At 38.1% G+C, this 134,980-nt stretch overlaps 7 protein-coding genes across 16 annotated transcripts; 3 read left to right on the plus strand and 4 right to left on the minus strand.

Moving 5' to 3' along the window:
• Positions 1 to 871: 871 nt before the first annotated feature.
• LOC149030319 (CBL-interacting serine/threonine-protein kinase 9-like) lies at positions 872 to 8,265 on the minus strand. 3 transcript variants are annotated; one of them, XM_089142591.1, is made up of 15 exons: positions 7,881 to 8,265; positions 7,531 to 7,593; positions 7,226 to 7,297; positions 5,651 to 5,758; positions 5,420 to 5,500; positions 4,364 to 4,417; positions 4,082 to 4,207; positions 3,919 to 4,008; positions 3,587 to 3,709; positions 3,185 to 3,292; positions 2,785 to 2,901; positions 2,617 to 2,673; positions 1,926 to 2,000; positions 1,751 to 1,821; positions 872 to 1,669 (listed from the first exon to the last, which is right to left on the minus strand). In XM_089142591.1, exons 1-15 carry the CDS (start codon positions 8,055 to 8,057, stop codon positions 1,666 to 1,668), a joined length of 1,326 nt encoding a protein of 441 aa, XP_088998717.1. In that variant the 5' UTR covers positions 8,058 to 8,265; the 3' UTR covers positions 872 to 1,665. The 3 variants fall into 3 exon arrangements, with proteins under 3 accessions (XP_088998717.1, XP_088998716.1, XP_088998718.1); XM_089142590.1 differs by having other exon boundaries at positions 879 to 1,648; positions 7,881 to 8,264; XM_089142592.1 differs by lacking the exon at positions 872 to 1,669 and having other exon boundaries at positions 1,747 to 1,821; positions 7,881 to 8,264.
• Positions 8,266 to 12,620: 4,355 nt separating this feature from the next.
• LOC149030320 (DHHC-type zinc finger family protein) lies at positions 12,621 to 25,876 on the minus strand. The gene is made up of 7 exons (XM_089142593.1): positions 25,402 to 25,876; positions 19,383 to 19,635; positions 16,447 to 16,538; positions 14,050 to 14,176; positions 13,866 to 13,951; positions 13,224 to 13,289; positions 12,621 to 13,117 (listed from the first exon to the last, which is right to left on the minus strand). The coding sequence occupies exons 1-7, from the start codon at positions 25,690 to 25,692 to the stop codon at positions 13,001 to 13,003; spliced, it is 1,032 nt and encodes a 343-aa protein (XP_088998719.1). The 5' UTR covers positions 25,693 to 25,876; the 3' UTR covers positions 12,621 to 13,000.
• Positions 25,877 to 27,758: 1,882 nt separating this feature from the next.
• On the plus strand, positions 27,759 to 37,571 carry LOC149030321 (GRF1-interacting factor 2-like). Of its 5 annotated transcripts, none has more exons than XM_089142596.1 (5): positions 27,759 to 28,175; positions 30,143 to 30,219; positions 35,732 to 35,816; positions 35,893 to 36,367; positions 36,465 to 37,571. In XM_089142596.1, the coding sequence occupies exons 1-4, from the start codon at positions 28,098 to 28,100 to the stop codon at positions 36,349 to 36,351; spliced, it is 699 nt and encodes a 232-aa protein (XP_088998722.1). In that variant the 5' UTR covers positions 27,759 to 28,097; the 3' UTR covers positions 36,352 to 36,367; positions 36,465 to 37,571. The 5 variants fall into 5 exon arrangements, with proteins under 5 accessions (XP_088998722.1, XP_088998724.1, XP_088998723.1 ...); XM_089142598.1 differs by having other exon boundaries at positions 27,759 to 27,915; positions 28,068 to 28,175; positions 35,893 to 37,570; XM_089142597.1 differs by having other exon boundaries at positions 27,759 to 27,931; positions 28,057 to 28,175; positions 35,893 to 37,569.
• A 1,313-nt stretch (positions 37,572 to 38,884) lies between these two features.
• LOC149030322 (S-adenosyl-L-methionine-dependent methyltransferases superfamily protein) lies at positions 38,885 to 40,739 on the plus strand. The gene is made up of 2 exons (XM_089142603.1): positions 38,885 to 39,552; positions 39,866 to 40,739. Exons 1-2 carry the CDS (start codon positions 39,001 to 39,003, stop codon positions 40,316 to 40,318), a joined length of 1,005 nt encoding a protein of 334 aa, XP_088998729.1. The 5' UTR covers positions 38,885 to 39,000; the 3' UTR covers positions 40,319 to 40,739.
• A 986-nt stretch (positions 40,740 to 41,725) lies between these two features.
• Positions 41,726 to 54,491, minus strand: LOC149030323 (uncharacterized). Of its 3 annotated transcripts, none has more exons than XM_089142601.1 (16): positions 54,024 to 54,491; positions 53,833 to 53,901; positions 53,487 to 53,723; positions 52,143 to 52,241; positions 51,981 to 52,036; positions 48,808 to 48,919; positions 48,040 to 48,210; positions 47,540 to 47,800; positions 45,122 to 45,340; positions 44,818 to 45,021; positions 44,610 to 44,729; positions 44,146 to 44,451; positions 43,954 to 44,052; positions 43,334 to 43,860; positions 43,216 to 43,248; positions 41,726 to 42,080 (listed from the first exon to the last, which is right to left on the minus strand). In XM_089142601.1, coding segments are annotated over exons 1-16 (2,637 nt in total). In that variant the 5' UTR covers positions 54,147 to 54,491; the 3' UTR covers positions 41,726 to 42,079. The 3 variants fall into 3 exon arrangements, with proteins under 3 accessions (XP_088998727.1, XP_088998725.1, XP_088998726.1); XM_089142599.1 differs by having other exon boundaries at positions 53,487 to 53,732; XM_089142600.1 differs by having other exon boundaries at positions 53,487 to 53,726; positions 54,024 to 54,490.
• A 1,421-nt stretch (positions 54,492 to 55,912) lies between these two features.
• ROPGAP3 (Rho GTPase activating protein with PAK-box/P21-Rho-binding domain-containing protein) lies at positions 55,913 to 63,634 on the minus strand. 2 transcript variants are annotated; one of them, XM_089142604.1, is made up of 5 exons: positions 62,326 to 63,621; positions 58,754 to 58,874; positions 58,544 to 58,663; positions 57,403 to 57,633; positions 55,918 to 56,867 (listed from the first exon to the last, which is right to left on the minus strand). In XM_089142604.1, the coding sequence occupies exons 1-5, from the start codon at positions 62,790 to 62,792 to the stop codon at positions 56,307 to 56,309; spliced, it is 1,500 nt and encodes a 499-aa protein (XP_088998730.1). In that variant the 5' UTR covers positions 62,793 to 63,621; the 3' UTR covers positions 55,918 to 56,306. The 2 variants fall into 2 exon arrangements, with proteins under 2 accessions (XP_088998731.1, XP_088998730.1); XM_089142605.1 differs by lacking the exon at positions 58,544 to 58,663 and having other exon boundaries at positions 55,913 to 56,867; positions 62,326 to 63,634.
• Positions 63,635 to 70,174: 6,540 nt separating this feature from the next.
• On the plus strand, positions 70,175 to 93,981 carry LOC149030325 (CDPK-related kinase 3). Its single transcript, XM_089142606.1, has 11 exons — positions 70,175 to 71,144; positions 75,208 to 75,338; positions 78,649 to 78,690; positions 78,810 to 78,918; positions 79,066 to 79,144; positions 84,896 to 85,192; positions 86,042 to 86,151; positions 89,581 to 89,688; positions 89,904 to 89,966; positions 92,196 to 92,363; positions 92,455 to 93,981. Exons 1-11 carry the CDS (start codon positions 70,605 to 70,607, stop codon positions 92,599 to 92,601), a joined length of 1,794 nt encoding a protein of 597 aa, XP_088998732.1. The 5' UTR covers positions 70,175 to 70,604; the 3' UTR covers positions 92,602 to 93,981.
• Positions 93,982 to 134,980: the final 40,999 nt, after the last annotated feature.

Below are 134,980 nucleotides of genomic sequence, written 5' to 3' on the forward strand. Positions count from 1 at the left end.
TTAAGTCGTTTGAGACCAATGTAACGATAGGAAATTAAGAAAAACACAAATCTAGCAAGTGCGTTGCAGTAAGCAGCTAACAGCGCAGATTATGATACGTAATCTAAATAAAATCAAACTGTCCACAATCAAATGGTAGGGCTTACTTGTAAATATTATTTTTTATTTTTCATATTCTAAGGGTTTAATATTTTGTTAATTAACAAATCAAACCCCTCAACTTACCCGAGTCTCAAATCCCATTTCGTTTCACAGGATCCTCATTGTTGAGATTCAAGAGCTAGGTTTGAAAGATCATTAATGTTCTATCTCAAAAATACCACGTGTGGAGATCCAAGAGCACTGTAGATACAAACATTCAACATATTGCCAACTTCATGCATTCCTTGCTTGACGGAGATTGAATGGGAAAAAGAAAAAAATTCTTAATTACAAGAATTTTTGGTGCTGCTATTGCTTGATGGAGCTTAATTGGAAGAACAATTTAATTTTTCCCTACCATGGAATACGTGTTGCCTGTTTCAAGTATTGCTTGATGGAGCAGATTTATCTGTTACAAACAGTTAACCTTTAGTTAAGCTTACAACTAATTGATGGTTTGCAGTTTGCTTATCTAATTTCAAATCAGATGTTTCAACCAAAAAAATTTCAAATCAGATGCCAAATGATCGGTAAAGTGAATAAAGTTACCATCACTGCATCAAAATTCTGGGAAAAAAATGGAACAGGACAAGAGTGCCAAGGATAAATGTCGCTGACGCATTAGAATTTAGATCAACTCAATAAAAACAACCCCCGTCAGGCCTTCTGGGTTCTCTCTACTCAACCAAACCTTTCTTCCCCACTAATATTTATAATTTAATTTGAGTAGGAAACCTAGTCCCAAACTGCGGGATCTGAGCAGGGCAAAAAGAAATGGGGATTTGAGACTCGGTAGGTGAAAAGGTTTGATTTTGTAAATTAACAAAGTATTAAACCCTTAGAATGTGAAAATAAAAACAGTAATTACAAGTAAACCCGGCATTTGATTGTGGACTGTCCGATTTAGATTTACCTGGCATAATCCACGGAGAGGGTTAGGCAAAATGAAGGGTTGATTTTGTAAATTAGAAACTTTAGACCCTTAAAATGTAAAAATAAAGAATAATATTTACATGTAAACTTCTTTCATTTGATTCTTTGATCTTATTTTGATCACGTGGCGTAATCACCACCGTTGGCAGCAGCGGCTGCCCCAAATAAAAATCCATAGAACCACTTAGAACAATTACCACTATACAATTGCTAGGGAAAAAAGATAGGGAGTCTCGACACTCCAAAAAAGAACAATAAAGCAAATCTATGCATTGATACCTAGGAATATACGGATGTCTTGCCTATTGAAAGCTTCACAGATATTTCTTTTCTCCTACCTGACCGAAAATCCATTCAAACCATGCCAACTAACCCCGGAGTGCTTTAACGCGCTACTTGAAATCTTGGGCATTGACAAGCTCTGAACTCACAATTTGCATAAGTTTATCTATTCATGCCTTTCATGGGCCTCTATGCATCATGCACCTTGTACTTACAAATTAAGAAGGGACCAAGAATGGACAGAGGCATCCAATAAATGTCCTCCCTACAAAGGAAGAAGCTTGGCGATTACCTGCACCCATAGAAAGGTTAGCTGGAATGAGAGACGTTATTACAGTAAGGGCTTGGAGCAAATGGTCAACAGCATGAGTTGTTTAGATTTTAGACAGGTCACCTTGTCTCTTCAGCGTTTGCCCCGGAGTTCCAGACTATATCTTTCAATCCAGTTGAGAAGCTTCTGTAGAACTGTCATATTATCAAAGAATTTGCAAAAAAAAGTCAGACTGCCACTAAGACTGCACAAATTCTTTCCTCAAAATCCCACAGGAAAAGTTCAAGCTTTAGCATACATTGTTAAACTCTAATGTGTCACCTCCAGTCTTCCGGAGCTCTACCATATGCAGAGTAGGAGCAACTTCAAAAACCTAGAATGGAAATAAAATGAAGTCATGAAAATCCTTAAAAACCAACAATTTTTATAAAGGCGCTTTGGGGAAAACTATTCTCTTCTGTCAATACTCAAGATGTTCAGACAAGTCCTCCCATGGCCAGGCATAATCAAATCGGGTACTGGCATGATGACCAAAAAAATTGATGGCACCATACAGCATCATTTTACAGGTAAGGTAGAGAATATAAAGCATAGAAGTGGTATATCTGCCACTATGGGACTGTTTTTTCTACAGTCCATTTATGAAGCCTGCCAAATGGCAAATAAATTTAAAAAGTTCAGCTCCATGGGAGAATCAGGAGCATATAGCAGTATACAGAATACCATAGGCAGCATGTACGTGAGGGTACTTTATTTAATTTGTTTGAGTGGGAAGTCCACACATGGCTAATCCAGACCATATGCTCTGCATCGGATGATTATAGTTCCATATCACTGTCCCCATGCCTCAGAACAGTGGACATTAAGGAAGCTTTCCCCTATTGTTATACTATAGCCACATAAAGATAAAATATTGAAGTACCACAAACTGATATACCAAAGAAATTAAGAAATGTGAAAAAGGAGTTTACATAAAGGGAACTGAGTACCTCTGTCGCTACTGAAAGGTGGCCCTTCCTTCCATATTTGTCACCTTGCAACTTCATCTGGAAAGTGCTCAACATAAAAATTGTAGGTCAAGATCAAATTCACCGGTGTAGATCTATAATGTTGTTTGGAATCTTTAAAAAATACACTCAAAAACAAAAAGGCTTTACCTTGTAGTTTTGCTTGCACACATTGAAACCAAGAGGCTTCGCAGTTTCCTCAATCTTAGACATAATCTCATGGGCAGGACATTGAGAAGCAAAGTGTGTCTCCTGCTTCACAAGACCCTAAAAATTGGAAGAGGCACCACAGTTAAAATAATAATAATAATAATAATAATAATAATAATTAAAAAAAAAAAAGGGAAAAGGAAAGAAAAAGTGCAGATTATCTCCACAAAGTGAACATAAGGTAAGTGAATACACTTGTAGACTATGTCTTAGGTTCTAAAGTATCAAGAATTTAGATTTATCACTGGGGATCCATAGTACAACTCGTGCAATAAATTTTACTGTTAAATATATATTTAGACAGAACACTCAAACCCGTAATTTCATGTCTGGAACATACCATCTTCTCCTCAAATAAATTTTCGAGATTAAAGCTTTGTGACCTAGAAATAAGCTCAAAAGCATTCATTGATACTGGTTTCTCTTTCTTTTCAGTTACTAGGTGTTCCTGCAAAACAAGGAACTTCATAAGGCACCTGTTATCCTGCATCAGTTTAGAAAGGAGTAGCTGTTGTCATACCATCATGAGCCAAGCTTTTACTAGAATTGCACAATACTATTATGAACCAACTGATCAAGCACAGGCTTAACTAGAAGTGAGATCTTTCAGGCCCCCTCATACCAGATTAATTTCTAAAGCAGGCCTTCAAGTTTGAACATTAGAAAAAAAGAACTGTTTCTGAGCCAAAAAGTGGTACATTTTCCCAGGTTGAAATACGATTACTACAATATAAGTGCTCACCACTGAGTCATTAAAAACAGCATCAACATCATCAAGGCTGACATTGTCCTTTCGTTCAAAGTCTGGTGGCCTGTACCCTTTCCTAAACCATTCATTTTCCAATATTTCTGGAATTGTTATTCGCTGAAACCACAATGAAGTCAACATGTCAGCATCTGATCCCAGAATGTCAGAAATTAAATTATCAAAACTATTTAACTGATTGAATGCCTGCAATATAGCATATCTGTACTAGAGAACTAAGCAAGTTGTTTAAGCACATGGTAAGGATGCACCGGGGAGACAGTATGTTGTGGAGTTTGAAAACCAATCTACATATTCAGATCACTTACAGTGCAAGGATTTGGATCAAGAATCCGCTTTATCAATTTTTTGGCACCAGATGAAAACCATGATGGACATGAGAAATCAGCCTTAAATAACTGCAATTCAACACACTTGATTGAGAATTCGAGGGAAACAAGAGAGTGGGAGTCACAACGTTGAAATACGTACTTTTCTATACAATGCAGTGAGGCTTGACTCATCAAAAGGCAAGAAGCCAGCCATTAAAACAAAAAGAATGACTCCACAAGACCATACATCAGCTGCTGTACCATTATAACCTTTATCTTTGAGCACCTGGAGGGAAGTAACTTAGTACACCCCAGAAATGATAAATTAAATCTACATATAACAATGTCATTTCTTTAATTTATTAAATTAAGTTACAAAAGTGTCATCATTAAGTAGCATAAACAATTTGTTCATAAAAAGATAATGCTGAAAAGAAAATACCTCAGGAGCAACATAATTCGGCGTCCCACAGGCAGTATGTAGTAGTCCGTCATCCTAGAACAAATAGAAAGTTAACAAGACATTTCATATATGCACATAAGGCTTCAAGACAACTTCAGAACAGATAACACAGGTTTCTTCATAGGAAGCTAACCACCATTTGCTAGCATATAATGATGACTAGAAGTGAACAACTTTCACATTGCTCATTAAATACTATCTTGTGAAGAGAAAATTGTAAAAGTTTAACAAGTGGTACCTAGTTCCACATTTTCCATTCTCAATGATGAATCAATTATTCATGCATATCTTTAGTGTTAGACATGTATCAGATCCAATCTCCTACTGTTAGTTCCTAAAATCACTTTCAGTTTTGGGGCATTCAACCAGAGCAGATACACTTTAGAGAGAAAGACTTCTTGTCATACAAATAAAAGATGCCACACCTAAATACATATGGCAAACCACTAACAAGATGAGAAGTATTCTGCATTGTTCATAATTTGGATCACCCAAAGGAGCTGCTAGATATACTCCAAAGACATAATTTATGACTTTATGTGCAAGGAATCCCATGCTTTCTAAACCAAATATGAGTCCTAAACACAAAATTTTGCTACATCCAAGAACTGCCGATGAATTGATGCATAAACCATGGCCGACGTTTACAAAAATTAAGCCCCAGATGTTCCTTTGTTCGTGAATTGTGAACTATGAGCTCTTTTATAGGTGTGTCAGTAAGCTCAATGCATGGGAACACCATCCTTTATGACTATGCTTTACAACCACTCACCTTTAGAGATGGAGGAAATCTCAACTGACCACCATCAATGTTGGAATATTGAACGTTAATCAATACTGCAACTTATTGTTAACAACCAAAGTGATACTTGTGTTCCAAAGTGTCAGTAATCTAGAAGATACAGGTACGAAATTCTCTATCAATACAAATTCTCACATACACATAATTGTTCATTAAAATTTGGCCAGGTACCAAATGCAAGATATTCCGCAACTCTGATACCATGAAGGTCAGGAATGTTGAAAGGAACTTACCCGTATTTGCTGTGAAAATGCACTCAGTCCGAAGTCCGAAATTTTTAGAACACCATAAGAATCGAGAAGCAAATTTTCAGGCTGCCAAATATGAAAATGCAAAACATAAGACATGTGCACTGGGTAACAATAATTAAGCTGTAAGACCTACAACCGCACCACAGCCACAGACAACACACTGTAAGACAGAATATTAGGAATTAAAGTAAAATAATTCAGGGCTTGCAAAACCTTCAAATCTCTGTGGTACACGCCTCTACTATGACAGTAATCCACTGCATTGATTAGCTGCTGGAAATAACTCCTAGCTTCATCTTCTTTAAGTTTCCCATGTTTGATCTACAAATCAAAGTGTTTATAAGGAAATATTATAACTCAGAACTACAAATAAAAATAACCAAAAATCCCAAGCCAGAGATGCTGAAGTAATAACTAACAAACGTGCCCCCAATCTCTCTAATTGGGTAGATTTTAAATGAATACAGTGGAACCAGGATTCAATCCAATTATGGTACTCAATTTCTGTGTTTGTTTAAATATCTAAAGAAAGTTGTATCCCAGGATCCAGATCCTTGATCAAAGCCCATTTCAGCAAGTTCTTCAAACATGTGCAAGCATGACCACCTGTATTCAGATTGGGATCCTCATTATATTGGTTCAAGTTTACAAAATCCTCTATGATGGGAATAGACATGCCCCTGATCTCTATAATTCGATAGATGTTAAATGGATACAGGAGAATGAGAATTCACCCAATTATGGTACTAAATCTCTGTATGTCTTTAAATATCTGAAGAAAGTTGTATCCCAGGATCCAGATCTTTGATCAAGTTCATTTCATCAACTTCTTTGAACATGTGCAAACACGTATTCTGATTGGGATCCTAATTATATTGGATAGAAGTTAACAAAATCCTCTATGATGGGAATAGGCGTTGACAGCAATATACATCTCTTCCCCCCTCCAAACCCCCCCCCCCAACACCAAAAAGAAGAAGAAGAAGAAAGTTAACTTAAAATGATTAATATTAACTTGATTGGACCGTTCAACGCAAACCTGTAGAACCCCTAAATAAAATACATATTAATTTCTCAGCAAAGGTTAAATTTCAATACCATTTGCTCTTTAGAAAATGGAAGGAAAAACAAGTTTTAATGTTGAAACAGTTAATTTTTCATTTACAAAATAATATAAAAATTAAGAAGAGTTCAATTTACCAAAATTACTGTGAAAGGATTCACGAAGAAGTTTTTTCCCTTCTTTATTCGTACTTGACTATCTAGTGATTTAAATTAAATTGTAATAATCGTCAGAAACTCTAAATAAAAGTTTGTTTCTAACTATAAATCAATAATACGTGTGGAAGACTGAACTTTTATTGTCTTTTTAAACCATGGTTGTTATCTAAACATGATTATTTAACGGGAAATATTTGAGCCAAATTGCCTTAACAGAGTTTCTGTTGTTCCTATTAACAGCTACTTTAGGAGGAAAGTTTTTATGTGGTCCTAACAACTTAATAATTATCTTTCTAGCTCCAGAATATTTTCATCTATACTCTTACCTATTATATGGATATACCAAGAGATATGTACAGTCTAACCTTGGAAAGAGTTTCTATTCGCTAGTCCTTACTCAGTACCATAATTTTTAACTGCACGGTCTGAACTAGTATATTCGCTCATTCATGTTTTGTTAGCAATGATGATGAGAAAGCGCACATGATTATGTCATCTAACACAATAATCTACATATCATCAATACACAGTAGTAGACAAAAAGAAGCCCAATAGAAAGTGCCATACTATTTTGTCAAACAGCTCTCCTCCATCAACATAATCAAGCACAATGTATATCTTTGTCTTGCTCGCCATCACCTGCATGCATACACAAGCACAGCAGAGAAAGTATGACTGAGAAGGCAAAGGGGTGATTCCATTATCCGCATCAAGGACATGACTAGCAGTGCAGACCACCTTAATGTTTAGCCAGGAATTCTATTGGTCAGAGATAAATTTTCCCGTCCTCCTGGTGAGTCTTAATCAGTTGGGTTTTCCTAAATTGGATGTTCATGGTCCAGTAAATGTAAAAAGGAAATAAGGAAAATTACCTCGTGAACTTGGATGACGTTTGGGTGCTTGACAAGCTTCATGGTTGAAATTTCTCTCTTTATCTGGCAAAAATAGGCATTACAAGATCAATGATCCATAGAAGAATACTAATTAGATTCCTAGGACAAGAACCTGCAGCAAGTACCATTTTGTTGGGTTTTCTAGAAATATGATATTTTTCAATTGACAAGTTCGACTCCGACCGATAAGTACAAAATTAGTCGGTAGGAAGAATCCAGCAATCGCTTAGACATCTTGAATGGTGAAAGTGCAGATAACAAAGCCTATTAAAGAAGAGCTAGCAATCACATTCCAGTATAGGAACAAAAGGAGAGAGCGAGAGAGGTACCTGTTCCACCATCTTGTGACGGAGGACATGATCCTTGTTGAGGACTTTGAGGGCTACGCTTTTGCCGGTGTCAATGTTTCTGGCATACCTCACCTTGGCGAAGCTGCCTTCTCCAAGCATTTTACCAATCTCGTATCTTCCCACCCGCATGCGGGTGGCTGGAACCTTCGCGCTCATATCCTTCTCAAATTCTACGCAGCAGTAGAGTTCGGAGTTTGCAGGACTCAGGTCAGGAGGGCGGAAGCAAATTTATCATGGAAATGGCAACGGTTAGAGAGACGAGAGGGACAACGACAACCGACCTCTCTTCCTAAAATCTCAACATCATCCATCCACGTCCACAACATTACTGATTCATACTCATCAAAACCATCTCCACCACTCCATTCCATTGTAGGCTTGTAGCCTAGTTTCTCCGATCCTTCCCTTCCGCTGCTAGATACCAGTAACATTCTCGTTTCCAAAACTACCCCTCTCTGCTCATACATTACGTCGTTATTAGTCCGATGTGACGAGATTACCCTTTCTTTCCTCGACAAGGACAACTGATATTTGAAATTTCGCTTTCGTACTTATAGATAAAGATGAAAGCATTTTTAAAAGGGAAAACCAAAACGTCATTCTATCATCCCTCTTTCCTCCCTCTTTCCTTCACCTTCAAACAAATGCCCCTTTTTCTTTTTTCTTTTTTATGTTTGGGTAAACCACCTTCAAACAAATCCGATAACGCGCATTACACACGCTCTCAAAAGAAAATTTCTCTCCCTCTCATAATTCATAAGGAAAGAGGAAAAGGTGTATAAGGATGGAGACTTGAAATTTTACTATCTTTATTAATTATGTAGCAGCTGTTACAATTATGCTACATAAATAAGAGTATTAGAAGAAGAAATGGATTTGAATCTCCTACAGCGTCTATTTTAAAAAATTTGATGTCAAATTTTAGCTCTAGAGAAACTGTTCACTTATCTGATGGATGGTCTTTTGCCCAGAATAAGGGGGGGGAAACAGATGGATGCATTCAAAATCTATCATAATATGGGATTTGAATTCGAGTAGGGGGTTGTGACTTGTGACTTGGGAGTAGTGTTGGGTTCACTCGGAAGCTAGATAAATTAACCTCCAAATCTGAACTTGGGCTAGAGAAATTTCTGTCTCTAGTGAAGCCCAAGATTGATAACTTTGTGCTGTACAAGACCAGGAAAGCTCAACTCATATTTACCTGGGAATGCTGAAACCCAAAACTGAACTTGGGCTGATTTGACCCAAAAAATAAAAAAATAATAAAAACTACTTGGGCTAGAGAGATTTCTGTTTCTAGTGAAGCCCAAGGTTAATGATTTTGTGTTCGAGCCCATCGCAAAAGCTCAACTCAGCGTGAAAACCCATCTTCATACCCAACTCAATTCTTTTCCTTTGATCCCTGAATCCATACCCAATTCAATCGTATAGAATAGACAAGGATTTATTTGGTTTTCATTATTCAAATAGATGCCGAGTCGATACTGCATTTAAATTTAATCGAAAAAAAGAAGATACTGCATTTGAACGAATCACATTGTTAGTTAACCAACGAAAACTTGACAGTCAAGAAAAGAAATCTGAAAACGGTAAATTTTGAAAAACAAAAATCTGGAAAGTTATTTATAAACCCAAAAATCACTTGATTTAGTTGCCAGCAATTTATTTAATTCCTACTACCGGTTTTTTTTTCTTTCCCATATATCGATCGAACGCCTATTTTGTCATTTCTACAATCTTTAAAGAAACAGACTTCTCTACGAAAAAAACATGAAAGAAACAGAGTTGAAATGACAAGCTTTCTTGGTATTTTTGGTAGAAGAGTTCGTCCAATGACTAAACGGTTCATAAAGACGTACCGATGAAAGAGTTGACTTCTTGAACTTGCAAATACACCAAAACCCAGGCAGCTGGTAGTATCAGTATCAGTAATTCAGTATGGCAGACTTGATTGTAAGTTTGTAACTCATTCTTTCTTTCTTTCTTTCTTTAAATTCGTATTGAAGAAACCAACTGACCAACCTTCGCTACTTGCGTGATCAGCGAAAATTAAACAAATATCTTTTTCCTCTAAGTTCCACCACCAGTCACACCTGGCCGAGTGACACCTGGCCGAGTGACACCTGCCCTTCCCCCTTTCAGCTTTCTTCTTCTGGTTTAGGCTTACCTGCATCTTTGGATATTAATGCCTTAATCAATATAAAATGAAATGCAGAACAGCACATAAAGAGAAAAGAGTAACTAACTATACATTTGCAATTATGGATTTGCACTAGTCCTGCTTTCAAACTAATCAAGCTTCTAATAACCCCTCGACAACTCGATCGCCTCTTTTGATCATCTAATTATGACATGGAATGATATGACATGATATTCTACAGCAAATGATGATGACGAACAATTTTTACGATCTGTTAAAATAAAGGATGGAAATCATGGAACATCAATGACCAAACACGGACAATTATATCTCAGGATCACGGTCTGATTCGTGGGAAATGGCGAGTCGACTCGGAGATGGATCATCGGCATGGAGAGGAGAAGAGTGCCTGTCGGACGCAAAGACAGAGCACCAGACGAAAATCGGCGTAACGAAGAGAACAAGCCCAACAGGAACCATCCATAATTGTCTATTGAATCGATGAAACCGAATCATCCACCATGCCAAGATTACGGCCCCAACTAGGCCGCTCATGCATGAGCACCACACACACAATGAGGTTTTCGATACAGATATCGCCATCATCAGTACGTACTGCCTTCTCTTCTTTGGTTCCGCGGCCACCAAGCTACTCTCTTAATTCCTCCTCGATCTATATCTCTTCTTCGACTGAGACTGGTGCTGCCTGTGCACTGTAGTAAAAGCTGAGATTTCGATCGATTCACTATGAAAGACGAAGTTAATTCATCCAGGTTAATTTCAGAGGAAGCGTTGACGGTACTGAAATGCTGAAGCAAGCAAGAAGAGCGCGGAAAACAAGAATGCAGAGAGCAACAACTTCGCAAGCAATAGCATAGCAATTCAAGAACACAAGTTCAACCAACTAAGCTCAACGAATTTCAAGATCAAGAAATTCTACAACCGCTCAGAAGCAAGCTCGCGAGAGCAGGGGATCGAAGACCACCGACCGGGTGATGCCATTACCATGTAGAAGCTGAGATTTCAATTAATTATGAAAAACCAAGTACGCGCGAGGCATATATATACATATAGGTATCCCGTATCCTATACAAGTCGTCTAGAGTACATGGACGGTAGCAGCTGTCTACGAGTCACCAGACTGAAGTCTCTCCTTTACAGCCTGGTCGCGTGGGAATATTTACCTACACAGGGAGGGAGGGAGGAAGAAAGCAAGGGAGGAAGAGAGGTCTAACAAAAATCAGCCATAGCTGGTGAAGATGATCAACTCAGCGTCAGCGAGAGACATAGTCTAACAAAAATCAACCATAGCTGGGGAAGATGATCAACTCAGCGAGAGACAGAGATGGATCTAAGTTACCTGGAGCCTGGGAAGATCCAAAGAAGAAGCTCCCTGAACTGAACTGAAATCAAATCCACCCACCTTGAGCTACTTACTTGCACCCAGCTCCCATCAACTGAGGTGCAAACGTGCAATGCAATGCAATGGTGGTTTGAGCAGCGAGAAGGGGCGAGTGCAGGGACTGATATGAAGGAGGGCACATTTACCAACACTAATAACTAGCGGGCTTATCAAGAAAGACTCTTGGTTCATTCATTTACTTACTAATAGTAATAATAATAATTAGATGGTTACGGCTTAAGAAAACCTTGCACTGGGGGAGGGGGAGGTGAGGTAGGTTTGGATGATCCAACGCTTCCAATTTCTCTCTGCTCTCCCACTTCTTACTTGTGATAACCATTCACATGGAATTTTCCCTCTCTTCGCTTTCTCCATCACCGACGGATCTGTTCAGTAACCAACCACCTGTCTCTTGATACGTCAAAGGCTTGTGCAACTATTTTTTTTTACCCATAAAAATATGAAAGAAAATTTTATGTTTCCTGTCCTTTAAATTGAGGCCAAACTAATGAACATCCCTATTATTCCCTCAAACCTCACACCCTTCAGAGTTGTTTATATTGATTAAATTAGTCCTTATCTATTAATATGACTCAAAAGGCTCTTTAATTAGAACTCCATTTTCAAAGCTGACCCTAAATCCTAAAATTATAGTTATACTACGCCTATACCCTATTCTCAAAGAACACAGGTCATTCAAAGATGCGGTTTACTTGAAAAAAAAATTTGGCGCACGCCCATGTGATAATTAGTACAGTCAGAATACAAATGCAGAACATGGAGGACCTTGGGACTAAATTATATAATTAAGAGAGAGGTGGTGTTCCACTGCTAGCCGACTCTATTTTGTGAAGATAAAAAGTCTGTTGTTGAAGTTTTCCAAAATCATATTATGTTTCCAAAGAATAAGGCGACTAACCATTTCTTACTAAATTCATCAATATGTGTCATAATTCTGCAACACAATAATTTTTTTTCTCACCATGGTGAGCGACTCTTTATGTACTACTGCAATACACTTCTTTTTTGAAATTGCTTCATTTCAACATCATAAATGCACCCAACGGTTCAGCAAAAAAATGAACCGTCAGTTCAAGATCTCAGCCGAGATTTCAATCTCAACTGTTGAAAATACAAACGATCAAGAAATCTCGACATCTCAGCTATATGATTCAACGCATTTGAACTTAAGCACGATCATTCAGAACATTTATTGCGCCCCTTTTTTCTTCCCTTTTATTTTGTTTAGCGCCAGAGCTTAAGTGCCTTTAGAATAGCTATAGGAAAATGTGGACTATCAACAATACCCAACGGCCCAAACTATGGAATTTTGCTTCGACATAAAATTTCTACCCAAAACAAAAAGAGAAACACATACACGGCTTCTATATACATTCTTCACAAAGGAAACGTTTAAAGTACTCTCCCTGGCAAAAGAAGGAAAACAGATAAAGTAGACCTTGACAACTTAAAATAGGCCATAACATTGCCCAGTTCATGGTTAGAAATCAGCACAGGGCCTACAGGCACATAGTTTACATTTTAACTCATCCCACATCAAACCTCCATATCTGAACGCATTGGAAAATAGAGACCCTGAAGTGTAGGTACAGTGTCTAAATCCTCTTTTAAGAACAATGGGAAGAACCATAACACCTTTTTTGTGCCAAAAACCTTTGGTAATAATTAAAGAACAAAGTTAACCACAGAAAATAAATATATATTAAAAATAATAATAATAAAAATTTTAAAAAGACAGATCTTGTCCAGAGAAACCCACCTGCTCAAAATTCTTCCTCCATCCCAGGTCATACTTCCACCTGACCATCCTTTTCTTTTCATGAACCTATATATGAAAAAATGTATCAACCTAAGTTTATCCATCTGTAACTAAACACAGCTCAGTTTCATGTCTTCGTGATAGCACTTAAAAGAATTCTGGGACCATCAATTAATAGAGTAGAGCAACATGAAATCCAAACAAGACGTCAGCAAAACCAACAGCTAGTCTAGGCAGGATGAGACATATAATAGGTATGGAATTCAGGTAAAGCAACTGCCATGCATGTAGATGCTAATCACTAAGAAGTTGGAAAAGATGAAACGCAAAGCACGATAGGTCAGCTGCTCAAGATTTTAGGAGCCTCCAAACATTGAGCTAACCTAATTGCAATTGCTTAAAAACGTTGTCAGCAAAATCCACAGTTGTCCCTGCAATATTAGCAGTCTAGTTTTTCAGAAACCATTTTTTTCTTAATCTACCCTAATTATAATGTGCTTCTCAAATTTAGAGACAAGATAAATTTGGAGAAATCCAGGAAAAGTGGGGGCAGGGACAAGGGTAGAAATTTCAATTTGAAGAATCATAATCAGAGATTATAATTAACTACAGGAACTGATGGGAGGTAACATATGCACGTACCTCTATTGTAGTGGTGTTACTGAAGAGAAGAGATGCATGCATAACCAAGAAACAAAGAAGGCTTAGTGCAAAAGCCAAATTAATTACTGCATCAAGAAAACAAAGCAAAGTGATACACACTGCAAACATAGGCCTGCAGAATTGCCAAAACAGACTTAATCCATGTGAACAAGAGAAACGTTACCAAAAGCTAAAAAGAGAATAGCAAGATTGCCCGGCGAAGTGGAACGATTCTTGGCTTCTTCAAAGAATTTAATGAACTGTGGCAGCAATACAAGAGTATCCAATGTTGTCTCCAGAAATGTATATAGCTAAGCAACAAAAAATTGAATCAACCCAGTTGTGATTAAAGTGTTATATCTGAGAAAATTTGAAGAAACTAGATAAGCATAACCGGGGCAATATTCTTAAATTACAACAATACAAGATAACTTAACCCATGTTTTAATCTTCTGCAAAAGAATACTATATTCCTTCCCAATGGTGAAGGTTAAGTAAAAGAAGCAACCGATCATGTCGAAATAAATGAGCCATGTCTGGAAAAAATTTCTGGTATGATACCATCACACAGAAGGTGATTGATACAGTGGCATTGGCATGGTGACTGGCACAACCTGCTCCAGGGGCCCAAGCTGAGATGGAACTGATATAACCCAACTTTTTGGACCAAAAGGGCTTAGTAGACATTTATTTTCTATGTCGTAATAGATAGCACTTGGAGACCTACCCACCAACTAAACATCGTAAAGCCCAATTTTGGACCGATATGATATCATCACACCTGGTTAAAAATGACCTGAGAATTTTAGGACTGATTCTTTCCCTTGAGACCTACCCACCTACTCAATAGTAACATGTTATGTGCAGGCATTAACAAAATTATTTGGGTAGTATAGTTTTTGGTGTCACTGTTTAGTAGGGTTTAAAATTATATGTGAGATGTCATTTTAGTAGGAAATTATTCAGTCAGTATCTTAGGGAAAGTTAAATGAAGTGGTGGATTGCATGGGAAGTTCAAACTACTTGTTAGTTGTAAATGACTACAAGTAGCTTAGCCCCAAAATAAACCACAAAACAGAGAATTATTCACAATGAGGAATTTTATATTTTGGGTCTAAACCAAACCAATAACCAAAAGTATGATCAACCTTGCTTAAAACGAAGCTTGTATGGTGGTGAAACACTGTCGCAAGCCTCACTCAGTTCCAACAGCTGGATTGAGAATTGGCCTTGGACACCACCAAGATACTAAAAAAAATTATATACATAGTTTCAGGGATAGAGACTTTGGTACTGGAGCAAAGCAGTCAGTCAATTGGCTCCAAACCTGGGTGGAAAGGAGGCCCAAGTGAGGAGATGCTATGCTACCAATTCGAGATTACTGTGGTGGTCAGATCCTTGATTATGGAGGTGGACTGAAACCAAAAATAAAAGATCCAAGGAGATCCCAAGGGATCTTGGGGATATTCTCTAACACTCCTCAAGCTAGAGCCTATATGTTGAGCATGCCCAAGTTGTTACAATCCCCACAGACTAGGTAAAAATATCTGCTAGCTGTTCAACAGTTCTGACAAGACTAGAAGCAATCAATCCATGATGAATCTTTTCTATGAGAAAGTGACAATCCACCTCAATATGCTTCGTCCACTTATGAAACATAGGATCAAAAGCAATAAGAATTGTAGCCTAGCTATCACACCATATTGCACAAGAGTTGAAGCCTTGAAGCCCAGTTCATAAAGAAGTTGTTGTAACCTCACCTCACAAGTCAAGAGTGTCATAGCCCTATACTCCAGTTAGGCACCGGGGTGAGCAACAACAGCCCACTTTTTGCTTTCCTAGAGACCAAATTGCCTCCTATAAAGGTACAATATCTAAAGGCTGACCTCCTGTCCACTGGGGACCCAGCCTAGTCAACATCAACGAACAGTTCCACCCTGCTATGCCCATGGTTCTGATAATAATTCCTTTCATTCATTCTCTCTTGAGATATTGAAGAATACAAACAACTACCTCCTAGTGAGATGTTCTTGGAGAGAAAAGAAGCTGGGCTCACCACACAACTAGGAAAGCAATGTCTGGCCAAGTCACCATTATAAAATTCAGCTTACCTGCCAATTTTGTATCTTTAGGGATCCTCAAATGGTTCCTTCCTCAAGAACAAGCTTCACATTCTAACCCATAAGGAAATCCAGAGGCTTTGATCCAAGCATTCCTCTTGATGAGTAAATTCAGAACATATTTTCATTAAGAAAGGAATACTCCCTTAATCTAACACTTCCACCCATCCTTTGCCTGAAACTTCTGTTAAAGATGTGCCACTATTAGGACATATTCACTGAGGTCTTTGTTTTCTTTCTCCTTAATTTTTAAGTTCTTTACATATAATGCAACATGTAATTTTGGTAATCCAACTGAATATCTATGGTCATCCATTAGTCTAACATGCATGAGATTATCAGAATTTGTTAAAAGGTTGTTTTGGATCTAACTACAACCAAAGTCCATGTCCAACAACCATTACTCTCTTTTAGTTCAAATTCATCAAGTATCAACCATCAGGAGAGAGTCTAAAACCTACCAGAAAAAGAAGAAAGAACTTGTAGTTGCGTGCTCCAACACAATTAACAACCCATATGCAATGATGATCCATCTTCAGGATGCATCGTTGACCTGAAAGAAAACAAGATAAGCATATTATTTATCCTGAAAGGCCCATAGTATTATCCTGAACGAGTTAGGTAACTTTTAAGCAGGCGAAGAATGAAATAACAAGTATTGGAGAAAAGGTTCTATAAGCCATTGGTGTAGGGTACAGTAGCACATCTGTGTCTAAGTCACTCCTTCCCATAAAATGACCTCACAGGCCCTCCAATGTATTATGCTGTTTTGTCACATCCCATTAATGGGCTCTTGTATACTGCTTGCTTAAACAAATTGCTCACTGAATATTATTTCCACAATCATAAACATAAAAAAGTACTTTCTTCTGTTAGGATTGCATATACTATCAATTTTTCACTGCACAAATCTACAGCTAATATACAAATGTCTGATGGAGTTTCACTTTCAATTCTCTACAACTACAATTCGAGTAGCCAGGTCCCGATCCAATATGTAGACTCACACTAAAGCCAGAAATAAACAAAAGATGAAAGAGAAAAAGGAGGTTTAAGTGGATAACCCTTTATTTTATTTGGAGCTGTGACCTCTTCTCAATGGTCTTTGGGAGGGTCAAACATATGCAGTCTTACATTTAATATCCTACGGCTAGGTACCTATGTTAGATGTGATGGAGACAGGAAACTAAGCGCCGAAACAAACTCTTCAGAAGCTGATGCTGGGCATCAAGCCCAAAGTTCCAAGCCCAGCCCATAAATCTCTGCCTAGGCTGGCCAGGGCATTTCTGGCCCTGGATTTCTGCTGATGTGCATCTCCAGTGGCCTCTAAGAAACCACTATTGTATCTCCTAGTTTTTAGTAGTTGTGTTGTTATATTCCAATGCATGTTTATATGACTTTTTTATATCTCCTGCAACTATTAACTAATCTTTTAATGGCCAAAGAGTCCAGTGCTGAGTTTTAATTTTGCTTTGTCCTTTTCACTTTAACTTCTTGGGAGTAGTTTTCTATGTCTTGGGAGCAAACTTAACCAAAGACATTCAAGATGAGGTTCCTTGGTTGTATGCTTTTTGCTGACGACATTGTGTTGATAGATAAGACATAGGTAGGGATTAATACCAAGTTAGAAACTTAGAATCATGGAAAGCAACTTTGGAATTAAAAGGTTTTAAACTAAGTAAAATGAAAACGGAATATTTAGTTTGTAACTTTAGTCTTAATTGAGTGGATGATGAGGTGGTGAGACTTGATGAGAAGGAGATTCCTCAAAGCGATTGTTTTAGATATTTTGGCTCAATTATAAATAAAAAAGGTGGTATAGAGGATGATGTTTTCAAATAATGTTTCCTAAATAATTAAAATAGGGTGGATGAAGTGGAGAGGTGTGTCCAGCGTCTTATGCGATCGACGTATTACTTTAAAGCTCAAAGGAAAATTCTATAGAACTATGGTACGACCAGTTATGATGCATGGTGTAGAGTGTTGGGCTATTAAGAAACATCATATAAATAAACACAATGTAGCTGAAATGAGGATACTAAGATGGATGAGTGGCAAAACTAGGAAGGATAAGATAAGGAATGATCATATTCAAGCTGATCTAGGAGTAGCTCCAATAGGTGATAAGCTTCGAGAAATTCATTTAAGGTGGCATGGTCACATTCAATGGAGGCCTGTAAATGCCCCTATATGGAGAAATGACTTAATCCAGATCGAAGGAATTATAAGAGCTAGGGGCAGACCTAAGATGACCTTACGAGAAGTGGGATATGCAAGCTTAGGCCTTATCTAGTATGGCCTTAAACAAAGCTGATTGGAAAGCAAGAATCCATGTAACAAACCCCCCATTTAGTTGGGACAAGGCTTCTTCTTCTTGTTGTTGTTTTTGTTGTTGTTGTTGTTGTTGTTGTGGTTGTTTGGGGGCAGACTTCCATGTCAAGGATTTGTCACCTGTGCATGGGGAATTTCAAAGGGGTACTGAAATTCTAAGACCCTATTTTAGTGGTACTTGATGTACTCAAAGCTTTTAAAGCTCTTTTTTCCCCATATAAACACAGAATCATTGGAGCTACTTTGGCAATTAAGGATCAGAAACAAACTTTTTTTAAAAATTTACCATCTGAAACCCTTTTGGTGGACCAAAGTGGACTCCTATGGTGGGTTGTAGTGGACCTCTGGCAGCCATAGCTATCATTTATGTTTATCCTCTTTCTCCTGATTTCAGCTTCATCTATCACCATTCTCACCATCAACAGCCATCCTTCATCAGCCTTTCAAAGCTTGATGACCCTCACCATTACCATCTCAGATTGGATCATGTTGTCCTCCAAAATTGATCTTGGCTGTCTGCATCCATTTCTGACCCTCCCCAGCCAGAGAGGAAGGAGTCTCATGTACTACATACGCCTTTTTAATTGTGGAAAAGCTTACAACTGTGTGAAGGAAACAATTTCTATTTATTACTTAATTCTTCATCAAATTTTTCTACACGTGCAAAATAATATTGGAAATTAGTTTCCAACTTTCTCTGCTGTGTTTCAGTATGATAATATTTGCTTTTATTCCTAAGTGATTTTCTTTTGCTTTAAAGAAAATTTCAAGACAGTTTCCCTGAGACAGGCAAAACCTTAGGAGCAACTATTTTGCAATATCAAGTTTTAAAGATGCTACAACCAGACAAGCTTTCCATCTCCATGATGATCAAAGAATAGACATCGCAAAGATTTTTCAAAACCTAATACCAGACAATTTTCTGTAGTCATTCCAATTAGAACTTGCCAAAGATTGAGGTAGTTCTCTTTCAATCGGCCATTTCTAGCCACAAATAGAAACTGTCAGGAGACCAAAAATAAGATATAACCAGCACAATGTATCAAACAAAAAAAAACCATCTTACAAACAGAACAATGATGACAGCGTGGAGGTTTGTTATTTTGGCAGCGACTACAGTATCCTACAATTTGTCTTCCCTCCACCCGTTCTGAAGAAGACCATGCAACATCTCTGGTTTCAGGGGCACCAGATTCGGGTAATGGCACAGAACCCACCATATCCAGATTCTCTTCGTCTGGTTCAGGTCTCCAATTTTCTGGAACAGAACCAGGATCTCGTAAAACTACCATTAGATAGCTCCAAGTTAATAAGACAAGCTGCCAAAAAGAAGGAAAAATGAAAAGAGGAACAAAAGCATTTAACATTGTATATTTCCCAAGAAGAATAGGCCAGATTATAAATGATAAATTTGGGATAATAAATTCAAATGTAAGAAGAGCTTGTTAAAACTGTTCTCAGCAATAGGGGTATTTCAGTCACAGAAATTCTTTAGGCTTGTTTGCAATTTATTGTTGTAATATAATATGACTGTTGCAACTTAGTAATGGCAGTAGAGTAGTCCTTTCAGACTTATTTTATGGGAAACACACAAAAAAAAAAAAAAAAACCAGCCTACGACTAGTTGCAGGGTCCCTTCTCCAAAGCCTAGCATTTGTCACTCCTCTCATTTCTTCAGTTTTTTGTTCCTATTTTTGTATCACGAATTCTGGTTCCTAACAAAAAGGAAAAACTGAAGCATAATTGGAGACCTGAACCAGACGAAGAGAATCTGGGTAATGGCACAAAACCCACCATATCATATTCTGGATAACTTTTACAGATGGTATGGATTGACTTGAGGCTAGAAAGTATTATTGCAGAAGCTACTGAACGCACAGCACGAGCTCAGTGGATGAACCAATAACAAAAAAATCAGACATGAGGCACTGGCTTAATTATTACTTGCTAAAATGCATAAACCATGAACAGAAGGTTCTTGCCTACAAACTACAAGCAACACATGCATCTTAAGTTTGCATAGTTGAAACAAAAGAACCTCACATTTGAAGAATTTGTTGCTAGATTCTATTATTATGCTACTCGATTTAATTTTGATTGAGATGAAGAAGTATTGAGAGAACAGTTCAACAATGGTTTGCATCCTCATCTTAGTGCTGCACTCACTTCTAGTCGACTGCCTACAAGGTAAGATGTTGTACAGGTTGCATATAAGGTAGAAGAGAGTCTGAATCAAACAGATCTTCCAGACAATTCTCCTAGGGGTCACAGTTACTATCAGCAACAGTTTCTCCCCAAGAGAAGTCCTTCAGCAAACTATAGGCATCTGGCTCTTTGATGGCACCCTCATGGCCTAATAAGCCATATTTTCCGCCTTAGCATGGTTTTGACTCTGCCATTCAGTTCTTTTATATGCAAGTAAATGGACATAAGAGTGCTCAGAGCCGATTGGTAACTGAAATGACCAGGACCACCATCAGGGACAGCCAATATGGTGGCTGAAGTTGAGCTCGAGCCTTGTGATGTTGACGACGAAAGTAATGATGAACAACAATATTATTTTGTCATTCACCCTCTCTTGGCTACATGAAAATTACTACTCAAGAAGACAAAGATTTTTGGTGTTGTAATAGTATTGTTCAAACCAGAGTGTGATGTCATGACAACCTACAGCAATTTGGTGATCGACTGAGGCAGCTATATATGTTGTCAGTGAAGATGTTCAAAAGTTGGATTGAAGACGGAACTTCATCCAAGTCCCTACAAGGTTTTATGGGCGAACAACAAAAACCTCAAGGTTAACCAAAGGTGTTTGTTTGCAAGTTATATTGGTGGACTGATTGATCACGTGCAATACCACATTCTTCTGGGACGTCCATGGTGGTATGACAAGAAAACCAATCATTTTGATTACAAGAATACATACTCCTTTCAACATTTCTCCCACCAAATGATCTTTGATCTGTCAAACTCAAGAAAACAATTTGTACATTTCTCCTATGGCAGGTTGACTCAAACAGCGTTCTTGAACCCATCTGAATTTGTCGGAGTTGAGTTCTTTTCAGCAGAGGAGAATAGGCGCAGTATCTTGAAACAGCCTAATGGTTTTTGGTCCTAGTCAATTTATTTATGTAATTATCATTTTAGTATTTTATTTGTTATAAACTACCTACATAAGAGAGAATTAAGAGTTAGAACTGAGTCACAAATTATTATTTCAACTTGTTATTTTAGTTTCATTGTCTTATTAGGAATCATGTTTCCATATACATTTGCTTACAACCTAGCGATTGATAAAGTGAATGCATAGGAGTTTGGGTATTCTCTTTAAGAGTGTGTACTTGTCCGGTTCCTTTCCCTCCCCTGCAATTTCCCCTTTCTCTCTACAAGCCCACTGGTGCCAATTCCAGTTTGGAACCAGGAATCGTCCCATAACAACTATCCCACTAAAACCTAGACCAACAGAAGCAGGATGGTTCTAGAAGCTGGCTCCGGGACCAGTTATAAGATGGCATGAAATGATTCTGGGACAGGTTTCCAACGGATCCAAAATGAAAGCATAATAAGAAACCAACTAGAACCAGAACCGCAAAGAACCGTTAAACATGCCTTACATATGACCATTTTAGGCCAAGAAACAGGCCGACAAATTAAGTATGTTGGAGTTGAAACTATGAATCTGACACCAATAGGATGAAGTCACAGGGAAGGAGGGGAGGACAGAGAGAGGATAAGTGATGGAAAACATGGACCTATAGTATTGTTAACAAATTTTTAATAATTTAGCATTAGTTAATTAATGCTTCTGTGATATTCACAAAGATTTTTATTATTACTATGAGAAAACAATTCATTTAAATGGTAAAACATGTGAAAGTCCTCAATCCTAATAGTGGACCAGGTTCTAGGATTAGACGAGCTGAGTCCTCTTATGTCATTTCCTACATCTATTTTGCTGAGCTGGTTTAAAAATATTCAAAATATTTTTGTTATCCCTAACAAGTGTGCAACTCCAGATGCAAATATGATCAACCCTCTAAAAGCTCAGGTAAAATTTGTGCTCATGCCCCAAAATTTTTTAAATAATTTAAGCAGCCTTTGTTATTCAAGGTGTAGGGTGCAATGAAGAACTTGAACAGATGGCAAAGAATGTCACCACCCCCCACCCCTTAAAAAAAAACAGTGCATAATCAAATACATGACACTGAATTAGATACAGATGATGTCAACAGCTGTTAGTATTAATTAATCTAATAGTTGAATTATGAGATTTTTTTTGATGAACGATTATGAAAATTTATCAGAATTTATCATCTACTTTATTCAATTCTTCCAGAAAATGTAACAGTATAATGGAGACATTCCTTCAAAACCTCCCTTGACACAAAAATGCCAAATGAAAGTACAAATTGATTAAGCTGAGCTAAAATTAATGGAAGATAGGAAATAAGGATTCAATTCTTCCAGAAAATGTAACAGTATAATGGAGACATTCCTTCAAAACCTCCCTTGACACAAAAATGCCAAATGAAAGTATAAATTGATTAAACTGAGCTAAAATTAATGGAAGATAGGAAATAAGGAATAATTGATAGTTTCCAAACATAGAAACCCCACAGGTAAATTTAATTATTTAAAACTTAAGTACAATAGCAATCTGCAGTAAAACAAAAACAGATCAAAGCGCAAAGTGTCATTTAATTTTGGCTTTTAATATAATAACTACTAGGGGAACCTCAAATAAACCTTTCTCCTAACCTAAGAGTTTTCTCCATGAGTCAAGATCCATAATTCCTTCTTTTCCATCCCTCCCTCCTTGATTCCCTCCAAGCCCTTTTGCCTTTGGAAATCCAAGTTGCCGTCCACTCCCATATGTCCAATGGTGCCCTTCGACCAGATGGCTTCAGTATGGCTTCCTACTTAGCCACTTGGAACTTCAACCAAGAAGACCTTATTCAAGCCACCTTCTTTCTCAACCCTTCCCAGCTTTCCTCCATCAACCACTTTTCTTTGCCTCATCCCCTGGAGGCTGGGGGCCACTTCTCTCTCAGATTTCAGGCCTATCTCTCATTGTAATCTCCTTTATGAATTCATGGCCAAAATCCTTGCCAAACATCAAGTAGGTCATGCCTTCCCTTGTTAGCCAGATCCAACTGCTCGCATCTTTAGATGAAGTAATATTCTTCTTTGTGCTGACATTATTGTCCGAGGGTTTGACTAATCTTTGCACTCCCATGCAACCCTTCTAAAGGTTGATCTCCACAAAGCCTTTAAGTCTCTCTGTTGAGACTTCGTTAGTGACATCCTCTCCCATATGAGATTTTCCCCTCCCTTCATTTATTGGACTGAATATGCACCTCTACCCTGCACTTCTCTATTAAAACAAATAGATCACAGGCTAGCTTTTTTCCATCCCGTGTTGGTACTTGGTATTCACTAAGGTTGTCCCCTCTCCCCTTTCCTCTTCTCCCTTGCCTTAGAGGTCCTCTCTAGAATCATTCAATCTAATATCGATCAACTTCTCATCTCCCCCAACCATAAATGCAAAGCCCTCAACCTAACCACCTCGCTTTTGTAGATGATCTCATGATCTTAACTAAAGCCTCCTTGTCCTCCCTATCTCTCTTTGAATCCCACTCGGCCTCTTGCATTAACCTGGAGAAATCTACCCTCGTTTTGGCGGGTGTCTCAAAATCCGTCCAAGCCTCCATCCACCAACTTATTGGCTTTACCCTTAGATCACTCATTGCTATATACATTAGACGTCCTCTCATTCCCACAAGGCTTACCATACACCATTGCACCCCTATGCTTGACCACATCCAAAAACAAACTCCAACATCGGAAGCACAAGCTTCTTCCTTTACTTGGGACCGTTGTTCTCATCAAAATCGTCCTCCAATCCTCCTATTTCTATTAGTGTGACATCTTCTCCATCCCCAAAGCCACTACCAAAGCTATGGAGGATTAATTGTGTGATTTCCTTTGGACGGGCTATGAGACTACCCACTTCCTCCACCCCCATCAACTAGAAGGCGGTCTAGTGCCCTAAAGCAGAAAGGGGGATTGGAAACCTAAAAAATCTAGGATTATAGTTCTACCAATTTGTTGAGTCTCATCTAGAAAATCTCTTCCAAGCATGGTTCCTTTTTGGTTAATTGGTCTACTCTCACCTCCTAAAATTTGACTCCATTTGGACTGCCACTCTCCCATCAAAGGCTCAATCCTTGGTCTAGAGGAAGCTCCTCCTACTGAGATCTCTTACCCTCTCTGCTACCTTCACTCTATTATCAAATTGCTCCACTGTCTTCCTCTGACTTGATCCTCGGCATCCCATGTGCATCCTCTCTAATATCTTTCAACCTCTCATTGTCTGAGTCTCGCATCTCCAAATCCACTACCTTCCCTGCCTTCAAATCTAATGGCTCTTGGTCTCCCCCATCTCAATCCCATCTGAGTCTCACACAAGTTTGGACCTCTCCCCCCCCCCCCTCTCTTTTATGCCCTCTCACACGATAGAAGCATCTAGCTCCCAACCCCCTCAAACACCTTCTTCCACTTCCTCAGCCTGGAACCTCACTCGTAGCCCTAGCCAAACAGTCCATTGGCCTCCCTTGGTTTGGTTCAAAGGTCACATTCCTCACCTTTTGAACATCGCTCAACCCTTGCCTTCCTGTGCAGTTATTTCTTATCCTCCCAAGCAGTCATTTCTTATCCACAGCCACATCTCCTCTAACTCCAATTGTAGCCTACTAGCTGAAGAGTGGTCTCTTCCCCCAACCCCTCTTTTTTATATATTCTTTCTTCTAATTAGGGTGTCAGTAATGATACTTCATTCATCCGGGAAAAGAAAAGAAAAAAAATCCACCATTCAAATATGTTTAACGTCATATATGTAAAACCAAAAGCCATCCATATCTGTTCCCATCTCACCACTTATGTCCAAGGTTAACGTTGTCCCACGCGGTGTTCTCTCATAAAATAAGAAAGATGGGAAGCAAAACGCAACATTTTGGGATTAAAATAAATAAATGAAAGTATCCCGTTTAAAATTTAACACCAGGAGGTGAGAGCGTAAGACGTACCAGGATATGAAACACGGTAACAATGGAAAAGTAGAGAGCCGAATGGAGGCCAGCTTGAAACAGATAAGGGCCGCAAGCAAGGATAACAACGGCATAATAGGAGAGAGCAATTAGCGCTACAACAAGAATAATGATGAGATAACCAAGACCTCTAAGACCGGAGCAGAACTTGAAAACATTCAAATCCATTTCAGGATTACTACTTCGATTCACTCCACTATAAGGGACGGTTACGACAGGTCTTCTGCCTCGTGGCGGGAACAACCGTTTCAAGATGTCCGGAGCCAGCATCAGCAGATCAGCTCTCACAGACGAAGCTCTTTTCCTAGTCTCTTTAGGGTTTTGAATTTGACAAACAACAACGAAAAAACGATGATTCAACAAGAAACGGGTCCCTATTCTTTACTCGATTACTTGGATCACATACCTATCAGAGAGGCAGAGAGACAGGTAACAATAAACAAATCAAACTTTGGGAGCTTTGAAGTAACACTGTAACAGTAAACTATTAACTAACCCCGGTTGTCAACGTCAAACACGGAAGACGGAAATAAGTTGTTTGGGAAATTACATGATTACCTACTTTCAGATTTTTTTTGACAAAAGTATCCTACTGATATTTTAACCCCAAAATTAACTATACTCACATATCAGCAGCCATCATCTGCAACTTCTATGCTTTTTTTTTTTTTTTTTTTAAGGATTTTAGGGGTAAAATATACATTTTTTTTTTTTTTAAGTGTTTGGGAAGGATTAAAAAAACACGGAAATAAAATCTATAAAATATCATAAGGCAATTTTCATGAATAAAAATCCTCTCGTGTACATCTCTCCAATGAGCATAGCATGAGAGAATGATTGATACTTAAATTAGCCCAATTTGATGACTAAGATTAAAATCTTTGTCTAACCCTAGAGTTCCATGCCTTTACTCGCCAAACCCAATTAGGATAATTCTCATTTTGAATTCCCTTTCTGCACTTTATCAGTGATTTTGAACAACTATGAGCATAGTAAGACAGATTCAAAAACTGGCTAGTAGACCTAAGAACCATCAAGTTTTCATTTGGTGCCAATGAACTTGATTTGTAACTACCAATATTGACTCAAAGTGAACCAAGTATATGAACATGCCTCTTTCATTATCATTTTTGAGCAAGAGATATTTGCATTTTGGAAAATGAAAGTATAGGGCATTTACAATTTTATAGTTCACATCGATTTTCACCATTCTCTCTGTTATTCCGAACTATTTCTAAATTTACTTTTCCATCAATAGAGTTTGGGGTTTACTGATGCCTTTATATGCAAAACTATATTTGGATAATCCTCCTCTCTTTGGGTTTTTTTATTGAACGGTATAATCCTATGAGGGAATTGTAGGAAAATGAATTACAGATGATGTGGATAGGTGTTATTTGGTCATTTGGATGCATGCGAATGAGAATATTAGTGCCATTGAATGTGCGAACCCAAGACCTCCCCGTGGAAGGTTGAACCTTTAACCGTTTTACTAACCCACGGTTGTTATAATTAGTATTAATGCATAATTTACATAAAAATGCTTGCATTATGGATTTTTATTTGTTGAAGAGGCTGCACCATGTAGCTCGTAGTCTAGATTTGACCATGTAATCTTCTTCCGGCCTTTTGATTTTATACCATCCGATTTCTATCCGAGCAAGTGGCGAAATCTAGTGCTGGCTGCTGGCTGGATCTGATGCAGCAAATAAAAATCCCATTTTAACCGACGAAAAGAGAAAAAGCTTGAAGTACCATTCATGATCTTGGTCTTATGCCAATGGAGGAGTAGTAGGATGGTTAGGAACCCGCTTCTCAGTGGAGAGGTCATGGGTTCAACTCCTGCCGGCGGCATATGTATTATCCCAATCCCCATATATAAAAAGCGCATTTGTACCCAAAAAAATGATCTTGGTCTTATGCCAATGGAGGAGTACTAGGATGGTTAGGAACCCGCTTCTCAGTGGAGAGGTCATGGGTTCAACTCCTGCCGGCGGCATATGTATTCTTCCTATCCCCATATATAAAAAGCGCCTTTGTACCCAAAAAAATGATCTTGGTCTTATGCCAATGGAGGAGTAGTAGGATGGTTAGGAACCCGCTTCTCAGTGGAGAGGTCATGGGTTCAACTCCTGCCGGCGGCATATGTATTATCCCTATCCCCATATATAAAAAGCGCCTTTGTACCCAAAAAAATGATATTGGTCTTATTCCTTTGACCCAAAAATAGAAGATCTTGATCTTATTCTAATTCACTGGAAAGCGTAAGCCCATCAGAGTTGGCTTCGACATGTGGCCCATAAAGCAAAGGCTACGACCCATTTTTGAAGTTGATGATCCATTTTATTTACCAACCCTCTGGGCATCGGGAAAAACAGGCATTAGCAATTCCAGAAAGCTCCAGAAGAGCCCACTGCGCAGCCATTGTCCGAATGAAATGAATTGCAGAAAGCTGTGAAAGTATAGAACACAGAAACCTGCGAAACTGCGAAGGTAATGGTGTGCAACAGTAAGCAGCTCTCGCCAAAATCAATCTTCCTCTCTCTTTTGGGCTCTTCTGTTTTTTGAAAACGCGCGTATATATAAATATTCACTCAAAATTTGGTTCCCTCTCTCTTTTCCCCGTCTCTCAAGTATCAACACAGAATCACAGACGGCAAGGAAGGAAGTAAGTAATGCAACAACCACAGCAAATGCTTCCCATGATGCCTTCATTTCCTCCAACGAACATTACAACGGAACAAATTCAGAAGGTTATAATACTCCTTATTGATTCTATCCTTTCCTCAATTAGGGTTTTCCTTCGATTTATCTTCTTCTTTTGGTTTTTTGGGAACGGGCGTCACGGGTTTCAACTATTTGGTAGATTATTCGATTTTCAGGTCCATTTTGTATGCATATACGCGGTGCATTTCGAATCACGTGAAATTTTCCGTTTTTGTTTCCGAGCTGTACGGACGGATCACTGGATCCTTTGGATTCCAACAGTATCTTATATGCAAAGCCATCCCTCCTTATAATGTATTCAGAAGAATCAGAACCTGGTCTCGACTTCACGGTTGCTTGTTCTTTCTTATAGCGTAGAGGGTGGTCCGTCTATTGAAGAAGATTTTAGTGATTGGCGCACTGCCTTAATAGATCACTCATGCACTCTCCCCTGGATGATGACATACTGTTTTCTGAAACTTTAAGGAATCTAGTGTACCTTAATCTCTGACTAGAAGATTTGGTTATAGAGATGTATAATATTATTGTAATCGATCACTCAAGCAAGGATCAGGGTTATGCTATTCCAAGTTACATTATTTCACATACGAGTCTAGTTTAACGTGGGATGCGGTGCCAGACTCAGCCGACCCGGAAATATAGGCTTTTATTTGTATCCTTAAGTTATTTCACTTGTTCAACAGAAAACATCAATTCAAAAAAAGAAAAAGAAAAATATCCAGAAGAAGATGCTTTTTATTCGAGGCTTAGTTCCCTCTTGCGTTTTATTGTAATATCTCAGGGGCAATAAAAATAAATTTGCTCCTTTAAGTGCGTGTGAGTGTGGGGGGTCTTCTTCTATCCTCTTATTTCTATTTTTATTTCTTTATTTATTTATTGGGGGTGGGAGTGGGGGTTCGTTTTGTGTGTTGGGCTCAAAAGTAGCATGGTTTGTTGAGTGGGAAGGATAAGGATGAGAAACTTGAAGTGTTAAGAAAATTTCATACTGCATACGCTTTTGCAATTGAAATTTTGTTGTTCCTAATTGATGGCTTGTACTCTATAGTGGTTGCACATTTGTTTTTCCATTATTTATACCTTGATATGTTGAGACTCTTTAAACAGAATGAGCAGAGAGTTACTGCATACGCTTTCCCGTTGGACTTTGTTGTTCTTGATTGTTGGCTTCTATTGTATTTTGGTCATATATTTATTTTTCATTGTTTATGCCTTGATGCTTGTGAACTCTTTGAATAGGACAAGTAAAGAGGTAATCTTTGATATGAAGTCTTGGAAGCTATGCCTGATTGTTGCTAATTGCAACTGGAACTCTATACTTGAAGATCCATGCATGTTCCTTATCTCTATATTGTGTTTGAACTTTCCCTATTATCATATTTTACTGTTGTTCCTTAGTCCCTGAATCTAAATCTGCAAAGGAAACAAATGAAAATATTAAACCACTGGAAGTTGAGTTTCTTAGCTAGATTAAACTTTTTGCTATCTTAGTAGTGGCAGTTGGCGCTAGGATCCAATTAATATCAGATAAAGTATACAATTCTGAGATGGCTGCCAATTATACCTGCTGATCTGTTTTTTTGTCTACATATGCTAATATGGAAATTTGATGTGAATTCTGAAACAAAATTCATGAAGCTAATGCCATGTCATCGGCACCAGGCTCAGTTTAGTATGCTACTATTAAATTTATGTGCTTATAACAAATGTTTATATCTTAATGTATGTCTGTTTCCACTGATTAATGGCTATACTTGCAAATTCTCCCTCCAAACTTTTTGCATGACTGCTATGTGTTAGTCTTATTGTTCTTCATAGCTCAGAGAGTTGAAAATCTTAATATCTCATAAAGCGGTTGATCTTATTAGTGTCTTCAGTTAACTTGATTTGTCAATATTTCGAGAATTCTATTGGCAGGGGTCTTATTTTTCTGATAATTTGATGGAGTTAGTGGCCCTTGTGTTTCTAATATTTGTTGGTATTGTTATTTGTGCAGTACCTGGATGAAAACAAGAAACTGATTCTGGCAATTTTAGACAATCAAAACCTTGGAAAATTGGCTGAGTGTGCCCAGTAAGTGACTTTATATGATTTCCTAATTTTGTCGATTTTCGCCTTCATATGTTGGCAGTGCCTATTATTTCCCTCTATTATCTCGGAGTGCCTAAATAAGGGGCAGGCCTGGGTGGAGTGGTCGGTGGACCACAGTTGGAGCCTGAGGTCAAGGCATTGAAACAATCTTTCAGCAAAAATTGCTGTGGTGAGGCTGCATAGGAAAATTGACCTCCTCTCGGAGGGGGGGGGGGGCTTTGCTTGTTTGGAAGCCTTTGGCACCAGGTTCACCCTTTCTTTTTATCTAGGTGTGCCAAAACGTGCATCCTTTTGTGGTAAGAAAAATGAAGGTTTTTCATTTCTGCTTTTGAGTGAATTTCCTTCACCAGTAGCTTGTTTTTTGAGTTGAGGCTTTTCCTGTCATTTAGAGGTGAGAAGCTCTGATGCACATCATCTTTTGTTTTCTCTTGGGGGTTATTTACTGGCCAGAATAATGTTGGAATATGCTTTGCAAGTTATCAAGCCTTTTTTTGGGTAGAAGTTATGTATGCTTGACCATTATTTAGTTATTGAAAGCTAGAACTGTGATGCCCGAAAACTCACTCACACTATATGCACTTATAATGGAACTCTTATAAAAGTTTAAACCTCAATACCAAGTAGATAGGCTGTAACTCCAATGTTTGAACTCGAAGTCCAGGTGGCACCATAACTAAGGAAAATTTTTGAAGTAATCTAAATGATTATTACAAGTTTACAACCCAATTAAAATCAAATTGGTACGGATAGAAATAATTATATCCAGTAAAACATCAAGTATCCTCATTTTGGAATGCATCTTGTCCAATGCTCATTTTTGGCTCTCCACATTATTGTACTTTTTTCGTTGTTTCCGGGTGTTTCATGGTTCTTCATACAAATGCATATCTAAATTTCAGAAATTAAGTCATATGGATTTGAAAAAATATCACCAATTTCATTAAAATACCATGAATTCAAATGCTCTCAAAACCGATGTTCTTCTTGTAGTATTCTCAATGGGTCATTCATGTGACACTGCTAAAATCAGGAATGAAATCATAAAATATAATCAATGACTAGGATGGGTAATGGAGGGTCTGTAGGGATTTGGTAAATCTTGAAAATTCAGAGCTGCAACATTTCTGCATCAGTGGATCTTGGCTTTTGGATCCAGTAGCTGACTCCTATAGAGAAGAAACCAGTTCCTTAAACGTTCTTACCTTGTCATCTCAGTCTACATACCCTAACACATGTGTAACCACCTGAGTTTGATTTGAGCATAGCTAGATCAAGATGCTTAAGGTTTCAAGCGTATGACTGATGTTCAGGGTCTGAGATCTTCATATTATGGAGGTGGATGATCATCCTTTAGTTTTGTGCCCACCATTTCCAAAGTCTTCCCCTCTTCATTTTGATGATGGCTATATTTGTGGGGTCGTCCACCTCCGATTTTAGGGATTTGGGGTCGGCCCTTATGCTGCTCACAAGAATGGACCACAACATGCTGACCTTATTGTTGGTGAATTCAGGTTTTCTGTCATTCGGGTTATGAGTATTTGGGTATGGGGGTTTTACACTATTCCTATTCTCTCTCTCCCCTTCTCACCTGCCGATCTCTCTTTGTCCTTCCACCATTTGAGATTTTAACCTATTTTTCCTTACCTTCCAAAATATTGCCTTGACGTGGAATTCCCCCTCAATGCATGCACAACCCTCTAGAATTGAAATCTGTTAATCAAGAGGGGTCTACAGATGGCCAGGATTCAAAATTATAGTATCATAAAGAAGACTTCCTTAATGTACACCTGAGGTTTGTGACCTTGAAGTTCTCATCTATTAAGTTAAATTTCCAAAAGTTGGGGTAGCTGTTAGCTTGTGCACAAAGCAACAAAATAAATATGTCATCAAATGGTGCCTCAAAATTAAGTGATCCCACATCAAAATTTAAAATCCTAGATCAGTGGTTGACACAGTTTACAGGAAAAGTTAATATTCATATACAGGACATTTTTACCAGTGATCCTTAAAAGGAGCTTATTATGTGCCACTAACACTTGCCATTGCAATTTAGATTCTTCAACTAACTTGGTTCTGGTAATGTTACCTGCTATGTTTATGCTTTTGGTTCATATAATCTATGTAGCTTGTTACCTCCTATGTTTATGCTTTTGGTTCAAATAATCTATGTAGCTGACCCCATTTAGTTGGGATAAGGCTTGTTATTGTTTTTTGGTTCATATAATCTTATGTAGCTGACCCCCAATTTAGTTGGGATAAGGCTTGTTATTTTTGTTTATATAATCTTATCGATGTTATTTCGGCTCAACTGTAAGCCATAGTTGTCCCTATATATTTTATACTGCTGAATAAACTAATATGGTTCTTCATGATGACAGTGGGTGTGTGCTATTCAAGACTTAGTATGATCTGTCTTCTAAATTTACATAGATTAGCTAAATACTGAGTCCAAGAAAAACTGTTGTTGGTGTTGTTCATAAAATCTTTTCCAAGTTATTTCTCCTCTACTGCAAGCCATAATTGCTGTCCTACATATTTTTATATGGCTGAATAACTGATATGATTCTTCATATTGCCTGCGTGGGTGTGTACCATTCAACTATTAGAGTCCAGCTTTGGTGCTTATATCAGCATTTAGTATGGATCTACATATTTTAAATTTACATAGGTTAGCTAAATACTGAGTTAAAAAAAAACTGTTAGTCCACTTTGTGATGATGCATTCTTTGGATACATGACATTCGCACCCTGTGCAGTGGGATTCCTCCCTTGGGTTGATTGGAGGGGATCTTAATGGGGGACTAAATAAAGGAGAAATAAGGATAAAGAAGATAGGGGGAAGAAGGGGAAAGCTTAGAAGAATCAGACTTGAAGAAGGGGAAGGAAGAGAAGAAGCGAAGAACACTCATAAGAAGAAGAGAAGAGGGTGGGGGGAGAGAGGGGGAGTGGGGACTGCAAACACACAAAGCTAAAGCTTCAATTCATTTTTTTTTTCCTATTCCAAGATCAATAAGCTGATTACAAGTGTTTAAATAATAAAAGAGACATTCTTCAATACAAAAACAAGTATAGTAAGACTCTAGGTAATTTAGAACTAGCAAAATTAGAAATCTAATTACAAAAACAAGTATAGTACTAGGACTCTTAGGAATTTAAAATTAACTAAAACTAATCCTAGATATCCCACCCAAATTAGAAATCTAATTACATAATTTTTTCTTCTTGCAAACTGGACTTGGGGCCCACCAAATATGGAAAATTATCTTCTAGGTTGTCCTTCACTTTACTGTAGCCTCAGGGAGGAGAAGAAAAGTAGGGAGAGAGACAAGTAGTTTGAAGAGTCTGTGAGATAGAGAAGAGATTTACCCAAGTGTGGGCTTTGATACCAAATAATGGGAGACAAAATAAAGGAGAAATAAGGATAAAGAAGATGGGTGATGAAGGAGAAAACCAAGAAAAATCAGATTTGAAGAAGGGGATGGAGGAGAAGAACGCTTGTAAGAATGCTAAAGCTTCAATTCATTGTTTTCTCTTCCATGGTTAGTAAGCTGATTACAAATGTTTAAATAATAAAAGAAACATTCTTCAATACAAAAACAACTACAGTAGGACTCCTGGTAATTTAGAAGTAACAATTTTTTTTATCATACTAGGACTCTTAGGAATTTAAAACTGATCCCAGATATCCTTCCCAAATTAAAAATCTAATTACATAATTGTCCCAATAAATAAATAACAAAATCCTAAATTATCTCTAAAACTCCCACAAGAACAGTTTGTATTTTTTCTCCTTGCAAGCTGGACTTAGGGCCCACTAAATTCGAAGTTGTCTCCTTGCAAGCTGGACTTGGGGCCCACCAAATATGAAAAATTATCTTCTGGGTTACTGTTGAGGTTACTGCAGCATGAACGGTAACTTCTGGTTGTGCTGTATCAGATCCCAAGTTCCCAACTAAATATAGTTTCAACATCCATGCCACGTGGTTTAGGGGGAGGTAGTTTCGTGACTTTGGGGATGTCATCAATGGCTAAATCCTTAAGAGGTAGATCTAATTCACTTTTCATTAATGATGCCTCCTTGCTTATATTATATTCAGAATTTTCCTGCAATTAGTAATGTCAATCTATTTACCGTCCAAGTGCTTGCAGTAACATCAGGTTGGTAGTTCATGGGTGCATTACCAAATTAAATGAAGTGTAAATTTATACTAGATAAATGTAAGATTGGCCACCCTCTATAGAACATGTGTGTGGCTTGTGCTATGGGGATTAATGACAATGCTAGTAAGGAGTGCTTTATAGTGCAAGTTAATGGTCTAAAGTGGCTAGGGCATGTTGGTTTATATAGCCTTGAAGTTTTAAGGAATGCTGATTAAGTAAAAGGTATAGCATGTAGATTGGTCGAGACTATGGACAAGACGAGCAATCTAGATTTGTTCAAATTATGGCTTGAAAGCTGATCTGAATGTTGTATTCAAATTGTTGCATGGGGGTGTTCCAACTTCAGGATTTTGTGTTGTAATAAATAATGTAGGTCTGAATGGTCTGATCTTAGTTGGAATCTGTTCATGGTGGAATTTAGACATCACACTACGGGATTTGATCTTGAAATTCAGTTCACATCTGAAGTTGAGATATTCATGTATTCTTTCTGATAAAGATTTAGGAGCTGAAAAGCCTGAAATTATTGAAGTTTGTTGCAATTTTGGATCATGATCTTCAGATCTCTCTCACTGCTTCTCCCTTCACCGCCTATCTAATTCCTTTTGCTTGTATAATATAAAGTGTTATTAGTTGGGCAGGTAAAAGGCAAGTAAATTTCTTTTAGTTTTGTCAATAGAATTTTCCACAGTAAATGAGGTTATCCTGGAGTGGTTTTAATGTCCTGTCCACTAGATTGATTTGGGAACACAAGGTAAAGTATTTTGGTTTGAATTGGAGCTGGCAACGTGCCATCCAAATCTTATAAGCTTCTATGATTGGTCTGTACTGGGCGTTAGTTATTTGAAATCTTTAGTTTATTGTGCTGTCTATTCACCCCATGAAGGTCTCTAGAAGATCATGATGTCATCCATCAGGGTATCACATTTAGGTGGCAGAAGAAATATAACAGGATTCTTACTGGTTTTGAATCATTGAGAAATAATTTATCACAGTCCCAAGTTATTCAATACAGTGACCCACTCAATAGGGAGATGTCAGTTAACAAAAATACCAAGATTTGTGTTTGTCCTTTTTTGTTGTTTTCCCTGTCTGTTTTCTGATAGAAGATCCATGTTTGTTAACAGCTGCTGCAAATGGGATTTTAGATATTATGGCATCGAGGGAAGTATTGACTACAATTTACCTATTCTTGTACTAACCAGTTCTAAAATAATATATTCTAGAAAATAGTAGATTTGGCTGAACAGAATTGGTAGGGACTACGACTAGTTTCATTGATCTGAGTGACTTGTATTTAACATTTTGCTTGTCTGGTTTTGATTTGACATAGGTACCAAGCTCAGCTTCAGAAGAATTTGATGTATCTAGCCGCAATTGCTGATGCCCAGCCCCAGGCAGCAAGCGTGCCTCCTCAGGTAGGTTAGATGCTTGTAAGACACATTTGGCAATCTTTTCTAATTTTCACTGTCGATCCCTGTCAAATATTTGCAGATGCCCCCACATCCTGCAACGCAACAGGGTGGGCACTATACGCAATATCCTCAGGGAGCTATAGCTCAGCAACCTGGTGTTTTTGCTCCTAGGGCTCCCTTGCAGTTTAACCCACAGCAGATGCAGGAGCAACATCAACTTCAGTTACACCAGCAATCAATGCAAAGTCACATGGGCATGAGACCTGGAGGCAACAGTGGGATGGTTGCCATGCATAATGAGACCACTCTTGGAGGTGGCAATGGCGGAAGCCAACCATCTGCTGTAGGTCTAGGTGAGTTTACGCGTGGTGGCGGCAGTGGTGCAGGTGCTTCAAGTGGATCTCTAGACGTACGAGGAGGTAGTAAGCATGATGCATCAGAGACAGGTTCCGGTGATGGGCAAGGAAACCCAGCTGCAGGGCATGGCAGTGCAGATGGGGATCCATCCTACCTTAAGGGAGCACAAGATGGCAACTGAAACGAATTAACTTAAGGTGCCAAAATGAGTAGAACATGTTGTTCCTTACTGGTGCTGCTATACTTATATCTGACTTCCCTGTATGTTTTCCTGATCCCTCTTTGCTTGCAAAGATGCATGTACTTGAATTTTCTACAAACGAATGCAGAAGAATGGCAAACAGAAGCTGTACAAAGTTCATTTCTGTCGTGGTTATATAGGAGATGGTGCAATTCCAGATAATTGGTCCGTGCGATCGAAAGTATGTCTTGGTGCTTCCTGTAGGATTGGTCCTGCTGGTAGCTCATCACTCTGCAAATGGATGGGCTTTGTTTGCGCTCTTCCCCAGTCTCATCACTCTATCTGTGCAGGGGCAATGTGAGGAATCCTGATGGAATAATCCATGATGTGAGGTTAGGTTTACATTTTATGGATTATTTCTGAATATCTCATATACATCAAAACCACTTGCTTTTTCTTTGACCCCAACAGCCCAAGTAACAATCCAATTTGTAAGATGACATTATAATCCGATCTCCTTTTCCTCCCCTAATCTGAATATCTCATATACATCAAAACCATTTGCATTTTGAAGAAGTAGCTAAGCTATGAAGCACCAAGGCGCGACGACCAGAGTTTCTCTGCAACTGGGGTTTCTATGCTTCGTGCTTTGGGTAGCATTGGCAGCACCAAGCAGGACGTTGTAGCTTGGCAATTAGCATGATCCCCTCAAGAGTATTTGACGTATTCTTTTACATTCGAGTGGTAATGAACTGAACTATTTACAAATCCTGCAGATCGATGCATCTGTAATTTGCTCTCTGATAAAAGCTATATATGAACTGTGGAATAAAGTCCGTGCATGGCTATTACAAATTAAGGCCTGGTCATCTTATCACGACCAAGAGGTACAAGATTCTCTTAAATATTGTTTTCCCGTGTGTTGTGGGAGAAGTGTCCGATCTACATGTCGTGGAAAGCTCGGGGAAGCAGATTGGCCGGAATGACACAGGTTAGCCTGTATAAACCTAACACTTGTTGCCCAAAAGGTATGAATAGTTCACTTACTCTCTGAGTAAGATCATGCTCGGAGCCCTCACTGTTGTGTTTTTGACTGACTTGATTGTTAGAGGCGATTTTTCAAGTAGCCCGCTCGGACTCTTTTATGAGCCCAAGACAAGCCAATTGATGGTCGATCGGATTTTGTACGCAACACTATGGTTCTCTTGTGGTTTGAGGAATTGGTAGTGAATTGATCTCCATCAATATCTTATCGATGGAGATCAACATTGATGCCATAAAGATAAATATATAGACATTTATTTAAATTGGTGTAGGTGGCGTGGCATTTCTATATAGCTAGCTCTTCCCTTTAGTTATTCTAGGTATATAGAAATGGTAGGAGTTCATCCGTTACTCCCTTTAATAAATTATTGGCTATTCAAAGCTCCAATGGCAACATTGCAACGGTTTACCGTTAAGATTGCAAGTCTTCAATCCAATCAAAACCTGGTAAAAGAATACAAAATCCATGCTAAGGTCCAATGTCAGAGAAAGAAGAATGAAGATATTAAAAGGTGTCCTATCTATCGCTGTCTCTCTCGTACATAAACAATAAAACATCAAAAGAAAAAGGTGATGCCCCAAAAAGGTCAGCAAAACTTTTACCATTCATGCGAAGCTTCTAAAAGTCATAAAATATATGGATTCGCATACATACGATCGAACGTTAGAGTGATATATGTTAAGTTTAGATTTAGTTAAGAATATTCTTACAGTCAATGTAGGGTTGGTAGAGTGGTAAGATCCATACTTCTCAGTGGAGAGGTCACGGGTTCGACCCTTGCGACAACAAGCATCCCCTAAGGATGTAATCAAGGTGCTATATATATATAATTCTCCACCCACATGGAGATTAAAGTTTCATTCTAAATGGTTAGATGTTTAACAGGTATCCAATATAAAAATAAAATCTGTTTTCTATTTTATTAAAAAAAATTTAAAAATATAGGAATCAAAATCTTTTCTCCTTTTTTTTAAAATGAAAATTTTGTTTTCAACGTAGACATTTATCCATGTGGATAGAAGACGTAGACTGGAATGGAATAACCTAGAGGGAGTACAAGTATTGAATCCGGATCATCACCCCGTCAAGCTTTACTACCACAAATCCCGTGGGACCCACAGGTAAAAAAAAAGATCCCATCATCTAACCCTTGGGTCCACCTGTATTTATGGTGGTAAAGCCGTAGGAGTGCTCCCCAACGGGTAGCTGATCCGGACTCAAAAGTATTTAGGGTTGAGTGGTATTAGAGGGTACCCGTACCCAACCATTTGGGAACCGGAACCCCACTATTTTTTTCTATTTTTGAGTTAATAATCCCATAAGCTAATATGCTACCCGGTCATTTTCAGTAGCTGAGCCATAAATATAAATAAATAAATGGACATCAAACATTACACTTCTTACCAACTCGATATTATATACCCAGATCCTTATCAGAAAAAAAAAAAATCTATATATATATGTAAAATAGACAGACCCACCCGCGTTAATATGACGAACTTCTTATAAATGTTCAAAGAGGGAGACAAGTGAAAGCTGACAATCTAGCTCAAACAGGGCCAGACAAGAGAGAGATCGCAGGAGACAGTAGAGGGGAATCGAAGATGAAAGAGCAGCAGTACTACTATAGAAGGCAATTCAGCTTCTTTAACAAGAAATTCGCTGGGCCAACGCTATACATACTCCTCCTTGTTCTATCCTACTCTATGGGATACTTGTCCGGTTCGTCTTCCTACACCAGCACCAGCACCACCACCACCACCACCACCAAGATTGCCGCCGAAGAGTCCGTCCAGCTTCTTCACCCCATACCCAGAAATAAAACAGCCCCTCTTCCTCTTCCACTTCCAGCATATCAATCCCAACAGGAATTGGAATTGGAATTGGAATCGGACCACTCTCAATTCTCAACTCAGTGCGGCACGCCGATCGAATCGGAGCGAGTCCGGCAGACAATCTTGGATAGAATCTTCAACGGCAACTCCCCTTTCTTGGGCTTTCCTCCACCGCACGTGGTTCCCATCCTGAGGCAGAAACGGCTGAAAGGCTGGGGTTCAAACGGTGCCGTCTTCAAGAACCTTATTCGCAGAGTGAAACCGAGGACCATCATCGAAGTGGGTACTTTCCTTGGAGCATCGGCCATTCACATGGCTCAGGTAGTACTAGTACTAGTAGTATTCTTTTCTCATACATACAAATATATATTCATATTCAGATGAGATTATGCATTCACTTAACAAACATGGTATCATTCCATTCCATACCCCAAGGTTCGCTCACCTGCGCTGCTCTTTTCTCTCTCTCTCTCTCTCCTCCTTTCTTGAATTTTTCTTCGGTTCTTGAGGCTTGCCCTAACAATGGCTTCTTGATCAGTCTTGCCCTAACAATGGCTTGGCTTCCGATTCAGTTACCTCTCTCAGATTCAGCTGGATTCTCATATTGAGATGATTATGCATTCACTTAACACAGGTAGCCAAGGAACTCGGCCTTGTCCGAACTCAAATCATCTGCGTCGACGATTTTCGTGGTTGGCCTGGATTCCATGAAATCGTCAAGGGCGTTCCCATGGTTAACGGGGACGTGACGTTGCTCTACCAATTCATGCAGAACGCGAAACACTTCAACGCAACCGATACCATTCTCCCTCTTCCCTTCTCCAGTGGGTCGACGCTGGACAAGCTGTGCGAGTTGGGAGTGTTTGGAGATCTCATCGAAGTCGACGCCGGTCACGATTTCCACTCGGCCTGGTCCGATATAAACCGGGCCTATAAGATACTGAGGCGACCCGGGGGTGTCATCTTCGGCCACGACTACTTCACCGCCGCCGACAACAGGGGTGTCCGCAGAGCCGTCAACTTGTTTGCTCGACAGAACAATCTCCGGATTCAGATCGACGGTCAGCACTGGGTCATCCATTCTTAGCCGGTTAGCCCCCCCGATTCGCCATGCCACCCCTTTCCCTCATTTTCGCTTCGCACTCTTGTATAGTACAGAATTCAATTCTTCACCTTTGAAATTACAGTTACCAGAGATGTTTACACCCTAATTAAGGGTGCTTGCTTGACTGGTAAAACCAGCAGCAAAGTACTAGTAGTAGAGTGTTCAACCCTACTTATACTATATATAATATTTCTGTCCCTTACATATATAATAAAAAAATTGCCTTTATCCCCTACAAGATTACATGTGATGTGATGTGTGAATCAAGATTGTCACAACGATCAATGTAACAGTAACAGTAAATGCATATTTCATAACGGAGCCTGCAATATACGAGGTTCCATCGAATGTGATGAGTGATTTAACATGAAAAAGAATGTAGCAGTGAGACACCGAGATAGAATTGCACATCAGCCTTGGGATTCCCCAGTGATGCCAATAATTATTAAGAATTTCAGGTATAAAGGACAGAGAATCTCAATGTTATTCCGAACTTGGTGGGACATTACATGATACCACCGTCCATCCAAAACATTTCCAGTCAAGTAAGCTCCTGCTCATCAAACCAAATTTTATACGGTCATGAAGAGCATACATAACTGGGTCGAAGGGAACAAGCAAACCATAAACACGGTGCAACTAATTATTATAATCTGACAACTTGGTTGCGAGCATTGACTAACACTTTGGATGAATACCATGTTACATACAACTCCCGTCCTTTAAAAGGTGACGCCGACGGCCGACCCCTCCAAAATGTTGAAGAGAGTCCTATCTTTATTTCCCTCACATGGCTTGTGGGATCAGAGTACCATGAATGACTTACAAACCACCACTAGAAGTGATGGTCTAATTGTCTTCAGTGGTTTAGTGGTTTAGTGGTTTGGTAGCTCCTCTGTCCTAGGTTCGAATCCCTCTACTCCTCTGTTTTTTGCTTGTGTACTCTTCAACTTCAATTTGGGCATGGAATTACTATTAACTTCTGTGGATTATACTAAGCCTCCAATGGAGCCATGCTGACGGGTCAATGCTAATTCATAGGATTAATGCTTGCATACGTCGAACTCACCGAATATTGCCTAACGAGGGGGCGCAAGGGCACCACTACTGCATCCCCTTTATTTACAAAAGAAAAAGAAATATATTCTAAGAGAGAGTAGATATCCTACAACGTTCGTCAAACAGGTGACAATGCAACCTCGAACCAGAACAATTAGTATCCAAAGGTTATGTTCATTCTAAAGGCTATCAAATCATCCTCCTAAACTGATATCTGATAGCTTTTTTGTGTTTTAAACAATTAATGCACGAATTGTAGTCTAAAACACGCAGGCGAGAAATGATGTTCAAATTTGAGAGCGAAAGGGTGATTAAAGGTTTGTTTCACTATTCTTCCTTTCCTTTTTTTTTTTTCTTTTTTTTTTCTGGTAAAAGTAGGGGGAAGGGTCGAATTCACTAATTCTCCAATCTGCCCAAATATCCCTATCCCCTGCTGCCTCAGTAATAGAATAAACGAAAATTCATCAAGAAAATACATAAAAATACCTTTTCGAATGAAAGGCTTGACCGGATTAAACATTTACCGCCAGTCGCCTCAAAATCAACATCATGTTAATGAGGGGCATACTCCAACCTCAGTCAGAAGACATCGACCCCAAATTACTTCACCACTCCAGGCGGCAGCAGCAGCAGTGAATGATTAAGCTACATTGCAACTATTACATCGTAGCGTTGAAAATGATTCCTGCAAGAAAACCAAGTACTCAAGATATTTACCATATTTTTGTACACATGTCAGCTACAACCATGAGAAAGACTTGCTTGAACTAAAGTAAGTGGATCCTCCATGTAAAACGATCAAGTAGAATAACGGAATAGAAAGTTTATAAAATATGGGCCTATGACAAAGCAAGGAGTATTAAAGCAATTTCGGGGTAATTATTGACGGGCATTGTTTCCACCCACTGGCACATAGTGATGATGCCTAGGCTGGCCAAAACAAGTAAAATCTCAAGCTTGACTGACCTAGCCTGCCCCCTTCTCAAATAAGCAGGCGACTAGCATGCCCATGACCAACCAATTCAACAAGGTGAGGTGAGCCTTCAGGTGGACTACTCAGAATTATTTTTCAGGTGATTCTTAATAATTTTAATGAAATAAAACACAAATAAATAACCTCAATAATTTATGGGAAAGAACCCTCTACAGGGGAGCATGACCCAACATGTACTGAACCATCAACAGGCAGGTCATTTCCTATTTTCATGGGGCCAGGTAGGTCAGTGAATACAACCCGTCCAAACACATGGGCCACATTCCCCTACTGAAACCAATTCAGCAAATCCCATACCATATTTAGGGAGATGGTGCTCTGAGCAAGCGGCAAAGAGGATCGCACTAATGACTGGGGACACAACAGTAATGATAGGTTGGAGGGCAGCATTTATTTCATACACTGGTAGTTAAGTAACAGACCCTTCTACCCAAAAAAGGGGGGAAGTAACAGACCCCACCCCCTAACGGCTAAGAGAATCTTTTTCCTACATAAAATAATTAGATAACCTTGATTGACGGCTAAAGTAGGCAAGCTGTTGTGGCATTATCTAGGTTCAACATTTAATTAGGAGTCAACCCTAAAACTAATCACTAAAATTTTTGGGAAAGAAATAGATTTCTCAGAAGATTACCAAGAATGGGAGAAAAAAAAATCAATCTTAACAATTAAGTACAGGAAAACTAAATTCAAATTCACTCTCAATCTTTGAAGTCATGATGAGCTGTTATGAGCACCAAATAGATCATATAAAGGACTAGCAAAGCAAAACAGATTTTAATATAATATTTCAAGTTGGAAACTTGGAAAGAATGAGAATACTTACTATCTTCTAGATGTCAAAGCACCAGAAGTAGCTCTGCCAAAGAATCAAATCAAACAATTAAAAAAGTACATACCAGGGGAAGAAATGCACAATAAGGGCTATCTAGACATTTATGTACCTTCCCTGATGTTTGCCTCCAAAATTTGGGCCATGTCTCCCATTACTTGATCCTTTGTTTGGAAAGCTACCTCCGCCTGTTCTGTCAGAATTTGCTCCATTTCCAAACGACAAATGCGCAAGAGTATGGCCATTCCTAATCTCAGGTTGAAAGTCACTTGAATCTTGAACATCTTTGGGTTTGCTTAAAATTTTTATATTAGAGAACCCTTGACCAGTGTTAAAACAGACACCATTTGACTGCTGATTCTGCATGGCTGAATATGGCAAGTACTTGCCAGACATATCCCCAGAAGTTGCAATGGTTGTTTCTGTTGAAACAACTTTCACAGGCTTCGTGTCTGTTGATGAAGCCTTCTTCAAACGATGTGTCTGTGCCATGGGAGTAACAGCGACAGAGGGCAGTAGTGACGAACAAGGGGCAGAAACAGCAGCTGCAGCAGCAACTTTGGCAACAGCTGCCGTAGCTGAAATCATTTCTTGTGCTCCTTCACGTAGCTGAATAAGGTCACCTTCAATTACAAATAACTGAAATTGCAAAGTGAGTACACTCCAAAATAAATAAAAAATACTTAAATATTTGAGTATACAATTTGACATTACATTCACAAAGATACTTACCTCAGGATGAGCAGCCACAAAGTCATCAAGTTTTCCATATTTTTTCTTGTAATCATGCCAATGGAGAGGAGCCAGCATCTTTTCAAGTCTATTCAGAAGCTGCATTTGACATGGATATGACACAAATCACTTCGAAGGGAAAAATTTTGGAAGAGAAAAAGCCGTACTTGTGTGTGATGGAATAGAACTCACAGTGGAATTAATTCTAATTCTGCCACCACATCCAGCAGGAATTGCACGAACAATGCAAACCAATAATGACTTTTCATCTAGAAGAATTGATTCAGGAGAAATCTTTCCCGGTGTCAGCAAATTTGGTGCCTGCCCACCAATGATGGAAGCTTCGGACCTAACCCCCTTGTGGATATCTCTGGTCTCACTGATATTAACTAAAAGAATTGGCGTATCTAATGGTGATGTATGACTAGCAGACCATGACTGCTCTACGTTTGAGCATTGACCATCATGTGAACTGTTGGCTTCAGTCAGGTTTTCATCCTGTCACATCAGATTATAATGTTGGGATTATTTTTCATACTTCATATCAGATGATTCGAGTATTCAAGACTGAACATGCAATCCAGAGCAGATTAACAGTAAGGAACCTATCTGGCCTAACAAAATCAAGTTGAACCTTATAAAACAGTAATGCTAACCTCGGTTTCATTCTTCTGCTCAGGAGTTTCGGATCTTGATGCATCACAAAACAGGGCAGAAGTTTCTTGTGAGTTCTGTGGTGGCTGCATCAAGTAGCCTTTACCATTTGATTCAAGAAGCTGATTCAAGAGAATAATTCAGTAGATCGTCCATAAAAGAAAGGCTGAAAATCAAATACATACAAGCAAGAATATTATACACCACAACCTTTGCTTCCTCACTGGATGAACTGATTTCAGAACCAGGTTCCTGGTTTGAGTTGATATGTGCTTCTAGATAGTCTGAATGGAGAACCCGGCCATTTCCAGTTGACGCATACTCATAGTGAGCATCAGACCTCACAAGATTCTGTTCTGTTTGGGAAGGCTGGTACTGGTTCTGATTCGACATCTGTGAACCCTCAGATACAGCCTAACGTAGGAGGTGGGGAAAGCAAAAAACTAAGAAGTGAAAATTTAGGAAGTTGCAATTTATATGAAGGCTTCACATTACAAATTCTAACTGTCATCACCTGCTGATACTGCCAGTGTGGGTGGGATGACATTGCAGACTCTGGCGGAAAATGGTTCATATTGGATTGAGGCACATGTGAATTGGTTGATGGTAAAGACTGCATAACTCCCTGTTGATGCATAATGAAAGGGTGCAGTGCTGTCATCTGCCCAGGTTGAAGGTAGTTTCCAACCCCAAGCAGAGAAGGTACAACTGGAACTCCAGGGATATGATCGTTCTAGTAAGGGGAAAAAAATCAAAATGTAATACTTAAAATATTGAGAAACTAAAAACATCATGCAATGATACTACTCCACAACCCACCCACCCCCACCCCCCAAAAAAAAAAAAAAAAAAAAGGAACGAAAAAAAAGAGATACTTGTAAATGCAGTAAAACAAACACTTAAATTCAAACATAAGCCATAATGGATTCACTTTAGTCTCTACAACACTCGAGCAACAATTGATTACTCCAAGAACAATTATAGAGCTACAAGCACCTCAATTAGGTGAGAGCATGTGCTACCACTAACACAATCATGATAGGTGAGCAATATAGTAACAGAACCCAATACTTACAGACTCCCTCTGCCAACACCTACCAAAAAAAACTAACAGCAACCCCCCCCCCCTTTTTTTCCTATCCCCTTTTCAGGTTGTTTAATATATTTATAGTTCACCCGAAAAACTCAAAGATATCCTTGTGTATACATCTTCATTCCAACACCAAAGGTTCATAGCTGTTTCACAGGGCTAGTTTCTGAATTTCAGAGAATAAAAGTTCAGATAAATCTTTATAGTAGAAACTTTGGATCATTAGGACAGGGGTAACTCGATCCAAATATGGGAGCATTCTGATAGCTGGTTAGATTTTAGCCAGGAATTAGCGTTTCTCAGGGAGAAATAAGACGGGAATTTAGGTTTTCAACGATAGATTGCAGGTTCTAGAGTTCTGAAGGGGCCAGGGAGTTATTCGAACCCAATGGGGAACAGGTTTTTATAGTTAAAATGGGCCGTGCAGGTTTTAGGGCCAGGAAAAAGTGAAAAAGAAAGGAGAAAACAAGGTTTGGAGCATGGAGGATTAGAAGGAGAACAGCAGTTTGGGGAGATTGTCTGTAAAGGAACAGACTTGAAGGGTTGAATAGATCCCTGAACTAGCAAGAATTTTCCAACAATTTGGAGAAGAACCTCAGTGGGTTGAGTTTGGCAGCTTAGGCATGCTTGAAGAATCTGAAGGACAGAGTGATGCCGATCCGACACCAATTGAGACCCTTTACCTATTATTCTTCAGTCCAAAGGGACTATCATTGCAAGGCTTTTTAGCCATTAATAAGCCCCATTGCGGGAATAAAAAGGAAGATAAGATTTTATTTGGAACTAGTTGAACCTAACATTTTATAATCCACACCATTCATCTCAGAGACCAACAAATCCCTCTCTTGTTAGAGACCACCTAATCTGATAACCCTAACTACCCCAGAGGAACCTATTGTAAATCCTCATAGGCTGTACCTACACTTATTTCTAATATAGATCTTGGTGTGGATTGGACCTCCTTTGATTGAGGCTACACCAAGCCTGGTTCATACCAAAAAACAATAATAGACCAAGCGTCCCATTTAGGTTTCACCATGCAGTCCCGAAAACACAAAAAACACTAAAAGTCTCAGAAGGAGTACCACCATACAAAGCCTAGAAGCCCCTCGTACATGGGATAATCTAAGGAAATTGGATCTTCATATTTTTTCCCTTTTAACTGCTTGTGATGGGGATCCTTAGGGATAATGGGACAACGAGTCAGGAAGAGAGGTCGTAAACCTATTCTTCATTAATAGTGAAGCTCCTCCCTTCTCACCACGGACTTAAGCACCTTGTCTAACACTCAATACCAAGTATATCATAGTTTTGGTTATTTGATTGTTCTTTCCTTTCATTTGTAATGTTCTTCACTTTCTCTGATCATTGATGGGTTTCAGTTTCTAAAAGTCATGATGACACCTAGGCATCCAGTTGTGCTGGTGGGGGATCCTAGGAGCACTTCTGTTGCTGTCACAGCAGTCTGTAATGCCTGCTCAATGCATAGGCAAGCCGAGACACCAACACATGTATGACAAAACCAAAATACAATATCAGAAGAACCCGTAATATGCTTTGCCAAATTAAGCAATACTGGAAGTGACACACTCAAAGCAAGTTCCAAAATCACAATTAAAAAAAAAATCTACCCAATGAATGCATATCACCTTCCATACTAGGATGATAAAAAAGGAATATGAAGACCTCAGAGGTTGCATGATAGTTATACTAGTCAGTGTTAACAACCAGGAATTATGACAACAATATGCAGAAGAAGCAATAACGTGATACTAACAATTCACCCAACAAAATATAATAATAATTTGTAATCTTTGACAGAATGCTGTCGTGCATTCCTACCTTGGTTGATGGATTTCCAGTTGTGATAAAGGGAACCACATTCTCTACAGTCCCATTTGGAGCTCCGGGGTTACCATTCAGTGTTCCATCAATTACATTAAGTTGGTTTCCTCTGTTCTGCCCCAAAGGAGATGCATCCTCTGCACCTGCATGAGGCATGCGTGATTCATCATTATAAATTCCACTCCTATCTCTTGCCTCAGCCAACTCTAACTGAAGTTGTTGTATTGTGTGCAAATGCACTCGCTCAACATCTGCAAACTAAATTCAATGAAATAAAAAGAAACAAGTCAATCTTAAAGAACAAACTGAAAATCAACCAAAAGAGTAGATAAGCCCAACATGATTCACCTCTTTGCAAAGGGAATATTATGGGGAAAGCAGAAATGCATTCACAGGAGTTGTGGACTTATGGTGTGAGAACTTCCTATGTGCAAAGGATGAAAGAGAGGATTCGATGAAACAAATTGGTAAGGGGGAGAGAGTGAAAAAAAAAAAACCTGTCTTTGCCAACCAAGCCAAATCTGGTTAAATTGTTCAGTACGTTCTCTGATTTCAGCTTGTAGGGAATGATTGGTTGTTAATTGCAAGGCATCCACACGTGCAATCCAAGCTTGGGCCTCCCTTAATTGTTCATCTTTAAAAAGTATAGCTTCCTGAGCAACCCTATTCTGAAAGGCAGGCTTTTGTTAGGCAATACCTTCACTTACCACTTTCCAAGATGGGTGGGGGGGGGGGGGGTAGAGTTTGTACTGCTGAAACATGATTACTGTTTGAGGAAAAGGATGCAACCCAAGTACCACATAGTGAATATTTGAACTTTACAGAATGCAAAGATGACTTAGGGGGCAGTATATCACAATCTTGCAAGCCTAAAGGTAACTGATGCAGTAGAGACCAACTAAACCAACACTAGTGTATTACACTTGTGACTTGCAACATGTCTGCAAACACAATAAATGAATTCTTGAAACTTGAGATGCTGTTAACCCAACAAAAATAAACAAAATAAAATTTGAGTTGCCTAGATTAGTAAAACTGCAATTTTAACAGAGATCTTAAGCTAAGATTAGTCTTTGATGCTTGCAGACTCCTTAGTGCCAAATTCAAATTCAATTTCATTAGTACTGCACAGATTGACAGATCATCATACATGTCAGTGAACAAACCTCTCTTTGATGCTTACAAAACTCCTCAGTGCCAATCAAATTCAATTTTAAAAGTACCACACAAATTGACAGATTATCATAACACGTGAGTGAACAGACCTGTTCCTCCAATTCAAGAAGCCGCCTGTCTTTTCCCTGAATATGCTCTTGAAGCTCATGCATTTGATTAAGATGCTGTAGTCTTTCAGCTTCAGAGTTATCACGCTCTCTTCTGCAAGAGAGAGACGGAACCACACACTGAATCATTAAATGAACCTCACTGTCCAATAAATGGCATAACTGAAAATTTTCTCCTGAACTTGCCGCAAAAATAAATCTATCAGTAGAGCACAGTTCAAATTTCAATCGAGATGGACCGAAATTTTGGTCAAATCTCAATTTCCCAAAGATCAAGACGAAACCAAGGGTAAGTTTTAAGAGTCCCAGGTTTCGGCCATCTTTCAAAATTTTCGGTGGTTTCGACCCATATTTCAGACATTTTGGTAGTTGAACCAATAAATGCCAATCATGACCCACTTTAACCAATTTCAACCAACCTAATTTCAGCAGTCCTGATAAGTGTAGACATGTTTCGACAAGTTTTGATGGTTTCGACCAGCCAATCACAAGTGGAGTTTTACCCCCCAAAAATCCTAGCTTCAACATGGTTTCAACCCATCTTGGCCACATCTCGGTTTCTAGCTGATGGAAACCAGCCTCGATTTTGGAATTAGACAAATTACATTTAGGTGCAAAAAGCCTCTGAGTCTTGCAGGACCATTAGTTGTAAAGAGTAGAAGACCATGTACCCTTCATATTTCTTCCCCGACTTGAGTTTGAGATCATGCTCTCTTGGTTTTGTTTTCTCTGGTTAAGGTGGGCAAATCCAGCAGACATTTCCCTTGCCTTTTCCAGGGAGCAAACCTCCCCTTGCCCAACCGCTCCCCTAGGGACGTTGAATCCCTAGATCAATTAGGGTCTTAACCTCTAATGAACCCCTGATGTAGAGGGTGTACACACGCACAAATGGAGGGGCCACAGCAGATCATTCTACGCTGGACAGGGGGAGGACAGAACCAACTAAAGAGGCAGGGATACAGGAACAGCTGGCGTGTGGAGCTGCCACTCTTGCTGGAGTTGTGGCCTACATGGAAAGCAACAGTTAGTTAGGATTACAACGGTTATACGAGGGAGAGGGAGAGGGAGAGGAGAGGCAAGTAAGGATGTTGAGAAAATCGATTGTGGTAGAATGGCTTGTTGGATCAATGTGATCCTACACCCCTTTATTATATGAATACCCTTACTTAGGCAACTAGAAATAATAGTATAAATAAATAAACTAAACCCACTAATAGAACTAAACCAACCAACACTCCCCCTCAAGTTGAGGCATAGATGTTAGTCATGCCCAACTTGCAAACAATAGGGTGGAGATCTCCTTCCTTCAAACCCTTGGTTAAAATATCAGTCACTTGGTCTCCAGATCTCAAAAAAGGCATACAAATTAGCCCTTGTTCCAGCTTTTCTTTAACAAAAAAAATTGTCAATCTCAATGTGCTTGATTTGACCATGTTGCACAAGATTATTGGCAATATTAATTGCAGCCTTGTTGTCACAATATAGCATCACAGGGCTTGGGACTTGAACTCCAATGTCTTCTAGCAGACCTTTCAACCATTGTAGCTCCACAAACTCACGAACCATAACTCTATATTCAACTTCTGTACTGGATAAGGCTACCACATTCAATTTCTCACTCCTCCAAGTAACTAGGTTATCCCCAACAAAGGTACAACAACCTAAAATAGACTTCCTATTAGGAAACCTAGCCCAATCTACATCAGAACATTCTTCTACCTTTAGATTATCCATGGATGACAGAAATATACCTTTTCTAGGAGTTCCTTTTCAATACTGCAATATTTTGGTAATGGCTTTCATGTGAGCAGAATATGGATCATGCATGCACATATGCAATGTCAAGCCTAGTATGGGACAAGTAAATAAGCTTTCCCACCAGCCTTTGATATTTTCCTTTGTCCACTGGTTCTCCTCTTTCTCTTTGAGTTTGGCCCCAACCTCAATAGGGGTATCAATTGCTTTACATCCCAACTTTCCTACTTCAAATAATAAATCTGGAACATACTTCCTCTGAGATAGGTATATACCCTTCTTCGACCGGGGCACTTCAATTCCTTGGAAGTATTATAGCTTCCCTAGGTCTTTGATTTCAAAGACTTTGCCAAAAAAGTCATTTAGCCTCTGTATTTCCTCACCATCATTCCATGTGAAGACAATATCGTCCACATAAATAATGATAAGAGCGATCTTGGTCCCTGACTTCTTGACAAACAATGTATGATCAGCATTACTTTCCTTGTACCCATTAATAGGAAATCTGAACACATTTCTTCAGTCAAGCTTCAATCCCAAAACAACACCTAAGATGCATGCACATCAAGAAACCCATTCTACCAAACCAACAATACCTGCCAACCTTCCATAATCCTCTCTTCCTCCCAAACTGTTTTAGTCTCAAACCACTCAATCCATTTCTGTTATTTCTTCTTTCTCTTCTCCCTCTCTCTTACTCTCTATGACTCTTCTCTTCTTCTTTTGCCTCTTGTATTGCAGACATGCAGTAGTACTCTGACCCTTCTTTATTCTCTCAAGGAAGTATGCAATCCTTGCTTGTTTCAATCAGCCCTAACAAAACCTGTTACTGATTTCAGCATCAAAATGCCAAGCAAAACCACTGGCCAGATTCTGGCACCGACTTTTTGCCTCTCTTTCTGGAATTTTTTTTATTAATATTTTTAAGCTTTGAAGTCTATATACAAAGGGTAAAATGATTGTATCAAACCTTTGAAGAGTAATATGGCAATTTAAAATTGTTTTCTTCTAAAAAAACAATAAGAAGTCGATAGACTGAGTTTTTCTTGCATCTCAGACACAACTATAAGGGGGTGAATACTACAACGCAGATTTCAAGAGATGCATGTAACTGGGTTCAAAACTAAGGGGGCAGCAGATAGAAGTATATTGCTGTAATGTATTGAACATGGGACAGAAAAGAATGAATTGAAGCTTGAGCTTTTTATGCACTCTCTCACCCCACCCCCAAAAAAAGAAGGAAAACTGTTCTTAAGTAATTTCTCCTCTCTCCCCCTGAAATCCTGTTTTTTCTCAGGTTTTCCTTCTTTCCCCCTTCGTCTTCACTTATTATGTTCCCCATAGCATATCCATTCCAGAAACATTCAGTTCTACATTGAAGGCCCAGCAGATGCACATACCGAATGGTTGCCAACTCCTTGTTTTGTTCTCTAAGAAGGTCCTCCTTAGCCCAAGCCTGACAAAGTAAAGCAAATTAGAAGGGCAGTAAACAACAAATGAATCATCAGACACTAAACACAGAATTCAATGAAGCTCACAAATAATAAAAATTATGAACAAACCGCTTCATTATCAATTTTAATTGCACGCAGCTCTCTATCCTTCTCTTGCATCTTCGCTTCCAACTCTTGTATGGTTTGTTCCCTATCTTGTAGTTGCTCCTACATAATGAGATGAACACAACTCAGCACAGGTAACAAATTATAATATCACATCCAGGTTTGATATGCAATGACGGCATGCTAGTTCCATTAAAGCACAAATAAGTCAGAGAAATGGTGCATGGTGCCACTCTAAAACACACAAGTAACCGACCAGACAAATGGAGACGCCAGAATCAATTTGTAGAGTAAAAGGCAACAGGCATTATCGCACTGCAACTTGGGTATGTTTTGTTGCAAGGAAAATGGGAAAGGAAAGGGAAGGGAAGGGACATGAAGCAAAGTGAAGTGAAATGAAAGGAATTATTTTCCCCTTTTAAGTTGTTTGGTTGCAATAAAGTGAAATTCATTTTACCAAGTTACTTTGTTGGCTGTAAAATTGACCTAAAATTAATATATGTCTTCTTTTTTTAATTTATAAATCAACCTATTTTATTGTAAGTGCATGATTCTGGTATTCCATGACAAAGACTCCTATGGTGCAAAACACCACGTGCATTGTCATTAGACCCACACTTCACACACATATTGATAATGACTTCATTGCAAACAAGGACATGTCCACTTGCTTGCCCCGCACAAACATATGGATGGTCTCGTCCTCTGATGTTTGTAATTTCAGGTTTGCGAGGTGCATGGTGGAGATGTGAATAAGTTTGCTTTCGATACCAGCACTCCTCTCGTTGAAGACAGAGAATCAAGAATCGAGAATTGAGAGTTTAAATTCCTTGGGTTATTAAGTTAATTGTGTTTTTTATATGTAAATTAAGATTACATTTTCATTTGAAATGTGAAAATTATTCTACCAGGGAAAATAATATCCTAACAACCAAACACCTAAATTATCTTTTCTAGGGAAATAAATTTCACTTTACATGAAAATATTTGCATTTCCTTGCAACAAAACGAACTCTTTAGAACACAAGTATTTCCAGAAACTAAATGGAACCAAAAAATGTTCATAGTAGCACCAACACGAGTAGTGATGATCTTGCACTATCAAAACAAACTATTGCTGGGCCATGCGAGTTTATACACACTGCTAAGAAACTGTAAAATGCCCAATCAAAAGAAGCTTCCTCATTAACCCATGGTAGATATACGTCGGAAAAGGAAAGGTTCATCGCACTTAAGATTGGGACAAAGAAATTAAATCTTTCATACCCGATGAGAGTAAAAATAGCACGGCTAAAATAAACAACAAGCTCTGCAGCATAGGAAAAAAGGGATTAGATTAGCCAATACCTGTAGTTTGGATGAAGCATCGGCATGTTGTTTGATCTGAGCATCAAAGTTGTTCCGCAACTCCATTATCTCCGATCTAGCTATTGCCTGGGCTTTAAGCTCGATCTCTATATGTTGAAGCTCTTCTCTCTGTCTAGTGATACTACGAAGGCGTTGCTGTAACCTATCATTGTCAAGGCCTCCATCCAACGTTATCGAACAGAACTCGGTTTCAAGTGTTCCAAGTGTTCCCGCTCCCTGCTGCACCTTGCATAAAACCTCACTGCGCTCAGTCTAAACTCCACGTACTATACAGCTGAAAGAGAATGCAAAACTGCAGTTCGGGTCCTAAGAACATGATGATTACCTCATAAATCGTCCTCTCATCTGACTGGGCCAACTTCGAGCACTCCAACTCCTGCCCAACCACCAGGTCCTAGCAATGGCCATCACGGAGAAGCGAAGATAAGTTAGCACGAAAAACAAAAAAGATTCATGTCCATGAAATGAAAGTACACCACCATTACTCCGCAGAAGTAAGTGCATTCTCTTTCCCACCTCAAGACCTGGGTTCCGAACCGAATTCTCAGAAACAGCTCGCCATTCTTTCCTCGCAGACTGAGAAGACGGGATCGGCAATGAGCCGCCGCGCATAGCAGCAACTCCGGCTGCAGCCTCCATCAAATCGGAAGCTCCAACCGGTCTTCCACCTTTCTCCGTCTCTTTCCTGATTGGACTCTTAAGGCTCAATAAGTGTTACGTATTTCTCGTTAGCCGAATCTCAATATGTTAAGCAATCGTAAATTGCTTTTTCGCCAATCAGAACCCTAGTTCTCTTCCAGATCAAAGATGAAGAAGACGAAACCCTAGAAGCAGAAACGATAGCACTGGTGGATCCAGTAAATAAACCGAATGAAAAAGCAAAATGAAACTTGGAGACGAGATAACCCAAATAAAATTCTGTCGTTCACCTCGTCTCGAAGATAATATACCCTTCTCAATCGGAATAGGATTATTTTTTTCCCTCAGGCCTCATCACTCTGACTCACCAATGATGGGTGAATGAAATTTACGATTATAGCCAAGGGCTTTCGAGAACAGTTACACATATAGGTATAGAAGGAGAAAAAGGAAGGAAAGGGGAAACAAATTTGTCCGTACGAGTCGTTGAGAGAGAATTTGGAATTAGGGGTCAGCTGGGAATTTCATTTCCCGCCATTTATAAATTATAAATTAAAATTATACAAAGAAGGTGAAGTTTCAATGGGAGTCTTGACCCGCACTCCAGTAAACGGGTCTCTGGAATTTCGGCCTTCCGACTTCCAGAGTCATTGATAACAACAGATTTTGGGTCTTCGCTAGCGGCAAGTCACATGAGAGTTTACTTATTTTCTTACACACTGGAAATCTGGAACATCAATTACTAATTATATTTTTGGGGTGAATAATTACTTATTAATTGACTTGAAAAAATATAAAATTTACATAATATAAGAAAAACCCATCAACTTCTAAAACTTTTCATCTTCTTCAATTTTATAGATTTAAAAAATGTATTCCTATCAATTGAAGAAGAAAAAAAATTCCAAATATATTGATTTAAAATTTTTTTATTCCTTTTTTCGTTTTCTATTATTTCTTTTGTTAAATTTCTTAAACAAGGTAAATCATTCTTGCCAGAAGTTCGATATGAGAATCACCAGATGTTGTCAAATACCAACTCAATTCACTGAACGTGATTTTTCAAATTTAAAAACAACTCAATAATACAAAGGAAAAAAAACTAAAAAAGAAACAATCAATCACATGGTGCATTATATTTAGCACTTGGACCTTTTTGTTTGATTGGAAGAATAAGGCAAAAATGTCATAAGATTTCCAACGTGTAGAAAGTGCCAAATTACAAATTCCAAACTCGAACAGAGAAGGCTTAGTTATGGGAATTGAAAGCCATAGCCTAGGCTTTTGATTTCCGGGCAATCAACATATTAGTTTGGTACAATGCAACATTGCGATTGGCATATTAGTCTGGTACAATGCAATATAAATAAGTATCAGATAAATACAATCTCTTGTAAGAGACATATTATCTCATATCGAGTATCCTGTTGTATTGATCAATATATTTTGATAGAGACATCGTCTCATGTCGAGTATTCTATTGCCGTGACTAATATATAATACAATCCAATATATGCCTTTTGAAAAAAGAAAAAAAGGAAAAAAAAAAAAAAAGAAACGTGTTAATATCTATCATATCAGCTAGTAAGATCTCGTGGGATATTTTAGACCATGGTATTACCAAAGTATGGATAGGGCTCAGCCTGCCCAACTATGTGAATTGCGGCTTCTTCTTTTTTGGCAAACTGAATTTCATTTGAAAGACCAAGGATAACACACAAATCCAGATTATAATGAGCTTATATTGATTACCAAAAAAAAGAAAAGAAAAGAAAGAAACTGAAGGCTATGTTTGATATCCAATTTCAAAATATATCAGGAGCAATGTTGATTACCCCAAAAAAAAACACAAGGCTATGTTTGATAACCAATTTCAAAATATAATAGGAAGCAATGTTGATTCCCAGAGAATCTTGAGACTATGTTTGATATCCAATTTCAAAATATAACAGGAGTATGAGAGGTTCTAAAATCTGGTTATTGTCTATTTCCTCGCTTCATAATACGTTTCAAACCCCAAATCAATTGTAAAAAAGGTCTAACTTTTCTACACGACAATCCTAAACAAAAAATTTGACCACTATTTTATCCCACAAACACCGAGGAACCATTTCAAATATACGAATATTCAGTTACATTGAGCTGACTCGAGTAACCATCCTATACCCAAGCCTCTCCATCCTGTCCCCTACTATTTACAATGCCAAGATTTCCAGGCTTTTTGACTGGCTTACTCAACTGAAAGACTGGGTGCCTGCGGAATTTTTTCACTCCTTTTCGCAAGCTCAGCCTATCCAAGAACCCTTCAACTTCCCTATTACTGTAATCACTTCTACAGTCATTCCCTACAGCCCCAATGTCAGACTTCACATGTGTGTCATTCCAGGAGGTACATTCAGGTTCCAAATCAGCTTTGTTCTTTGAAAATCTCCACAAACTCACCTTGGTATCACTTCCAGAATCAACTTTGCTGGGGCTTCCTACAATCTTAGGTAAGACAACAGTGCCATCAGCTGTTACATTGATAGGAGATCTGCCATCAGTTCCAATATTTGGCACTGGCGACTGGGGTTCATCTTTCTCATCCGGAGAGCATGAAGGTGATGACAATTTAGTGTCAGCAGCTGCTTCTTCTCTCTCATGAAGGTTTTTCAGGATCAGAGTCTTGAGAAAGTTCATCACTTGAACTGCATGGATCAATGCAGTCAAGGGATCCGCCAGCTAGCAAAAAAGTAAAATATTTCGTTATTCACAACAGATAGAACAGAGAAACTTGTTCATTATAACGGTAAAAGGGCCGAGGGAGAAAGAGAGATTAGTGAATATACTACATTGGCCATAGTGCTAGGCCCTGCATGCAGTAGGTCTTCCATCCAGGGGATCCAATGTCAAAACCAACTCTGCTGATGGTTAAATTCATCTACCATTCACTAATCCATAAAAAGAACACCTACTAGAGTAGAGTCTGAAGACCCTAAAAACCATAAAGGATTCCATACTTATCAGAATACAATACATTGCTAGACGGAACACATTAAATTTTGGGTTCCTATAGTTTAAGGCGAATTGTGGGTCACAATTTCCAAGGTAAAACTAGTTGCACTTTTTGGTCAGTTACAGTAATCACCATTGGCATTTTGAAGGAAAATTTCTGAATTAAACTGGACGTATTCACGAGTCATGACCAGCAAAAAAAAAAAAAAAACTAAAAAACAATAATGAGCTTTTATTTTATTTTATGTGGATAAGTAATAACCTGAGTCATATTGGGTGCAAAAACCATTGCAATATTGCGAGCATTCATCTTGTTTTGATGTTCATACTGCACGACATCTGACATCAGATTGATGGCCCAATCGAGCAAGGCAGCCTCTGTCGGAGGTAATAATCTTACAAGCCTAGTGCAATCTTCTTCTGTGTTGCTGTGCATAACCTGATCTGGGGTAAGAGAGTCAAGTACCCCTCGAGGGAGTTCTCTAAACCAGGCCTATTGAGCATAAAAAGATTCATGATAATCACTAAAAGCAACAGTTGCACAATAAAGAAAATGAAGTACACCACTAGGAATCTATAATTAACCAAATAGATCAACATGCAAACAAGAATTAACTATTAACATCCCATTTTCACCAAAAGAACTATTAACATCCCATATAATGAGAAAATGGATAACTAGTTAAAAGGTTCTGCAAGGTCCATAATCAAAAACATTGATGTGCCAGATGGACTGATGTGCATCTCTAGGTTCCCTTTTTTTCTTTTTTCTTTTTTGTTACACAATGTGAATTAAAACTCAGATGAGTTCCATCTTCTTCAATGGAAAGTCCAAAGAGCAAGATAAAAACTTTTTGAAGTTTATTGGCATCCTAGCCATAATGGACATCGTATGCACCATATTTTATGCTTAGTCATATGGAAATGGTAATTGTCTCCAAAATTCTGCAATGGCAGTCCATGCAGAACCTGTGCATGGTTCACCAAAAGACAATTCTTTACATCCCTCTAGATCCTGATACCTAGTTCACACAAATACAAGATGGAATATAATGTCAAGGTGGTCAATTATAAACATTACAGTTCACTATGCTATTTTAAAGTCGGCAGTTGGAACAGTCACGGTAAAGAGTAAAGACAGAACATTATCTGATTTATCCTGTATCAGGCTCTTATCCCTTGGATCAGCGAATCATTAGTTTGAACTGTCTGATCCAGAACCCTCAGGATAAGCATTGCCAGGGACCTTCCTGAACCATGATACCAATCCTTAAACCCTCGATAAAGTGGGTTGACTAATACTTGTCTGCAATGGTACAGTCATGATAACACAGATTCCCAAGATGATGATGTATGCAAAATATTATATCCCCGAGAATGTTTTGAAATTTCCTAATGACTACCTTAATCAAACCTGCCAAACAATGTACATCAATTCCATGGGCTACAACACCTTGGTTTAACTGGTCACGAACATACTCCTCTTGGCTATTCTCTGCATTGATACGGAATATTCCTTCTGCCTTCAAGCACAGAAGGAATGAATAAAGCACCATAATAAGCATAACAGTTATGTTACTATTTAGTAGTTCAATACAAAAACAAAAACATACTTGAAGGCCTCCTTCCAAATACATGCGCCTTTGCATCATGAGAAGAATTGTTGGTATGCTGTTTCCCCAGTTGTCATAAGAGCATTGCATGGACTCTGGTGAAACTCCAAATACACTTGCACTGGAATGAAAGGTAAAAAAAAAGATAGGTTAAGACCTTCAAGTAAGAAGAGTTAGAGCAGAAAAGATGGAACATGCTTGCGACAACCCATTCTAATAAAGAGGCATGAGGAGAAGATGAAATGAAGAGCAAAACCAACAACATATTAATCTCAGGCAAAATCACCATCTTTTTAACCTTCTAAACACACACCACAAATATCAATTTACTATAAATTTTCCAGTGAGGACTTGGATAACTAACCTTTTCTGCAATGCAAAGCATAAAATTACAAGCCACAGCAGCAATTTAAGTGATAAAATTTGATTTATTATAAAATTACTAAAAATAAGATTATAACAACTAAAAATGCTGAAATTTGTTGGTCCAAGGACAAGCACAAAGTGCATCCCGTGTTCAAGAAATATTAAAAAAAATCAAAGAAAACATTCCACACTTGAATGTGTTCCAATTCAAATCTCTACCACCCTCCCCCCCCCCCTCTTCTTTATTGCGGAGGGAAGAAGCCACTATCAGCCATAAGTGCAAAAACAAACATTTACACATGAAACTTTATTCTATTAGGAGAAAACCATCCACTTTAATACTTTCTATTCATAAACACCATTACAAAATATCAATAGATTAAATATTTCTCTTTCCTATTATACATTAGAGAAACCATGTACTCAAGTGAATGCCTTTTACCCAGTCTCCAACTAGTCCTTTATGCAGGTGTTATGACTTACGAGTCTCAACTAGGCCAAGTAGTCAACCAAAACCTGAACCTTACAAAGAGTACTATTGTTAGTAATGGTGTGATATGGATATCGAACATTAATTGCATTCCCAAAGTCAGAATCCCCATTTTCATTTAATTTTTCACCTAGAGTAATGGTCATTTGTTGCTGCATATAATAATGAATCACAGTTTTACAGATCCACGCTCTGCTAACTAAATCAAACCAGGATCAAGTTTCTGCATGCACCCATTCGACCACAAGAATCGATCACAATATCGGAGGCAAGTTGGAAGTCTAATTTATTTGACTGTCATTAGGCCCGACATTTCTTATGCTGTCAATATTCTTAGCCAATTTATGCATGAACCTTGGCAGCCTCATCTTGATTCTGCCCATTGTCTTCTCAAATATCTCAAAGGCTTCATGGGCCTAAGATTATACTTTCCAGCCAGATTACACTTCATTTACATGCATACTGAGATTCGGATTGGGAAAGTTGTCAGGTAACCAGAAGATCCACCACAAAATATTGCATTTTTTTGGGAATAGTCCAATATCACGGAAGACAAAGAAGCATCATACGGTATCTCGTTCTTTTGCTGAAGCTGAATACCATGCCATGGCTAATGCAACTTGCAAAGTTCAATGGTTCACCACAGTACTTCAAGAGATTGGTCTTGAGGTGAACTCCACAACCCCATTATATTGTGACAGCCAAGCCACATAACACATAGCATCAAATCCGGTCTTCCGTGAGCGCACTAAGCATATCGATATAGACTGTCATTTCGTTCGTAAGAAATTACAAACTAGTCTAATTTGTCCCACCAAGATTAACGCAAGATCTCAAGTGGCAGATTTGTTCACCAGAGCATTATCTTAAGATCACTACATGGACCTACTTGGCAAGTTGGGCATCCGAAATTTACACGCACCAACTTGAGGGAGAGTATTAGACATACCTAGTTGGATGAAATTCAGAATTCAAATTCAAATTCGAATTCAGATTTCACCAACTCTCATCCTCATCACTCCACCTTGCCTTCCTTATTAGTACATCCTACATTTATTTTACATACTATAGATAATAAATCTATTGTACATCTATTGATTCCACATACTATAGATAACTCATCCTTATATTGTATAGATAGTGGTCATATACCACACACTAAGAAAGATTTACATTCTATGGAATTTCTATCCTAACAACTTCTTAAATAGATTAAACTTTTTTTCCATTTTATTAGCAGAGCAGTTATTCTTTCAGAAGAAGCAACTTGTATCTTCCAAGGAACTCAACTTTTAATTATATAATGACATTAACTATTTACATGTCTGCCGAGTGGCAAATCAAGTGAGACCCAATTTTTGTATGCATGTAAAGCACCATGCATGTTAAACATGTGTTCCTAAACCACCCAAAAATATGTTATGTGGCAAATCAGAAGGGGCCCAAATTTTATAGTAAATGAGACCCCAATGTTCCTTATTCACTATATCAAGTTTCATTTCAAATTTAGTTTGATAAGTGACAAAATAGATATTCAAAAAATTCATGGCTATTGGTAGAGGATAGAGTGCCGTAAGCACCCACAGACATACATAGGTGTACTTTCCAATTAGGGACCAACAGTCTGAAATGCAATATGCGGTTAATCTAGACAATGTACCATCCACCAAGCAGTTAAAATTGATGCATCATCATCCCACATAGCACAACGAGAAGTGGGCATTCAGGAAGCCCTTCCCAAGCAAGTCCATATTAGTAGTTTTCCCCTATATGTATAGCCTTAGCTTAAAGTGTCTAATGTGCGTCTTGATCATATTACACCTATAGTCTATTCCTATTGGACCATAGTTGTCAGTCACATGAAACAAATGACATATATAAAGATTACTAACATCAGCCATTTTTATTACTGCTTCTTCTTGCTAATAATGGCATTTCTCATCATCAACTCCAAACCAGTCAGTGAAAAAAAGCAGGGGATGCCACTGGCATCACCTAACCTTCTCCTTTCTCATTCTTAATATCTTTTAAGACCAATGCAAGTAATCAAGGGCAACCATCAGCAATCCTGTGCTTGAATTCAACAAAAGGGAAAAGTGAAATTGAGCCATGTTGAAAAGGCAAAATCTTGGGTCAAGTAGGGCGTGTTTTCGGCCTTAAATTGGGCCTGTTGAAGCGGTAGGTCCATTTCTTTGAATACTAGAGTGAAGGAAACTGTCAAACAGACACAGATTGCTCAAGGTAACAGGAAAAGACCCTGGATTTGTTTCACACTGTGAAATCCCAAAACCAAAATGCTTCAGCCAAATAACACCTACATCTTCACACTCAGGAATTAGCTAGCTCAACGGTATTGAACCGAAAATGTGAGATCTAAAATCCGTTATCCTCTGCTAAAAGAAATCCCCAAGGATCTATCAAGCATCAACCGAAAGCTGTCTGAACTTCAATTTAAATCGAATTGCATCCCATCGAAAATGCAAATCGCTCCTCAAGGGAAAAGCTAAGTAACATATAGAGAACAATCAAGCTAATATATAGAAGAGATTTAGAAAATAAAAGGTTTTTCATTTGAAGCTTGAGAAGACAAGATACAAAGATTCAATCAGAGGACACACACTGTATAACATGAATCAAAGGATTTGTGGTGAAATCATAAGCAAACAAAGTGTGGCAGAGTGTATGCGAGAGAGAAAACAGAGGGAGAGATGCTAACCTGGCGCTGGGGACTCTCCTGGGAACCTCTGGCTCGAACTCGACAGGCAAACCAAGAAAACCGTTGAAGCGGTCGAAAGTAACGTGGGAGACATGGCGGAAATCAGTTGGCCAGCCGATATCCATGGAACTAATATCCTGTGTGTCCACACTACAGGTGACAAGCGATTTCCTCAATGCGGCTACGAGAATTGTCAAAATTGGAAACTGGTGATTCTGATCTTTCTTAGAAGCACTCCGCTCTCTCCCTCCGGCCGTAACGATCAGTGGAGTTGAAATGGGATTCATAAAATACTCATCTTCGTCTTCCTCGTCATCCTCGTACTCCTCTTCTTCTTCCTCTTCCTCTTCCTCTTCTTCATCTTCATCGTTAGTAAGATATGGAGAGAGACTCGAGGGAGAGTAGTTAAAAGCCATCATTCCTCCTCCGAGTACACAAGACTTGGATCTGAAGAGTTGATTCATCATTACGGGGCACCAAGCAAAGACAGAAGAGCATAAAAAAGCATAAAAAGGAATAGTACGACTCCAGAAGCAACACCTAAATGGTATTGGGGTTAGGGTTCTGTCGGAGTAGTGAAGAATGGTAAGAACAAAGGTTTGTAATGGGTAGTATTGGATCAACCAAGACACATGGTGGGTTTAGGATATGTCGTAGAGGATGGAGACATGTTACTCTTTCGATCTGTAATGTTTGTGACTCTTTCGATCTGTAATGTTTGTGACGCGCACATGCTGTCCCTTACCAACCACCACTCACCATTATTGTTGTGAGAGAGAGAGAGAGAGAGAGAGAGTGAATCTGGACAGAGAGAAGACAGCGTTGGAATCTCCTGCTCGTGACTCGGCGGTCGAGTGAAGAAGATGATGACACAGCATCACCGCAACACTCAATTTGTACTTATAGTTTATCTTTTTTCTTATCTATCTTCCAAGTCAGGACTCAGAGATTCACTAACCAGCACCAATGAGAAAGTTAGGTGAAGCTGGCGAAGGTGGAACTGGAAGGGATCTGATCCGGCCATGTTCAGCTAGTGAGCCTCAGTGACTTTGCATGATGATTTTGCTTCTTCTCAAAGAATCAAATTAAGGCTCTGTCACTGGTTTAATTGGGGCGCTCTACAATTAAAAGTTGAGTTCCTTGGAAGATACAAGTTGCTTTTTCTGAAAGAATCGAATTAAAATACACAGATCGAAGAGGGAAAGGGAACCCTGTTGTCTTAACTTGCAAGTTAGCTAAGATAAAAGCCATGAGCTTGCTCTCTAACTTCCATTGGTTCCATTGGCTCCATGTCTACACCATTCACGAGCCATATCGATATAATCTAGAGAAGCTTCCCAGATTCACCATCAGTGATCTCACAAATTGATCTTTGAATTTTGAACCGTCTCCATCATTTTACTTGATCGATTGACTCATTAGTGCTTTTCGAAAGACCAGACCCACGATATACATGAAATAGCACACCATGCACATGGTTTTAGGTAGGAATGTGAATGCATCAGATTTAGAGGTGGCATTATTGATTTAGGGAACCTCAGACACAAAGTGTTTTTGTTCATGGTAGGGTTACCACGGACAACATTTATTTGGCCCATGCACACCTTCATTTTTCTTAGGGCCTGTTTGGTTACATGAATCCAGAGATTTGAAATCTCTGGATTCATGAATCTGAGAATTATACCCGTTTGATTGTAAAAATCTCTAGATTCATGAAATCTAAAGATTCACCTTTTTACACTAAAAACGTGAATCTGTAGATTTATGGGTAAGGGGTGAAATCTAGATATTTTAAAAAAGCTATACATTTGCACATTCAGAAAAATCACGTCGATCAAATAGTTTTTTAAGATGAATCTACAGATTTCATTCCACAACCAAACATCTAATTTTATAAATTATAACTCCATAGATTTGAAATCTATAGATTGAAATCTCTAGATATTTGAAATCTCCAGACTCATGTAACCAAACAGGCCCTTAAGAAGTCGGTTTCAAAGTCGGGGTATATGCACTTAAATTAGACATGTGCAAAGCATATGAAAAACTTGAATGGTCAATACAATTTGAAACACCTGGGTTTTGCTTAAATATGGACTAGATGGATTATGCAATGTCTCACCACTATTACATACCAAATAAAGTTCAATGGTGACCTCACATAACGCATCACTCCTCATAGGGAAATTCGGTAGGGATGCCCTCTTAGCCCATACATCTTCATCCTTTGTCAAGAGACCCTTACACAACGACTTACATCTGGTAGGGGTTTTCCCACTTTCCCTGTAATCAAATTAGCACCTAGTGCACCATCCATTAATCATATTTTTTTTGCTAATGATTGCATGCTCCTTTCCCTGCTTCAATTCAAAATACCTCCATAATCAACACACTTCTATAGGATTATGAACTAGTATCAAGTTTGCACATTAACACATAGAAGTCATCATTATGTTTAGTCCTAGGACCCCCATCCAGCACAAACAAGACATTGTTGCCACCTTTGATATTGAAGAGGTGCCATCGCATGGCATATATCTTGGATTACCATCCACCGTTTTTAGATCCAATAAACATACTTTCTCCTTCATCCTTGACATGTTAAGACCCAAATTAAAGGAATGGAGATAAAAAATGCTATCGCCTGCCAGTAAGGAAACACTCATCAAGGTTGTTGCTTTAGCAAAACCTATTTACACCATGTCCATTTTCCTACTTCCAAGGGACCTTTGAATCAAATGGAACAATTGATTATATGTTTTTGGTGGAAAAATTATCAAAACAAAGGCATCCATTGGGTAAGATGGGAAAATCTATGTAACAATAAGAGTAAAGGAGGTTTAGGGTTTCATGATATGCATTGCTTCAGTAGGGCCCTCCTGGCTAAGCAATGTTGGAGACTTTTGACTCATCCAAATTGCTTATGGTCTCAAGTCATGACTTGCAAATATTTAAGAAATTATTACCTCTCGGTGGAGGTCACACAAACCTGTTCATGGGGGTGGCGTAGTGTCCTAGCTGGTAGAGACCTCATTTATGGGGGCCTAATAAAAAAAAAAAAAAAAAAAATTGGTAATGGTGAACACTCCCTTATATATTCTGATCCATGGCTTCCTTCCTTTCCAGAAAACAAGATCATGAGTAGCCCAACCACTGCCGAGGTAACCTGAGTCAGTGAACTCATCTCATGGCCATAAATGCAACGGAAAATAAACTTACTCCAATCTTTCTTTACTCTTCATGAAGTTGATGCAACTCTTGCACTACTCATTTTATCTCGAACAACCGAGGATGATTTGATTTGATTTGGTACCGAACCTCAAATGGAAAATTTTCTGTTAAATCTGCATATTCTCTATGCATTGAAATTGCTGCTTGTCAGGGTAATATCTCATCTTCCTCACATGTTCCTTCATATTGGAAAGCCATATGGAAGATACCTACCTTACCAAAAAACTCAGCATTTTATTTGGAGATTTTGTCATGAGGCCATAGCAGTTGGTGAATCACTTTGTGAACGAAGAGTTACAGCTATGCCCATCTGTTTGCTCTGTGCATCCCACATTGAATATATTTGCCACTCCCTTTATCATTGTGATTATGCAAAAAAATATTGCAAGCTATCCTCTCTTAGATTGGATATTTCTGATTTCAATGACAATTCAATCTTGGACTAGTTTTCTTTCATCCATGTCAGGTCTAAAGAATTCCACGATCATAACCACCTTGAATAATTTGGTCTACCCTATGTTGGTGCATCTGGAAAACTAGAAACGCAGATTTGTTCCAATGAAGTCCAATATTTATTTCACAAAATTTTACTTCGATGTGATTGTTTGGTTGCATAAATTATTTATTCTATAAGACTTTTGCACTCTAATCCTAAACCTCTATTCGAGATTTTCATATGGTGCATGCTGATCTAGATGTTTATAAAGCCTTTTTCAGATGGAGCATGGAGTGCTGAAAGCAAAAAAGGGGGTCGTGGTTGTACTCTATGGGACCCAAATGATAGCTTTGTTGCAGCCCAAGCGGTGAACTGCAATGTTTTTTCAGCCCTTGCAATGGAGTTTGAAGGGATCCGAGATATAATGACTCTGGCCAAATCATTGCATATCAGTCAACTGCAAGTCTCCTCAGACTACAATACTGCTGTTGATGCCCTTGCTCAATGGCTTCCTCTGCTCACTTGATTGGGTGGCTTTTAGTTTATTTAATGAAATTCAAGAACTTAGTTTAGAGTTTGTGACTTTGACTTTTAAGTTTGTAAATAGGTTTGATAACCTTTTTGCTTAATACATTGCAAAGAGTGCAAAAAACTTCAATTTGCATCGTGTTTGGTGGCAGGCTCCACCCCTGTTTATGTCTAAAAACTTTTATTTTAGCCCCCAACAAGTTATGCTTGTAGGCTTTTCAATGAAGTTATCATTTATCTTTTGGAAAAAAAAATGTATTCGAATAGTTAAAAAAAGAATGGAGATGAATCGGATTCAGATACTTTATAAGAAATAGACTCGGATTCGGATAAGAATTCAATAATCCAATTACATATTTACATCCCTCAATAAACCCCTTTGGCCCAATCCCTCCAAACCTGCCACTAGGTATGGACCAATCTCAAATTAATTTTTCAAGTCGAAGGGTAGGTTTGAGTTACATATTGATAGAGTCAGGTCGGGCTTGGGTTTAGCCTTTAGACCAACTCAGACTTACCCAACCCTTTGTTATTTTAACGTAATCTAATTAAATCTATATTTAATTGAATTTAAATAATCAAGTAATATTCCACTAACCATACATTTGTTTGTGACTAGTGGGTTCGTTTACGGTGTATAATTTATTAATCATATTCAAACCCATTGTTTACAAAAAAAAAAAAATGCCCTAGTATACTAAATTATTAAATTAAATCTTTAAATAAGAACAGATAAAAATTATGGTTAGAGTTGAGGTAGATCAAAGCCAACCTGATCTAATCCGAGCAAATCAAGGCCAACCTAACTCTATCAAGGTAAATCAGGATAGGCTGGGCTTTGAGAAACCTTGATAGGGTTTAGGGTAGGGCTCTAGTTTTTAAACCCTGACAATGATGGGTAGGGCTTGGGTTTTAATTCCACTTTTTACAATAGGGTTATTGTTCAAGGCCGGCCTGACGCCACCCAGCCCGTTGATAACCCTAGTTTTTAAGATTGGATAAAAATTAAGGTCAGAGTCGAGATAGATCAAGGCCAACCCAATCTAATCCGGACAAATCAAGGCCAACTTGACCTAACCTAATCCTATCAAGGTAAATCAGGATAGGCCGGGCTTTGAGAAACCTTGACAGGGTTTAAGCCTTTAAGGTAGGGAATAGGGATGTGGATTTTTAAACCTTGACAGGATGGGTAGGGTTTAGGTTTAGATTCCACTTTCTATATAGCAGGGTTAAGGTTCCAGGCTGGCCTGACCCCACCTGGCCCGTTGACACCCTAGTTGCATTCACCATCCAATACCTATGTGGAACCCAGACCCAGGCCCAGACCCAGGCCCAGGCCCAGCCCAGTATTCAAAAACAGGCTTAGCCTCCCAACCAAATTAAGTAGGGAAGAGCCCAGGCCTTAAATCATAACCAAAGGGATTGGCCCTTTTTAAGTCCAAAGTAAAGTGGGCAATCACATTCATTCTATCTTGAAGATGTAACAAACCATTAAAAATACAGATTGAAATATATATAAGTAAGGCCAAAAGGCAGGTACATAATGCACGTGATAGTCTACTAAACTCTTCTTCTCGTACAAGTAATTGAGGCAAATCTTGACTTTAATTAGTATGTGACCCCGGCTCTAAAAAGACTAAAACCTCTCTATATATAACAAATGCATATAAGTATAACTAACCTATTTCTAAATGTAATAAATAGGTCAAACAAATCCACCAAAAGGTATTAGTTGAGCTTGTCAATTGTCCCCACAGCTCTCGTGCTCCAATTAAGTACACGTATGCCATGACCTGTTGCGATCCGTTTAACTGTCTTGTCTTGATTTCTAATATTACAATTAGAAAACAAAATTTTAATTAATAAAACAACCTAAAATCCTCCTTCCCATCGTTGCTCACTGAGTGAAATTTTTATTCATCACAAAAAATAAATAACAGAAAAATATTGACAATGGATATCTTATTTCAAAATGTGATTTTTATATTAATACAAACCATCATTGAGAATGCATACCCCCAAAACTTTTTTTTTTTAACCTTCATTACAAGTCATTTTATATCTCAATACATGAATCATACTCTCCAACATAGTTCATGATCACACACTCTCTCTCTATGTTTTGTTTTTCTTTTTAAATTATATACTTTTGCTAACCTATACTGCAATAGCTTAATATATTTAACAATTTTCCATAAAAATAAATAATTGTATATATTGAAAGTCAACTTGTTTCTGCTTTTTTCTCCCAGAATGAGAAAATCAGTTAGATAGTAATAATCGAGATAAATTATAATTATTTAATTACCTTTTAGAAGACATGCAAGGTTTGAATTGTTTTACATTTTGATCTCCTAGAGAACGGCGGTACCACCGACAGGTTGCTGATACTATGGGCTTCGAATTTTGCAGATACTCTTTGCAAAAGAAGACGTCCACGGGACGAGAAAGCAAGATCAGAAAAGAAAGCTTAGTTCTTTTGGACTTCCTGAATTGAATGAAGATAGACATATAGAAAACGCACAGGCCAACAGAAGATAAGACTGCTTATGAGGAAGCGTTCTCAATTAATATTTATAAATAAAAAATAGTGATAATTTTATCTACATATATAAATAAAAAAATATTTGAGATTTACATTAGAAGAAATTTCAGATTTCTAATTCAGACGTCCTTGAACTAGACATGTATGGAAAGATAAATCAAACCCGAATTGTATTGATTTGGTCAATTTCGATCTAATTCTATAACCAAGTCAAATTTTCAGGTCAGCTACATATCCAACTAAAACGACCTCTTGGTTTTGAACCGAAATTGAACCAAATAGGTTACCTAATTAAAAAAAAAAAAAAAAAAAAAAAAAAAGGTTTTTAGAAGTTAGACGGAACTATGTACTTCTTATCTTTTGACTTTTGTAAGATACATTCATATTCACTTTATAGGTCGCGCATGTCATAAAATATGTCAGCTTAGAACATATATTTTAAATTCACTCGGTTTTCAACTCGCTCCCACTGTCCCATAATCCACGATCTCGTATTCACGGACTGAGTCAAATAGGTTATTTATTATTTTACCCCAAAAAAAAAAAAAGTCACATAAGCTTATTGCGACAGAACCAGAACCAATTTCTGGATGGGTGAGTCGAGCCCATTGACACCCTTATTGGGCCATAGGGTGGCTGGGCTAGTTCTAATTAAGTCTAGTCAAAAGAAAGACCTTGAGTGGGTCAGGGTTTTCTGCAAACGCTGCCCGTTGACATATATGGTAATTCTCAGACAGGTCCGAAATTCGGATATCCAATCTCATATTCAAACCCAGAATCTGCTACCCAATCATAAGGGGATATGGAAATGTACAACGTGGGCTCCATGCTTAAAACGGCGAATCCTTTTCATTTTTTTTCTTCTTCTTTTTTTTGGGCAATCAAAATCCTTTTCACCTTAACAAGCGGAAATTTTAGGTAAAAAGGATTTATGAAATATCCATATCTTTGATCCATGGTATTCATGGCATTTAGATCTATAATGGCCGTTCTTAATTGGGCCCACGGTTTGCTTGGTTTGCCAGATGGGCCGGGTTTCCTGAAAGTAGAAAAAAAAAAAAAAAAAAAAAAAAGGGAAGAAGAAAAAGAAAAAGAAAAAGAAAATCTCCCGCGCGCAGTATAGGGATTCTCAATATCCAAAGAGATTTCATGGGTTTCAATCAATCTCCGTAGATCTCTCTCTCTCTCGCCTGTTCTCTGTCGCTTCAGTTTGTATGCTTTCGAACTCGCATTCTGTCTCGCCCTTTCAGACTACGCCAACTCTTACCTTCTCTTTTGGTTTCTTCTGTAACCTCTGCTGTTCGTGTGTGTCTTTCTTTTCTGTCTGACTCAAATTAATTTATTCGCTCTCTATTTTGGACTTTCTCCTGTCGTAGATTTCTCTCTCTCTCTCTCTCTCTCTCTCTCTCAGGTCTCACCCCCTCTCTTTCTCTCTCTTCCCCTCTCTCTGTGAATACTCAGATCCGTACAGAAGAATTGGTTGATTCTCATGTCAGGATTTTGATCGATCCTTAGGATTCCGAGCGTCGTAGCAAAGCGATGGGGCAGTGCTACGGCAAGAACATTTCGGTCGTCGTTGAAGACAACATCGTCTCTCCAGTAAATGATCATCGTCCACAGACGCCATCTACCTCCACTGCCGGCAACGGCGCCGTCAACGTGCCCGCAGTGAGAAGCTCAACTCATTCCTCTTCCAACAGCCCTTGGCCAAGTCCTTATCCTCACGGTACTGGTACCAGCCCTCTTCCACCGGGAATCTCTCCTTCCCCAGCGAGAGCCACTCCTCGCCGATTTTTCCGCCGACCTTTCCCTCCTCCTTCACCGGCGAAGCACATCAAGGCCTCCCTCGTTAAACGATTTGGACACCCTAAGCCCAAGGAGGGTCCGATCCCTGAGGATGGCACTGAAGTTGAGCGCCCGCTTGATAAGACCTTTGGGTATTCCAAGAATTTCGAGGCCAAGTACGAATTGGGAAAGGAGGTTGGCCGGGGGCATTTCGGTCATACATGCTCTGCCAAAGGGAAGAAAGGGGACCTTAAAGGTCACCCTGTTGCCGTTAAAATAATCTCCAAAGCTAAGGTGCGATTGATTATCGGATTATGTGTATCTTTTAATTATTCATTTGCCACTGAACAGCGGCAATCGATTTATTTTCGGCACTTCTTCCGTAGACTTCATTTTCCAAATATAAACTTTGCAATTTCATGACGACGGTTTGCTATTCACAGGCCCCAAATAGTGAAATGACTAAATTAGCTTTCTTTTTATCTGTCTCCCTTGCTGTTTTCCGTTAAGGTTTGGATTGGTAGACGATCAGGGGAAATGCATGCGCTTATGTATTAAGCTAGTGTGTGCATCTGTTTATCACATTGATCTTCGTTTTTCCCTTCAGTGAAAGCCATTGTTTTGACTAACAGACTAATCCTGGTTTGCCCTCTGAATCATCCAAGGCAAAAAGTTTACTCTATGGGCTTGATCTTCTCTGTCAGGAATTCTTCATGCATTTACTCTCTCATGTTTTTATAGAAGACTGATAGCCAAATTAGATATCTAGGCCAAATTTAAGTTTGTGAAGAATATTTGCAAATTTCAAACGAAAATTGGTTAATTTATTTGTTCAAGCTGTCGGTGGTTAGAAATGAGGGGTTCTCATAATGTATTCGATTATTGCTGTTTTTATCCTAAATTGGTGCAGTTAACCAGTTATGTTGAGGATAGTTGAGCTCGTAGTTTTTTTCTTTTGCCAAGAAGGTGACCTGGATTCCATGAAAAGTTACTGTAAATAGTTGGAAGTTTGTTCATTGGTGATTAATGATTCAAGAAGGCATCTCAAATGCATTGGAGGTTGCTCAAGTTTTGCTAACCTAGCAATATAATGGATTAGCAAGTAAGAAATAACACCCTTCTTTGGCAACAAGATAGTGATTAGGATGTATGTTTTGATCCTCCCCAAATCAATAAAGTGGAAATGATTAGTGAAGTATATAGACAGATGATTGAATTGTTAAGAGGGGATTAAAAACATTTTAGTAATGCCCTTGCTGGTACCACTCGATTCTAATAAATTTCTCACAATCGTCTTGCCAAAGAAACGTATGGCATACCCAACAGATTCTTGTATATTATTGAGCCGTAGAGAATTGAGTGCAGCTTGAAAATCTGGTCTAAAACCTTACTTCGTAGACACCCATGGATGAGAAGCTGGATGGATGGTTGACAATCAGCAGAAATGGTGTACTCAGCGCATGAGGCTGCTGCCACTGAGGTTTGCGGAGGGCCTGACTTCATGAAGAGGCTGTTTCCAGAGGCTTGTGCCCTTGACTGCTTGGTTAGAATGTTGTGACCTTACCTCATGATCAGCAAAACACATCAGATGGGAATGGAGAGTTATGGGTATGCTTCATAATTACATTTCTTAAAAGATCAAGGTTCAATGTCGCTTCTGCAGAAGTTAGGTGGCTGGGAGAGGAATGCAGGCAACAATGTGATTCAGCACTTTTTCTTATTGCAAGTGTGAATTCCAGAGACTAGAAAACTGAGAATTTTGGTTTTGGCAATCGGTAATTTGTCTATGCAAGCGTATTTTAGTGACCGAAATAGCTGAGTCTATCTGGCATAAACTTTTTTACCATGCAATACTTCCTATTGGTCCCCTGTATTTCTTTTTTGTTATCTATGCCAGTTCCCTTATCATATGGAACTTCTGTCTTTTATTGCCTGGCTCTGGCTGCTGGCTATTTAAATTTCTAATTGTTTTACCCTTCCATCAGATCACATATGCAGCATAGTTGATACTACTAAAGAAGAGTGATTACTTATTGTCTCAAACCGATTGGCGTTATCGTAGTTCAAACTTTCAGGTTCGGTCAAAACTTGACCGAAATCCTATGCATTTTAGCTGCTGAATTTATTAATTTTGGTGATCCAGTGGTCATATTTGGACCCGAAACTTAAGGAAAAATCCAATTGAGCATCAGTACACATATTGGCACAGTTGGATGTCAAAACACACACCTAAAATGGTAGTGTTATTTTGGATCATGTTGTGTGGCTAACAAATACAAAGTGAGTTCCATCTTTTAATATAATAAATTTTAACTCTAAAACTCTGAGAGTATTTAAAAAAAATAAATATAAAATTTGATCCTTTGAAGTATTAGATTGGCATACAGTGTCTAGCATACAATGTATTGAAGGCCAATCACTACATATTTACCTTTTCTTTTGTTGAAATGAATTTTGGGAGGTATGTGATACACCTCCATATTGAGAATTTGCAGAAATCTTGCTCAGTTTTTGCAAATCTCTGCTATATATGCATCTAAGTGATCCCCAACATTTTGTTCCACCAAGAAGTGGAGTGATAATGAAATAAACCTGGAACCCTTGGGTATTTTAGGGGATATATTTTTGCTTATAATTTCTGGAATAGCCTAATTAAGCATCTCTAAACATATTTGAACATTTATACTGTTAAAACACACCCAAAATGGTAGTTTTGTTTTGATCCAACCATGTGTGCGTGTGAGTGTGTGTATTATATACATTAGTAAAAGTACATGTCCATATGTATGTTGTGGCATGTAATCAGATATGAGTTAATTCCAATTTTTAACTCACGAAAGTTTGAATTGATTTTTTTCTCATTTTCATACATTCCAACTTAATATAAACTTCTAAGATGAAATTTTACTTTTTAACTGATACGTGTGTCTCTAAAAGATTGGAATGTCTTAGGTATAATGGAGTTGAACTTTAGGAACCAACAGTTATAAATATAATGAATTTCAGGTGACGAAAGCACCATATGGGGTGTTGATGCATTATACAAGAACCGAAGAAATTTATTGTTACATTTCTACTTAAGGGTGAAAGATATTTTTTTAGATATTGAGAAAGCCAAATGCAATCAATGAAAAGATTAAATATTTAGAAAATTTATACCTGTCAACTAAATGATTTCATGAAACGAGAAACATAAATAATATAGTGAAAAGTGGAGGAGTCAAAAGGGAAAGAATAAGTAATTATTATTATTAGGGAGAGAGAAAAAGAGATATATGTATTAGTGATTATTGTATTAATTATCATAATGATCTGTAGATAATTTAGGCAGTGAAAGATTTTTATGATGCCTTTTGATTTCGTACTTCTATAGTATACTATGATATGATAAACACTAAGATATAGAAATTTGATCCCCAGCCGATATATATATTAACCGTCCCTTTATTTACCTTCCCAATAATCAGTTCAAGTAATTTTAACTGTAAACAAAATAAACAAATTTTAATCGGACTTGATGAAGTTATAGATTGGAGTAATGTGTCTAATATGTAAAATCTTGAAGGCCAATAACAAAATATTACCCTCTTTGGTTCTCAGAAATGAATTTTGGGAAAAAAAGTGGAATGCTTGCTACTTGGAGTCTTGCACATTACTGAAATCCTGCAGATCATTGCTGTAGATGCATTAAAGTGATACCCAACTTGTTCCACTAAGAAAATGGAGATGATATTTTTTTTCTTTCAAAAAATAAGAATTCTGTGGTTTTGGCAACTCTCTGCGCACTCCCTGCTCTCGACTGAATTTGTTGAAATAAATGAAATTGGTACAAATTTTTACCCATTGTGATTGACTTTTGCAATGGAGGCTTGTGATATTTTGTCTGATATGATACTGAAACAAAACTGCAGAATTCAACTTGAAATTGTGCCTTTGTGGTGCGCCTGACCCAGTGTTTTTTTGACAATTGTCAAAAATGTAAGATTTCGTGAAATCTTGGTTATTTCAACTGAAATTTCAAACTATGGTCATCATGTCCTTTTCCTCTGAGTGTTGGGGGTTGGGAAGGGCTGGATAAGGCTTTGTATACCATTTACAGCTAATTTCTTAAGTGAGTCTATTTTGAGTTAGCTTTACCTACTTTTTCTAAAAGTGACCTGCTTCTTAATTCTCTTTGCAAGTGTCAACATTAGCGAAGATAGATATCATATTTTCGTTGTAAGCAAGCTGTACCTTATTTTCTCAATGATTTGCTTCTTAGTTCTTTTTCAAAGTGACAGAGTTAGCTGGTGTAGACGTCATGTTGAGCTTTAGTTGTCCATTGCTAACTAAATGAATTTTTATTCACACTTGGCAGATGACGACAGCAATATCAATTGAAGATGTTCGTAGAGAAGTTAAAATTTTAAAAGCTTTATCTGGGCATCCAAATTTGATAAAATTTCATGATGCATGCGAGGACACCAATAATGTCTACATAGTCATGGAGTATGTATTCACTATTACTTCTTCTCATGTGGTTCATATATCCTTTTTCTGGTGAATGCAATTTACTATTGATTTTTTTTTTTGTTTTATTAAATTTGCATTATATCTATGAATTTTTTTTTCTTTCCATTTATCATAACCCTTCTCACTTTCTTTTTCTATATGCTTAATGGATCTCAATAAATTCTTGATTAAAACTATTTGGGGGTTGTCTACACAATTCCTGCACCAGGAATCTATATCCACTGCATATGGAGTCATATCTGGTAGTAGATCCTATATGTTTTGTCCTTGTCAATTTGATTCCATTCCCTTTGGCCTTCATCTAGTCCTTTGATGTGTTCATGTATGTAGCTGGTATTTTGAAACTATCTCAGAAGCTAACTATGAACTCCCATTCTTATGAGTTATGTCCAAACTGGAACTTTTCTTTTTCAGAATTCTGCATCCAAATACCGGGGATTGCTTCAGTTATATTTTCAAGTTCTTTTGTTTATGCCTTTAAATTATATTTTACCTTTTCAATGCTATATATAAACTTGTGAAGATGAAATTTGTCCAAACTTGAGTTATGATCGCTTGGTTTGTATCTGATTTGGTGCTCTATTGAGTAGTTGGGTGGCAACTGAACTCGGTTGAAATATTTGCGTTCCCTATGTAGATAGATGAGATTTTTGTCAGATCTGGTTGGCCAGCTGTTAATGGCTTCTGTTCCCTATCTAATGGCTAGATGTGGGGTAGAGTTGATCTCAGATGTAATGGTGAGATTTGAAGAGAATAATTGTGACTAAGTGGTCACAGGTTCAAATCTAGAAGCAACCTCGCTGCACCCGTTATGATTGTACTGAGAATCTGCAGTGGTAGGACCTTGTGCATTGGGGATGCCTTTTTCTACCACTAGATTCCAGGTAGTAAGTTTCAAGATAAATTGGTGAAAAACATTGTAAAAAGTTTAAGGTTGATGAGAAGAAATAGAGTAAAGAAAATGGTATGTTGATGTAGGAGATATAAATTTAGAATTAAGGAGGAAATGTTGTATTATATATGGGATTAAATCAGATCAAATCTGGAAATCTAGATTTAAAGATGAGTGGATATCATAGGAAAGAATAGAAGGTTAGGAGAAGATAGAGCGAGAGCGAGATGTGATGAAAGGGAGAAAGGAATCATGTGAGAGTCATTTAAAACTTCAGGGAAAGAAAGATTATAGTGTTGATGTACACATTTACGTTGTCCTCTTTCACTAATAGTTCAAGCTTTTAGGTGAAATGCTGGCTAACAATGGTATCAGAGTAAGGAGGTCATGTGTTTGATTCCTTGGGAGTGCATTTGAAGCTTTTTTCCTCAACATATCTTCTCCGTAGGTACCATGTTGTCTTGGCCTTGTACAAGGCTCATGGGATCATAGCCTGCACATGCTGGGGAGTGTTGAATTAAGGGTGTCAATTTGTAGCTGAAACCGAATACCAAATCCAAATCCAAATCCAAATCCAAATCCAAATCCAAGCTGAATTGACCGAACCACACCAAACTGAACTGAAAGTTGGATTAGCTTTGGATCATCCAATTGAAATCTATTTGGATTCAGTTTAAAGACTAAAATCGCTGGTTCTAACCGAAACCGAACCGAATAACTGAATTAATTAATGTTTTATACTCTTTAGCTTTTATAATTTTAGAAAGGCTCCTTTCCATCAAAGGTAATTCAAATATGAATATAGGACAAACCCAGTGCGGAAGGCTTCTGCACAAGTAGCGTCTGGGGGAAAACTTTCTTACATTGTCTTACTGCAACAATTTTTGCTAAGAGGCTGTTTTGATACCTTGACCTTGGGTTACAACTATGGTCCACCAACTGTTGTGCCAAGGCCCACCCCTGTAATTCAAATTTGAATGCATCTTTGATTTAAAGAAGTATAGGTAGTAGTGGTCTCTTTAGATGCTTACTTTTATAGTTCCATCACTTCCATTCTTCTCTTTATCTTCTATTTTTAAAAAGATTTTGATAATAGACACATTAGTTAACTCTACTTGTGGAATTTTTAACTAAGATGCTACTTAGAATGGCTTGGGATATTTTTTATACAACGCTTTTATTGGGATTAATGTTCCTTTTGTTTTCATTAGTTGGTAAAATCAATAGATGTTGAGATTTAAAATTAAGCAAGAAACAGTTTACCAAATTGGGTAGTAAGTTGTATGAACTGAATCAGAACCATATTTAGGACCAATGTAGAGCTGAATTCTATAACTGAATTTGAGCCACAACCGTACTGGAAGCAAGTTGGATTGGATTTGGATAAAATTCTAGTATGACTTGGTTATTGTATTGGATTTGGATTGTACTATCGTTGCTAAGGACTGAACCAGAACCAAACTGAATATCCAAGACCAAGCTGATTGATGCCTTTATGTTGAATTATACGTTTATATTGCCAATCCTGGGCAGTTTTGAGCTTTTAGGTGAAACGATAGCTAAAATACAAGGAAGACAGAAAAGAAAATCTCTTATCAGATTGAGAAGGGAAAGATCCAGCTTGCAAGTTTTCAAATGAACAGTTCAATCCATTTATTTCCCAAATTGTGGGGGTAGGGGCTGGTTACATTTCTCACTTATAGAAACAAGAAATATTTCCTAAATAGGCTCATCTACATGCATCATGTACACTTTCAAACCAGGACTCTTATCCAAGGTGTCTCTTAAACTAACTCAAGGATCAACAACTAAGAAGTTGGGAGATTATTCTCCCATCAGCTAACAAGCTTGTAACCCCATTAGACACCTGGGAGTCTCTTCACCCCATAGCTTGCACTTCTGGCTAGAAAACTTAGATAGTATTGAAGTTATTTCATTGTGACCGTGCGTTTTCAAGGCAAACTATTATACATCTAGGGGAGTGTTGGGATTACTCCCATATTGGTTATGAACAAGCACGTCCTTCCCTTTTACACCTGGGAAAGTCTCTTTGCTTACTGTTCAAACTTTTGGGATGAAAACTTTTCAATGTAAAATAAATCTTTAACAGGGAACCCGCTATTTGTATAATAAACTTTCCCGCAATCGCTTAACCTTTTTTTGAGCTTTATATTTCAGCCCGGTACAACATAAGCCGAAAACTGAGGCTTAACCCAATCTAGTACTAAAAATGTGACTAAATCTAAACTGTAGCCGCATTAATTCACGAAGATGTTGCTTATTATTTGTCAAACTTCTTTCTCTGAGTTTCTAGCAGGAACTGCAGATTCTAAATGTGATGCTGCAATGGTATCATTGTATCTTTCTGATTTTCCCCCTTTCTTGGTGAATCAGATTGTGTGAAGGTGGTGAACTGCTGGACAGAATTTTGTCTAGGTAGGGGTTGCTTATTGTCTTCATTACAACTCGTGAAGGTTTTCTCTCTTTGGATTCTTCAATCCTATTTGGCTTGAAGAACATTTTTAAGTTTATACTGTGTCAATCTTTTGTTACAGAGGTGGAAGGTACACAGAGGAAGATGCAAAAATGATTGTTGTGCAAATTTTAAATGTAGTTTCCTTTTGTCATCTTCAAGGTGTTGTACACCGTGATTTAAAACCAGAGGTATGTATTGGTAACACAATTCTGGATAAGAAAGGCAATCATAGTCTGTTATAACTTTTTTAACAAACTCATTATAGCTGTGTTAGTTATACCTTCCTTTTACCTCCACCCTGATGCTAACTTCTATTTTTCTTGACCGCTAAACAGAATTTTCTCTTTACCACAAGAGATGAAGATGCTTCAATGAAGCTTATTGATTTTGGTCTTTCTGACTTTATTAGACCAGGTAATGCTTTGAGATCTTTTAGGATCTATATTTTGCCGATTCTCAATTAATGAATTCTCCCCCAGTCATTATATGATGTCTTGCAGCAATGAGAAGTTTACAACTATGATGCAGCCATTTCTCCTGGTGGTTACATTTTTGTTCTCTTGTCCAACCCTCTTTCAAATTAACATTTTTAATTTCTGGATTTTCTTGGGTATACAATTTCTAGAATTACTTGATTGGATTAATGGAGATGTGCAGCTAGTGCAAATCGAGTGGGAAAAGGGGAAAAATGAATTCATACTCTTTACAGGCTATAATTTTTTTGATCCTCTTCATTCATAAATAGAAGAAGGGGAAAGGAAACTTGGTAGAATGAAGAATTGATGTAGAAAGCTTTGTTTTAAACTGTGGTTCAGCTGTCTACTCAATGTTGGTGGTGTTGCTTCATTGTTTCTGTTGCATACTTGCACTCATGTTCCATGTAGCCATTAAGGGTTGATTGAAGCTTGGTTTATCTGGTCATCCAATTCAGCCTAGATGATTCAACTGATTTTCGCAATTTAGGTCCCGAGACCATGTATATAAACTATGCTGGATACAGCTTATTGTCACTGTCCAAGTTGTGATATTGTGATTATGTTACTAAGTTTTGCCCTCCCAATATCAAAAATTTTAATTGATTTTCTCAAAAAATGTTTATAGTACATAACTTTTCAGTGACAGGTTTTATCTAAAACCTGGAAATTCTGTCTGAGCTTTTGATAATGTTAACTTTGACGTGCTTAAACACTTCAGAGTTCAGATTCAGAGATGCAAAACGGAATCCATGTGTGTTTTGTGTCATTTCTTAATTCACTCAACTGTTTTTTAGTCATTTTGAATTTATTGTATTACTAATGATAGCTACATCTAAAACACATCACGTGCAGTTCTGTATGTAGTTTATCAAAATATATATCATTCTGTACATCATTTTCCATGTTTTTAACTATTATAAGGAAAGTCTAATTAAATTATGATTTCTGTGATTCTGAAGTCCAACAGAAGTTCCACTGCAGTTGATTTTGCCTCTTCTTAGTATCAATGCTGTGAAAGAGAAAAAAATGGAAAGATATGTTTAGCTCCATTTTTTGTCTAAAGTTGGATAGCATAAAAGGAGTGTGGGAGACCAATCAATTCAAATCAAGTCTGTCAAATTTAATTTCAATGCTACTTCAATCTATAACCCTAACACCAATGAGAACATTACTCTTTTTCTTTTTCTCTTTCTCCTGTTTCTAGATTCATAGGTATAGAGCAATAGCATTGATAAGAGAGATATGGTTGCCTTCTCTTCCTCTTTTTGGGGTCTATTTTCCTTCTGTTTTAATTCTTTAACCTGTGGCAGTGTCATTCTTTTGTTCTTTCAGAACCTTGACATATTGAAAGAGCCATTTATGTCTCAATTGTATTGGTATTAACACTTTTAAATCTTATTTGGGACTATGCTGAAACCTGTGAGCATTTGTAGGGGTATCCCATGTCTTGGTCTTGTTGGCCCAGGATTTAGTATTTGGACCGGATTGCCCAAGGCCACTCCTTTTCCAGACAACTCCATCAGGATAATTCTTTTATGGGAATTTGGATTATGGATCTGCACACTGTTCCAGCTCCAATTCTCCAATTCAGATCAATTTTGATTTTGATTCCATGTTTTCAAACCCTGGGTCATGCTGACCTTAGGGATCCTCCTATCTTACACAAATTGAAACCAAACTGATTTGCTTATTGGTCATGGGGCTTAAGATCAATTTCAATACCCTATCGGTTCTGGTTTTATTGATTTCTTATTGATCTTGGTCTGCTGGTTGATAATGGTGCAAGTGGGCTGCCTTATTTATGGGCATCACATTTTCTATTCCCTCTCATGAGTTTCCAATGTGTGAGTGAAGGGTTCCTTTAGGTTTAAGGGAGAAAGACTAAAAGAATGCATTTCCTTTAGTCCCTCATTGGGAAATTTAAGAAGAGGAAAAGGGAAACGAAACTACTAATCAATCGGTGAGAGGAAGAGATTGTAGAAAAGTTCAAGATTAGTTTTTTTTGGCTAGAAGATTGGCCTTGTTAGATCATAATTGGTTGGTTTTGGTTGGCCGTGTCTGTCTAATTGGTCCAGACCAAGGCTGAACCAAAATTTAAATTTACTTTTTCCAAAAACTGAAAACAGACCAGTAAATGAAATGGCTGGTCAATGTCTGGTTAAATTCAGTGCTTCAGGGTTTGTCCTATTGGCTTCCATTGCTGACCCCTTTAACCAAAATTTTACTTGTGGTCAGAATCTTGTGAATTGACAGCCAAATAACCTCATACAGGAAGGTTACTAATTTTGGATTTTGCCCATTGGTTATTATAGTAAAGAGGAGGGGCAGCTAGTTGCTAGCTATTCAACAGATCTGAGTGTAGTTGTTAAAACTAACTCTATGTGAGTGTTAGTGGTGATGCCTTGGAGGAGTTTGGTCCAACTCTCAACCATATGTTGTGGAATCTCTTTTGTGTTTTCCTTGTCTTTCATACACTCTTCCTGCAAGCATTCCAGAAGCTGAACTCTCACCATGGTCACTGGCAGAGTTTGAATCTTCTTATGTGTTATTATTTTGTTTCTAGCACTTCTGTGGGATCCTTCATATTTGTTTGATTTTCCAGCCTTGTCATATTTAGCTGTACTGCGACCTAGTTCACTTTTCTATTAACGGACTCTAAGAATTTGTCCATCAATTTGGGCCAGTAATCACCAATGTTATCCATTTGACAAAAGCTTTTGTTCTTATCTGAAGGCTGATTTGTGAGATACATCTTTTCTTTCTACTTACTATTTTTCTGGTTTTGTGACTCTTCAATTCTATCCGTGGTGGTTTCTCGCCATCCCCTGTTAATTTTCAGTGATATTTGTTTGACTTAGCACTCCCTTTATAGGTTCTTTAGAAATTAATTTGACCTTTATCAAGTCCATCGTTATGGGCCAGGGGACTACCTGTTTCCTCCAGCTCATTAGTTGGATGGTTGTGATCTAGGAATTCGCTGCATTCAGGATTATAATGTTGGTAGCTTACTTAAGCTAGTCTGAAAAATCTCGCCATGCATGATTCGATTTGGGTTAACTGGATTTATTCCCATCTCCTGAAATCTTACTCTATTTGGACCACTTCTCTCCCCCTAATCCTTTTGGGTCAAAGAAAGCTCCTTTGCCTTAGACCCCTTGCTGTCTTAGCTACTTCCACCATGGTCTCAAATGGCTCCTCTATCTCTTTTGACTTAATCTTGGCATCCGCCAGGCATTCTCTATAACCTCCTTGGACCACACGTTGTCTATGAGTCTCGCATCACCAATTCCACCCCCTCTTTGCCTTTATTGACAATGGATCTTGGTGTCCCTTGTGCTAGTCCCACCCGAGTCTTAGACGGTTTTGGACCTCCTTCCCTCCTCCCTCCCTCAGACCCTCTCCCTCATGATAGAGTCATTTGGCTTCCATCCTCAGGAACCTTCTCCAGCCCCTTGACTTGGAAACTCACTCACACCCCTAGCCAATTAGTCTCGTATTCCCCCCTAATTTGGTTCAAAGGTAACATTCCTTGCCATTCCCTCACTCCTTGGAGATTCCTCAACCTTTGTCTTCCTATTCGTTTTTTTCTTATTCACTGCCATGTCCCTGCCAACCCCAACTATATCCTATGTTGGAATGATACTAAAGACTGTCACCATCTCTTTTTCACCTTTCCCTTCTTCGGCGCTATTTGGAGAACAGCTTTGTCTTCCATCTAACCTTGCTCTAGACGTTCTTATGGGTTTAGTTGGAATTGGTGGGTTTTGAGATCCTTCTCTAGCACTACTTTTTATGACCTTGTAGGTTAGTTGGTTTTTGGAGCAACAGGTCATCACTTATAGTGGGAGTGAAACTTTGGAAGACGGACCTCCAACTCTAGGTCATTGGATTTGGTTTGAAAAAGCCATATGTTTTGATGTCTCATCTAGACTTTAGTTGTTTCCCCATCCCCTGTCATGGACTCCCCAACATGGAATGAGATCTCGTGAGATCGCTGCACGATATCTTTCTTTTTTAAGAAGGTGAGACGAGATGAAGGGTGGGACGAGATCAAGGGCAAGATTCCCACATCTCGCTCAAGATCTCGCCATATCTCACCAGATCACTCTCCAGATCTCACCATATCTCTCCGGAACTCTCAATTTTCACCCCATTTTTTGTGAATTTTAGCTGGATTTTCACTTGCAACTACTCCTGACACATCTACAACACGGTGTCAACACCAAAGGAAGATCGATCATTTTATACTTGTCTTGTGAACTTATAAGTTATGACTTATATAGAACTTCTAATGGTTGTATAATTTTATTATTCTATTTTCAAGAGTCAAGATTATGATACTCATATGGATGGAATTTTGATGATATTTAAGTTATTTGATGTATTCGATACATTTACTTTTCATTTATAAGCCTTAAAGGTTCTATACTACTTGTTTTATAACCTTGCATTCCCCAATCCTGCAGCATTTCGGCTTCACACTTAGAGTTGACTTAGAACTCATACTTAGGGTTGTTTTCTCACAAATCCAAGGCCATCAGTGTGTTTAGAAGGCCTAAATTAGGCTAATCTTCAAGTTTTAGCCCAACCTGGACCCTAAACCCACTGAGATGGGCCATCAAAAGGGCGTACCCAGTGCCGAAGCTCCCACACTGTGGGGTCTGGGGAAGGGACTTTCTAGGCAGCCTTACCCCTGCTTTTTTTTTTTGTTGCAAAGAGGCTGATTCGAACCCGCGACCTCCAGCGCACAATGGAGAGACTCCACCATTGCGCCAGGCCCGCCCTTCACTGAGATGGGCCATCAAGTTGGCCAAAAAAAAAGACTATATCTTGATCGAGATCTTGCCAACTTGGTTGAGATCTTGGTTTTTGGAAGGGGCGAGAGCGAGATCTCAAACCATGCTCCCCAAAGAGTGGACACATTGTTGTTACCTGGGTCTTAGGTTCTCTATTCAACCAGTTAGTTAAAGGCTGGTCTCTCCCCCCCGCCTCCCTCCAAACTCTCTGTTCCCTATTTGTATCTTCTCGCTCCCCTATTGGGGTTTTTGGTAATGATAATTCATTCATCCCAAAAAGAAGTTGATTGTTTTGGAGTTCTATTTAGTCAGTTTATGCAGTGTTTTGAATTTTTTTTCTGTTTTTCTCTGTCTGCTAGTTTTATTTGACTTGATTTAATCTACTTCAGGCATTGAAGCATGATTAAATCTACTTCAGGCACTTATAGATCTTAAGTAAAATGAGGCATGTAGAACTCTTGTCCATTTGACCTAAAAGTGATTTTTAAGCATTAAACTGCTGCGACCAAAAGCACAATTTGTGGAGAGGCCTCAACATGCCAGACACATTCAACAATTTATTACAGTAAAAATGTTTGGTGAAAGCAATTTCTGTTGGCTTTCTTCTGGAACTTCTTCTAGTCATATTTTTTCAGCTTTACATGTGAGTTGTCTGTAACTTAGTTTATTACTCTTATTTCTTGTTACACAATTACATTTTGACATAGCTAGATGCTCCACTTAGTTGCTTCTTTTTTGTTTTTTTTTGGGGGGGGGGGGGGGGGGGGGAGGGTGGGTTTGGAAAAGATTTTTGAAGTCCAAGCACTTTTTAGCTTTCTTTCTTTCCTCTCTTTTTTTTTTCTTCTTCCTTCTTCCCTCTTTTCTAAAATTTTTGTTTTTGCTTTTGGTTGCAGATGAAAGACTCAATGATATTGTCGGCAGTGCATACTATGTTGCACCTGAAGTCCTCCATAGGTCATATACTATGGAGGCAGATATTTGGAGTATTGGTGTCATAACATATATCTTGTTATGCGGAAGTAGGCCATTCTGGGCACGTACAGAATCAGGGATTTTTCGCGCTGTTTTAAGAGCTGATCCTAACTTTGAAGATTCGCCTTGGCCTGTGGTATCACCAGAAGCCAAAGATTTTGTTAAGAGGCTTTTGAACAAGGACCACAGGAAAAGAATGACAGCAGCTCAAGCTCTGAGTAAGTTTCCAATGCCATTGTCTTTCTGCATTTCCACGGTACTATTGAATTAGTTAATGTTGTCGTAACCAAATGACGTAATTTATTTGAATTGATTTGTGAGTCATATTATTCAATCCAATTTCCAAAAGATTTTAAAAAATAGAAATGATGGAATTAACAATAATCTATTTATTTCAATGCAGTATCATAAAAGCCATGTAAGGTTGAAACACAGACTACATGCCCATGCATGTACAAGATTGATGATATAAAAGGATTCACATATCACCAAAATATATGATTGTTACAAGTTAGAAGGAAATGCTGTGTGCGATATATAGCTGTGTTCCCAAACTCAAACTTGATGTTGCCTTACCTTTTGGGTAAATTGGTGATAGATATATGATGGTTGTTTCTTTTTGGGGGGTCGGTGCGGGGTTTGGTGGGTTGGCTAACTCCCCAAATCTTTAAAATTCTTTCTACTGGGGTTGGGGAAAGAACCTATGCGGCTATGCTTGAGATGATTATAAATGGCTTACACGTGTTTTATAAACTATAAGTGGCTTTAAAATATGTAAAAATTGAAATCAAGTTTGACATATTTCTGGTGAGTTGACTCATCTTCGAGACTCAGCTAGATTGTTGAATTGACCCTGAATCAAATGATTCAGTGAGTCACGAATCCATTGAACTGATTTGGGGCTGATTCAAAACCATTTCCAACTGAGGGTCATTCTGGGCCATTTTGATTCAAACATCCTCAGCATTTTAGGTAAGATGCCAGATGTTGAGTATATCTGGTTTGAGTCTCAGCTGTTTGTGATGTTCATTGTTTATTAGAACTAACAAATCGTCATATTTTGGCAGCTCATCCCTGGTTGCGAGATAAAAGCTGTCCTGTGCCTTTAGATATTCTGATTTATAAGTTAGTCAAGTCATACCTTCGTGCTACTCCTCTTAAACGTGCAGCATTAAAGGTAATGCTTTCTCTGTTAAATTTTGATATGTATATTATGAAATCACTATTACCTCTTTGGTTGCTTGTATAAATTACTTGTGGCCATTGATCAAGTTTGGATATTATTTGTTATTAGCTATTCTGTTAGGAGTATTTTCTTTCATTCAAATTGAGCTGTTTTACTGTGTTATGTACTAAATGTGATAATGAATATGAAATTCAGTTAAGTGTAGGTTTTAGTAGTTCTACTTTCTTTTGATCCCACATAATATTCTAATAATTTGTTTCTAAATGGGTGGATCTCTATGCTAGTTAGTCTAAGATTTGTTATATCTTTTACATTTTCACATTCCGGGAAACTACTCTACAGCCCTTGCTTCCTATTTATTGTGATTGGTTTCCCAGCTAAGCTAGTGAGCTTGAGACTGGACGCGGTAGGAGCATTCTGTGTCCTGCATTCAATCACTCCTTTGCATTTGATCATTCACCTTCTACTTAACACCCCCCCCCCCAAAAAAAAAAAAAAAAGAAGAAAAAAGTGGAAAAAAGAAAAAAAAGAGAAAAGAAGGCTTACGGCGCATTCTTTCTGTGTTGTTAGTCCTAACACTGAACTGTTAGAGGGGAATCCCTTCCATTATCAGTGTCGTAAGTCAGATATTTATTGTTCAACTGCCTGTGGTTTCTAACTTGATCCATTTCCCTGTTATGAATCCTGGCAATATTAGAAAAATAAAGTAATATTAGCAATTAATGGTTCTTAGGAGGAAAAGACAGCAATATATGTTGTAATGTCCTGAATACGATATCTTCTTTGTGTACCTCCAGTATCTTCTTCTTACTGCTTTGGCCTTGTAATTCCAAAGGGGGTAACCAGTAAACTCGCACCATTGCGGGGTCTGGAGTGACTTATCATATGTAGCCTTACGCACGCTTTGTGGAGAATTCAATTCCCAACTGGGACCTGCAACCACTAGGTTCTATGCAAGGTGTGAAATCTTGGCAAGATTTTGCTTTTCACTGGATGCCGAAACCAGCAAATTGGTGAAATCTCGCAGTTCATTGTTCCTCACTGACTTTGCTTCCACGTGTGAAATAGAAATTCTACATCAACCGTTGGATCGGTCCATTAAAATCTGATCTTTCCATTACAAAAGACTGCTCCAACTATAAAGAGCAGAAAAGGGTCCTCAAAGGGTCTTTGCGGTGAGTTCGTTGATTCTATTTCTAATCAGTGAGACGGTGATTCCAGGCTTCCTGCGAAGATTCAAATTTCGGAGCTTCTTTCACTGTAACTCCTTCCAATGACAGTGATCCTTTCCATAGCTGCGATGGTTCCTCAAAGATTTCATCTCAAGGGGATACGATGCTACAGCACTTAACAGTTTGGTGAGAGTCTCACTGTAAGACAAGGGCATTGAATAGAAGAAGTTTCAATTTTAGAAGATCTCAATGACCATGCACTTCGTCCTTAGGACTCCACCATTTCTGTTCAAAAGGGTCAATCTGTTCTGCTTTTGAAGGATTCTGCAACCCTGCAGCTCAAGAACGAATCGAAGAAGCAGAGACAAAGGTTCAAACAAAAGAAAGAGATATCCGTCGAAGTTTCACTGATTTTTTTGTCAGTATTTCACTGGTTTGCCAGAAAATCGGCGAATTTCTGGCGAGTTTTAATAAATATCGGTTTCGGTGGAGGTAAAACTTCAGTACCTGTCGAACCGGGCGAATTTCACCAAGTTTCGGACAAAATTCACCGGAACTTCCTACCATGGTTCTATGTAGGAAATTTACTGCTCCACTGCGGTCCACCCTCTTTCAGATTTAAAATTCAATAGTTCTAATTGCTTGTCTGTCATATTGTTGCATTCCTTGCATGCCTACAAAGGATCACTGTTGCTATGTCATGATTAGGCATCCAAGTTCATTGAAACAGAAAAAAGATTACTGGACATAAAAAATTCAAAGCCGAGAGTAGTTTATATGTGGTGGGCAAACAAAAGAACAGAAGAAGAGTAGGATAAGTCACGGTAATATGCTGTCTCAGTACCTCATACTCCCATTGAAGAGAACTTTGTTCTTTCAGTTTTGATCAAAACTAGGATGACGAATGTCAAGTTTGGCTGCTTTTTAATACTGTTTTGGAGGCAAAATGGCCAAATTAGGTCCCAGACTTGGGTTCATTACATAACTGGGATGCAGATCCTGCACTGAATTGACTTTTTTCCCTTTAAAATCAACCTAGGGTTGATAAATTGGTTAATGTGATCATGGGCCTAAATGTGTCTAGGACAAGTGTGAAAATATATTCATTTAATTCTTTATTGACTCTGAAATTAAGTCCTACCTTACAGATGTTGGGGGAATTGGCCCTCATTCAGGTGAGTCTACATGATTGGAACCCTTATTTGTAATTAAATACATGCGAAATGGTAGTTTGGCTTCAGAACATAGGTTGCTGGTTATGCTGTTTACTTTCTCTAATGGGAGGCTACATGCGGTGCATAGTTGTTGAATTACTAACCAACACCTTGTACCACTAGTATATTTGAGTGATTTGGCCAAAATTCACCAATTTAATGAGGTTTATAGGAAGTTTCCCTCTTTGGGTTTGTAACTGTTTAGGCTCATTTCAATAGAATCCATGTATTTTATACAAAGGATTTTTGTTTCAGGCAACATGATACCAAAACCCAATACTTGGTTGAAGTCATAGTTTTCAAAGCAATAGCGACCAAGGCATTGGCGGTGCGGGGGGTGGGTGGTCAGAAACTTAAGTGACATTAAGGAGACTAGATAATCAAGGTAATCGGATGCCTGGCAGTTGCTCACAACTAGGGTTGAAGTTTCACCAAAACTATCATGAAATTTATGCTGATTCTTGGTGAGACCCAGGTATTGCACACAGTTTTGTTTTGACCTTTTCCAAAATCGCTTTTGAGAAGTGCAGTATAGAGTCCGTTTTTGGGGATTGTGGTTTCTCTCTTCTTTTTTTTTGGGGTGGGGGGGGGGGGATTTTGTTGGGGAGCACAAAAGCTCATTCTTGTAGGTAACAATTGCACCTGATGATAGTTCATCGAAACTCCAGGCAACCAAACACCAATGCCCCAGGAAGGGTGGGATGGGAGGTCTACATCACCACTCTTTCACTGTCGACTCTCTAAAAAAGGAGCTGCAGCTTAAAAATATAGTTGGAGGCTTCTAATATGCCTAAACAGTTTGTCAAATAAGAAGCATATTGATGCAGTAACATTTAGTTGATTTTTGTATTTGAAGATTTTCTTTCTTCTGGATGGGAAGATTCCCTGGATTATGGAGTTGCATTGTATGGACATCTTGTTTTCATTTTCATCTGTAATGACAATCAGTGCTCTATTCTGCAGTCTATTTTTTTTTCTTCTTCTTTTTGCTTCCTTGTCATCTGTTTCATCGCTTGTTATTCTTGTGGCTGCAGGCTTTGTCAAAGGCACTAACTGAGGATGAACTTATATACCTCAGGATTCAATACAAACTGTTGGATCCCCATAAAGATGGGCGTGTTTCTCTTGAGAACTTTAAAATGGTTGGTTGGTTTCACTTTTCTGGGTCTGGGGGGAACTTTACTCTTGCCTTGAGCATTTGCTATTAGGGTGTCATCTCACGGTGCATGCGCGTGTCTCCTGTTGTTGTTGTTGTTGTCAACCACGTCATGGAGAGCTTTAGCTGCAAGATTTTAAAAACGTTTTTGCTAGCATTGTATTTGTTAATGTATTTTCTGTTGACTTTATACTGTGCCAGGCTCTCATGCGAAATGCTACTGATGCCATGAAGGAGTCAAGGGTTCCTGACATTTTGAGCACAGTAAGTACTTCAAACTTGTTGAAATCCTTTGCTAGGACTTGAAATGGTTAAAAGCACGGTTACCATTGCTGGAATTAGTGGACTATCTGAGTTGATTCAGACAGTCTGGTTGAGTATGGATAATAAATTTAGGCCATGAGCACAGTAATTGGTAGGTGGATCTGTTTGTTAGTTTCTACCTGATACAATTAAATTGAACCTGCTTTGGACTCATTGTCGTTTCAAAATTCACTGCATGGATCCTAAATTTACACCGGTTGGATCTCATGACATGATCTGCAGCTTGACATAAATATTAAATGCAGTATTGGGTTTGGGTTAATGATAATCATGTCGAAGTAAATTTTTTTCATTTTGCCACGTCTTGCTTCTTTAACGATGGGGGTTATGTTTGGGTCGAGGGTGTGAATCGCCCCTAACCTATTTGACATGTGAACATTTTTATGTTGTAACAAATAAAGTAAAAAAAATTCTCCTACATGGTCATTTAGGAAGGAATGAAGGATCTCCTTGGTTGACATGCCTACCTTTTCCATTTTGAAGAGTAATGTGGCAATCAAAACTCTTGGATGTAGGGAGTGGCCCAATAAACCATTTGTCAAATTTCAGCATCTAATTCAATTATTATTCCCATTTGATGCCTTACCCTCCTATATACGTCCTTGCGTCACGATTGAGGTCATATGCCACCTCTTGGAAAGACTTTTCAGTCCTCCCATGACGTGTGGGTATTTTGGTCTACCTCATTTCTGCCTTTGCACTCGTAGGCCAATCTCCATCCAGCCTGAGGATACCTTTGAACATCTCTGTACCTTTTGGGAGGCCCCAGTAGGTACCGTCTATCTGAGACTCTTCCTTGGCCCTAGGTCACAGCACAAGGTTAGAGTTCTAGCTCTTTGCCTCTTGCCTTTTTTCTATTGGTCCTTTTAGTGTACCGCCCCACCACATCTATCCCAGCCCCTGCGGTTCCACATTGATGCTCACAGTGCCTCAGGCTATTCCTTGTTTCCAACTATGTATGGCTTAGCTCTCTAGCATGCCCTATTCTAACAATCCCTCCTTCCTAATATACCAGTCAAGCTTCAACCCATTCCCGTCTGTTCTTCTTCTTCACCTCTTCCCCTTGGGCTCTACTTCCATACCTTTGTTCAACAGCTTATCTCATCCAGGCCCTTGTTACATCTCTTCCCATTCCTGTCCTCTTATTTTTATTGCTGGAGCATCACAAGCTCCCCTCATTGTCCCAAGAAGCAGCCCTGCAGTGTTTCTAGACCATCAGCAGGATGATTTTACTGTGGATATCTTTGATCATGTCTTGTCCTGTGACATTTAGGTTCAAGTTATGGGCTCGTCTTTATGCTGCAAATTTTCCTCTTGTGCGTTGTGTGCTTGCTTTCTAAGTGGTGTTGCTCTCCCAGATGAGTTTTGTTCGGGTTCTTCCCCTGTGCATCTTCTGGCCTGTTGCTTACCCCTTTGGAAATGTAGTTGTGTAGTCTGTTCATTGTCTGTTCTGTTCCCCACCTTCCTCCTTCCTCTGTTATACATTTTTTCATTCATCGAAGGCCAAAAAAAAAGAGGGGGGGGGGGAATCCCTGCTATTTGTACCAAGAATTTGCCATAAAGGGCAAACCAGTGCCCAGGGCTTCTTCCGTTTTGATGGTGGTAAGGAATTGCAACTTTATCCTGCCACATGGTACAAGTACATGGGTCGACCAGATATCTTTATATGGTTGAGCTCTGAAGCGAAGATTTCCCATACTGTCTGTTCGGACCGTGATATTGCTTTGTTGACAAATCTGTTTTCCACCCAGAAGGATGACATGTCGATTAAGATAGTTTGATTTTTAGTGAATGATCTACTAATCCAATTCTACAACTAATTTTGATAACTTATCCTCTAGTGAGAAACCCTCTCATCTACACCCATGCATCCTTTTATCAACCGTTACAGCTTTGGTAGCATAGAAAATTTTAATGCTTCGATGTGCGATGTACTAAAATTCTGTTTGAGCTGAAGCTTTGATATGCAGTTAGGAGAGTCTTGGTTTTTTTTTTTTTTTTGGGTCGGAGTGTACCAAAATGTCTTATCAAATTTCAACCTCATCCAACTTGCCATATGGCAGAAGTTGGCCAACCAACCAGCAATTACTGTGGTCGAGCAAAAAATTATTACTGGTGTTCTGGTCTTACAAAACTTACTGCTTAGTGGTGGGCATTCTTCTTTCGCAGATGGAACAACTCTCACATCGAAAATTGGACTTTGAAGAGTTCTGTGCGGCAGCAATCAGCACATATCAGCTGGAGGCTCTGGAAAAGTGGGAGCAGATTGCGAGTATGGCTTTTGAATATTTTGAACAGGATGGAAACCGAATTACATCAGTGGACGAATTAGCACGGGTATGTGTAGCTATGGCTTCAAGTGAATGAATGATTTAATTTTTTTAGGGGGAAGAACAGATGAAAGATATTTGAAAAACCTTATCTGCAGGAAATGAATCTGGGCCCCACTGCTTATTCAATCCTTAACGAGTGGATCAGAAGCTCAGATGGCAAGCTCAGCTTTCTTGGGTACACCAAATATTTGCATGGCGTAACAGTGCGCAGCTCAAATACAAGACATCAGTCGTCTGCCTAGCTTGTGACATAATTGTTTCTAAGGTCATGGCATGAAAAGGTTTGCAAATTCTTTTCCCCTCCATTTTCCTGGGGTAGCAGTGTGTGTGTAAATTAATTTATAGCTAATTCAGATGTGAGGCTCTCCGAGGTAATTCAAAATGATTTTTATTCCCCTCCGGCAAACATCTGCAGAATCACTCCTGTGTATACCAGTGGATATGGGTTTGCCAATCGCCATGTTAATGGGCATACACACCAGTCATCAATGGTCGATCAAACCATTGTGGTAAAAATTTTCTACTAGGAAGAAATCCACCAAGAGGAAAATATTTTCTTGGAACAGAAAAAATAAATAGAAGCAATTCAATTCTGAGACTTTTGTAGCGTAACAGATCTTTTGCAAGGTTTTAGGAATGGGGTTGGCACGATTTGATAGCCGAATCCCAAGATGGACCGTGTGAATGAACGGAGGCACCAAACTCCAATGAACTGTAGGATAAAGGAAGGAAACAGTAGACCAGGTGTGTGCTGTTGTTGGCTCTTCTCCTTTGGGAGAAAATTTTCATCAGGTGTCCAATGAATTATAGGATTTAGTTACTTGTAATATTTCAATTCAAGGACATTCATTGTGTACATTTTGGTCCTGGATTAGAATTTTGTGTGGTTGAATCTTATATCTTATTGGGCACTCATTGGAAGAGCCCTTCCAAGGGGAGGATCCAAACTCGTATACTGGGGGATAAGTTGTTGATTGTTAGCTCTTTTGATGGAGTCTTTCCCGGATTTGCAGTGCATAGGGGTAATGTGGTAAATAGCATAGGGCAAGGTTCTTCTCAATGTACAACTTTTTGGCGTAATTTTGCCAAATTTTGGATGGCCACCGAATTTCAAAATTGCAGAATACCACCGAAATTGTCAAAATATAGGGTATGTATATATTGTCAAAAAATATAACTATTGATATTTTGCTTATTTTTTGCGATTTTTAGGTGTTTTCTCTTGATTCTATAACGGAATCTCCAGGGTCAATGGATAATCTTACCAATTCTATCCCAATGATTTAAGACCCAAAAGACAATGTGCCAAGTGTGACTAGGGTGGAGAATCCACTTATAATAATTTATAGAAATAATTCAAATTAGGAAGATATTTTATAGCAAAATCTTCAAGATTAATGAACAATCTTATCAATTATATTCTAGTGATTTAGGCCTCAAAAGTCAACGTGCTAAATGTGGTTAGGGAAGAGTATGTATAGTATATACATAAAAGAATTTATGGGAATAATTTAAATTAAGAATGGATTCTATAATAGAATCTTCAAGATCAATTGGTACTCTTTCTAATTATGTATGAATGATTTAGGCCGTAGAAAATAACTGTTAAATATGGCTAGGAAAGAGAATTTATAAGAAATAATTGAAATTTACTAAATATTGGTATCAATGACCAAAAATATCCCCGAAATGGGGGGTCGAAATCTGCCAATTTTTGGGTGAAATTTTGCCCTTTCACTATGGCGAACTTTACCAAAATTTCGTTCTTTGGTTATTCTATTCCTTAGGTTGACTGTTTGCCTCATCCGCGCGTTTTAGCTTCTAATTTTCGTCTAGAACAGCAAAGAGGAAAATATTCAGTGTTTTGCTTTTAATGCTTAACATTCAAGTTCAACACTGGACCGGTGGCTTCAAGACTTGAAGGGGAAGATCCGGATCCCATTATTGACATCTAAATGCAGTAATTTCTCATAATCTCAAGTTCAAGTGAAATTCAAGCTTAGTATGCGGAATGTGGAATGCTCATCATTGATAGATGGAACAAGCTTTAATTGCGTTCCTTCCAAATTCAATCTCTACGTAAAACCATCAAGAAGCTCAGAGATTCGTAACATAGCTTGGTTTCTCAAATTCGTTGGTGGATTTTGACAAATCCATCTTCCATTTGGGTACATAAGTTTCCTGCTAGACATTTTGTCAAACATTTGTGTTCATTGCTAAGAAAGAAAAACAAAGGATCTGCTTCGTTTTTATGTATGGTTATGTCAAAATATCAATATCACCAATTTAGTAGTTTCCTACCCCAGAGCTTAAAATTCCATTTCATCTGCTATATACACCTCTCTCTCTCTCTCTCATTCTTGGAAATTTTCAGTTGTTACAATCTCTTTGTTTGTTGGGTTCAAGGATCGAATTTCTATCCACTAAATCGGGATGTATTTGCTGTCAGCTAGATCTGTAGCCTTTTCCATCTCATAAGAGTCATAACCCTCAAATCTCTTTATGGAAAAGGAAATGTTTAAATGGTGGTTTACTAACCAAGTATGTTCGATCTTCAAGAAAATTCTTGATTCGTTCTCTCTAGTTTGCTGTCTTATTCCAAGCCCATGAGGGCTGCTAGCAGTCTACGACTTTGAGAATAGAGGACTCTTGACTGGTTCCTCCTCCTCCTTGGACTTGATTTTGAAGGTCATGTCAATAATCCAGATTTCTCTATGGATAAGATTTTTAATCTCTCCTGGAGCTGATTTTAAAGGTTTTCTTTTGATGATGATCCGTTTGACATGGCTTGTGGCTGTGTCCCTTTAGGTTAAGCTCTCGAAGAAGCAAGTGTCAAGATTGCGATTGATAAGGTTATCATCAATTATTAAACATCTACTCTTATTCTAGTTGTAGTTAGTAGTTACTGAAGTTCAACAGAGCAGCATGGTGAACCCTTGTCATGTCAATATGTCATGTCCACCTTAACTATATTTTTTTGGTTAAACGTACCTATATCACCTCAACTTAAAAGGTGCTCTTCACCTTAATTTCCATAGTCACTAATATTTCATGCATCTTTCATAATTTTTGTTTTTTTTTTTCTTCCATGCATCTTGTATATAAGAAAAAAAATTTAGTTACTATCATTGATTGCTTATAGTTCCTTAATTTTATCTGCAGTTTCACATTGTTGTGCACTTATATTTATTTATAAAGTAGCAATATTATGTTTCTTGTGTGATTCATGTTGCTCATTCTATTTAACTGTAATAAGTTTGATGCTATTGTTTTTTTAAAAGACATTTAGTCATTAACAAGTTGTTAATGAATGTTGGGTGGTTCAGTTAGCAAAGAAAGAGCGATTAAATTTGAATTTCTTTAGAGTCAGGGGCGAAGCTTCGCTGTATGTATAAAATATTTATCCCCCTTTATATAAAACTGCCCTCTATGAAGATACAGTTAAACTACACATAAACTGGTCTGAATGATTTCACCAAAAAAAAAAAAAAAAAAAAAAACTGGTCTGAATGAACTTTTATTCAATAAATATATAAAATTGACTAGAAGAGATTAGCATGCCTTAATAAGTGATGGGGACACTAATCTGTAATTCTCTTTTGAAAAAGTCATTATCCATCATCAAAAAATAAATGCTCCACTAAAAAATACAAATTATTTGAGACTAGTTTTAGTAAAAAAAAAAATTAAGTTCTTAATTGGAAAAAAATTGACTTAATGGATTCCATTAATGTATAAAGTTTGCATCATTGGCAAAAGAGAGGTGGGTTTCCCACTTGGCCCTCTTTCCAAAAAGGATAAAAGGAAAACTTGTAGCTAGCTATTTCTAATTGGAAGCCTCAAGTCATATTTGACTTCATCAAAATATGAAACCAACATTACACTTTCATTTTCAAGGTTAGACTATGACTTCATATTATTTAAAACTCAGAAAACAAGAAAAGAATAGAAAAGCTCCACTGGATCACTACTACATTGTTTCGTCAACACAAATAATTATTTGCAAAAGTAAACGAGAAGAAAAGATAGGCAAATCATCTGCAAGTTGTTAGTGGATATAATTGACTTTTGAAATCAATTCAATTTTGTTGTTTAGATCTTGCCGTCTTGGGCATGTTGTTGTCATCAATAGGTGATTTGTTTTTTTGGTAGATCGATCAATGGGGTGATTCATATCGATAATGGTTAGATTATTTTGGCTTCCCTTTTCAGATACCATCAATAATACGTTAATGGTTTCAAAGCCATGGATCATTAAGACGGAACATACATGAATGCCACCTCTAGCATATTGATCATAGGAGTAATGCTCATGACTTTACATTTCTGAAAGAGAAAGAGAGAGAAAGAGACACGCATCCCTCCCTTGCAAATTTACTCTTTTAAGGGTTTCCTAAACCTTACTTTCTTCTATTCAAGTTGGATTGATCTTACTAAATCAATTGCTATGTAGCTAAGAATATTCTTAATTTGTGTCTTGGCTCAAACTCTTCTAAGAAGAGATCTATCTCCCTCTCTTTCTCTTGTCAAATTTAGGGATAATAGTGATAAGGATAAAATAACATCAAATTGAATTCGATCACAGTTGGGTCAGTGACCCTGGTCGGGTTGGTTTAATAGATAAACCACCAAGTATTGTAAAGAAAAAGGAACCAGGCGGTTATGGGAAGAAACATGTTCCCGTAAATTTTGGGATACACGATCGTGCCATATGAGGAAACTTCAATTAACTCAAAGGAAAAAGGGTAAAACCCTACAATCGGACGGCTACAAAGGAAGATCGTGAATTGATGTAACTAGCCAGAGCTCTGTGGTGTTCCAACTACTGACTTATCCTTTGGAGATGGCTGCCCACTGCGTAGTAGATCCACGTTTAACCTTGTTTTGTAGGCAGGCATTAAAGAATCTGTGGGTTAAACAATTTTTAGATGCATTAAATAACAACAAACAACATCAAAAATTTTGAATAGGAGAGGAAGACAGACGAATGGTTACAATCTAGCTTACATTAATTGCTTTTGATTTTTTTAAGGCCAGAAATTTTGAAGAGTTGTTTTCACCTAATTGTACTACACCATAAAACTTTCACACAAAATGACTTAAAAAGGAGAGGAGTCTTCATTTTTTTTCAAATTTTTTTATTAGTGTAGGTTCACGTGTTTTTCTCTCTTCCTTTTTTTTTTTTTTTAATAATCTACTTACATTAACTTTATCTTTGTGAATGGTGATTCTCTTACGTACTCAATGAACAAAAATTCTAGTAAATATACAACTTCAGAAAACAAAAACGTTAAAATCCTAGAAAGAGTTTTGAAAGTTCAAGAATGGTATGAGAACCTTCACGCATACTGAAGAAATAATTGATTCTTTTATCACTTTCATACACCATAAACAATCACTAGGTCTTTGTCATTGTTTATTAATTGTAATTGTCAATGCTATTATTATTTTGTTTATTGTTTATGGTTGGTCATTACCATCTATTAATAATTTATGTGAACTTAATTGATATTCCTTAAGTCAAAAGCATACAGGTTATATTATATTATAATGGAAGTTTTTCCAAGTAAATGGCATTAAGGGTTACACCATTGATGAAGCACTCAAACAGTTTTGTGAATATTACATAATATGTTGAGAGGTCATGAAAAAACTCAACATTAGAGATTGTTGGTCCATGAAGATGTATATCTACTATTGCGTCAATTTTCATTACTCTGCATTAAATTGGATAATCACAGATATATATAGTGGTGTGATTTGTATACCAAATAATTTTAAATTGATGTGGGAATCCTAAACTTATACAGCTCAAAAGAGAATAAAACGGGTCTCTTTTTCAGCTCAAAAGCAAATAAAATTAGCCTCTGGTTGAACATCATGGAATGGTACCTATCTTTATGCGTGGATATTTATTATAGGTTCATGGTGAATTTTTCTTTTCATAATCCATGATGTATCTACGATCAATTCTATCAAAGGATTCATATGAAGTGTTACAAAGTGGCTCTTCTTACTAGTTATGGATCACATTCTCTCTCTTTTTTCACCTGTGAACTTGTGCAAGTTGTAGTTTAATTGATTTATATTAAAAAGAAAAAGCCACCTCTTTGAAGAGTTTAATGGACAATAAGACCTGAAATGAAGTCATGGATTTTAACCTCGAAGAATTATTGTTCGGTTGGTAAAAGATCAACACTTCAACAATGAATTTGTATCTTGATCCACCAGATAAATTATGCAATTGATTCAGACCCAGTTGGAGATCATTGCGTCCCTAGGGGGGCAGCATGAAAAACATTGAAAGAAGACACTGATAATATCAGACAAGTAAGTGTCCCAGGCAGGCAGGGAGGTTCCTTGACTGGCTCTTGTTCTACTACGCACAGAGACAACAAATCTAAAACTGGTTTCGTCTCTTCCGCTCGCGTGGGCCATGCACTGCCTGCTCCTTCTATCCTTATTCTCGATCTCCTCTTCTTAATAGCTACCAATAACAACCAACATGAGGGAGAGAGGCATGCTCTACTCTTCCATACTTGTGATATTTTCTGATTTTTTTCTCCCATTTTGGCCGTTGGTTGAGCGTTAAGTTCCCAGACAAACACCATAAATGTTAAACGTATGAACCAGAATGAAGCAAATCTCTGTTTCACCCGGCTGGTGAGTGGTGATAGATCGAGACAAGACGAGACCCACTTGTGTCATTGTGTGGGCAATGAGTTCCCCTAGCTTAAATCCAACCGCGAATTAAATCGAAAGCAACAACAAAAACAACAAGAAGTCTTTGTCTCAACAAAATAGGTAAAACTACATGATTCTTGCCTTCTAATCAATTTTGTTGGAAATCATCTTAGATGCAAAGTCTAAGCTATGCAAATCTTTTCACACCACTTTTCTCATCTCAACCCTTCGTTTTAACTACCTTAGGAGTTAGGAGGCTCTAACTAGACTCCACCTCTAGCGTTGAACCATGAATGGCAGCGAAGTCTCCAGTGATGGCTTTCTACCAGTACAACCCCACCATATGGTGACTAAAAAACACCTCCAACAGCCAAGGGTCACCTACTCTAGTGCTCTTCCTCCCAACTCTTCTTCTTCTTTAATGATCAGTCAGTGACCCACCATCCACCACCCGTTTTAGGGTCAGGGTATCTCTTCTCATCATCTACCCAGAAAAGTAAACAAAAGATTCTTTACGGAAAACTCTCTCCTTCCTCTCTTGAGTTCTTGCCATTCCAAGAGAAGAGACCTAATGAGCAGGAATTAGAAAGTCCCCAACAAAAGCAAAGTTTTGTCGGTCCCTTATGTTTTCTTTTGAGGCAGTTTTCTCTTTCAATTTTGTTCACTATATATAATTTGGAAAAAGAAGAAGAAAAAAATAGAAAGAAAGATAACACAGGTAACAGGGCAAGAATGACACAAATCATCAATTATTATCGTCTACATGTTTTTGCTTTTTCTTTTTCTTTCTTCCATGATCATTAAGTCATAAGCCTAGGTGGAAAACACAATGAAAATATAACGGGACACCCAAAAGAAAGAAAGAAAGAAGACGATACATAACAAAAACCCAAAACTCCAAATTTACAGGGACTACGAACTTCAAACTAGACGGACCATCTGAGATTAGAGATAAAGATGAAACTCATAAATGAATGAATGGGAAACTTCAAGCCCTGAAACACCCAGCAAGATGAATATGATGATGGTTGTGTGGAGAGTGATGATGATGGTGGTGGTGATGGTGGTGGAAAGACCTCTCCTTGTCGATGATTCCTTGAACATGTCGAAATTCTTCCACCTGACAAGGAATGGTAATGGTTCCCTTCTGATCGAACCCATATTCTTCTTCGGCTTCTTTAAGCAATTGCATGAACAAAGGATGATTTATGTACATGACAGGGATGACGAACCTCTGCTGCTCCTCTCCTTGACCCACCATGATCGCAAGGCAGCCCTTCGGGATTGCCTTTGGATCTTTCTTACCGTGATGAAGCGGTAAATGCAGGTGGAAGTTCAAAAGAGGCCGGTCTCCGCTACCCATCTTCCGAATTGAATCAATCAAGAACACCAGTCAAATCTTCAAAACAAGAACGAAAAAAAAAAGAAGGGAAGAAGAAGAAAAAAAAACCCTCTTCTCTATCGCGATGTGCTAGCTCTTCTGCGATTGAATAATAATAATCCCTCTACTATAAGAACAAATAGATGGAGAAAGGCCAGGGATCAGAGCCAGACATAGCTAGCTTGAAAAGGTTGAGGCAAGAATCTGTGAGAGATTTAGGAACGTTGGTCATGGTAGATCAGAAAAACCCAGTTGAGATCTAAATCATAAAACAGAATTTCAAGGAGAATGAACAAGGTAACAGAAGATCGCTATTTATACACGCAGCAGAGGGAGGAGACTCTATATCGTTAAAAATTCGTGTGTGAACGAATAGTGAAAGAGGCCGTCCCAGGATTTCTTTCCTTTTTTTTTTCTTTTTCTTTTCTTCTTGATGTTCCTTCTTCCTTTCCTTGCTTTATACTCAAAGCGAGCGAGAGCGCTGGTGCTGGTGCTGGCGCAGGGCCTACACTACACTGGAAGTCTCTACGAGGACGGAAGAATCGGCTAGCGGAGCGGAGCGGAACGGAACCGATCAAAGTTGAGTTGCAAACGGAATCGTCTTTATAATTGGTAATAATAATATTTAATTAAGGCGTTTAATCCCATTCTTGATTTTTAATTATATTATTATTAGCGGCAGCAACACCAAACACGCAGAGAGCGAGTGGTAGAAGGAAAGACACGTGGAATAGTAAGTGTGTGGGGCCCAGACTCCAGAGGGTGATGATAGGGCCGGCAGAGAGGTGTCCATTACTCCTCCATCGGCGTCGTTTAGAGGGAAGGACTCAAGGAAGGCAATAATAATTAATAATTAATAATTAATAAAGATGTGTCAACATGTCCATGTAGACATCAGAGTGTCACGTCAGCTTTGTTCCTATGTCCTTTGTCTCACCTTCCTTGCTTGCTTCCACCCTTCAATTTTACTAATTAATCAAAGTCTTACTTATCAATACGATTACGATTAAATCTTATGGTTCTTAGATGAACGTGCACGTTTCTTTTCAAACTGCCGCCATAGAGAAGAGAATCTCTCCATGTTATACTTATCTCTCTCTTATTTTCATGGACCATGTAATTTTAAAAATAAATAAATAATAATTTAATTAGGAACCGCAGAACAGTGCCGAAGCGGTCATTTTCGTTATTTGTATGACCCGGAGGGTGTGGGTGCGATTCTAAACCCTACAAAAGAGGGAGAAAAAGGAAAATATCATAAAATCCGGCGGGCAATGGGGGGCAAATATTATAGATATTATTATTGTTGAAGGATGTGATGTGATGTGAATGAGGAGGAGAGGGGTTGAGCTGTCAAATTATATGAAACAGGGCTGCTCCTCCTCCTCCTCCTCCTCCTCCTCCTCAATATGTGCCACTTAAATTTATACGCATGGGTCCCACCTATCTGAATTTTCCAAATCTAAAACCGCCCAAAAGATTTGGGATTTGGATTAATATATTATTCTGTTGGGCAGTTACGCTTTCAACGACTAGGGTTTTCAAATTTCTTTTTCAGTTTTTCTTACTAAAATAAACATTTTTTGCTTCGTATTCATTCATGGCTTTCTTGTAAAGATCCAGCGCTATCATGAGGTAAAGAGGTAAAAGAGTTTAAATCTCTTTATTAGGCCTCAAAAAAGAAAAATTCACATCTTAAAGAAGGGTTTAAAATTGATATAGCATCAGATTTTGATGTTGGCATTGAATATATTTATTTTTAATATTCCTTCAATATAAATATTTTAACTTAATTATCTTATTCTCTTTGTGTGTACATTAATAACAACATCAAAATCATATTTAAAACTACTAAAAATGGGTTATTACTTATTAGTAGTAATTGCTACTGTTTCAGATTTTATTTCTTGGGGTTAATGCTCAAATCTACCGTATTAACTCTAACAAGTAGTTCAGTTTCAATACTTCTACATACTAGGTCAGAGTTCGAATCCTCTTGGAGCTAGGGGTGATGTCCCGCTTGTATTAATATTAATTATCCTCTAAGAGTGAAGTCGAGATGTGCATAAGTTAGCCTGAAGAAACGTCACATCTCCAAATATATGTATGTATACAGTGGCGTTGGGCCGGAAGGGGCCATGGCCCCCGATTTTTTGAAATTTTAAACTTCCCTATATTTTTTCCTTATTTTTTTCACTTTACATGTGAAATACCACTATTTGTGCTCCCCTCCAAAAATTAAAAGTAAACTTTTATGATAACGATATGGGTACAAATGTCATTCTTAATCGTTATCTAATGGTTATCATTAAACTCTTAGTTTCAGGAATAAAATGTTAAATTCTAATTAAAAACTAACCCACAATCCATGAATTTCTCCTTATATATTCTCTCATATTTTTATTCCTATTTATTTTTTCTTTCTCCTAAAATTTTAATTCTACTACCAGCAATTTAAATCTCGTTAGAATTCAGCCATTGATTTTATTAGATTTAATCATAATCATTGAATTTTTTCTTCTTCTAATCCTTAACTTTCTCCTAAAATTGCCAATGAGGGGTTAGTCTAAGGGTAAAAGACCCGCACTTCCACGGAGAGGTCGTGGGTTCGCACCCACTCGACGGCATATATATAAGTAAATATTTAATTTCTACATTAATATAAAAAGCTACCTTGAGGATGTAAACGTGGCTAGCACAAGCTAGCCCGATGAACCTTAGATCCAAAAAAATATAACTTTCTCCTAAAATTTTATTTCCTATTAATGAAAAATTAAATATTGTTTAGAATTTCAACCATCAATTTTATCATATCTAATCCTAATCATTTAATTTTATTTTTGAATCCCTAAACTTTCTTATAAAGTATTGATTCTTACTAATAGCAATTTAAATTTTAAGTTTTATTAGTTGGATGTTTAAATTTCTGCCATTAATATTATATATCTAATCATAATCATTGATTTTTTGTAATTAATTTATGATAAATTGAGTGCTTACCCCATATTTAGTTAATAGATTTCAAATCTATCTTTTTTCCTATAATTGCTACCACAATTTTTTTTCACCTTTTTTTTTCATGATTTTTGAAGTTTTTCTCTCACAATTTTAGCCCCTACTTTATTTTAATATATTTTTTATAATTTATTTATAATAGTATTGTCTATATTTTAGTCCTATTAATTTACCTAAATTTTTAATGTGGACCTCATGTTAGAATATAATAAAATATTCTGAGATGGAACCCACAGTAACTCTCATATTGGCTCACGTATATTCGCCCCTCAAATGTTTAATCCTGACTCCGCCCCTATATATATATCCTCATTTCTATTTCTCTTGTTTGTGAACTTGCTAAGTTTTTATTTTAAAGGTCTTTTTTGTTTTTAGGAATAGTGATGGAATGTTAGGAGGATGTCATACTCCACACCAAATATTTTCTTCTTCTTTTTGTTTAACAAAAAAATTAGTTTTATAAATTTTATTGCATTTGACTTTTGAGTTAAACACTATAAAAATAAAAATTCGAACCAAAGCCAAACTAATTATCAAGAATTATTTTTATTTTTATTTTTATTTTTAGTAGTAGTACATTGATTTTTAAAGAAAACAAAAATGGCATCATAATGTTGCGTCCAAAAACTATTTAGTCTTCCAGATCCCTACAAAACAAACGTCAGATGTGGGCCAATCGCAGAGTTGGGTAGCCACCTCAAAAGGTTTAGTTAATAATTGGAACACTACATAGCTCTAGTTTACGATTTAACTACATTTACTTTGTGCAACCCTTTAGTTTATATATATTTTACCTAACATTTTCAACCTTTAGATATGTTAATTCATTTTTTTGGTGACCCACTCGATCCTAGAGTTTTACTCTTCTTTCGGATTAACCGTTAAGGTTCCTTTGCCCTTATGTTACTGACCCAACTATATATATATATATATATATATTTAAAATTTTGAGTAAGTATGATCAACATTTGAGTTTGGGAAAATAAGTTGATTTTAGTGATTAAACCCTTGAGGTAAGTAGAAGAAAAACAAAGATTATAATTTTACCCAAGAAAGAAAAAAAAGGAATTATAATATTATAATAAGAAGTCCCGACATGCGTTGGCTAGTAAGTAAATATTCCAATGATGTTGTTTTCCACAATCCACATGGCGGAGTTTGAATTTGAATTGTGGAAGCCTGGAAGTCTTAATTGATTCCTAAGGTGGCTTCCATGGTTGTCGGTACTCATCATCATCATCTTCCATTCTTCCTGGCTCCTGCCGTGTGAGTGAGGGAGGGGGAGGGAGGGAGGGAGAGATGGTTTACTTGACTGGATTGGATTGGATTGGATTTCTCTCTCTCTCTCTTTCTTTCTTTCTTTCTTTCTTTTGGATTAAGTAAGTAATTAAGTAATTAAACACAAAACTATCAACAACAACAGAAACAAAAAACAGAAGAAAGAATTAATGGATGGCATTTCTACTTTCTACTTTCTACTTTCTACTACTGACTTGGTTGGATTCAGGCATTCAGCATTAGAAGCGCCGCAAAGAATTGCAAGATTAATGGAGTTTTCCCGTTTTTCTGGTTTGATTCCAGTTCGGGATTCGAATTTTCTATTCGATGCCGATTTGTTTGACCAGTTTGTATCGGTTGAACCGGCCCAGGGGGAGGTACAAAATCTGGGAACCTGTTTCCAACATGAATAATTATATAATAAATGAAGTGGATAGAAGAATAGTTGTACATGGAAGAAACTTAGAAACTTGAAACTTGAAACTTGTCACTGGGAAAAAGGGAAGATTTGGTGAAGAGGAAACGCTGATAATCATATGCTATGCTATGCTATTGCTGGGAATATGCAAAGTCAAAGTGGGTTTTTTGTCTTTCTTTCTTTCTTTCTTTCTAACTTTGAATTTAACTTTGAAACGCTTTGCTTCCCAACAAAGCAATGCCAAGCAGGAAAGCAAGCAAGCAAGGTGTGTGTGTCACCACCTCACCACCTCACCACCTCACCTTAGCGCCTTAGCGCCTTAGCCACGTGAGTGAGTATCCGAGGAGCCGTTCTAGCTTCCACAACCTCATAAATTATTATTGCATTAATCCTTCATTTGGTTTTGCTGCCCCTTTTGCTTTAATCTTATGTTTATTTATTGTGTAAATTTATTCTCTCATATTTTAAATAAAATACATGGTGATGATGATCATCATCATCATTGTCTCGCACACAACAATAGCTGAGAGAAATTGTAATCCCTATTTTAAAATATATTATTCACAACAAAGATGGAAACTTAACGAATGCTTGTCGTGGAAATTACTTTTACATATTTTAATTATCATGTGTTGTTAACTTCAGCTTCAATGCTTGTTCGTATGTTTGAAATACATACGCTTACTATATGATGCGGCCAAAATTTACTTAATCCTTAAATCATTGATGAATGACTTGTAAAATAATCGTCAAATGTGGTCTGATCGTGGGCGTCGGGAGGCCACCTTCGAAGGTTAAAGTCAGCTGATGACTGATCACAAAGGCTTTGGTTAATTACAAAACAAAAGTTTGAATATTGATTATTAGGAATACGATTCAGTTACATTCTTTGTACGTAGATTGAGACTTACATAGTTTTTACCTTTTAATCTCGCCACGTTGAATTCATTTGAGCCTTCTTCTGGTAGCCGGCGGATTTTTACGGTTAGACCCAATTGTGGGGTGATGAATAACTTTCCTTAATCATACGACCCTTTGCTGTGGGCGTGGCGGTTACCCCAGTTTGCACGATCGTCTGCTTCCTAGAGCGCAAATAACCGCCTCTTGGTGGGTTATCTATCCCAAGATTCCTAGGCGTGTTTGTGTACTTGCCTTCTGAACATGCAAGGTTTCTTTCTTAACAAGCTACCCTTAAACCCGGTTCATTCGAACCTGAAACGGTCAGATCGTTCCCGACCGGGGTCAAGGGTTGAATCGAGGGTGAACCCGGTTTCCTAATATTTTTCCTGTATCAATATTATAACATACATCATATTATAAGATAGGATAAGCACGAAAATGAAAGCTTCTATAAATATAGATAGACTCAATACATCGGAACTCATCGCCCATGGATAAAGAAAAACAGTTGCTAGTGACAAATTTTATAGTCTAATTTGATTAATAAAAATTAAAATAAAATTTATAGTTCGAATTTATCTTGCATAGACGTACATGACATACAAAAAGAGAAGAGCAAAGAGAAGGAAAAACAACAAAAGTTTATAGGGCATCTGTGTCCATGGTAAAGAGCATTTAGAGGCTATTTCATAGCGAAGAGACTAAGGCACATTTATCAACAGCCAAGGAACAGTATTTTATGTTCTTTCGTTCTCAAGATGTTGAAAAAAGAAAAGGAAAAAACGTTTTGTAGAATGGGTCGTTTCTTTTGTTTTTAAGAAAAAAGTTATGTTTAAGAAGGCTTTTTGCAAAGTAATTTTTATGTTTTTCGTTATTTTAAAAACAAAAAGCATGTCTTAAAATTACACATAAAGAGAGACATTCGACCCAAATTTCATTCACACACAATTTCTAACTCCTTGCTGCCTTCATGAATGAGTCTCTATTCCTATAAGTCAGAGAAAGCATAGCTAAAATCCTTCTTAAAAAGAAAATTCATCAAATATCAATTTGTTCTATAGGCATTCTTAGCACAAATTTTACCAAACAGTCAAAATCGTGTTCAGACCAATGTTTTTTGATAAAAACGTGAGAAAACGATTCTCACAAAGAACATCATTCTCAAAAAAATGTTTTTAATCTTCCAAGCTATTGAAAAATGATCGAACTATATCATTTTATCCCTCTCTCAGCAAAAAATTGTAAACAATGCACAGGGATTTACCCAGGAATCCACCAATCCTATAGAACTTATTTATTAATCGGATAGGAGTCGAGGGAAAATGTATTTTTTATTTACTTCACAAATTGGAATACTGGATCCTGTATCTGTATATTCTGTATAGACATATTGATGAATATATAGATTCACACGGGATTTTTTCTACAGATAATGATGGTATTCACTCATATGTCATGTTCTATTTGAAAGAAAAATAAAATAAAATAGAGATTGTCTTTCGAAGAGATGGCTGAGTGGTTGATAACTCCGGTCTTGTAAACCAGTATAGTTCTTTGTGGTATTTGCTAGCAACAACATATTAGACGCAGTCAATCAATGTAGATTGATCCGAAATCTTATTCAAATCCAATATAGCGCCTATGAATACATAAGAAATATATCAAATCGATTCTTTTAATGAATAGATCCGATTGCAACTGTTACCAAACGTACACGAAAGGAATTAATAGAGTTCAACATCTATATATATATATATATATATATATATATATGCCTGTGACAAGAATTCTTTCCCTCCCACGTACCTGAACTATTAAGGTATAGTAAATCATAAGCCTCTTTCTACAGGGGGAAAATAAATAATCATAAGCCTCCAAGTTTATGGAGAATTAAATCAATATATGAATGTAGAGATCTTTTAGCAAATATACAAATAAGAAGAAAAGGTAATAATATATACGAGTGAGAAGACAATGGTGGAGGTGCGAAATGAAATTGCTCCACAGCCTCCACTAGAATATCATCATATCATAATGGGAGGAGCGCATGTTCTTTGGAAAGCCATATATCATAATAATTCACTTTCTCAACGGACAAATCTACAAAAGTCATAGCTTTCACGATGCGTTTGTTTCCCATTAAAATCGATTCTCTCTCTCTCTCTCTGACTCTATGAGTCTATGTCTTTTATTGTAGTCAAGAATTTCCCAATTCTCTTTCGAGGAAGTTACCATGTACAGTTTCTCTTTTAGAGGTTCGTTTGTAGTAGTGGATATTGGAAAGGAATTAGGAAGTCTTCATAGTCCTTCTTACAATTTAATATTTTTTTCAATTTGAAGTGTAAAAATTTGCAGTTCTTTTTTTACAACTTTCAGATTCTTATAGACAGTTCTAGGTCCTTTCCTCCATTTCTGCCGGGCAAAAATTCAAGCAGTCATATCAGAAGAGTGGAATAAGGTATTACAACTATTTGGTTGATCATCATCAGCAAAATAGTGGAGTCTTTGGTTGATTAGGCATGCAAAGTAAAAGTTTAACTGCATTTTGGTTGATTACTTCAATGTAGAATGTCTAAAGTGTCGCTGCATTCGAGCATTAACTTAAATTCCCTGATTAAGAGGCAAATTAAAGGGACTAGCTGGTTGCAACTTTAGAATGACATGAGATTGATTGGTCCCTGGCCTGGCCTCTTCATTTTATTTGAGACTGACTCTCCTAGGCTTGCTGGTCAGCTTAATTATATGTCTATCGAATCAATATTTTCCTCTAATTTCACTCTCTCAGCCGACCCCTAGAAATTTCTTTCCATTAAATCATCTCTGAACCTAGCTATTCCAACAAAGAATTCCTAGTTCTCAGAAACACACCCCATCATATTTTGGTAACAGAGCCAGAAACAGGCTTTGGGAATTAGATATTACAGGACAAATGATGACAACATTATTATTGTTGGGCCAGGCTTGGGAAAAGAGCCCATCAGATTATTTGCCCTGCGTTTTTGTCAAGAAATAGCTCCTACACGAGAAATTAAAATGGTTAATATGAAGCGTTCATGACTTGCCTCCGGATAATAATATGTCAAGTCAAGAAAAAGACACAGAAGAATTCGTTTTCTTGTTTCCTCACTCACTCACTCACTCACTATTGATGAAAATTAATTGTACAATATATATACAGAAAAAGACACAGAAGAATTTGAATTTGTTTTCTTGTTTCCTCACTCACTCACTATTGATGAAAGTTTAGTGTACAATATATATATACATATTCATTTTAATGGCCAGTAGTAGTAGTAGTAGCAGTGGCAGCAAGGCAAGGCAAGGCATCGGTCGATGGATCCATCAGGTAGTAAGTAGAAAAGAGAAGAGAAGAAGAAAACATTCTCCTCTCACTTTCACTTTGATTCTTCACGTGAAATGACATTTAAGTGCCACATGACATGTATGCTACCACCACCGTCACCGATTCACCATCATTCCCCAAGTTCCAGTCCTCTCTTTTTTGGTCTCTGCAGGAGAGGAGGATGGATGGATGGATGGATTGTTACAAAAATGACGTCTCGTGGAATCAGTCAGAATCTCCACCACCTCCTCCTCCTCCTTCGTTTTCCTTGTGTTTCTCCTCTAGCTAGCTTCCCCTCTCTATCCAATGCCACCGATTTCTATGTGGGCAGCCCAACATCGAGTTCGTTGCCTCCGTCGGGCGAGGTGGTCCAGGGACAAGTCTGGCCGGAGAATGCCAGCGCGTCCCTGATCGGTTTGATGACGAGTATGAACACGCACACCACCGCGCAGGCTAGCATGCAGAGGAAAGCGACCAGCGCTAGCCCATGGAAGACGGGATCATCTGGGTTCCACAACACAGAGACGCCCAGAAAGATAATCTGGGTGGGCAATGCCAGCAGCACAGCCCACGTCAGCGCGTAGGTGCGTCTTCTCAATCCCTTGTTGATGACCACGGAGATCACGCGCCAACTGGAGGCCAGGAAAGAGAGCGCGTATAGCCCACCGAACGCGCCGAAACAGATGGAGCTCAACAGAGGGTAAGCGCACACGACTTCGTCCGTGTTGATGACGAAGCTTCGGTTGAGGGCCTCGGTGATCCCGCTGGAGCTGCTGCTGGTGCTGCTGGTGCTGGGGAAGAAGACGAAAAGGATCTGGAAGAGAAAGATGGGGAGGCAGCATACGGTCATGATGGAAAGGCCGGTTTTGGAGAAATTAATGAAATTGCCGGTGACGTTCCTCTTGTTGAGGACGGAAACGTTGACCAGGTAGAGGATGGTAGCGAGGAAGCCCGGTTGAAAGAGACCCAAGGAGAGGACGACGTGGATCTTGCAGAGGTTGGCCTGGTTGGTGAGGGGAAGAAGACGAGAGAAGAAATGTAGGCGGTGGAGGAGAAGGAAAGGAAGGCGAAGAATCTCGTTGAGGGCCCACAGAGCGACGAAGATGACGAGGAGGGTGCGAACGGGCCAGAGGGCATTGAAATCCCTGAGGTGTTGGGAGTTTCGTGTGGTGACGCGGAAGTGGAAGATGCATGCCAGAGCGCAGAGGGAGAAGAGTAGGAAGACAGAGCCGAAGAGTATGGTGGTGAGATCAAAGAATAAGCTCAGTATTGGTGCTGATATGACCATGTCGCGTTTGCAATCGTCGATGAACTTCTTCTTCTTGTTCTTGTTCTTGTTTTGGTTCTGTTTTTATTGCGCGACAACAAAGACAACAAAGACAACAAAGAAATCGAAGAAGAAGATGATGATGATGATGATGGTAATGGAATACAGAAGGGCAAGGAAACGTCAAGCTTCATTGACCATTGTTGAGATTTGAAGTTGTACAGTCGCATTAAGCTAGCTAGGTGGGGGTGGTGAGTGAGGAATGCAGAGGAAAGAGATCTAGCAACACTTGTGGAGAGAGAGAGAGAGAGAGAGGAAGAAGGGCAATGAATAGAAGGGGAGATGGGAAGTAGTAGATTGGTAATATTGCCGAAAAAACTATCCGAACCGACGAGAATATGTGGCATGGCAGAGAGATGGATAAAACCAGGCTGGCTAACGGCTGCGATGGCCGATGGCCAACTACACTAGTTGACTGCTCTGCTGTTGGAGAGGGTAATGCCGTCATACTCGCCGTTAATATTTGAGCTCAGAGCTCCCATGTCTATTTTCTCGGGATTTAATGGCTGGCATGGCGTTGGGGCCGGGGATTTAAATCCTCTGTGGCGACTAAAGCAGCGGACATCTAGCGGCTTGCTATCAGACAATGCCACGTGTATCACATTATCCATGTTAGATGAGTTGGATTCCCTAAATAGGAATGACACTTGGACACTTGTAGATAAACCAAAGGACAAGAAAATCATAGGATTTAGTGGGTTTACAAGTTTAAAGCTGTAATCCCTACTGTAGAAAATTCTAGATTTAAGGTTAGGTTAGTGGCTCAGGTAATATTCCCAAACTAAGAGAATTGACTAGACTAAGGTTTTCTCATTTGGGGTGAAACATACATCTAACAGCTTGTAGGCTAGATGAACTTATCTATATGATCAAACTTGAAGGCTTTGTCAAAAAGAGGCTTGAGGACGAAATTTGTTTATTATTGAGTTCATTGTATGATTTTAAATAGTCCCAATTTGAAGGGAATTATTATGATTATAGCGTTTATTATTGTGAATTTATACCCAAATTTCTTATTTGCTTTATGTAGGTGACATATTCATTGTATCTAGAGAGAGGATCAGATAATGCAAGGTTGGTTGAGTGGTAAATATCCATACTTCTCAATGGAGAGGTCGTGGTTCGACCCTTGCATTAAATTTTTAGTATTAAAAAAGCACCAGTACCAAAAAAAAAAAAGCGAGAGAGAGAGAGAGGGTCAGATTTGTAAATTAAAGTCTATGTTTGAAAACGGAATTTGAAATGAAAATTTTAATTTTAGGGGTTGTCAAAAGGATTCTTGGCATTGACATTCATACGAATACGCCTATGGGTGTTAATTTTAAGCTGAAAATTCTCACTAATGTTGTTGCAATTTTTTTTTATTTTTTTTTGGTAAAGTAATGTTGTTGCAATTGATAAGCTTTATCAAGAGTGTTGATAGTCTCACGTACGTTATGGTATGTTCTAGACCTGATATTGCATATTTGGTTGGGCTTGAAGGTAGATTTATGAGCAGGCCCTATGACTTGCATTAGACTGTTGTTTTGTGATTTTTATTTGCGGTAGCGATCAAGCCACGTACGCAGATATTAATCGAACTGCTGTGATTGAAAATATAGGGATGTAAATGTAAATATAAATTTTTTATTTTACAAAATTTCAACTAATTTTTTAAAATTTACAAAACAACTCCTAATATTCACCCGCCTAAGATGCATTTTGGCTCTCTGATCCCTGACTTCTCACGGTGTTTTGTCATCGGCGACTGTGCTGGTGGGAATATGGCTTACCACGTTGTATGCAGAGCCGGGAATCTAGCTGTGGAAGTGGTTCTTGGCGGAAGGAGAGAACAGAGACCATGAAGCAGTGAACGTTTCAGGGCCGAGAGTGGTGGATTTAACGGGGTTTGAGTATCCAACGATGATGTGGTGGTTGGAGGGTTTGATCTGTTGCAGGATAGGCAAAGAGAGTTCTATAAATGGCTTCAAAGATCTGGGAAAGAGGTGAAGCTGATAAAGTTTAAGAGCATTGAAGCAATCATTGTATTGTGAGGGGAAGCGGTTTTCTGGCGAGAGACCATAATCAGGGCTGAAGAAATCGTAGCGTTCGCCGTGGAAGAAGATGAAGACAGGAAGTAGGATTTACGACGAGGTTTTTGTTTGGATGATGAGACAGAAACAGAGGTTTCGAGTGGCGTCCATGGAAAAGCCCTAAATCGAGTGCCTCTCAGTCGGGTGAACAGCATGGAGTTGTTTTTGTAAATTTTAAAAGTCTACTTGAGATTTCATAAAATAAAAAAAATTTATATTTAAGTTACATCCCCGCACTTTCATTCAAAGCCGTTGTATTAATATTTACGTACGTGGCTCAATCGCCGCAAATACAAATCCGTTGTTTTGTGGCTTTAAATATAAATATATTAATGATTTATACATGTTGTTGTAATATAAGCATCATTGGTTTCTGTGACTCTGATTTTGCTGCTGACTTGGACAAGAGAAGGTCATTAAAAGGATACTTGTTCACACTTGCTGGATATTTGGTGAGTTGAAAGTCCACCCTTCAACGTATGGTGCCATTGTCAACCACTAAGGCTGAATATATAGCTATCATCTGTCTTTGGTTGAAAGGTATTCTTGGTAAGCTTATATTTAGTGATTTACATTTAATTGTTCGTTATAATTCACAAAGTGCTTTGTTTCCTTTTTAAAATAGTGTTTATCATGAAATAAGTAAACAAGTGGGTGTGAAATTACATTTTATTTAGGATATAATTGCCAAAGGGTTGGTTGGGATCCACATCCTCTGTAATTCCTTTCCCTGTAATTCCCTGCAATTCCCTCATAGGATTGTGCCATGTGGTATTTAAGTAATCCAAAGGTTACCCAACAAACTAGAGTTTAAATAAAATTCAAATTTATGGGTAGGTTTAAATAAAATCCAAATTTAGTTTAAATTAGATAACCATTGGATTACTTAAATGCCACATGGCACAATCCTGTTTGCAACATTGATACTTGTGACAAACCAGTAAATATCATGAACAAGGTAGTTTCTGTTATCAAGTTCAAATATATTTTAAACAATCTAAAAGTGTTGTCTATATGATTTGTTATTTTGTTATTTGATGAGTTTTTTTTTTTTCACTCATAAGTTGTTCACTATCAAAATCATATTCCAGGTGGAGAATGTTGTAGAAAGATGCATATTACCCTGGGGTTTTTCTATGTTTCTCCATTTATATAGGATAGGATATGAGAGTATCTTATGTATTTGTTATTAAGGCGGTGTTTTTGGTGGCTGTTTTAGAGGTTTCGGGTTTCATATCATCATTTATTCATTGGTGAGTTTCTTTGAGGTAGCTGTATGGTTTTGAAGCTTCTCTGTTGTTTCTCTCAATCTCATGGTGCTTCGATTGAGTTTCTGGGCTTTGTTGTGCGTGGAAGAATGTGGTTCATGTTGTTCTTCATCAACAGTGAGGAGTGTAGCAGATCTGTAGTGTTTAAGGTGTTTTCTTACCTTGTTATTGCTGTGTATGTGATGATAGTTAAAGAGGTTAAACTCTAGTGCTATAACGTTGTTTCTTGATGATGGATAGTGCTGACCTGATGAGTCTTTGAACTCATATAATCCTTGGATGTCAGTCTTAGGACCAAACCATTAAATTTCTAGTGTCCTTTTGTGTGCTTGTTTCTTGTTTATTTTGCATTCCGTTGCTTAGATTAGGTACGTAAAGGTTCCTATCAGTAGTGTTGTGATGGTGCTAGTGGTGCTTATCATTGGATGGATGCCACATAGATTCAATAAATCCCAACCACTTAAAATATGATTTGGTTTATTTTTAAGAACTGGTGTTTTCACTTAAGGTGTTAATACGTGCATATAGAGTTTTGAGCAGTTGGGTTTAATGGAATCCACCTAGCAATTATCTAACCCTGGGCACCATCATAACTGCGACACTACCCGATACGGAGGAAATTAAACCAAACCCGATCCGATCGGATTCGAGCCTCAGGGCCCGGTTGAACCATGATAGGGACCAATCTTGACCAGGTCTCAAAGATCATCCGTCAGAAAGCAACTTGATGGTTAGAGGGCTTGGACGTGATCCCGAATACTGTGGGATACGTAACCGAGTTAAAGGAGGTAACTACCATTGAGGCGGAGTTGGGATCGTTCCAAGATTGCTAACTACCTCCCTCACTGAATATCAAGGGTAAAACCCTACAATCGGACGGCCACCAACAAGGATCACGAATTCATTCAACGATTGAGAATCAAAGATAAGGCCTATATAAACGAGTAGCATATTCACATACGAGGTATCTGAAGCCAGGGGCGGAACCAGGATTCAATAGTGGGGGGGGGGCCGAATAATGGAAGTCCAGTTTAGAAGTTTAGAGAAGCACCAATGCTTTTTCGCCGTACATATTGTGTCGGTCCCATTACCACCTATGAATTATTTTATTGTATTAAGGAATACACCTACATATATTTTGTGGGGCCGACATATATTTGACAAAAATAGGTAAATTATTGGTAATGGTATGTTTTTTCAACAAGATATAGGTAAATTAAAGCACAGTTTAAAAAAATACACATGACTTCAATCCTAAAAAATCAGTTGCAACCAAATTATTTTTTTTAAAAAAAGAGATGCAAACCAATGGTAGTTACTTACCTTACTAACTATAAATATTTATTTATAATATAAAATCAAATAACAAAAATTGCACAAGAAATAAAGAATATAAAATCAAATAAAAAATAACAAAAAAATAAATGAGTAAAAGAGAAAAAATAAAACCTAATTGTAGAAAAGATTTTTTTCCTAAATTTTCCTTAATCCACGCTTATAGAATAAATAGAGAGATATAAACTGAAGAGAATAATTAGAAAGAATAGAGGAGAGAAGAAAGAGATGAGAGAATAAATAGGGATTGAGGAGTTAGTTTCCATTAGATATGATATTTTGAATATTTAATAATATATATTTTTTGAAAAATTTCCTTTAACCCACGTTTATAGAAGGAGAATAAATAAGAATAAAAGATGTGAGAGAGAAGAAAGAGGAGAATAAATAGGGATTGAGGAGTTAGTTTACATTAAAAATGACATTTTGAATATTTAATAATATAATTTTTCAAAAATTTCCCCTAACCCACGTTTATAGAAGGAGAATAAATAGAAAGAAAATATGTGAGAGAGAAGATAGGGGAGCATAAATAGGGATTGAGGAGTTATTTTTTAACTAGAAATAACATCTATACCCATTATTTTACCTTTAAAATTTATTCTCAATTTGAAGGGGCCAAATAGTGATATTTCACATGTGAGAAGAGAAAAAAGCTAGAAAAATAAAGAAAATTAATATAAAAAATGAAAAAACTAAGGAAATCATAAAAAATAAAAAAAATCCAGGGGGCCATGGCCCCCCTCGGCCCCTTAGTAGGTCCGCCCCTGTCTGAAGTGTTTTCTTTATAATTACGTTCATTTTATACTCTACAATTAGCCAGAGTCGTGTGATCAGTCCATTTGTTGACTTAGTCTTTGGAGGTGGCTTCTTGACCCCCACGGTCGGGCCATTCTTAGTATTGTTTTGTTGGATCGTTCGTAGATCTTAAGGCTCAATTGATTTTGGACGCATCACTACCCTAGCAAAATCCGGGATTCTTAGCTCAAGCTTGGGCCAATTAAGATTTGGGTATGGCCTAGCCCAACCTGACCTTTTTGCACAACTCTAGTTATATATATGATGAAGTTGGAATTTGAGTACGTTTTGAAGGTTGGCAGCATTTGTAGAACCTTGAGAAACAACTAGTTTGGCTTTCCTATAAATAATATTCTACAACTTCCGGTCCGCTAAGTTTATACTAGTATGTGAATTTGAAGATTTTGAACCTAAGAAACTCCAAAATTTGCATTTATGAAAATAGTGGCATCTACTCTATACATCTTAGGCACAAAAACTTTGAATTTACGAGGGTTAAGATTGAGATAACAGAAGACGTAGGAAAGCAAAGAAATTTTGTTATGTCGTTATCTCCATGGTGGATGGGGAATTTCATATTACATTTAGCTCTGGAACCCAATCCCGAAAGCAAAAAGAATGTTTTACTTCCACCGATCGTGATTTGGGTTCAGCTGAGAGGCATTAGAGCTGATTGCTTCTCCTATGAAGCTGTTTTGAAGGCTGTATCAAAAATGGGCAGAGTCATCGAAATCCAGCTGAATGCTCCTGAGGTGGGCTTACCCAGTCACACGGCTAGAGTGAAGATGGTTCTAGACATCAACAAAAGAGTTCAACCAATAACTTCTATCAAGAATATCAAAAATGAATGGATCAGTGTTGAGGTAAAATATGAGGTGAAGATAATCTGCTTAAGGTGTGGAAAAATCTCCCATCAAACAGGCTTTTGCAAAAACTACGAAGTAGAAGCTGCACCACCCTTTGTCGATGCTCTTCAAATGAAAGTTTTTGAAGGAGTCACCACAGAACCACTTGGAGGAGGACTCTCAAGAATCCTTACTTCAGAATGTATCCATAGTTTGTTGGCTATGCCAATAATAACCCCCACCATTTTAGGATGTGAAGAGGAGGACCTTGATGAGGTGCAGCGTGTACCTGAGTTTGTACCTGAATTCCATACTACAAATGAAGGCACATATGTCTCAACAGGAGATGAATCCACAAACAGTGAATCCAAAAGTGAAGATGTAATGCCAACAGCAAGAAACGGAAGCAATGTGGACCAGTTCACGGTCCAAGAGAGAAGACAACTAAAGGCTTCTCAAAAAGATATGCAGAATATGGGAATCAAAGGACATCAAAATGAAGGGATAGAAGATAAGGCTGATGGAGGAAAGAACAAGCTGAATAAGATGAACAAAGGGAAAGAAAAACAGTTTGAGGGTGAAGAAAAAGACAACAATAAGCTGGAGCTGAAAATGTTAATGGAAAGGCAAAAGGATCTAGAAATTTTACTGAGAAATCAACAGGAGTATCATCTGCATCTAAGCAATGAACAGCAGATGAAGGTCCATGAAGCAAGCACCCTGGCCATACTGAAATTAGTGGAGCGTATTGAAGGCCTTGAGAAACAATTTCTAACCTCAACCTCATTGAACCAAGATCTGCCAGTTGCCAAGACAGATGATATTTTGAAGGAAAAATATCAGGAGAAGATAGGATGCTCGTTCCCTACTCCCTATGCTTCTGCAGGTGATGAATTGGATAGGCTCTCTACTGATTCTCCTTTTGGCAGCAGCTCACGTAAAAGAAGAAGGATGATCGAGCTAACACCTACCCAATCTGCTGTGGCTGCCCTGTGTACTAATCTCGACACCACTCTCCATAACTGTATCGAACCATTAACCGTGTTTTACCAGTTCAAAAGCGAGGTGGAGGCGCGACATCAAATCTTTGATCAACTAACACATCTGAACAACATGAATATCCCAAAACCAATGGGAGGTGATCATGGCTTCGAAATCCACACCGACACTCAACCACCTTCTAACCAGCCAGAGACTCAAACTCCAAATCCTATGGCCCCCTAGGTATTCCCGTATCATCTATATTCTGATTTTTTTGATCAATGCATAGTTTTTATCATCCTTTTATTTGCAATAATTGTTGGCTGGTTTAAAAGTAGCTGCTCCCCATCCAAAACCCGAAACCATAGGTCCTCTTAATAGCCTTGCCTTGCCTATTGCTGTGTTTCTTTGGTATGTTAATACCAAGCCCTATTGGTTCTGGTTGTTATTTCTTCTAAATATTGTTACATCTTTATGAATGCCTTTCTTTAAATCTGTTTCTTTTCTTTGATGTTGGAAATATCAGAATTTTAATTCATAGGATATTATTCAGTCCTCTGGTTAGTTGTCCTTATTTTTATTACTTTCTATTTGCCAAGTCTTGCCACCTAGTACCCTTGATCTGTTGAGGTTGCTTGGACCTATAAATGATTTTGGGACTACTTAGGCTGCAAACCAATCTTTTTCAAGAATGAAAATTTTATCATGGAATGTGAGAGGTCTCAATGGGAATTTCACAAATCAATGCTTAACCAAAATCCTCAACAAAATCAAGCCAGACCTGGTTTTCTTATGTGAAACCAAATGCTCTGACCATGAAATCTTTCTTAAAAAACGGAGTAATTATTTCAAAAATTACTCCACTATTGAGTTCTCAAACAGCCAGGGCTTGAAAGGGATGAAAGGCGGAATCTGGACCCTGCAGAAGGCCGGAACAGGATGCACAATCCTAAAAAAAGAAATCTCCTTTATGGCCATCAACTGCTCCTTTGAAGGACGAGAGTGGGTCACGATCTTCATTTATGCCCCTCCCAAGTATGCCTCAAGGAAAACTTTCTGGAGTGACCTAATGTCCTTTACCCAATCTGTAACCAAACCGCTAATTTTCATAGGGGACTTCAATGAAGTCATGTCTCAAGAGGATAAGTTGGGAGGAACTTTCAAACCATCACCGGCGCTTCCGGCACTCCAACACCTGGTCTCTTGTATGGATCTACAAGAAATTGCACAACCGGGTCTATACTTCACTTGGTCAAACAAACAGAAACCACCAAACCTAATTAAAGAAAAGCTTGATAGATGCTGGGCTTCACCATCTTGGATTGCTCTCTTCCCAAATGCCTTTCTAAAGAAGCTGCCGCAACAAGGTTCAGACCACAATCCTATTTCACTCTGTTTGGCTTCTTCCAAACCCTCGGGGCGGAAATTGTTTCATTTTCAAAATGCTTGGCTAAACCACCCTCTTTTCGAATCGGCGGTTGAACAAACATGGGTAAGTGGAGGTAATTCAACTCTCGATTGCAAGCTAGCCAATCTGTCTCGATTCTTAATTCATTGGAATAAATCTGTTTTTGGGAACATTGATAACATTTTTCACAATATCTCTGAGGAAATTGAGGTAATGGAGAACCTATCAACTCCGGACTGGGATAGAATCACATCAAAAAAACATGCTCTCTCAAGGGCTCTTGCAGCTGAGGAAGAATTCTGGTTTCAGAAATCAAGAGGTAAGTACATCAAGGATGGTGACAGAAATACCAGGTACTATCACCTATCTTCTAAAATTCATCTTCATAAAAGGAAAATTGAGAATATTGAATACAATGGAAAATTAGCTTGCACTGCTTTTGAAATTGCGAATGCTTTTTCAAGCCACATGCAAACTTTATTCACTACTTCTCAACCTCTGGACCCATCGTTCATTGAATGCCTTTTCCCAAATATGGCCAGTTGTGGGATCTTGGATGGAATCTCGTTGAATCCATCCATGGAGGAGATCAAAAATCTTGTGTTCTCCCTAAACCCGCACAAAGCACCTGGTATGGATGGTTTTAATGCAAGTTTTTATCAAAAGCACTGGGACTTAATTAAAAGTGATCTTTTCCAATTTGTTCAAAATTTCTTCAATAATACCTCTTTCCCCTTTGGTGCAAATCACACACTCTTGTGTTTCATCCCAAAAAAGGAGCAAGCAAGATCAGTTGGTGACTTTAGACCAATTAGCCTTTGCAATGTGAGCTACAAAATTGTAGCAAAAGTGCTAGCTCGGAGACTCAAACCCTTACTGAGCAACTTCATCTCCCCGTTTCAAGGGGCTTTTATGGAAAATAGACAGATTACGGATAACATTTTGTTGGCCCAAGAAATTTTTCATTTCATGAGAAAAACGAAGGGCAGGACCAGATATGTGGCTCTCAAGCTTGACATGTCAAAAGCCTATGATAGGGTGGAATGGAATGTGTTAATCAAAATTTTTGACTTCCTGGGTTTTGATCAGAAATGGTGCACACTCATCAATTCTCTAATATCTAGTGCATCTTTTTCGATCAAACATAATGGCAACCCGTACTTCTGGTTCTCTCGGAACCGGAGAGGGACCGAGACAAGGTTGCCCCCTCAGCCCATATCTTTTCCTTTTCATTATGGAGATCTTGTCAAGACTACTGTCTGAGTACAGATCTCTCAATCTGTTTAAGGGGATAAAGGTTGCCAGAAGAGCTCCTGAGATTTCCCATCTTTTCTTTGCTGACGACACTTTTTTGTTCTGTCGGGCAGAGAGAGAAGATGTCTTGGCCATGAAGGCAGTCTTAGAACTATTCTCTGACATCACAGGACAAGAAATAAATCTAGAAAAAAGTGGGGCCTGTTTCAGTAGAAATGTACCCAATCAAGAGAAAAATTGGATTTTATCCACTCTAGGGATCAATGAAATGAGGAAAGATTCACTTTACTTAGGTACCAAATTGATTCATGGCCAATCTAAAGTGAAAAATCTCCACTTCATCATCAACAAGATGAAGCAGAAAATGGCGAACTGGAAAGCAACCAGTCTTTCTTTTGCAGGAAGAAGTGTGTTGCTACAATCTGTTTGTCAAGCTCAATCACTCTACCACATGCAGTGCTTCAAATTCCCAAGTACGGTATGTAGAAAAATCGATTCTCTATGCCAAAGGTTTTGGCTAGGAAATCCAACCAAGGAAAAACAGCTTACACTCATCTCATGGGACCGATGCTGCCAACCTAAAGAAAATGGAGGACTGGGGTTCAACAAAATGGAGGACATAAATAAAGCAATGTTACTAAAGCAAGGTTGGAGAATGCTCAAGAATCCAGAAACCGTGTGGGTACAGACTCTGAAGGCAAGATATTTTCCAAACAGTTCTGTTTTCGATCCGAAAGTGATGAAAAAAAAGGGATCATGGACATGGAATAGCATATGCGGAGTACTGCCAGATCTTCAAAAAATGGTATGGAGAAAAGTAGAAAATGGGAGGAACACATCTTTCTGGTTTGATCCATGGATTGAAAATCCAGATCACAGGTTCCATCAAGTTCCGGAAAATGATAGGTGGGCAAGAAATTCAACAGTAGCGGAAGTGAGAAACTCAGTCAATATTGACAACAGGGAGTTATCTTTGCCTCAAACTTCTCAATATTTTTATCTATCAAATATTAATCTCAATGCTGATAATGATGCTTGGATATCACTTCTTTCAAGCAATGGAGATTTTACTGTCAAATTGGCACGGAAATCACTATCTCGTTTGAGAACATTATCTCAAACCAATCCACTCACCAACTGGTGGAAGTTCTTTTGGAAACTACCCTTACACCCGAAATTCAAGACGTTCTTTTGGCGTCTGATAAATACAGGACTTCCCATAAAAGAGACACTTGCCCAATGGACCTCAATATCTCCAATATGTGAGATGTGTGGTAACTGTGTCGAAACTCTTTGGCATATTTTTTTATCTTGTGAATGGACAAAAAGAATATGGGCGGCAGGACCCTTAGGCCTCAGAACAGAGAGAGTGACACATGCATCAATCATTGATCTGTGCAACTCTTTTATTTCTGACCCTAGGCAAGAGGAAGCTAATAAGAAATGGGTAGTATCGGTCTTTATTATCACTTGCTATTTCATCTGGAAAGAAAGAAACAATAAAATCTTTCGTAAGCTTTAATCCAAACCCGGAAAAAAGTGTTGTTCAACACTTACAATTGGATCCAATTTCTAGAAACCAACACAAAGATGCCGTTAGGGTCCACACCTAGAGAGATGATGGTTTCTAAACCACACACATGTTTATGTAAAACTATGACTAACTTAAGCTATTTACCTATGTTGATGTGTGCAGGGGTACATAATGCAGCATTAGAGAGTACTGGATGGAGTGTGGGACTATTCTGGGAAGGACACCTAAGGTATCTCAGTGCAGGAGGACTGAAGAAGGGAAAGATCGTGGAGGCTATCCTAAGTGGAATGATGGATGGAATAGAAAAGGCACTAGCTTACAACATACAAGTAGAAGAAATATGGAGCAATGAAAAGGAAGTGCTAGAACTACTCTCACCACATAACCACATGAAATGGCCAATAGATTATGTCCCAATTTTGATAAATATATTTTGTAATATTAAGAAACCTAGTCTGAAACAATTCACCCAGACCACACTCCAGGAATGGCTTATATATATAGCATATATATCCTCCATAGAACATCAAGGGAGAATAGAAGTCATAGATGCTAATAGTATGTGTATTTGTTCTCTTATTTAATACTAAGTTCTCTTTCAGTATCAAAAAAAAAAAAAGAAGACGTAGGTAGTCGAGTGCAACCCTTAAGACAAGGTCCCCACATGGGTGTGCCCTCGGGAATCCACTCTCAACATGGATGAAGTCAATTACTTTACTGCCTAAATCTCTTAGGCTGCGTTTGTTTGCAAAGGTGGGGTGGGAAAAAAAAACATGTGGGTCCCATGTGTAGTGGGGTGAGGGAGAAGAAAAGGGAAGGAAAGGGTTTTGTGAAAAAGTGATAGGGGTGGGTACCACTTTTTACTTTTCCCAACTTTCCCACAAAGTCCCACCAAATATGTGGGGTTTTAAAATGGCATGGGGTGAGAAAGTTAGGCTGCCACATAAGTAGACAAGTTTCCTTGAATCAAGGAAACTTGTCTCTCACTTTCCCACCCCAAGCAACCAAACAAACTAGCATTTTGGGATTTAAGGGAAAAGTAAAAAATCTACACATTTTTCAAGAATTTTCCCACCCCACCTTTATTCCAGCAAACAAACGCAGCCTTAAGCAAGCAACAAAAGTTGGGATTGGAAATCTCTGATTGTTGAGTCTGATTGCTTTGACTTGATCAACCAAATCAATGGCTCTTCAACACCTTACTATTTACCAGGATATCCTTAACCTAAACTCTACTTTGATATGTTTTAGGAACTCAAACCGCGTGGCTGATTCCTTGTCTCGGTTAGACCTTTCGGTTGAGCTATCGACTTTTTGGCATGTAACCAATCCTTGGATTCTCCATCTTTGTAGGAAGGATGCCTAGGCTTGTATTAGCTCTTCTTCTCAAAAAATTTATTTCTTAATCCCCACCCACCCAAAAAAAAAAAAAAAAAAAAACAAGAAAAATCCAAGATCTTCTATTACCCCCCATTGGATGGGTACAATTATGAATTCAAGCTTAGTTAACACTTCAGTCAACTTGAAATATATTTTTTCTTGGATATGAAGTTCATCCGGGCCAGTTTGCATGCATCACGATTACATCCTCAAATGAGCTTTTATATAATTAATGTCGCCTCCCCCCGAACACAGCTTACAACTTTCATCGTATTGTGCTCTCCAAAGAGCAACTCTTCTCAAAATCTTAAAAGGTGCTGAGTTGTAATTCCATTCTAAGGATTCTTGTGGTTCCGGAAAATCTAGCTACAGGTGAATCAGGAACGGAGACTTTCCCCTCTTTTTCGCCCACCGAATTGGTGCAAACCCAAGACCTCCCCTAGGGAAATTATGACTTTAACCGCTTTACTAACCTATCATTGGCGAGTTGAAAGATATTTCTAGGAAAATTAGGCCTTTAACCGATTTACTAACCTATCATTGGCGACTTGAAAGATATTTCTAATGCCTTTTAACTACAACCAGTAACAGCAAGTTCTCCTAAGTAAGTTTCAAGGAGTCCGGATCACTTCACCATAATTTTCACGACACATTTTGTATGAACCCATGTATGAATCACTGAGGGTCTCACTTTTATAATCGTTAATTTAAATGGTATGGTATGAAAACGGTATTTTTTAAAGAGTAAAGTACAATTTCAGTATAAAATTGTTATGAGGAAAATGGTTCAGTTCGGCATGATGATGGTCTGAAAAACACTCATTCTTCTACTCTACTAATTTGTAATGTTGCCACAAGAAGCTAAAGTATTGATGAACATACTGACATTATTATTTTCCATTGTCTAGTAAAAGATCTTCGAGAGGAAAAGTGTAAAAAATTATGAGGAAAAGAAGAACATTGCATTGACATTTTAATGGTAATTAAACAAAAGATAAAAACTAATAAGGGCAAAGCTAAGGAACACTAGGGAATGGGATATCCGGGTGTGGGACTGTGGGTATATATGTATACAAAAATGGAGATTCAAAGGTGGATAGCTACATTGTGAAAATACATCACAATCTAGAATCTCTCTGAATACAACTTAGTGGCTCTATTAAGTGCAAAAAGGAAGAGGAAGAAATAGAAAAGAAAATCAAGTTGCTGATGATTATCACACTCAAACTAGGCCCTCACTTTCTTTTCTTGGCATTGCAGTGGTTGTTTTATTGGGTGGATTTTCCCAATATCATCCACAAGACGACTCTTCACATCAGGACGACTAGAATGGTCCCTATTCCTATGTACAAAGTCTCATAAAATTTTAAAAATTTGAGATTTTCCGGCACAGACGTGCAAGTACAGAATCATGTTCCCATCCTCCTTCCTTGCCTTTACTGAACTCAATCACCCTATTTTCTTCTTCTGTGGGGTGGTTGAGGACTTTTGTCGAACCCCATGAGCTCAGTTCTTGAGTGTTTTCAGAAGCAAAGCTTCTTTAACTCCAGACCCATAGACAATGAGATCCCAGTATCTCAAAAGAGCCCCAAAGACAAGGCTTGCGTCGGAACTGACCTCTTAATGCCTGTGGTTCACAACGAACATGAATCGGTCGCTTGGATTTCAATTGGCCATGAAGCAAAATCACAAAGGAAAGCTCACTTTTTCTTTCTGACGGTGGAAAATTACTTTCTCGGCCTACTGCCCACTGCTGGACCAACAAGAGATGGAAGATCGACTTGCCTGAAACCCGTCATCGAAATGCTCATCTTCAGAAAAATCGGTTCCAACCCATTACCTTCTCATCTTCTTTCATCTCCACCTCTGCTTTCTGACTCTTATAGTAGCAGCAAATCAACCTTCTAGTCCTGTGACCCCTCTTGTCTTCTCGCCCAGTGAATCCATCTGAAAACTCATGATGGTAATTAACAGAAGAAAGAAGATGGTAGGATCTCCCCTATTCTTCTCTCTCTTTTCTTTCTAGGTTTTTTGTCTTTTTCTTTTTCTTTGAAGAGATGAAGATTAAAGGGAGTTAGGGTTATAAGTCTAAATACGGTATGATATTTGGTATATGGCAGTAAGGTACAGTATTTGGTAGATATGATGCTTAAAACCAAACTAAATAACAAAATTCAGTTTTTAGTACATACCATACTTAAATTTGAAATGGTAAACTATGATATAGTACATAAACAATGTAGTTTCAATTTCAATATTAGTAAACAGTTTCGAATGACACCCTTACCTTGAATATTGAATCCACACTCGTTGATGCAACATGAGGAATTGAGATTAGGATTTAGATTTTACCAAAAACCAGAGATTAGAATTTAGAACAGTAAAAGGGAAGAATACAGGAAAAAATTGTAGCCGACAATACAAACCTAAGCTTGGGATTTTTATATTTTTTTTCTTAATAGAAAAGCTTAGGATTTAAATGGCTATTAAAAAAAAGATGGCTATTAAAGACAAGAATAATAAACACTCACTGTCTCATCACCATTGCCATGGCAATCACAGACTTCAAAGTTTTAACAACTGCTCCACTTCCCAATGACCTTGACTTAGGGAAGAAGACCTTTACGTCTGTTCATACCTCAAAGGAGGAGGAGTTCGAGGAGAAAAACTATAGGGTTTAGGTAGGCTATTTAAGAAAATGGAAAAGGAAAAACAAAGGTAAACCATTGGCGGGGTACTTGAACTTGACGACTTCTTCCTCGATCCAGCAGAGCAGTACACAACAGTGGAGGAGACTCTGGAGACACATGTGACCCCCCAAAAAGGATCAATTATTCATGAAAAAAGTTGTGGCCATTATACATCTTTAGAGGAAGAAGACATCAAATAAAGACCAAATCAGTCCTTAGTTGACACAAAGGTGCAATGGCAAACCAACAAGAATTGCGCCTTGTGAACAAAGTCAAAAGACATCTAATTTTCCCAAAAGGCTAAAGCAGTTTTTCCTGTGGAAGTGCATCATTTCCAAGACTCACCACCAAAATTATCAACTTTATGAATCATCAAAAGTAAACCCTAAAATAATTCATTCAATCATGTCCATTTGTCCTAACTTTTGGTGGGGGAGAAACACAGGATAAGTCAAACCGGCCTTAGTTCTCTGTTGGGTTGATTCTTACTCTGGTTTGAAATTTGAAATCGAGCTTTAATCCATGTCAAGATCAGAGGCTACTTAACAACTGTCCGGAATCCACAGAGAGAGAGAGGAATCCATAGCGTCTTTCTGACCACCTGTGCAACCCTGTGTAGCTGTGTGACAGTGTAAGTCTGTACTGAAGGTTTACTGCTTGTGTTCTTATTATCAGAGAGACGCTAGAGAGAGTGACTCACAGACTGTCACTGTTGGGTTCTGGAGATATTTCATGTTCTTGGTTTTGCATGAATCACCTCCAGGAATCCCACGTGTTGTCCACATGTTCCATGCTTTCACTAATTTGATGCTTTCAAGTTAATCTGTACTGTCCCTGATTACTGATTTAATGAACAAAGATGGGACAGAAATCCCACTAAAGCAAGAAAGGATGTGCAGATTTCACCTCATTCATCAATGTCTTGAAATTGTTTAATGTATATAATGAAGTAAGAGAATGTGAACAGTCAAATAGCAAAACCAATCTTCGCATCATCTAAGATGCTATATCTTATCCTTACGTTATAACTAGTTAACTACCAAACCCATCAAAATGTTAACCTAAAAACTCAATATCTCAGTTCATATGGGGGAACACATCCCTCAAGGTGAAGCTACCTCTCAATCCAGAAGGCAAGGTTTCCTGGTTAAGCCCATGTATAGTATTCTCTAAAGCAAAGGAGTCAAAAAGCGAAAAAATAGAACAAATTAAATCAAATAAAAATTCAACGAAAAGCAGCAAAGAAAGGATAAGGCAACCCAGATTCCAGAATCGTAAAATTTAAGGTTGGAAACCAGGGAGACCATGTGAGAGATTTATTCTTTTCTCTTTTCTTTAGGAGATAAAGAGACATGATACAGTGTTGGCTTCCGCTTTACAAAAGCTATAGATATCTAAAAGATAGGCTACGATTGATTGGAAAAGGAATTAGAGAGAAGAAACAAAAAAAAAACGAAAGATCTAGGGAAGGAATTAGAAAGATCTTTGTCTAGAGATCTTAGTAGCACATTCGATTCTAGAACCCATTACTTTCTCTCACTAATCTTTCACCTTTGTGCATGAAATATAGAGTCTTTGGAAGAGAAGAATGCTCACAATAAAGCACAAAGTTCACGAAAGAAATGAAAGAGCAACAACACAAGAAAGGAAAAGGAAATTAAAAATAAAAAAGATGATACAAATGGTTGAGGTGCAACAAATACCACTCAAATAGCATCAGATCAGATGTAGAGAGAGTAAGGATAACAATTAAACATGAAAATGAAAGAATTAATTAATTAATTACTTCTAGCAATAAAAGATTTGGCCAGCCTTAAATCATGGATCAATGGTAGCAAAATTCTTCTCTGTACTTGGAAAGGAGCTAATTGATATCGAATTGCCAGGATCTCCACCATGAAATCCACCAAAAAGAGAAAGGAAGAAAAGGAAGAAAAGATATTAAAAACAGGTGTTTCAGTCTCGGATCTGAAGATAACGGATATATCAGGTAGTGGAGGCCATTACACCCAATGATGAAACAGAAAAGCGTTTGCTCTGGACTCTGGACTTCTCTGGACTGACGACATAACTAATAAAAAGGATGTAATGATGAACACCTTTCCCAGCTATCCAGGAAGAAGAAAAAAAAAAAGAAAAAGGAAGAGCGCAGTCAAACATTTTCATCATTACACCAATCTGCTCTTGCTCATACATCATAACTACCACAAAATACCCTAGAAAAACAAAAACCCTAACATAGCAAACATAAAAGTCAAAGAACACACCTCAAGAATCCAGATCCAAGCTTCGATCAAGATAGTAATTCAGAATCTGAGAAAGAGGATGATCGGCGCAGATGGAAGCAGTAATTGAGGGGAATGAAGCCTGGTCCGACGACACCTGCACAGAGAAAACAACTTAGATTGATCGATTTCCAGAGATCTAACACTCAGCATCGTCGATCTCAATCGTCCGTGTTGATGACCTCGAGCCAGACAACATTCCCCTCAAACAGAAAGCTCCCTTCGTTCGTTTCCGCTCTGAAATCGCTCATCTTTTTGAGATTCAAGAGACGAAACTGTTTGTGCGATGATAATGGAGTGAGTGATCCGTCGTGGAGTTATAAGAGGAGTGTGGAAGACCTAAAGGAGAAGAGAGAGAAGGAGGTTCGCTGGAGAAAGACGACGTAAAAAGACAAAAACAGGGCAGCTTGAAATTGGAATCGGTTCCAGAAATGACCACGACCCCATGCAACATTAATTATATAAAGCACGCGCACACATCATTCATCCTACAACAGCGATTCAAACTCCCTGTTCACCGTTCGATATTTTACATGATGTCATTGACCGTACGATCTCGACCATTGCCACCATTAAAGAACCAAATACGCAGATAAAGCGTCAATTATGGAATCAGTCCGAGTGAAATTTTGGACCATAGGATGTCAGGGACGGAAGATATCTGAATACAAGAAGATTACGATGAAAAGGAATCTCCGACAAAACAGTACAAAACCCTAGAATCGAGCCAGGAGAGTAGTTGAGTCATTGAGTGGCCCAACGACTCCCTACAAAGTAAATATAAATTTTTGTCCGGGTTTCCCTGTTATTATACGACGTGATTAGTAAAAATACTAATTAATTCTTACGTGACTAATTACAAATTAATTATACAAATCAACGGCCCAAACATCTGTGCTATGTAAAACCAAATAATTATCATAAAAAAAAAATTCTCTCCATGGGCCACAAAGAGAGAAACGGAGGGGCCTCGTTTGCAGCGTTTGGTTTTACGTTGGGTGAGGGATTCGAGACTACGACCGACAGATAGGTTCAGGGCCCGTCACCTCTGTGGTTCTCTCTCTCTCTCTCTCTCTTTCTTTCTCTCTATGGCTTTCGCACGCACACGACAGCATCACAGTTGCACAGTAGAAGGGAAGAGGGAGAAGAGTGAAGACAGAAGCGACCACAGCGACTTCTTCAACAACAACAGTAATTAATTAATTACTCAACGCGTTACCTTACCTTTTTGAAGTCTCTCCCTCTCTCTCCTCTCTCTTATCTTCGTCCGGTTTCGGGATTCTTGTTCCGGTGACGATAAGAGAGAAACGAAGATGGCCTTCTGATCAGTACTGGGCTGCTATGTTTGTCGCTGACTTTCCAGTATTTGTGGCGAGCGCGAGACCACAATTGTCATTTTGCATACCTATGTGTAAGACAGTAAAAGAGTAAGACACTAAGACTGTAAGGTATATTATAACCCATACATGGAAGGATTTTTCGTTTTTTTGAAATGACGTTCATCGGGCCAGTTTGCGCGCACCACATCATGGAATGATTTCTAGGACGTAGTTGTGCTTGTGGTGCCAGCGTTTGGTTCTAGATATCGTTAAATCTCAGCCTTTCAAAATACCATTTGCACATATTTGGTATTTACTAACTCAAGGAAAAAAAGGTTGTTTCCAAATATAAAACTACATTTTGAGTGGTTGAGATTAAATTAAATTAAATTTAGGTGGCAACCAACCAATGCTAGCCATCATAGACACCACCATATTAGGGGCACCAATGTAACATGCCTTGCTAAGCTAGTGTAGCTAACATGGTGGTACCTAATTTAGATGGATGTAATGTGAATTCTATTAAATCTCTTTTTTTTTATAGAAAAATTCCGTTAAATCTCAACCACCCAAAAATTGGTGCGTTCCAACTAAACGAAATAAAAACTTATCCATTTCTATGAGTCTTACTTGAGTGGTGAGTCTTACATGGTGGTGTTTATGGTACCCACGGTTGGACACACGCTATATGATTTCTATTAAATTTCAGCCGCTCAAAACATGGTTTGATTCATTTAAAAAAAACATCAGTTCTATTTCATTAGTTAAATGTGCACATAGTGCTTTGATTGAATAAGATCAAAGTAGCGTGTATCGAACATTAGGCAATATAGTCAATGCAGGGTTGGTAGAGTAGTAAGTTCTATACTTCACAATGAAGAGGTCATGGATTCAACCCTTGCGAATGACTATGCTTTCAAAATAGATTCCAGAGGCCTCCCACACATAACGACCTTCCATAAACTTGTGTCAAAGGTTATGAACACGTAAGGGATGTTTGAGGATTCCATGTACATTAATCATCTCCCATTTTATCCAAAGAGAAATAAAAGAGATTTGCAATGTGCAAGAGTATTGTAAGATAAATAAAGTAGCCGGAAATTACTGGGGTCCTGAGGAAATGACAAAAGAACACTATTCCAGTTTAAAACGAACTGCTACAACATGACTCTATGGAGGGGTGTCTGGGACCGGACCTCCTATTGTCCCTAGTCCTCCCTAGGCCTCCGCTTTTGCTGCTTCTTTGCGGAAAAATTCTCATTCCCCCGAAATTCTCTCTAAGCTCATCTGTGGATTCTGTAGTAGAAAAGTTTAACTGTTTCTAATAGCTAAAAGTTTTTCCGAGTTCTTCTTCTGTGACTACAGAGGAAAAGATTGATAATTATAAACGCCACCAGAATTATGCATGCGATGTAACCATAGAAAATCCTCCCGCAAGGTGTGCTGACAGACATCATCGTCATCACACTTCCTTGTTGTGCAACAGTACATTCGAGGGAGGGACCCTCATCAATAGTATCAGATGGGAAGTTGCGAGTGAGTGAGTGAGTGTGACAACCGGAGAAGACGATACGTGCTCCAGTTATCAATGCTTTGAGCCTCGAAAATGACGAATAGTGTGAGAGAGAGAGAAGGAAAGACATAACTGATGAGCAGTAAACACCCCTTGGCCTTGACCCATCCATCCATCCATCCCTCAACGCCACAACAACACGTAAACGTCAAGTCCACTTCAACACCCAAAGCCCAACGCAGCACCTTTGTCCTCATTTAAATCTTCCTCAACCCAGTTAATCTAAACAATATATTTCTTAATCAACGGCTACTTCCTCGTTACATTTCCCAGTTCAGGGTTTCTTTTTTATTTTTTTTATTTTTTCATACAAGATTTTTCATATTGGGAGATCAATTAGGTATTTTCAGGATAATCTCTTATTTATGTGAAAACGTGGGAAAAACAGTTTTCCACAAAAACTGATCCTAGAACAGAAATGTTACCAAATACCTTCCCTATATCGTATAATAGTGGCAATTGCTCTTCCTTATCCCATGCCAATAACCGTTAAGCACTTGTAGCTAGAGTCCTCCGCACTGTAAACTTGTGTAATTATGAATTCAGTAAAACGCATCAGAACCTATTTTAAGTTCAGACGGTGCATCACTGCCTTCCACGAAATAGTGAACTTAATTACAAGTTACATGCTTGGTTTGGTTGTTCTATTTTGTTCTTGCTTCTTCTGCCTGGATTCCACCATCATCATCGCCTTACCTGTCTCAACCTCCAATTCTCTTTCTCTGACTCAATGGCTCACTCTTCCATAAATAGTCTAGCAGAAGCTGCAGGAGTGGTTGAAAAGGAAGAAAAAGGCGAACCGACCTTTCGTGGTAGGCTTTTGCTGCTAATTATTAAATAGGGGCGGGCTTTGATTGATAAATCATATTTACTGTAGAGGACACAGACACAGACCCACACGTAAGATTGCACCTCGTATTCCGTTTTTGATTGCCTTTTAATCATCATCTTCAAATTTCCTTAACCACACCCTAGCCTCCACAGTCCCATAAGGTACCGTTTGTTTGCATGTTTAGCTGTTTAGGGTGAGAAAAAATGACTAGAAAAAAAATAAATATATGAGACCAATATAAAATAGGAGAGGAAATGAAAGAATTTTCTGAAAAAAAATTTAGAGTATGAGTACCACTTTGTTATTTTTTATATGTTTTCATAAAGTCTTATCTATTTTGTAGTATTTAAAAAAAATAATTTGAAAAAATTAACATGTCGCTTCAGCAGGCAAAGTTGTTTGTCAAATGTCTCACTTCAATTAATTAAACAAGTCATTCTTTAAGATTTTATGGAAAAGTTTATTTTTTTCTTTATTATTATTATTTTTTTAAAGTTGAGGTTCATCAAAGCCAACTTGCACACACCTTGATTACATCATCAGGAAGGAAGACGCTATCTGCAAGGGTAGAACGACCTCTCCATTGAGAAGCATTGATCTTTACTACTCTACCAACCCTGTATTGGTAAATATATATTTTTTCAATTTTTTTCACTTATTTTTTTCCACCCTACTTCAGAACCAACAAACAAACGGTGTCTTTTAGTAATTTTTCCTGTTGGGTAAGCACGTCTAACTCTTATATGTTTTGAGTACAACAAGTATAAAGAGTGGTAGAGAAATGTTACATCAACCCTAAATTGTTAAATCTCATACTTTATCAAAAGTAAGAAAAATGAAACTTCAATAATCAAAAAATATGATACTCAAAATTGAAAGGTCAAACGAAAGTGAGTTATTAGCGTTGGGACTGATATCTACTGGAAATGGATTATCTATTTAGTTGTGGGTGTGACATGTGTCTTAACATAACATCAAAAGATTGAAGTCCATTTATAAATTACATAATGTAAATGAATCTTAACCCTTTGATGTGATATTAGGACATATGTCATACGATCCAAATGAATGGTCAATTTTCTTCATTGTTGGATTCTCAAAATTTGCACATTACAGAAGATTAAGGAGGAAGAGGGAAAGAGAAGAGAGGACGATTGGGAGTAAAAAAAAAGGCATTATTATTGTTATTTATTTAACTTTCAGCCATTAGATCTTGATGATGGTGTTACTTGGACTGGATTAAAAATTCCATCAAAATCCACAACTTAAAAATCATTAGAAAAGAAAATTGGGGGTAAGTGGTCAAAGATAATATTGTAAAGTCACATTTTAATTAGGATAATTTAAGAATTACGAAATTATCAAACTGTGACTTAGAAATTGCTAGTAGAATGAACTAATGTACCAATTTAAAAGACATTTTGAAGTGTTTCTTCCTACTTTATATATTTTTTGGATGTTGTGAAGGGCTAAAATCTAAATACAAATACAACAATTAGAGAGAGTTTTTTCCATCATAGTAACTAGGAGTCCATAGGCTCTACGAGGAAAATGGAAATGTGTGGAGGGATAGAGGTTTAAATCTATTACGTCATTGGACTTATTGTCTCTATTTAGGAGACTGCAACCACTATGTAAGGATTACATCCATAGAATTTGGATTTTTCTCCACTTAACGTGTTGTTATATGCATTATTATTCAAACCATTGAATCAATGTGAATCATACAATTGAGAACATTTGGCTAAAACCTGGTTCAAAGGGTTTGTCTAGCACTTCTTGACATGTCACTTCTCGGAAGAATGTTGGCTTTGAAGAACGTTTCTTAGTAAATGTTACGTGGCATTTAGGACTCCTCGGATAAAACCCTTGTCAAGCGTTCAGGATGCTACATCTCAGCAAAAGTAACGTTGTGAGGGGATTTTGCTCATCTTTATCCAAACGTCAATCTGGATTAAATGCTCTGGGATGCATTAAATACCTAGTGATAGTCAGGAAGCCTCTCATTCGTTCAAGCCTTTTCGAGTGATGTTCCCTTACATTTTGCCTGCTGGATTAAGGGATAATTATCACATCTAAATCCACGTGACTTTGAATTCATGATCATTTGGGATAAGGTACAGTTGTCTTGTAGTTTCTCTAGGAAGATTGAGTCATTAACTTGGTGATTAAGCAATCCATAGTGAGTAATCTCAACCCTTCATTATGATTTAGAAGATTGGATGGCGACGATGCATCTTTGCAACATTATAGGTATGAAATTGATATATAAACAATACATTCAGCACAAAGAAGGGTAAGCCCAACTATGATAATTCTGGCATTTATTCTCCTGCAAGTTTCAAAGATGACATTCCTTTTTGGAGCATTTACTCCTCAATATGAGGATTTGTGGTTTTTTGAATATGAGTCAATCATTGGAAGCGACTTCCTATCTCTAGAGGCAATCCACTCTCACTTTCTTTAATCCTCAGGAAATAGGTTTGGACCACCAGTGGACCAAATTGCACCCAGACAGATTTCAGAACAACACTTGCACATACAACCATACATCAATACTCACATGAGTGTGGAGACCCAACCTATTTTGCTTTGCCACAGACTATGAGTGTGTGTATATGAATGTAGTTCATGCTGGGTGGAGAGAATCTGAACTCACATCCATTATCCTAAAATTTAAACTTATATTTATATGTTTTCG

This window comes from Hakea prostrata, chromosome 1, assembly GCF_041222555.1.
Source record: "Hakea prostrata isolate BN-2017 chromosome 1, UWA_Hpros_2, whole genome shotgun sequence".
Classification (NCBI taxonomy): domain Eukaryota; kingdom Viridiplantae; phylum Streptophyta; class Magnoliopsida; order Proteales; family Proteaceae; genus Hakea; species Hakea prostrata.

Excerpts from the sequence above, each read along its gene's own strand:
- LOC149030319 (XM_089142591.1), bottom strand. The coding sequence starts at position 8,057 with ATGAGCGCGAAGGTTCCAGCCACCCGCATGCGGGTGGGAAGATACGAG. Across the intron at positions 5,759-7,225 it reads GAGAGCTGTTTGACAAAATA|ATCAAACATGGGAAACTTAA; the intron begins GTATGGCACTTT and ends TTTGATTTGTAG. Across the intron at positions 2,902-3,184 it reads ATTTATTTGAGGAGAAGATG|GGTCTTGTGAAGCAGGAGAC; the intron begins GTATGTTCCAGA and ends TCCAATTTTTAG.
- LOC149030320 (XM_089142593.1), bottom strand. The coding sequence starts at position 25,692 with ATGCTGGCTCCGGACATCTTGAAACGGTTGTTCCCGCCACGAGGCAGA. Across the intron at positions 13,952-14,049 it reads TATTCTCTTTTTAGCTTTTG|TAATTAATTTGGCTTTTGCA; the intron begins GTAACGTTTCTC and ends TTCTTGATGCAG. Across the intron at positions 13,118-13,223 it reads GGAGGAAGAATTTTGAGCAG|GTTTTTGGCACAAAAAAGGT; the intron begins GTGGGTTTCTCT and ends TTATTACCAAAG.
- LOC149030321 (XM_089142596.1), top strand. The coding sequence starts at position 28,098 with ATGCAACAACCACAGCAAATGCTTCCCATGATGCCTTCATTTCCTCCA. Across the intron at positions 28,176-30,142 it reads CAACGGAACAAATTCAGAAG|TACCTGGATGAAAACAAGAA; the intron begins GTTATAATACTC and ends TTATTTGTGCAG. Across the intron at positions 30,220-35,731 it reads AAATTGGCTGAGTGTGCCCA|GTACCAAGCTCAGCTTCAGA; the intron begins GTAAGTGACTTT and ends GATTTGACATAG.
- LOC149030322 (XM_089142603.1), top strand. The coding sequence starts at position 39,001 with ATGAAAGAGCAGCAGTACTACTATAGAAGGCAATTCAGCTTCTTTAAC. Across the intron at positions 39,553-39,865 it reads CGGCCATTCACATGGCTCAG|GTAGCCAAGGAACTCGGCCT; the intron begins GTAGTACTAGTA and ends CACTTAACACAG.
- LOC149030323 (XM_089142599.1), bottom strand. The coding sequence starts at position 54,146 with ATGGAGGCTGCAGCCGGAGTTGCTGCTATGCGCGGCGGCTCATTGCCG. Across the intron at positions 52,037-52,142 it reads TTAAAATTGATAATGAAGCG|GCTTGGGCTAAGGAGGACCT; the intron begins GTTTGTTCATAA and ends TTACTTTGTCAG. Across the intron at positions 45,341-47,539 it reads CTGGAAATCCATCAACCAAG|AACGATCATATCCCTGGAGT; the intron begins GTAGGAATGCAC and ends TCCCCTTACTAG.
- ROPGAP3 (XM_089142604.1), bottom strand. The coding sequence starts at position 62,792 with ATGATGAATCAACTCTTCAGATCCAAGTCTTGTGTACTCGGAGGAGGA. Across the intron at positions 58,875-62,325 it reads AGGAGAGTCCCCAGCGCCAG|TGCAAGTGTATTTGGAGTTT; the intron begins GTTAGCATCTCT and ends CTTTCATTCCAG. Across the intron at positions 57,634-58,543 it reads GTTTGGCAGGTTTGATTAAG|GCCTGGTTTAGAGAACTCCC; the intron begins GTAGTCATTAGG and ends TATGCTCAATAG.
- LOC149030325 (XM_089142606.1), top strand. The coding sequence starts at position 70,605 with ATGGGGCAGTGCTACGGCAAGAACATTTCGGTCGTCGTTGAAGACAAC. Across the intron at positions 78,691-78,809 it reads CTGGACAGAATTTTGTCTAG|AGGTGGAAGGTACACAGAGG; the intron begins GTAGGGGTTGCT and ends CTTTTGTTACAG. Across the intron at positions 92,364-92,454 it reads CAGTGGACGAATTAGCACGG|GAAATGAATCTGGGCCCCAC; the intron begins GTATGTGTAGCT and ends CCTTATCTGCAG.